At 46.7% G+C, this 144,179-nt stretch overlaps 2 protein-coding genes across 3 annotated transcripts in view; both read left to right on the top strand.

Moving 5' to 3' along the window:
• LOC141085470 (insulin-like growth factor 3.L) overlaps positions 1-611 on the top strand; it is a 27,494-nt gene extending 26,883 nt beyond the window's left edge. The window contains exon 4 of the mRNA XM_073570856.1: positions 156-611. Within this exon, the coding sequence (XP_073426957.1) occupies positions 156-169 (14 nt within the window). The 3' untranslated portion in view covers positions 170-611. The remainder of the gene's footprint in view (positions 1-155) is intronic.
• Positions 612-23,789: 23,178 nt separating this feature from the next.
• LOC141085469 (achaete-scute homolog 1-like) lies at positions 23,790-89,121 on the top strand. Of its 2 annotated transcripts, none has more exons than XR_012231312.1 (2): positions 23,790-24,086; positions 86,561-89,121. XR_012231312.1 is itself a non-coding variant. In XM_073570854.1 (2 exons), exon 1 carries the CDS (start codon positions 81,017-81,019, stop codon positions 81,530-81,532), a length of 516 nt encoding a protein of 171 aa, XP_073426955.1. In that variant the 5' UTR covers positions 80,466-81,016; the 3' UTR covers positions 81,533-81,544; positions 86,561-89,121. The 2 variants fall into 2 exon arrangements, 1 of the variants encoding a protein (XP_073426955.1); XM_073570854.1 differs by lacking the exon at positions 23,790-24,086 and adding an exon at positions 80,466-81,544.
• Positions 89,122-144,179: the final 55,058 nt, after the last annotated feature.

The raw sequence follows: 144,179 nt of genomic DNA, 5'->3' as shown, positions 1-144,179 counted from the left end.
ACGAGTGCACTGAAACCAAAGAGATCACCAAGCACCAAAAAAAAATCACTGAGCGTTAGAAGTGCACCGCCCACCTGTGCGTGATTTGAACATTCATTTTCTAACAAAATTGCAACTCTTAGAGGATTTATATTTAATCTCCTTTTATTTTACAGATCAAAAATCTTAGAGACCTTTTTGGTTTTACTTGAGTTTGATGTTGATTCCAGGATGATCGTGGAAATCTCGCCTAGAGGAACTCTTTGCCGCCATGGATAAGTGCATTAAATGGGGAAGAACTTGGGAAGCAAATCTCACAAAATAAAGGGAACAGAGAATTCTCCTGACCCTGTGCGATGAAGATGTGTTGGCCATGCTGTTGACAGTTAGCAGTGAATATAATGAACGCTGCTGGTATGGACTTGGCTGTAATATGAAGGCTGTGCCCGCCCGGAATTGGACCAGCCCATTTGACATTACGCTTCATTCCTAGTTAATAAGTGGAATGTCTTTGGAATAATGTTTTCCATTCCATTGTAATGTGATAAGGTTTATCCTCCTTCCAACACCCCTTCCAACATTCCCAATATACTTTTATCTACTTTCATTAAAATTAGATTTTCCATAAATTATATACTGTTTTTTTTTTTTCTTTGCTTTCGTACACAGCAGTGTTCTAGTGTAGAAAGCACAGGAACGCGGGATGCAGTGATGAGCAGGAGGCAGATCAAGTGTTGGGGGGGGGGGGGGGGGTTTATTGCAGGGAGACTATTGGTGATGAAGAGGGTGAAGGCAAAACACATAAAAACCGGGGAACAGGTAAGTTATATAAGTAACCTGCAAACTTATCAGGCTAAAATTCTTAGGGCGATGCAGGCTTGTTTTTCCACAGTGGCACCGAAGGAAGTGCGTGAAGTCTCAAGCTTGGTCCTGAAGATAGTTGAGGCACTGTCTCCTGACGAAAGCAGTGTGTCTGGGTTCCCTTGGGCGAGGTCCTGCGAAGATGGAGCAACGTGCATGTCGCGGAGCAGTCTCTAAAGGGGGTTTTACACACAGCGATATCGCTAAAACGTCACTGGTTTTGTGACGTTATAGCGATATCGCTATGTGTGATACTTACCTCCGACCGGCTCCCCCGCTGTCCATCGCTGATCGCGCGAGAATGTCCGGCTCCATTACTCGTCGTCAGCTTCCTGCTGTGACGACGAGCGACGTGTGGAGGCGGGCGGGAGGACGTCTTCATCGCTGAGTGTGAAAGGTGAGTATCGTGCGCTGCGTCGCTGCTGCATCGCTGTGAGATCTTTCTGTATGAAAGCTCACTAGCGATCATTTAGCGATGCACCAGCGATCCTGACCAGATAGGATCGCTGGTCGGATCACTGGTGCATCGCTAAATGTAAAAGGGCCTTTATTCCGCCGGAGTTTCGCAGAGTTCAGTGGCGGAGGCGGGATACAAGCCAGTCGGCTCTGGCTGATAGCGCTGTTCAGCAGTAGGCCGCGCGCCCACGCTAGTCTGCCGAACGGCATGTGCAGTCAATTCCGTCTCAGAGGTGGGTGAATACACGCAGCCAACTCCCTCACGGTCGGGTTCAGAAGCCGTCTCACGGAGAGAGTTAACTGTCTTCTGCTGTGTACTTGGTCTTCCTGCCGAGTCTGTCCTGTTCCCGCGCACAGCCCCTTTTATACCTGCCACGCTCCCTTCACTTGCCCTCCCCCCCACTGCAACAACAGTGACAGTCCCCTTGGTTTCGGGAGAGGCACAACTGGCCCAGTCCATCTTCCTACACTAAGGTGCTCATATAATCTACAGCAGAATGCACTGTGGCTGGGAAAGTTACTGAAGGAGAAGCTGACAGAGCAGAGTTGTGTTCCAAAAGATTTTGCAAAGGTGTGTTGGGAGGTGTGGCACAGTACTTAATATCAATCGTATATTACAAAGAGAAACGCTCAGAACTAATAAGCAGCTTATTTTATAGGGAGAGACACTCAGAAATCATGTCCAGCCTATATTACTGGGATACATGCTCAGAACTCGCATCCAACCTATATTACAGGGAGAGCCACTCAGAACTCAAATCTACCCTATATTACAAGGAAAGACATTCAGAATTCATATCCAGCTTATATTACTGGGCGAGATGCTAATAAGGCACATCCAATCTACATTACAAGGAGAGCCACTCAGAACCTGCTTATATTACAAGGAGCAACACTCATAATTCATATCCAGCCTATATTACAGGGAGAGACAGTCAGAACTCCTATTCAGATTACATTATAGGGAGAGACCCTCATACCTCACATCCAGCCTGTATTACTGTAAGAAACACTTTCCTAAGATAAAAGTATGAAACATGAATCAGGCTGTAAACTGCATATCAAGGATCTGAAAATGGATGTTGTAATGAAAAGTGCTGAATAATAAAATGGTTTAAATTTTAACTAAAGATAACCACTAACATATGGAACCATAATTTTTTTCCCATGTTAAAGTTGTCAATGGTCTTCAATAATGCCAACAGTGTTTAAGAATTACCAATCTAATATATAAAGCTCAAGTGTGTGTATGTCCGGGATTGGCATCTGCACCGTCGCAGCTACAGCCACAAAATTTGGCACAGTCACACGTCTGGACCCCGAGAGCGTCCTAGGCTATGTTGTGAGGTGAAATTTTAATCCCGCGCGTTCCAATTCACCAAACAATTTTGCCCCTATCTACATAATGGGAAAAAGTGTGTATCAAGCCCCGCCCCTCATTATGATGTCATAATGGTTGACATGGCGACGCTGATGTCATCATAGGTTGCAAGCCCCGCCGCTCATTATGATGTCATAATGGTTGACTATGGGATGGAGGATATGTATGATGGGTATATGGGCACTGGACTATGGGATGGAGGATGTGTGATGGGTATATGGGCACGGGACTATGGGATGGAGGATATGTATGACGGGTATATGGGCACGGGACTATGGGATGGCGAATATGTATGATGGGTATATGGGCATGGGACTATGGGATGGAGGATGTGTGATGGGTATATGGGCACGGGACTATGGGATGGAGGATATGTATGATGGGTATATGGGCACGGGACTATGGGATGGAGGATAATTATAATTTGCTATAACTAATCACAGTTAGTTACTATGCCCGGGCAGCGCTGGGCTCTTCAGCTAGTAACACTTAAAGGGGTAGTTAAACTTTTGGGGACACTTTTATTTTCTTACATGCATGTATTTTAGTCTAAAAATAATTTTTACAATTGGATTTTAGTAAAACTTTTTGACTCTTTGCACCTCCTGTATTATTATTATAGCGCCATTTATTCCATGGTGCTTTACATGTGAATCCTTTGTGTTCCAGTGACTGTTGTGGGCTGCAGAATGAGTTATCTGAGAATCTCAGTGAGCTCATTCTGATGGAGGAGTTTGTAACTTTTATGTGTTTGATTTTGTTTTTTCTGAACTGCCATCAACCGATTTATGATCACAGACCACATCATAGATGAATGCTTAGGGAAACAAAGAGCCAGTAAAAGCCAAAGGATGCAACATTTTTAATCAAACCCAACTGCAAAAATGATTATTGGCACAAGATACATATATTTAAGAAAAAAAAAAATCACATTCACTATTTTGTTAGCATTAGAGTTGAGCGAAAAAGGTCGGCCAGATTCATAAGTTGCCGACTTATGCCAAAGTCAGGTTTGGCCGACCGAAACCCGACCATAGCGTGAAGTCGGCCATGAGTCGGCAGAACGAGCGCCAAATTCGGATTTCCCAGAATGCTTGCAGGTGCCTTTTTTTTCAGCCAATGAGTAAGGTCGTACACTGTGGGCAACGAGATGACATGTGCAGCGTCCACCACCATCGTAGAGAAGGGCATTGCAGTGATTGGCTTGCTTTGGGGGGCGTCATAGTGTCTATAAAAGCCCTGAATGCCAACCTCCATTTTACTTCTGCCAATCTTAACAGTAGGGAGAGGTTGCTGTTTATCAGTAGGGAGAGAGTTAGGGATGTAAAGATATAAGAAGCTCTTATGTGCTTGTGCTGATAGCAATTGTGCTGTACAGTGTGCAGTGACGGGAGGATTTTCTTGTGTGCAGCAGTGCTATTATTAGGCTGCCTAAAAGCTGTATTGCTGTGTGCACACTGCTGTGCAGACTGCTTTTTACACAGCACTAAAACTTTTATTCTTTTTTCTGCAGTTACCGACCGTTCATTTTTTCACACACTACTGTGTACTTGCTGGTATCACAGACAAATACATGCTGATTGTCTATGTGTGACTCCGGAAATAAATACGGAGATTTAAATTTTCCCCTACACCGTATACAGCTGTACGCTCTTCATACAGTACCATATATCTGCTGGTATTTTTGATACATTTTCCCAAACATGAGGAAGTATGGTGGAAAAGGCCGCGGACGTGGGTGGGGTTGCCAGCTGGTACTGATGGTGGTGGTGCATCTGCTGGTAGTGCAAAAAGCACAATAGCACCTAAGGCAGGATGTGTTGAGCCTGCATCATCGTCTGGCTCCAGAAGGCCTGAAAGGCTCCGTTTTCTGGGAGTAGGTAAACCGCTTTTAAAGCCGGAGCATCAGGAACAGGTTTTGGCTTACATTGCCGAAACATCCTCCAGCTCTATCGCCTCCTCTTCTGAAGTTTCAAAAACTGCAAGCACTGAGTCGTCAGTGGAGGCTCCTGGTCAGGAACAACACCTTTCCTTGTGTCCTTCCCCCCACCAAAAGTGAAGGATGTGGCAGGCCACACTTCAGATTACTCCGTCGAGCTCTTTTCACATACCATGCCTAAGTTAGGCCTGTTTCACACTTCCGTTTTTGTGTCCGCCAAACGGATCCGTTTCCGTTTTTTTGACGGAAACTGATGCAAACGGATCCGTTTTTTTAAAAACGGATCCGTTTTTTTGACGGATCCGCGGTAACCGTAATGGAAGTCTATGGGACAAAAAAAACGGATCCTGCAAAAAAATGGCGGATCCGTTTTTTTACGGAAAACAACGGATTTTGACGGATTTGAAAAAACGGAAGTGTGAAACAGGCCTTATCAAGTGAAATCCTGAATTCCCCAGTCCAAGATGAATCTGACATGGACTGCACTGATGCACAGCCAGTGCTATATGATTCTGCTGGTACATTCACCCAGTGCACTCTATTGCCCTCGGAGTCTGAGCCAGATTCTGACCCTGATGAAACTCGGGTACCCCTTCCCGCATACTATACCACCTTACACGGTGACACAGCGGAAGGTGCAGATGAAATTGAAGAGGAGGTGATGGATAACCCAGTTGTTGACCCGGATTGGCATCCATTGGGGGAAGAGGGTGCTGCTGGCAATAGGTCAGAAGAGGAGGAGTATCTGCAGCAGGCATCGACATCGCAGCTGCGGTTATCTGGCAGGCCCGTAGCAGTCCAAAAACATATTAAAAAAACAAAAAGAGTTGCAAGACAGCTTGGCCAGATGGTCAAATTAGCACAGCGTGCAAGGCCTGAAAATTTTTCCCATAGTAGGAAGAGTGCAGTGTGGCACTTTTTTGACCAAAAACCTATTGCTGAGGCAAAGGTTATCTGAAAGAAGTGTGGAAGGATCTTTGGCTGAGGGAAAAATCTCCGAAATTTGAATACCAGTTGCATGCTTAGACATGTAAACACCATGCATTTGCAAGCGTGGACGGACTACAAAACCTCAAGTAGCACACGTGCACCTGCTCCGACTGAAGGTAGCCAGCAACGCTACATCGCTTCCCCCACTGTAAGCCCACCGGTAAGCACACCACAGGCCCGGATTGGTAATATGCCCAACCGGGCGTTTTCGCGCTGGGCCGCGGGCGGCAGCGGCCGCTCATCTGGCCACTTGCTAGCTGATGCGGCCATTGGCCTGGCTATTGTTCCTGCCGCCGGCCCTCTGCGGGCACGGCGGTTATAGTTTCCAACCCTCCCGAGATTAAATTTCTATCCCGCACTGCAGAAAGATAAGCCACCACGCCCCCCCCACGCACCCCATCCTCGTCCTAGCATGAGACATCCCCCCCCGCAGCCACTCACAGCGTCGCTTGCCTGCTCTCTTCTCTGTACACGGGACCTGTGATGAGGTCACAGGAGGGGAGGAGTCAGGGGTAACATGATCAGGAGCCTTTGTCCAGACCCCTGATCATGTGACCCCCTGACTCCGCACCTCCTGTGACCTCATCACAGGTCCTGTGCGCACAGCCCTGCCTCTTGGTGTCTGCTGTGCTGGTTGTCATGGTGCTGGATGAGGGAAGTATGTGTGGGGTCAGGAGGGGTTTACAGGGTAGATGTAGCAGAGATGTGTGTGTATGAGGTGTACGGAGTGGAGCCATATGTGTACGGGATGTACGGAGCGGAGCCAATGTGTATGAAGCATACAAAGCGGGCTTTTCCCACGGACACAGGAGTACACGGCGGAGCCCCGAGGAGCATTTTAAACCTCATACATGACGTTCCACCGGAAGTGATGTGCTGGAAGCTGACCGGAAATTAGATAATTTCATGAGCAGATTGTGACGGAACTAGGAATGCTTCAGGTCCATCACCATGTCCTCCTCCGACAGCGCAGACAGCAGGATCGCCTTGGAATCGGGGATGCCGGCCCTGCATCAGGAGGCTCAGGTGGGCACTACAATGGGAGCTGGGCTGCTATAGTATCTTTATAGAATCTTTCTTTACTTCTTTCTTTCTTTCTTTCTCTGTTCTTTCTTTCTCATTCTCTGTTCTGTCTTTCCCTCATTTTCTTTCTCTCTCTGTTCTTTCTTTCTCTCTCTCTGTTCTTTCTTTCCCCTCTTTCTTTTTTTCTTTCCTCTCTTTCTTTCTTTCTCTCTGTTCTTTCTTTCTTTTCTTTACTTCTTTCTTTCTCTCTCTCTCTGTTCTTTCTCTGTCTCTCTGTTCTTTCTTTCACCTCTTTCTCTCGGTCCTTTCTTTCTCTCTCTGTTTTCTTTTTTATCTCTGTTTTCTCTCTTCCTTAGTGCCAGTCAGTGTGCCCATAATGCCAGCCACTGTGCCCTCAGTACCAGTCAGTGTGATCAGAAGTACTAAATGGGTGCGGTTGGGCGTGGACATGGGTGTGACTAGTTTCGAAATGGATGTGGCCAGGGCATGGCCTAAAATTTGCAGCAGTGCGCTGCGTGCGCCACAGTCTTTGTCCCTCTTTCCCATCTTCAAAGGTTGGGAGGTATGATAGGAGTGGCTATGACCAGGAGGTCTGGTTGCCCAATGTATAGCAGTTCTGCCAGGAATTCTGTCACCGTGCGTACAAAAGGGGTCAGAGCTTTGGGAGGAGTACTGCAACTAAAAGCAATAAATAGGCCTGAGCTGAAATACTGGGCACAGCTGTGACTACATGTTATACAGTCGTGTTAATCTCTCACTTCTTGTAACCTACAAGTGTACATAGCTATTATATAGTCACCATGTGTCTAGTGGGCCTGTGTATCTTCAAATGCCTGGGCTGAATTTTAGTCCCAGTCCGGCCCTGGCACACCATCAGGAAGAAATGTTGAGGTGTCGTCGCGAGGCCAAAGCAGTCAGGGAATCACAATGTTTTTCCAACGAAAGACTGCATCTAGGCCATCACCACCACCATCACCATCATCAACCCCCTCTCAGTTAGCCATATCCACCGCTAGTTCCACCATATGTAGCTCTCAAGTCCAGCTCACCCTAGCAGAGACTCTGAGTAGGACAAGAAAGTACTCATCCTCTCATCCGCGTACACTGGCTTTGAATGCCTACATTGCCAAACTGATCTCATTAGAGATGATGCCCTTCCGTTTGGTTGAAAGCACAGCGTTCCGAGAGCTCATGGCCTATGCTGTCCCACGCTATGACCTACCCAGTCGGCACTTCTTTTCTAGAAAAGCCATCCCTGCCCTCCACCTGCATGTGAAAGACCGCATTGTCCATGCACTCAAGCAATCAGTGAGTGGAAAGGTGCACCTCACAACAGATGCATGGGCCAGTAGGCATGGCGAGGGCCGTTATGTGTCCATCACTGGGTGAATGTAGTGGATGCAGGGTCCACAGGGGACAGCGGCGGTGGGACAGTGCTGCCTAGCCCACGGTATAGGCAACAGTTGGCTGTAGGCGTTCGAACCTCCGCCTCCTCTTCCTCCAGAAGCCAAAGCTTGTCGACAGAGCGCAGTCGTACAAGCACTCCATCCGCAGCTGCCAGTGTTGCACACGAGGTGTCCCACTGTCGAACAGCTAGTGGTAAGCGTCAGCAGGCTGTTTTAAAGATGATGTCTTTGGGCATCAACAGACACACCGCGGAGATACTGGCTGACTACTTGCAGCGAGAAACTGAGTCATGGCTGGGCAGTCTACATCTTGAGCCAGACAAGGTAGTCAGTGATAACGGATGTAATTTTGTGGTGGTCATAGCCCTGGCAAAACTCAGACACATACCTTGACTGGCTCACACCTTGAACCTGGTGGTGCAGTGCTTCATAAATAATTATCCAGAGTTACCAGCCCTGCTCCATAAGGTGCGAAGAGTGTGCTCGCACATCCATCGCTTGCCCGTAGACTCCAGTCGTATGCAGAGGCTGCAGCGATCGCTCCACCTCCCCAAGCACCGCCTAATCATAGACGTTGCAACAAGGTGGATCTCCACCATGCACATGGTTGAGAGGCTGTGCGAACAGAGGCAGGCTGTAATGCATTTGTGGGAGGGTACACAGGCAGGCAGTTTGAGGGCAGACATTGAGTTGTTGGGTGTGCAGTGGTCAAAGCTGAAAGACCTCTGTAAAGTCCTTCAGTGTTTTGAGGAATGCACACGGCTGGTAAGCGTAGACGATGCCATCATAAGCATGAGCATCCCACTTATGCGTCTGCTTATGCAAACTTTGATGCACATTAAGGATCAGGCATCTGCAGCGGAGGAGGAGGAGGGAAGTCTTGATGACAGTCAGCCATTGTCTGCTCAGGGAACTGTCCTGGACGAGGTGGAGGAAGAAGAGGAGAAGGAGGGGGATGATTATTTTGGGGAGGAGGATGCTTCTCAGGGGGCAGGAAAAAATGTTGGCTTGCCAAGGTTAGGTACAGGGTTTGTGCGTGACTGGAGCGATGTGGATTTGGCAGAAAGTGCTCCTCCACCCACCCCTGGCAGTACATCATTGACATCGGGAACATTGGCCCACGTGTGTGATTATCTCTTGCGGATCCTAAAAAGGGACCCCCGCATTGCCAAAATTATGAAGGATGACGACTACTGGTTGGCCAGCATCCTTGATCCACGCTATAAAGGCAAATTACAGAATATCATGCCACAGGAGAACCTAGAGCTAATATTGGCGAACAAACAAGCAACTCTGGTAAACCGTTTGTTAGAGGCATTCCCAGTACACAGCAGTGGTGATGGTTCTCACTCGAGCCGTACTGGGCAAAATGGAAGAGGTGTTCGTGGTGCACACAGCCGAACTGGCGTTGGAGACAGGGGTTTCATGACTTCATGACCATGTTGTGGACTGATTTCTTGAGTACCGCTCATGTAGTAAGGTGAGACGACTGGGGGGTGATCCCTTTCTTCGCCGCAAACAGACTGAGATGGAGACTGAAATGCGTCCAACAGGTCCTCTTTATTGTCTGTCCTCTTGACCGTAGCAACATACAGCAGCAGCTAGACAATCTCCGCACACAGGCCCGGGTACCTTCGCTTCATTCTTACTTCTGTGTGACGGCCCTCGCGGCTCTTTCACTGCAGCTGCCCTAGACCTATCTACTACAGTGCTTCGCCTGCCCGAGTCCGTCCATCTTGTGGTACCTCCAGGCTCTCTCAGTCTGCGGCTTCTTCTGTCGCTCCGTCTGCGGCTTCTCTTGTCAGGGTCACCCCCCTGAATGTCTCAGATGTCAGTCCCTTCTGGAATTTCAGCACTGTACTTGTCTACTGTTCTCCTCAGCTCCTCTCCCTGGACTGACCGCTTCTAGAACTCTCTACTTACCTTTTATCCCCCTCCTTGAGGATTCCTCCCAGAGTTCCTGTAAATCCCACCCCCCATGACTGTGCGGTTTCATAGCCATAAGCTGGTGTTAAGTCCATTTCTCACAATTCTCTCTACTCCCATCTTGTGGCCAAACTGCAGTATTGCACCCATCTCACTATTTCAGCTGTCTCCCATCTATACATGCAACAGTCCACCAGGCCCGGATTGGTAATATGCCCAACTGGGCATTTTCCCGCTGGGCCGCTGTCGTGTGGGCCGCTTGCCTGCTGATGAGGCCACTGGCCTGGGAGTTGTTCCTGCCGCCGACCCTCTGCGGGCACGGCGGTTATAGAAAAATCCTGGAAGGGTTGGAAACTATCCCGCACTGCAGGGAGATAAGCCACCACGCCCCCCCCATCCTCACCCTAGCTTGAGACCTCCCCCCCTGCCCTGCAGCCACTCACAGCATCGCTTGCCTGCGATCTTCTCTGTGCACAGGACCTGTGATGAGGTCACAGGAGGGGAGGAGTCAGGGGTCACATGATCAGGAGCCTTTGTCCAGACCCCTGATCATGTGACCCCTGACTCTGCCCCTCCTGTGACCTCATCACAGGTCCTCTGCGCACAGCCCTGCCTCTTGGTGTCTGCCGGACTCTGCTGTGCTGGTTGTCATGGTGCTGGATGAGGTAATATGTGTGGGGTCAGGAGGGGTTTACAGGGTAGATGTAGCGGAGCCGTGTGTGTACGAGGTGTACGGAGCAGAGCCGTGTGTGTACGAGGTGTACGGAGCGGAGCCGTGTGTGTACGAGGTGTACGGAGCGGAGCCGTGTGTGTACGAGGTGTACGGAGCGGAGCCGTGTGTGTACGAGGTGTACGGACCGGAGCCGTGTGTATACTTGGTGTACGGAGCGGAGCCGCATGTGTATGGGGTATACGGAGTGGAGCCATATGTGTACGGGATGTACAGAGTGGAGCCAAGTGTGTACGAAGCATACAAAGCGGGCTTTTCCCATGGACACAGGAGTACACGGCGGAGCCCCGAGGAGCATTTTAAAACTCACACATGACGTTCCACCGGAAGTGATATGCTGGAAGCTGACCAGAAATGAGATAATTTCATGAGGAGATTGCGACGGAACTAGGAATGCTTCAGTTCCATCACCATGTCCTCCTCCAACAGCGCAGACAGCAGGATCGCCTTGGAATCGGGATGATATGTCCTGCATCGGGAGGCTCAGGTGGGCACTACAATGGGAGCCGGGCTGCTATAGTATCTTTATAGAATCTTTCTTTACTTCTTTCTTTCTTTCTCTGTTCTTTCTTTCTCATTCTCTGTTCTGCCTTTCCCTCATTTTCTTTCTCTCTCTGTTCTTTCTCTCTCTCTGTTCTTTCTTTCCCCTCTTTCTTTTTTTTTCTTTCCTCTCTTTCTTTCTCTCTGTTCTTTCTTTCTTTTCTTTACTTCTTTCTTTCTCTCTCTCTCTGTTCTTTCTCTGTCTCTCTGTTCTTTCTTTCTTTCACCTCTTTCTCTCGGTCCTTTCTTTCTCTCTCTGTTTTCTTTTTTATCTCTGTTTTCTCGCTTCCTTAGTGCCAGTCAGTGTGCCCATAATGCCAGCCACTGTGCCCTCAGTACCAGTCAGTGTGATCAGCAGTGCTAAATGGGTGTGGTTGGGCGTGGACATGAGTGTGACTAGTTGCAAAATGGATATGGCCGGGACGTGGCCTAAGATTTGCAGCAGCGCGCTGCGCGTGCCGCTGTCTTTCTCCCTCTTTCCCTTCTTCAAAACTTGGGAGGTATGATAAGGGCAGCTATGATCAGGGGGTCTGGTTGCCCAATAGAGAGCAGTTCTGCCAGGAATTCTGTCACCGTGCGTACAAAAGGGGACAGAGCTTTGGGAGGAGTACTGTACCTAAAAGCAATAAATAGGCCTGAGCTGAAATACTGGGCACAGCTCTGACTACATGTTATATAGTCGTGTTAATCTCCTCTCACTTCTTATAACCTGCAAGTGTACAAAGATATTATATAGTCACCATGTGTCTAGTGGGCCTGTGTAACTTCAAATGCCAGGGCTGAATTTTAGTCCCAATCCGGCCCTGCAGTCCACCTAAAGCATACTATACCTTTACCTTACCACTGCAGACAGGTCCGTACGTCAGTCCATCTCCCCTACACTCACACGACTCGTAATACTGAATCGATTGCAACAGACAGGAGACATCAGTTGTCAACTATGGTTCAAAATGACCTTCCTCCCCTATCGATGTTCTCCCTCACAGTTCATTCCCCTTTGACTACTGGGCCTGTAAACTGGACACCTGGCCTGAATTGGCACAATATGCCTTACAGGAGCTCGCTTGCCGTGCTGCTAGTGTGCTATCTGAAAGAGTCTTCACTGCTGCTGGATCAATCCTGACAGAAAGAAGGACCCGGCTGTTGACCCCAGGGCTGCCACTAGGAATTTCGGGGCCCCATACTGGCAAAATTTTCGGGGCCCCTTGAAACTCCGCCCAGGCTCTACCCTGCCCCGTCTCCACCCCTCGAACCTTCCAAAGTCCCACCACGCTCTCTTGGAACAACTTCACTTCTGCACCATGTCCTCACAAATCACACATTAACAGTTCCCATCACCACATACATAGCCAGCAGCTTTTGTTTTGGCCAAAAGATTTTTTAATCCGCCACCACGACTAAGTAGACTCTTTTGGTGAGGCCCTATTCTACTGTAACTTACTAAACATTTGCTAAAATATCCATTACAATTTCGGTATATTTTTATTTATTTTTCCATTTTTAAAATTACCAATAATGCCACATACAAGGGACAAATACCACCGCACCATGACCAGACACCATATTACCACCACATGGTGAACTAAAATCCCATATACAAGGAACAAATACCATCACGCCATGACCAGACCACATTTTACCACCACATAGTGACCGGGGCCCCACTCCGGGCCCACTCTGGTCATTGGGTCCTATCCAGTAAGGGCAGTAATGCCCTGATAGCCCCCCTGCTTAGGTCAGTGGGTTTGGGAAGGATACTTATATTATAAAGTTTTCGGGAATATTAGGAATAATTAAGGTATATAAAAGAATTGTCCAGCTGACAAAAGTGTATGGCCGGGGTCACACGAGTGATGATTCTCTCATGTGAGAGAATCAGCTTAATTATGCTACTGACACTCAGCTCAAACTCTCATCCAAGTGTCATCTGATTCTCTTGCATGAAATAATCGGAGCACATTGAGAAGACAGGGAACTTAATTTCTCCATCTTCTCCATTGTCTGAGGTCGTGGATTCAGACTGCACTCAGCTGACAGCTGAGTGCAGCCTGATGTTTCACACGTATCCATAGATTTCAATGGGTCCGTGTGATCCGAATTCCAAAGCCACTCGCGGCGTGCTGCAGATTATTTTTCCACAGACGAATTCGGTCTGTAGAAAAAACAGATCTGCGATGCCCAATAGTATAACACTGTGCCGAGAGTTATGCAATAAAACATCACATAGCACTCAGCTGTGTTATACGCTTGTGTGAGCGAGGACTAAGAGCCTTCATTCCCCCTGCAGATCTTCTCTCATTAGCCTCTCATGCTGGAGTCCGGCCTCAGTTACTCTTCTGTAATACTGTGGAATTTTTGCATACTTTTAGGGTGTGTGCACATGTTGCGGATTCTGCTGCGGATTTTTCCACACAAATTTCACTGAATCCGCCAGTAAAATGACCTGCGTTTTACCTGAGGATTTTCTGCAGATTTCGTGCAGATTTCCACAGCGTTTTTACACTTGTGGTTTTCTATAATAAAAGGTGTAAAAATGCTGCGGATCCGCACAAAGAATTGACATGCTGCAGATTTAAAGCCGCAACATGTGCACAACAGTTTTGGTTTTAGATAGACTTTTGGGCTATGTGCACACGTAGTGAAATGTGCTGCGGATTTTTCTGTGCGGATTTGGAAAAGTCCGCAGGTCAAAAGACCTGTGTTTTACCTGTGGATTAGCCCTGCGGTTTCACACCTCACAATGGAGAAGGTGTGAAACCGCTGCGGATTCCGCACAAAGAATTGACATGCTGCGGATTTGAACCTGTGGAAAAATCCGCAGCATGTGCACTGCGTTTTTCATTTTCCATTGAAAACAATGGTACTGTACACCTAAGCTGCGGTTCCACAGAGCCAAAACCGCTGCGGATCCGCAGCAGAATCCGCAACATGTGCACATAGCCTAAGGGTACTGTACAACGCAGCAGAATCTGCAATGTGTGCATATACCCTCTTATACTGTGTTTGTGATATATATATATATATATATATATATATATATACATATATCTATATATGTGTGTGGTTGTGTTACATAACATCTCTGGGAGATGCTATAAATCCTGATGAGCAGTGTCCTGGCCCCCCCGTCCCCTCCAGAGAAGGATAAGGCTGCTGTGCTCCCTCTGCCCCTGACAGGACACCACAGCTCCATTCTGAAGACTGAAGTTTCTTTACATAAGTTTGGAGAGTAAATGCAGGGAATCGTGAGAGGGGGCTGCTGTGTCCTGTCAGGGGGCAGGCTGTGCTCAGAGGTCTTATGCTTCTCTGTAGGAGGTGAGGGGGGCACTCAGCTCTGCTGTTATCTTGGTCTATAGCTGATACAGACAGGGGTCAGACTCAGGACATAGCAGCGTCCTTCCTTGGTGAGGGCTGCTGTGCTGATAGTGTGACTGACGCTGTCACTGAGCACACAGCCCACTCACTGAGGATCCATCTGCTACAGGGACTGGACTAGATCCTGGCAAGACACTGGCCATACACTTCAACAACACAGGCTCAGACACACCGGGGTACTGAGGGCTGCACTGCTGCTCAGTGACTCACTCCTGACTGTGTGACACTGTGACGGGAGAATACTATAACTGCACTAAGCCCGCGCTCAGCCAGGATTGGTTGCTGGAAAGTCCCACCCTCCTGTTGCTCAGCACTGGCTGCCTCTCTCTCCCAGCTGTCTGTCACAATGTCCTGCTCCCTCCACACACACAGCAGCACTCCGGTTTATGAAAATTATGAGCGTGGGGCCCCTCCAGCTCCCGGGGCCCCTTACACCAGTAAGGCTAGTAATGCCCTGATGGCGGCCCTGGTCGACCCAAAATGTAGGTGATCTCACCTTCATTAAAATGAACCATGCATGGGTTTCAAAGGATTTTGCACCACCTTCCCCTGATGACACATAGGTTGCCAGCAAAATGGCTCGCTTTGTCCTCCTTTTCCTCTGACTTCAACAATTCCTCCATTTGCAGCTGCTGAACGTCCAGCCTACACCTCAACATATGCCAGTTTTTCCACCTCCCTAAGTGGGCTGTACCCCCCCCCCACAACTTTAGCCAAATAACCCCCAGTTTTCAATTAATTACTATTATTATGAAGTAAATTAAGGTTGACAAGCTTAAGTAATAAGAATTGATGCCATTGCCATTGAAATGGGCACTGTAGGTGTGTTTACTGTCCTCCACTCACTGCCGACTTTTATTCCCCATTGATTTGCATTGGGGTTGGGTTTTGGTCAGAACTCCGACTTTTGCCGATAGTCGTCCGATTTCGTTCGACTCAACTTTTGGTAATGTCGGGTGGTCCGAAACCCGACTCGACCCTCCCGGAGGCAAAGTCGCTCATCTCTAGTTAGCATATTTTTTTGCTGATGTCACATTTTCCATCGGTTGTGAACAGGGATATTTTAGAATTTTACACATGAGGTTTGTTAGTCATTAGGAAACCACCATAGTATCAGCAAATATATTCTCTGTGAGTCACGATCTTTACACCACACCACATTGGACAGCAGCCAGAATTTTCATGTTTGTTTTTATGTAATATCCGCCCTCTTCTGAAAAGCCTGACTCCAGCAAGATCTAGACCGTGATCTAAGACGTTATAAACATTCCTTTCATCTTGGGGTATAGACCCAATATGCCAAATCGTAGGTTAAAGAGGACCTGTGATTGGGTGAAAAATGTCTATTTTTTTTCTTATTTTATTCATGCTGCCTTCACTTTTTTTCCTTTTCTAAATCCGCCTTACTGTTCCAAAGATAGGGTTTTTTATTAAACTAGTGATAATTTTTATGGTCTTTCAAAGGGGGTGTGGCTCACAGGATCCTCAGGGGCGTGTCTATAGTCTGCTTTGCGTTATTACTCTGTATATCACGCCTCCTTGTAAAACAAACAAAACAAAAAAAACATAAAAACTAGCAAAAAATAAAAAGGTACTTCTTTTTGGAGCCGGATGGCGAGTTTTTTAAAAAACAAAAAAATACTCAGGCGAGCAGGGGAAATGTATTAAGGCAACAACTGGTCACTTTTGACTTTTAAAAGAGGTATTTTTTTCATGGCTGTTGTTTTGGAGGGTTAAACCAGCAACAGCTGCATGATTTGCAGAATGCTGCTGAAGCCCACCATGCATGGAAGGGTTTGATATTCGGACTCCCCATTTATACCTGCCACTGTTTGCTCAGACAGGACAGTACTAGGATTCCAGGTAATAGTGACAGCGCACACGTGGCACACTGTGTTTTTAGATAAAAATAGCTACAGCAAATATTGTGCATGGACCTGACATTGTCCCCGGGCAGTGCTCTGTCCAAAAAGATTGAAATATCTCATCCAATATTAACACTTCAGCCACCATATTTAGGGACACTGTCTGATAACCATTTTTGATTTGTAGGGGCAACCTGATTGTACCCTGAAAATACAACATACATTCATGGATGGCACATGTATTTTAACATGCACTATCCATTCATACTAGATGATGAGTGTTGCCAGATATTTTATCCCTATGGCGAGTATTTTGTGTTCAGTTCTCATATATGCTATGCGTAAGGCCATCCCTGGAAATGCAAGAGGTCTGTCTACTAGGGGAGCCATACAGGAAAGAGGGATATAGTTTGCACTACACTAGGGATTAGATAGTTAATAGAGTTTGGCTTAGCCCACAGTTTGGGAGGGGTTAGACCACATTTATAAGAAAAGGTTTTTCTGGGTTGGTAGAGTTTAGCTCAGTTAGTTAGCCAGAGTCCAGCATTCAGTCAAGGACAAGTTCAGGGAAGAGAGTAAAACGGGGACAAGACAGCTGTGAGCATCTCACAGGGGAAGGGGGGCGTCGACTTTGCTCACCTCAGGGGAGGGGAGAGAAGGACCCGCAGGGATCGGCTCTCTGGTGCCACCACTTGCTCCAGGTCAGTCAGAGAACTGCACTGAGGGGAAATAGTCGCCGGAAAGGCTTCCCTTATAGGTACGAGTTAGTGAGGAGGGATATATATAAATCACCAGTTCAGGCTGGGGCTATACATTTAAACCTCCCGGCTGTCACTGCCAGAGTTTCTCACTAAAACAATATGGCATTCTGCCACCAGTTCCTCTTTCGACATAAGCCCCGTCAAACATCAGGCTTATATTGGGTCAGAAACCAACCCGGGTAGCGTACAATTGACCAACCAAGCGTGCGGACGTGGGGAATTGTGAATCGAGGTAAAAGAGCAGCCCAAGACTAATTTTATATTTAATCGCCAAAAAGGCGCACTAGATATATACAGGTATATATTTACAAGAGCAATATACAGGTATACAGTCACAAGTGTAGTACAAGGTTAGAGTATAGATAGGTTGCAATTACCATGTTATATAGCATGTGACCACAGGGAGACGCTGATGGATCACAGGTAAAAAATCTTGGTACAGGCTTTCCTGGCTGCGTCAGCTAACGTATCCTACGACCATTAGAAAACTCAGTCCAAAATGAAAGACTGCCTTGTATCTCCCAGGCTGTTCCCTGCCACACTCTGCTCCCACCCTTTGGTTTATGCATCCTCTCACCTCCCACATCGTAGAGTATGATTTTCTGCCTAGAACCGTGGAGGTTCATAACTTTCCGCCCAAAGCTCTGAATGAAATGGCAGCAATGCCACTGGATTCTGCTGGATTTTATCTGCGCACAAAGACCAAATATGAATACTGTATGTAATTCCTGTTAGCTATGCTTTATAACTTCATAATGCAGGGTTCTGGAGGTGGCTAAATAATATGGGTGCGTGGGGAAAGGAATGCCGATTCAGATTATGTGTTTGGCTAGACTCAGAGATATTGCATTCTGTTATTATAGGTCATTTTCCAAATTCAATACCTCAGAGCCTGCTGTGGCATATTGTATGTGCTGTCTCCAGGTGCTTCAGTCACACACACAAAGGGAGTCAGCTGCCTGCAGCTGCAAAAAAAGTTTGCACCCTTGTATTAAGAGCTTCAAAGTTTTTAATTAACGAAAAACATTGCATTGCTGTTTATGGCCTGGGGGAATGCCAGGGTGTGGGCACATTCCAGGAGGGACATCTCCGTCGTCCCTCACAACAGCGTTAACAGGAACAAGAAGAGGCAGATGCAGCAGAGCTGAACGGGTGCTGTCAGGTCAAGTCTCCCCACAGTATGAAGACCCATTCTGATGTTCTCCAGGACAGTCTTGGGCCTATGGTCTGGAAGAGGTATTGAGACCCATACCCCTGTCCCCTCTGTGAAGATGTCAGCTGGGTCGCAGAGAAAAGAAAGTATAGTGATCCTCAGTAAAGCTGTTATGCCAGGAGGAGAGTCCCTAGGGTCGGATAGGATAGTTGGGCTAAGGACATATCGGGCAGAAAGGAGAGGAAGACTGACAGGACAGGAAACAAAGGAAACATCACTAAAATAAGACTGTCTTATTCTGTATGCTGCAGCCGTGTGTAACCAAATTGCCAACCAATTGTAACCAGTGAAGCTGAAAGTTTTAACCCAGACCCAAAGTCTCCTGTCTTGTCTGAAGCTACAGCCGAACCCGATCCCATGACCGGGGAGGCAGAAGGTACTCCTGAAGGAACAGTGAGTACAGAACCAACTCCACCACACCTCACACTCATGACTGACTCCTTTTTAGAAGAAGGGTTTCAGAGCAACCAGAACTCAGTTTTGGCCCACATCAAACCGGCCCTGTACTCCCCTTCAAGTTGCTCTGCGAGCAGGGTCGTGTCCTGTAATATAGAGAAAAAGAATAAACCAGTAAATGAAGAGTTAACTACCTTAAAGGAGAACAAGATGGCGGACAGCAACTTGAAGTCCAAAATGGCGGAGGGTGGGCCAATTCCCAAGATGGCGGATAGCATCATGGGTCCAAAGATGATGACTACGGGGGATCCAAAGAAAGGAGTTCTGACCCATCATGGGAGTGGTCCGCGTCCAATGGCGCAAAAACGTGTGCTTGGCTCACCGAAGAGATAGAATACCAAGAGGTGTTCCAAATCCGAAATCCAACCCAGGCAAGGTGGAGTGGCACAGAAGAAGAAGGTGCGAACCAGGAAGAGAGACGTATCACCTGGTTAGAGACAACGTGATCAGAGGGTGTGTCTAGAGGCAGAGTAGAGAGGAGTGACAGGGAAGGTGTCAGCCGTGTCATTGCTGCAATCGCCAGAAGGTGCAGCCTATCGGTCGGGAAGCGCACCAGAAGTGACTCTCCGGCACGATTTTGTTTCCAGCACTTCATCAGAGTAGACGTGCATTGGGCCATATTGAGAATGAGTCACGCTGATCATGTTTCCCAAGTGGCCGAGATAATGGACAGTTCTCTGGATGAGTAGATCATATACCTCAGCACCCCAGGGGCCGCCGCTTTCAAGTTTCCTCTGAAGGCCGATAGCAAGGAGAATTCAAAGGCAGCCTCCGTGCATTGGGAGGCAATCCCGTGTTCTAACCTGGGCCTTGTCCAGTATGAAATGCACCTAGTCTATTGGAGCTGGATGGGAGAGGAGGACTGCATACCGGCTCTAGAATCTGTTACCGCCGAAGGTTAGTGCACTCCCCCTGAGCCGTTCATTTCTCTCCAAGTGGCCAGAGAAGTAGAAGAGGAAGAATGGGACCATGATGTCCTACTGCCTGATCCCATTTCACTGCCTCCCAGGGCTGCCACTAGGAATTTTGGGGCCCCATACTGGCAAAATTTTTGGGGCCTCCTCGAGACTTCGCCCAGGCTGCACCCCTTGAACTCTCCACAGCCCCACTGCTCTTTCTTGGAAAAACTCTACTTCTCACCAATCACACATTAACAGTTCCCATCACCAGATCACACATATAGCCAGCAGCTTTTGTTTTGTCCAAAAGATGTTTTAAGTCGCCACCAGAACAAGGTAGACTCTTCTGGCAGAATTCTACTCTACTCTATCCTTTTAATCATTTGGTAAAATATCCAATACAGTTTATGTATATTTTTATTTTTCAATTTTTAAAATGATCAATAATATAACATACAAGGGACAAATACTACCACACCATGACCAGACACCATATTACCACCACTTAGAGACCTATAATACCACATACATGGAACAAATACTGCCACACCATGTCCAGACCTCATATTACCACCACAGTGACCGATTAATATCACATACAAGGGACAAATACCACCGCACCATGTCCAGATCACATATTACCACCACATGGAGACCAATAATACCACATGCAAGGAACAAATACCACCACACTATGACCAGACCACATATTACCACCACATAGTGACCAAATAATAGCACATACAAGGAACAAATACCGCCACCACGGCCGGAAAACATATTACCACCACATAGTGACTGAATACTACAATACTGATCAATAATAAAAAAAACCACAATACTAATATCACCATAAGTGCCATTATACACAGGAGATCTGTACTTAGTATGCAGTGTCTGTGTACAGGTAATACAGTGATTACCGGTGACATTATACACAGGAGCTCTGTATACAGTATCATTGTACAGGTAATACAGTGATCAACAGTGACATTATACACACGAATGCTGTATTTATTGTACAGATTATACTGTGATCAATGACATTATACACAGCTCTGTATATAGTGTCAGGTAATACAGTGATCACTGGTCACATTGCACACAGGACCTCTGTATGTGTCAGTGTACAGTTAACACACCGACTCACCAGTGACGTCTCTAGGTGAAGTCCTTCATCTTTGCTTTTCATCTTCTTCCAGCCAGGGCTTGTCTCTGCAGGAAACAACACAGTTATCTAAAGCACCACTTGCAGTACACGTTACTTAGTTTTTTCCCAACTTTTAAACTACACCAGATGAAGAAAAAAGGGCGACATAGTGTCCCTCTGCACAGTAACAGGACCGCCTCCCCCATTTAAAACCGTATCCTCAAAAAATAAAATAAATACATCACTGCAGTAATAATATCCCTTAATTAGCCCTTATGGTAATAATATCCCCCATCCTGGCCTCCGTGTGTCTCCTTCCTGGCTCCAGCCATAGGTTCTCCCATCAAGCCCTCATGAATATCCATTCTGCCCCAATGTGATGTCCCATCCCCTGCCCCATATGTCCCATGATCCTGCCCCATCTGTCCCCTGATCCTGCCCCATCTGTCTCCATTGTATCCATCCTGCCCATGATCCTGCACCATGTGTCTCCATCGTGCCCCATGTTTCCATCCTGCCCCATGATCCTGCACCATGTGTCTCCATCCTTCCCCATGATCCTGCCCCATCTGTTTCCATTCTGCCCCGTTATCCTGTCCCATCTGTTTCCATCCTTCCCCATGATCCTGCCCCATCTGTCTCCATCCTGCTCCATCAATGTCCATCCTGCCACATATGTCTCCATCCTGCCCCATCTGTCTGCCATCCTGCCTCCTGTGTCTCCCATCCTGCCTCCTGTGTCTCCCATCCTGCCACCGGTGTCTCCCATCCTGCCACCGGTGTCTCCCATCCTGCCACCGGTGTCTTCCATCCTGCCACCATGTCTCCCATCCTGCCATCGTGTCTCCCCCCCTGCCACATATCTCCCATCCCGCCACGTCTCCCATTCTTCCCCTGTGTCTCCCATTCTTCCCCCCCGTGTCTCCCATTCTTCCCCCGTGTCTCCCATTCTGCCCTGTGTCTCCCATCCTGCCCTCAGTGTCTCCAATCCAGCCCCCAGTGTCTCCAACCCTGGCCTCTGTGTCTCCCATCCTGACCCGTGTCTCCCATCCTGCCACCGTGTCTCCGATTCTGCCCCTGTGTCTCCCATTCTGAGCTGTGTCTCCTATTCTGGCCCCATTTCTCCCATCCTGCCTCCTGTGTCTCTCATCCTGCCTCCTGTGTCTCCCATCCTGCCACCAGTGTCTCCCATCCTGCCGCCATGTCTCCCATCCTGCCATCGTTTCTCCGATCCTGCCATCGTTTCTCCCATCCTGTCACCGTGTCTCCCATACTGCCCCATGTCTCCCATCATGCAACCGTGTATCCCATCATGCAACCGTGTATCCCATCCTGCCCCCGTGTCTCCCATCATGCCACCATGTCTCCCATCCTGCCACCGTTTCTCCCATTCTGCCCCTGTATCTCCCATCCTGCCACCGTTTCTCCCATTCTGCCCCTGTATCTCCCATTCTGCCCCGTGTCTCCCATCATGCCACCGTGTCTCCCATTCTGCCCCTGTGTCTCCCATTCTGAGCTGTGTCTCCTATTCTGGCCCCATTTCTCCCATCCTGCCTCCTGTGTCTTTCATCCTGCCTCCTGTGTCTCCCATCCTGCCACCAGTGTCTCCCATCCTGCCGCCATGTCTCCCATCCTGCCATAGTTTCTCCGATCCTGCCATCGTTTCTCCCATCCTGTCACTGTGTCTCCCATTCTGCCCCGTGTCTCCCATTCTGCCCCATGTCTCCCATCATGCAACCGTGTATCCCATCCTGCCCCCGTGTCTCCCATCCTGCCACCGTGTGTCCGATTCTGCCCCTGTGTCTCCCATTCTGAGCTGTGTCTCCTATTCTGGCCCCATTTCTCCCATCCTGCCTCCTGTGTCTCTCATCTTGCCTCCTGTGTCTCCCATCCTGCCACCAGTGTCTCCCATCCTGCCGCCATGTCTCTCATCCTGCCATCGTTTCTCCGATCCTGCCATCATTTCTCCCATCCTGTCACCGTGTCTCCCATTCTGCCCCGTGTCTCCCATTCTGCCTCATGTCTCCCATCATGCAACCGTGTCTCCCATCCTGCCCCCGTGTCTCCCATCCTGCCCCTGTATCTCCCATTCTGCCACCGTTTCTCCCATTCTGCCCCTGTATCTCCCATTCTGCCCCGTGTCTCCCATCATGCCACCGTGTCTCCCATTCTGCCCCTGTGTCTCCCATCCTGTCCCCGTGTCTCCCATCATGCTACCATGTCTCCCATTCTGCCCCTGTGTCTCCCATCCTGTCCCCGTGTCTCCCATCATGCTACCATGTCTCCCATTCTGCCCCCGTGTCTCCCATTCTGAGCCGTGTCTCCTATTCTGGCCCCATTTCTCCCATCATGCCACCGTGTCTCCCATTCTGCCCCCATGTTTCCCATTCTGCCACCGTGTCTCCCATCTTACCACTATGTCTCCCATTCTGGCCCGTGTCTTCCATCCTGCCCCCGTATCTCCCATCATGTCACCGTGTCTCCCATCTTACCACTATGTCTCCCATTCTGGCCCGTGTCTTCCATCCTGCCCCCGTATCTCCCATCATGTCACCGTGTCTCCCATCCTGCCACCATGTATCCCATTCTGCCCCGTGTCTCCCATCCTGCCACCATGCCGCTTTCAATAAAAATAAAAAAAAAGGTTTCTCCTTATCTGGCCATGCTCCTGCAGCTAGGCTCCCTCCATGCAGTCCAAGCGCGCATCACCAGTGAATGACAATGACGTCATACACCGGCGACGTGCGCAATGACGTCAGCTGCCAGCCTCCGATTGGCTGTCGGCTTTTAACTATGGCCGTGCGGGCCCGCACGGCAATAGAGTTTAACTGAACCTGCGTCTCGGATGAAGGTTCAGTTACTGCTCCGACAGAATCCTGCCGCTAGGGCCCCATACGCCAGTCAGGACAGTAATGCCCTGATGGCGGCCCTGCTACCGCCAGCTGCACCCGAAGTCTTTGACATTCGACAGTGGATGCTGGGACCCCTTGATCCTGCAGAGGCAAGCCTCCTCTGGCTTCCGCTGGTTGTTGGAGCTCCCTAATGTGGTAGAAGAAAGAATGCAGGCCAACACTCTGGCCCAGGTGTGGCTGTCGAGGCCTAAGCGGACCCAAATTGAGGAGCAGTGTACAGAGAGGTGAGTAGTGGACTTTAATCATATTAAAGATTTCAGTTTCATTAAAGAGCAGGGGACTGGGGATGAAGTATACGGCAGTGGTTAAAAGGGACACCATACCGTATCCCCTATTTAGTCTCTATCTAGGTGAGAAGGTTAACATCTGCAAGATTTGGTTCAGGAAAGTGTGGTATGTGGTGGGTGTTATGCTCCCCTCTACCGCTGAAGAGGTCACTCGGTGGAAGGAGGAAGCAGACTTTGAGCGGGACTACAGACACCAACAGTGGCCCCCACCCACACAGCCGATGTTCCAAGTGACCAAGGTACCTAAGTCACCTAAGAAGGTGAGCTCAATCACCCAGACTAGTGTACCGAATTCCGATAGAGCCGGAGAGACTAAATGCTGTGGAGTCGTTACCTCATCAAAGCAACTGAGACCCTCCAGTCGGGCCGTTCCTCCTTGTGCCCGGTCAAGTTTGAGCAGATGTGAACATAATTCGCAGGAGATAAAAGAGGGTTTGAACTTTGTTGTTTTACAGTTTCATTATCTTGTGTGATAAAATGGTCGTGGACGACTATGTTTTGCCGTGGGAGCATGTGTGGGGAGGCTAGGATGATGAAGACGTCATGGCAACAGGGGGTTGTTATGGTTTTGTTCGTAGTTTTATGTATTAATGTTTACATGTGTGTGATAAAAGTAATGTTGTATTTTATCCCTATGGCCAGTATTCTGTTGGGTTCTCCTATAGACTATGCCTAAAGGCCCCGTCACACATAGCGATCTTGCTAGCGAGATCACTGCTGAGTCACAAGTTTTGTGACACAACGGCGATCTCACCAGCAAGTTCGCTGTGTGTGACAGCGATCAGCGACCGGCCCCCCTGCCGGTATCGCTGATCGCCCTGGGAAACCTCTGGACTTTTCTTTGGTCACTGGTCTCCCACTGGCCAGCACGCATCACTGCATGTGACAGGCGGGAGACCAGCGATCTGCTGGTAACTAACGTACACATCGGGTATCCAAGGGATGGGCGTCCCTTAGATACCCGATGTGTACGTTAGTTACCAGCTCGCTGATGCAGGGAGCTGGTAACTAACGTACACATCGGGTATCTAAGGGACGCACGTGCCTTGGATACCCGATGTGTACGTTAGTTATCAGCTCAGTATGAGGACACATTCTGAGGTTCATCTGGACGCTGGGACAGTGTTGGGCTTGAGGTCCAGAAGGGGTATTGAGAGCCATACCCCTGCCCCCTCTGCGAGGAAGATGTCAGCCAGGTCACAGAGAAAGGAAAGGATGGAGGGAAGCCGTTATGTCAGGAGGAGAGTACTTAGGGCTTGCTATGACAGTTGGGCTAGGAACAAGTCAGGAAGAAAGGAGAAAAAGACTGACAGGCCAGGAAACAAAGGAAAAAACACTAAAATGAGTCATGATGCATACTGTAAGCAAAAAATAAAGTGACCCAGTGATGGAGTCAGAGTTTCTGTCACTACTTTATGCTTCTCTCAAATAAGGCAACAAAAACCTGGTGACAGATACCCTCTAAAAAAAAGACAATAAAAATGCACAAAAATATAAAAAATATCCTAGTGCTGTCTCCTTCTTTCTATGTGATCATATTGTGACTCACAGTGAGAATAGGTGTAGTCATGTTAATATCTTTTAATGACCATCACTGTGACCTCCCCCCTTCTGTCCTGTGTGTGACAACTGGCTACAGCAGAAGCCTTCCCCCTCAGTCTTGTGTGTGACAACTGGCTGCAGCACGAGCCTCCCCCTCTGTCCTGTGTGTGACAACTGGCTGCAGCAGGAGCCTCCCCCTTCTGTCCTGTGTGTGATACCTGGCTGCAGCAGGAGCCTCCCCCTTCTGTCCTGTGTGTGATAACTGGCTGCAGCAGGAGCCTCCCCCTTCTGTCCTGTGTGTGATAACTGGCTGCAGCAGGAGCCTCCCCCTTCTGTCCTGTGTGTGATAACTGGCTGCAGCAGGAGCCTCCCCCTTCTGTCCTGTGTGTGATAACTGGCTGCAGCAGGAGCCTTCCCACCCTGCCCTGTGTGTGACAACTGGACGCAGCACAGTAACGTAGCTACCGTGGAGAGGGGGCAGAGTGTGCCCACTCAGAGCTATGCTTCTAACTGTATCGGCATGCGTAGAACACCGATACAGATAAACAGTGCAGCAGAGCAGGGAGGCACGATCTCCCTGCTCTGCCGCTATGGGGCCCGTGAGCTGGGGATGGGTGGTGCCAGTGTAAGGGTCAGCCAGGACTATAGTCGTGGTCAGAGACACTAAAGCATCAGTGTCCCGGCCTTCCCTCACAGAAAATTGCAATCCACTGTTCGGCGTACCTGTGTCTCCAGGTTTGGATCCCCCTGGGCACTTCCCAAGCGGCAATGTCCCCTTTCTGAGTCCATGTTAACGTGAACGTTTTTTTACTGATAACTTCACACAATATATCCACAGTTGGCGCATCACAGATTACACATTCTTCTTTACTTTCTTCCTCAGCTTTCCCTACTTTGATGACGCTTCTATACAGCATGTGTCCAGACTGGACAGCGTTAGATTGCTTCCCAGCCTAACCTTGCCATGATGACAATTCCTTCTGCCTGTTTCGCCCCAGACTTGAAATCACCCGCCACCTGGTTTGGTTGCCTCTGGAAAAGCATCCGACACATCTGTACTGCTCCCTGTGAAGCTCCAGCATCTTTCTGTTCCTCACTCTGTCTGACTCCCACCCTAAGAGTGTCCACCCAGGCTATGAGTTGGCACATCCTCTCTACTGCTTCTGGTCCACTAAACCACGTTTGAGCGGAACAGGGAATGTCCACCTTTACCCTAGTATCTCCTTGGTTTCGGTCCCCCGTACCCAGTGACTGAGCATCAAGCCTAGTGGACCACTTTCCGTTTCGCACGGGGAAGGGACTGGTCAAGCCCTGCGGAGCCGGAGCCGGGGTGTACTCACGACCTCCTTGTATAGCATCCTGCACACCCTGGTTCTGCAGTTGTTATCTTCTTCAGCACTGGCGGCCGAGCGATCTGGCTCCCAGAGGCACAGCACCGTATCGCTCCTTCTTTCCGGCATGAATCCCTCTTGGGCGTTCTTTACTTCCGGTCCTCTACTTCTCGACTCCTGGCAACTTAGTTCTGACTGCTGAAAAGGAAACTCAAGGCCCTTCCATGACGGCTCCGGTGGCTGGAAAAACTCAGACTCCGCCTGGGGAAAGTTCCGCTCTCCACCGACATTCCAGTTCCCGCTTCTCCATTTCGTCCCCCTTCTCCAACAGGTATCGATATACTGGGTCATACATGGCTCATCCCTTCAGTTCCCACTCGTTTCCAGGTGGGACCACCTCTGGCCACTCCACCCATTTGTTGTTAGTCAGTGGAGAGAGGCTCTTCTTCATCCGCACCCACCAGGGGCGGACCGGGGCATACCGACAGGCAGGTTTTGGCGCCAGGGCACGGTTGCAACGCCCACGAAGGACGCGGTTCTTGTTGTCTACTTCTTCGCCGTCTCCTGCCATTTCCATAGCCACCATCTTGGTCACAGTAATGGTGTCAGACTTCTTCATCAAATAAACCAAGTCCAACTCAGTAGTCAAGTCCGGTGTTGTCACAGAATCTTTAGTAGTCAAATCCAGTGTTTTGCCCATGTCCATAAAGTTTCCTCCAGATACAGCAACCATTTGTTCCTTTTTCCGGTCATTTTTCAGGGGCACAGCAGTCGCACACACATCATCATCAGCTCTTTTCTTCATGGGTTCTCCGCATTGTGAAGTAGTCGCATCCTGCCGATTACGCCAAGTTTAAGGGTCGGCCAGGACTATAGTCGTGGCCAGAGACACTAAAGCATCAGTGTCCCGGCCTTCCCTCACAGAAAATTGCAATCCACTGTTCGGCGTACCTGCGTCACCAGGTTCGGGTCCCTTTGGGTACTTCCCAAGCGGTGATAGCCCCTCTCCGATGTGACTCTCAGAAACTAAGACACAGTCCATGATATCTTGAACGGTTTCTTTACTGATAACTTCACACAATATATCCACAGTTGGCGTATCATAGATTACAAACTTGTCTTTACTTGCTTCCTCAGTTTTCCCTACTTTGCTGACACTTCTATACGGCACGTGACCGGACTGGACCGTCTTAGACTGCTTCCCAGCTTCTTCCTGGCCTAACCTCGCCATGATGACAATTCCTTCTGCCTGTTTCGCCCCAGGCTTAAAATCATCCACCACCTGGTTTGGTTACCTCTGGAAAAGCATCCGACCTGTCTGTACCGCTCCCTGTGAAGCTCCAGCATCTTTCTGTTCATCACTCCGTCCGACTCCCGCCCTAATAGTGTCTGACCAGGCTATGAGTTGCCACTTCCTCTCTACTGCTTCTGGTCCACTAAACTCATGCCCAATAACCATGGATAAACTTGGACTGTAGCTTCTTAATGTTGCGTGGCTGCCAAGCTATCCTGCGCCTATAGCCCATGTGGACACTTCGGGCACCCTGGCCCCTGAACTAACTTCCTTCTAATCTAACCTTAACTCCTGGCAGCCCCTCCTACACTTAACCCTATCCTACTAAGAGCTCTATACTAGAGTGCCCCCTTTAGTGTCTAAAGGGAGCACTACGCTTTCCCTATTCTGTAAATGGCAAACCTTGAAATGCAGTAAACATTATCACAACTATGTGCATATAAAAACAACAATAAAACATAAAGACAAACAATGGTAATAGCCAGAAATGAGTAGCAGTACCATTCCAAATGTGTGGTAGTACATGTGATCCTCTGTCGCCAACTGATACTCGATGACACAGCCGCACGTGTGAGCCGGAGACGCCAGATAGGAGCCTACCCTGAAGCAGGCTACAGTTGCCTGTCATGCGAGAGGAGTTCTACCTAAGTAGCAGACAGAGAGAGGAACTTGAATAGCGTTTACAGCAGCAAGTACCTCAGAGAATAGTGCTAGAAAGGAGGCCTCTCAACCCACCTGAATAAGGAGATTCCCAAATTGCTTACAGGCTGACCAACTCCAGAACCATCTGTTACCTGAGCCCCGGACTGTACCTGCACAGCTCAGTAAAAGGTAAAGGAAACTGCACTCTGTTGTGTCCTCTAATTATTCCTGTGTCACCTACCAAACTCTGTTACATCTATCATCATCAAATACAACCTCTTTTCTATCACAACCTCCCTGGGACAAAGCTCTGCCTGTGGAGAGCTGTACCAACTCAGCTGCATTACCATCAGTCCCAGAGGATCTGCCCTGCAGCGCTGGTCACCTCTGACCAGAAACCACAGATGGCGTCATGAACACTTTATTGCAAACACTTTATTTTTCCCTTTTTCACTATTCCCCTTTTATTGGATGCCCAGGGCCACGGACTGGGTCACCGCTGCCGTGACTCTGCCCCTTTAAGAAGCGGCCTGGTACCAAGTATATCCCTGCCCTGGCGGATGCTCGAGAAGCACCGGACTGAGGGCACTTGTACCACGCCGGGTCCGCAACTGCTGAGGCTGCGTCCTCTATTGTCCGGGGGAAGGCATAAGGGCCTGGACAGAACCCCTGACCTGGAAGCAGGGAGCGTACACAAGAAAAAGCGTTCGCGGCAGCAGTTAGTTTTTGGCGCGGACAGGCACCGTGCAGCAGGCTGAGGAGTGTGCTCCGTCCCCCGAGTGCCCGCGCAGCGTCAGTCTGCTCCCGCCATCACCCGGGTGACAGTCAGAGACTGAGGTGTTGGGTGCCCTGTCTCTGCGTGACTGAGAGGTACTGCGTGCCCCGTGGCTGAGAGTACAGCACATGGGCTGCCTAGAAAGAGCTGGATAGCAGACGAACTTCTGCAGCCTCCATGTCCCATTGCTGCTGATCACCTCCCGCTGGACCCTGCAAGTGCAGCGGCCTTGCTCATCCTGGCCACGCCAACTTATGGACTAGGGTCTCAGCGGAAGGTACTGGAGACCGACCGTTGCCCCCAGAAGACGGACAGTTGTTTACAGAACCCCACTGGAACAGCACTGCGCCGGCCGTTGTCGACGCCGCCGCCCTACAAGCTTCAGCAGAAGACTGGCAAGCGTTTGATAAGTGATTTAAGGAACTGCCGTTATCTTGTTTATTGCTCATTAACTCTACCTATTGCCTGCTCTCCAACTGTTTAACTCTCATTTAACTGTTTATCTCCCTGCGTGAAGCATCCTCTGTTAAATTAAAACTGTTAACCCTTGCTCTGCCTCTCTTGCGTCACTGCATCCCGCAACCTGCTTACAGTACCACACAATAAGTGCAGTAATAGGGACACATATGTCAGCAGCGGCTCAGTATTGTGGTATAAGCAGGATGAGGGGTTTGTGCAGGTTGGGAATAGTCCCATTGGGGAAAGTGCTGAAAATATGAGACGTGAAATGTGTATTTGCTGTAATCTCTGCAGACGAGTCCTGGCTGGAAGAAGTTGTCATGTCGGTCTGGGCCAGATGGAAAAGACGGGAAAAGTGAACGATTCCATCAAAAAGCACGTCACCATCTATAACTGTGCTGTAGTCTTACATGTTCTGCAGGGCTGGTATCTACCGCTGTCACCATATGGCGGTAATATCGATGTTTGCCTTTCTATGGAGATTTTGTTTCAGTAACAGCGCAGTCATCTGCTGAGGTTCTCCTACATCCACTCTTAGGGTGTGTCACCATGGTTGTAATCAAGGATACATGGTTAGGGCCCACTCTGAAGTTTCGCCCCCCCCTGTCCTGTGGTTGACAACTGGCTGCAGCAGGAGCCTCCCCCCTCTGTCCTGTGTGTTACAACTGGCTGCAGCAGGAGCTTCCCCCCTCTGTCCTGTGTGTTAGAACTAGCTGCAGCAGGAGTCCCCCCTCTGTCCTGTGGTTGACAACTAGCTGCAGCACGAGCCTCCCCCTCTGTCCTGTGGTTGACAACTGGCTGCAGCAGGAGCCTCCCACTTTGCCCTGTGTGTTACAACTGGCTGCAGCAAGATATTCATTTTACATTCAGGTGATACACAGTATATTATATATTCAGGGGGCACAGTGTATTAACTTTATATTCAGGGGCATGGTGAATTAATTGTGTACTCTGGGTGCACAGTATGTTCATTTTATAATCGGGGTACATAGTATATTATTATTCATGGGGTACGTGGTATTAATTTTATATTCCGGGGGTACAGTATATTTACTTTATCTTCAGGGGCATGATATATTAATTTAGTATTCTGGGAGCATAATATATTCATTGTATATGTAGGGGGCACAATATATTCATTATATGTTGAGCTGCACAGTATAATAATTTTATGTAAATCTTGATCTAAAATGACAATGTACTGTTTATGGATGTGTCCATTAGGTGGCAGTAACACCAATGTAATAAGTAACAAGCAGCGCCATTTCTTTGCAGTTGATGCAGAATTACTGGAGTTTGCAGATTCTGATGTGAAACATCTGAGACCATGAGATATCCTAAAAAGAAGCTTTTGCTATGTTACACAGTTTATATATTACAAACTCTAGTTGGTTACTTAAAGGGAACCTGCACAGGGTGTTAGACAGGATGGTGACAGGTTCACAATGATGCCCTTATAAAAAATAAAGGGACCACTCACTATTCCATTTGCAACAGGCTGTTTGTGTTCCCTTTATTTCTTTGAGCAGTATATATTCTGGTATGGCACACCCTAGAAAAAAAAATTTCAAAGCTGTATTGAAATGATTAGTCAGGAGTCATGGGGGAGGAGTCACTTTGGTTGGATTAATGTCCCAGAATCAGCTACATCATTTCAAGCTACTCCTAGCATTATCTGACATACTTACCAACATTTCAATACCCCAAATCAGGACATATGAGTCCTGACCCTGGAACAATCCCCAAAACTTCCATGATTTGCATAAACTCCTCCATCTTAGTGTTTGGAATTTCCAGGATTGTCCTGACATAATTGGGACTATTGATAAGTGGGCACTAGTGCCAGCCTCATCTGCACGCTGTGCATGTGCCGAATATCTCTAGAGGAGGCTTAGGCTATGTACTCACGTATGCTGAAAATTCCTGACTGAAAACCGGACTCCTTCCCAGAAAACGCACGTTTTTAATGCAAAAAACGCGCGTTTTTTATGTGTTTTTTTCCGGGGCGTCCTCAGTCTCATAGAAAATAGTTAGAAATGCGGATTTTTCCGCGAAATTAATGCTGCGTTTTTTACAGCGATGCGTTTTTTTCGTGGAAAAATGCATCAATATGCACAAAAAGTTTGGAATTCATTAAAATGAATGGGATGCTTCTTGTAAGCATTTTTTAAGTGTTTTTTGTCCCCTGAGGAAGGAGCGGTACGCTCCGAAACGCGCGTCGGGGTCAGACCGTTGTGTGCTCGCCTCCACTGTCTTCAGGTAATGTTACAGACCCTTTAAATGCTGGATTCGTTATGAACACTTGTTCTTTGATTACTTACCTACTAGGGAGTCCCGTTGGTCCCCGCTTATGATAATACGCATTGGCTTCATATAAATTGTGCGGTGACTGACTCATGTGTTTTTTGACTCCCTATGCAACTTTGATACTGATTATACTATATCATTATATAGGGTCCACATCCTGGACTATGTAGGCGGTATATTCGGCCTATTCTTGCCATTGTACACGCCTGTCCATTTTCTCTCCCTTTTTCCATGTACCTTATGTCTGTTTATTATATAAATTATTAATAAAGTACTAATTTTTATGGGACTTTTTGACTGTTTGCCTCTTCCTTTGTTTCTTCTCTATTAAGACTGCAGTTGTCTGGATTATAGTCCAATATGTATATGTGACTTGGATGAATCACTCTGCCATGTAACTAATTAAATTGTTGGTTTCACGTATACTATGTTTACCACAATTATATTCTCTTCTGACTTGTGACTACACCTCCAGGTCACCTTACGGACTAGGGACGGACAGGTGTGATTCTTCTTATGAGTAGCTCCAACCCTAGGACTTCATATAGATCAGGCACAGGATGGTGTGGCTCTTCTGATGTGCGGCTTCACCTCTCAAGGACTCCAACTAGGTACAGACTGCGGTTCTTCTGATGTATGGCTCCACCACTAGAACTCCAGTCCTTACAGATTAGGGACAGGCTGGTATCACTCTTCTGATAAGAAACTTTATCCTTAAGGCCCCGTCTCACTAAGCGATCTCGGTAGCGAGATCGCTGCTGAGTCACAACTTTTGTGACATAACAGCGATCTCACCAGCGAGATCGCTGTGTGTGACAGCGATCAGCGAGCGGCCCTCCTGCCGGTATCGCTGATCGCTGGAAGAAACCTCTGGACATTTCTTTGGTCGCTGGTCTCCCGCTGGCCAGCACGCATCGCTGTGTGTGACAGGCGGGAGACCAGCGATCAGGTGTAAAAAATAATAAAAAAAATAAAAAATATAGTTATTCTCACCTTCCGACGTCACGTTCAGCCATCCTGCCTCTCTCCACGCTCCGGTCCCAGTGATCCTTTGCACGAATGACCGCGAGATGTCACGGTCTCGCGGGATAACAAAGTCTCGCGGTCATTCGTGCAAAGGATCACTGGGACCGGAGCGTGGAGAGAGGCAGGATGGCTGAACGGGACGTCAGAAGGTGAGAATAACTATATTTTTTATTTTGATTCTATTTTTTTCAGCGATGGCCAGCGATGCCGGGTGCTCGGCATCGCTGTGCTGATCGCTGGTGAAGCTGTCTGTGTGACAGCTCACCAGCGATCACATAGCGACTTACCAGCGATCCTGACACCTTGATATCGGTGTCGGGATCGCTGGTAAGTCGTTTAGTGTGACGGGGCTTTTAGGACTTCTTATAGATCAGGGACAGGCCGGTGTGATATGTGGCTCCATTTCTAAGAGGTTGATGTGATTCCACCCCTAGGAATCCTTACAGATCGGGAACAGGACGGTGTAACTCTTCTGATGTGTGGTTCTACAACCAGGACTCCTTATAGACTGGGACAGGCTGGTGTTACTCTTCTGATGTGTAGCTTCACAACTTTGACTCCTTACAGATTAGGGACAAGCTGGTAAGATTCTTCTGATATGTTGCTCCACCACCAGGACTCTTACAGATCAGGGACAGGTCAATGTGACTCTTCTGATGTGTGGCTCCTCCTTCAAGACTCCTAGTAGATTAGGGACAGGCTGGTTTCAGTCTTCTGATAAGTGGCTCCACCCTTACAACTTCTTATAGACGAGAGACAGGCTGGTGTGACTCTGCTTATGTGTGACTCCACAACCAGGACTCATTACAGATTAGGGAAATGCTGATGTGAGTCTTCTAACTATTAGCTCCACTTCCAGGACTCCTTACAGAATGGGGCAGGCCGGTGTGACTGTTCTGAAGAGTGGCTCCACCACCAGGATTCCTTACATACTAAGGACAGGCTGGTGTAACTCTTCTGATGTGTGGCTCCACCTCTAGGACTCCTTATAGACTAGGGTCAAGCTGATGTGCCTCTTCTGATGTGTGGCTCCACCACCAGTACTCCTTACAGATTAGGGACAGGCTGGTGTGACTCTTCTGATGTGTGGCTCCACCGCTAGGACTCCTTATAGACTAGGGACAAACTGATGTGCCTCTTCTGATCTGTGGCTCCACCACCAGGACACCTTACAGATTAGGGACAGGCTGGTGTGACTCTTCTGATGTGTGGCTCCACCTCTAGGACTCCTTATAGACTAGGGACAAGCTGATGTGACTCTTCTGATGTGTGGCTCCACCACCAGGACACCTTACAGATTAGAGACAGACTGGTGTGACTCTTCTGATGTGTGTTTCTATCTCCAGGTCCCCTTACAGATTAAGGGCAAGGTGGTGTGACTATTCTGATGATTGGCTCCACCTCTAGGACGCCTTACAGATTGGAACAGGCCCTTGTGGCTCTTCTAATGAGTAGCTCTACTTCCACAACCGCTTAAAAATAATTTCACAAGAATGTTCAAAGATCATTTTCTGGACACAGGTTATAGAAGGATATCCTTGTTAACCTGTCCTGGATAACAGACTGGTGGTTTGGGGGCCTAACTCCTATGGCATTTTCCACCTGAAGGACCTCTTTCAGTGACATCATAAACCTAAGTTGGTTACATGGGAGGGGACTTCTGTCACGTGTCAAAGGCGATTTTACCTGTGAATTTGTAAGTCGATTTGCATTATACACAGGAAAAGACGAATTTGCTGTACTTTGCATATGCACAAAGAGATGTCTGCTCTGATGAAATCTGGAAGGATTAGGGCTTTGAATTTTTTTTTTAGGTATCAACATTAATTTAACAACATGGATTAAGCTTGGGAAGCCATTATTGAGTAGAATTACACAAATATCATTTTTCTTGATGTAAAATCCGCATGAAAATCTGCACTTTCTGGAAGTGGATTTCGAAGCAGATGCTTGGAAAAATTCACATCCAAAACCAGTCCAAACACTGTCACCCCCCCAAATGCTAAATAAAATAAATAAACAATTACATAGGGGACTTAGTCCCTATAAATATAAGAAATATGTATTTCTTTGCTTTTAATAACTTTTAAAACTTGTTTTATTCCATATGCAAATGAGAGGCTTTGTTGTACCCTTGATGTAGCCAAGAGCTTGGTGCATACTGAGCAGTACACCTGACTTTGATTGACAGTGCACACTTAGCCAGAGAGAGCGCACTGTCAAAGCAATTTGTCAACATGCTGGCTATAAGCTTAGTGGCGTTTTTCGGCATAAATCCTAATCATATTGTCCCATTCTTTAAAATTACAGCCAAAAATTGCTCATTCATTAGAGAAATATCACACCTCAAAATAACTATAGCGTAATAAAGGTTCTGCACAAAGGGGTGCAGCTCCGAGGAGTAAATCCTGATAGGTGTCCCTTTATTATTGTGCAGTATCATGACATCTCTTGATAGCTAGATTCTTTCGCAGTGCGGTCACAACCTTGACATGGGTGGAGGAGATCAGGTTTCCAAAAACGGTTTAAAATCTATTTGGAGGAAAGATTTCTTAATGCAAATTCACCAAGGCTTTAGCATTTGCATGATTTGCATGGGTTTTGAATGTCTTTTATACAGGTTCAATTTCCTCAGTCCTGAGAATGAGAACATGTCTAATTCTGCCGATGTTAACCCTTTGGCTAAGGCCTGTTTCACACATCAGTTTTAGTGTTCAGTCAAAATCCGCTAAAATGGCGGATAGCGGATCCGTTCCTGAACTGACCACAACGCTTGTCACCGGAGAGAGAGAGAGAGATTTTCCAGCTGCCAGAACAGAGTTTAGGGTTAAATTTCCGGCTGAGTGAAGTCTTTCAGCCATGCACAGTGAGAAGTGCGGATCCTGCCGCCCGAAAAAACGTTACTTGCTCCGTTTGGGCATGTCGGCGGACGTAAAAATTTTGGCGGATCCGCAAAAAAACAGATCCAACGGATGGCCATCCATCAAGATCCGCCGGTAATGCAACTCAATGGGAAAAAATACGGATCCGTCAAAAAAAATGGCGGATCCGTTTTTTTTGCAAAACGGCAGATTTTGACTGATGGACAAAAACTGTTGTGTGAAACAGGCCTAAAAGAGAATGTAATCACCCTGATATAGATATTGTGAATTGACGTTTATTTAAAGCAGAATTCCAATTTTTTGATATACCATTTCTGAGTTGTCTACACTATTCCCTCTGATATGATTTCCAAATGCAGATTACATTTCCCAAAATGCCTATTGGTACACAGAGGGGGAGGACTCTCATCACATTGCACTTGCTCATCTCTGAGTCCTGCCTAATGGCAGCAGTGTTAGAGCATAGAACTGCTGTAGTGTCACTGTATCCGGTGTGATCCATTCATTCTGTCTACCTGCCTCCTGCTTGTGATAGGTTTCTTCCTATCAAGAAAGATAGAACTTGATAGGATGGCGTAAGGAGCTGAAAGATGACAGAATCAATTTGATAAGTGATAATATCATCATTTCATACAAAGTAAGTCAGAGTCTGACCTCCTGTCTACACAGGGGAGCATGTATATGATGTATATCAAAATACACAGTTGCCCATATTGAAAAGATTGATCTAGGATGAAGCAAATTTCTCTTCTAGAATATTATTAGATAGTTATCAAGAGATGTGTGTGTAAAATACAATTTCACAGGACTCAGTGGGGATTGAATCATGTGGATTGGCTGCAGCGGTCATGTACATGTATGTGAGGTCATTAGTGCAGGAAAGAAGGCTGAAATGGGCTATAAAAGTATTATCACTGAAGGAGGAGGGGTTTGGCAAGTATTTTAATTCACTTAGCCTTACCTTTTTTTTGCAGAAAATCCCTTTAAAGGCAATCTAACTGTAGGATCAATCCTCCTTAGCCGTCTATACGGACATGCAGGTCATAGAAAGTTGAATAAAATGAAACCTTGATATATGTGATCCAATTTTTTATTCCAAAGTAATCCACATTTTTCATAATATGAAAATGACCTGTTAAGATCTATGGGCTGCAAATAGATCTTCCCAAGAATCTGCCTCCAGAGGTTATTAAAATTGAATGGGAAAATGACTGACAATCTGATTTCCATGTGTTACACTGGTAACGCCCCCTTTCCTTTTACAATAAGCCCTGGAGGCAGATTCTCAGGGAGATCTATGTCTGGCCCATAGATCTTAACAGCTCATTTACATAATAAGAAAAATGTGGATTTCTTTAGAATAAGACATTGTATCGCAGATATCAAGGTTTCATTTTCTTTAGCTTCCCATGACCTACATGCCCATATAGCCGGCTTAGAAGGGTTGATCCTACTGACAGATGCCCTTTAATTTTTTTTTTTAAGCAATTAATATTTTTTTTATAGCTCTGGATCTGGGCATGTTATCATCATGACTTTATGTGATATAAGTACACAGTAAATCATAGTTGTAAAATTGCAGCGTTATTCTCAACACACTGAAAGTTACAGCCTATCCACAGGATGGGGTAGTGACATTTTTGCATCTCTTTTTTTTTGTGTGTGTGCGTCGCCTGCGATGAGACTCTGCCTAGAGGGAAATTCTATCATGGATGTCAGTCCGGCTCCGAGCAGTTATTCGCTGCAGACGCGATCATTCTTCACACTCGTCCTTGCATTTTGGTGAATTCAGTCCAAATTCCACGCGAACGGAAAACTGATATTTGCTGCGACATATTGTGCAATAAGCCGCCCTGTGAAAACTAAACACTGGAACACATTTCTGGAAGTAAACAGGCACACCTCGTTATTTGCATGAACGACGCGATCTTCCGAGTCGTTTATCACGAAGGTTCCCCATTCATGTGTTTGACCGCGGGGAAACATTTGCATGCTGTTTAAATCTGATATCTCTGTGCTGTAAGTGCGCTCAGCCTGAGCTCTGTTCTGGAAAGGCGCAAATTCTACTAAACCCTTTGTTTGCAAAAAAATTCCTGATCTCCTCCATTAAGGACAAGAATGGCCAGTGTCAGTCAGCGGCATTCCAGCCTTTTCCTGCTCAAATTCTCCATTCGAAAGCAACATAAAGAGATTACGTCTCTAGAAGACCACTGGCGAGGCAAGAATTCGCAGGAAGGGTCGATCACTTTTGCATCGATGACTTTTACTTTTCTGAATTTTTATTGCAGAACTTAACAAGTTTGCACGGAGCTCAATATTTGATATAGTCTCTTTCAGCAAGACTTGTACTTCTTAGGGCTCATTGACGCGTCCGATTTTCACGTACGAGTGCCATCCATGGTTTTCACGGATAGCACCCGTACCTGTGATAGTCCATGGGACCATTCACATGTCCGGAAAATCGCAGGGACACGTCCGATTTTGATCCGAGGGATGGATCTAAATCGGCAATACGAGCCAATGGGTCCGCGAACAAAAATTGGACTGTACGAATGAAGAAGATGCATAAACGTTTTATTTTTTTCATTTCTCCACTCTGATTAAACTCTGATCAGAATAATTATTTTTTCCCGTAAGTGGAAAAATCGGATGTGTGAACGATGCCCTTTTTTATTGTTTTTTTACGGTGGGTTTTTTCTACCTAAATTTTACGGGCAGAAAATTCTTAGCATCAGCAAAGTAGATGAAATTAGTGATGAGCGAGCGTGAGGTGTTATCTGAGCATGCTCAAGTGCTATGTTCGAGTCCCCGCAGCTGCATGTCTCCAGGCTGTTCGACAGCAGCGACACATGCAGGGATTGCCAAACAAACAGGAAATCCCTCTATGTTTTCCAGATGTTGAACAGCCTTGAGATATGCAGCTGCGGGGACTCGAATATAGTATTCATGCATGCCAAAAAGCTCAATTACCACTCGAGCATGCTCAGATAACACCTTGCGCTTGCTCATCACTAGATGAGTTTTTTATGTTGCATATGTAAAAAAAAAAAAAAAATGCAAGTAACCTATTTTACTTAATGGAAGCAGAAATGGTGCAGAAAATCAAATACCGAGGATGACAAGGGAAACAAACAAGGGAGCTTCTGAAATGCCAGGCGAATACACACAAAGCTTTTTTCCCCCCCAGCATGGAAAATCAGCATCAGGTCTGCGCGAAAATCTATATACAGTAAGTTCAAGAAAAAGACCAATGATGTTCACACAATCACTTGGAGAGTTTTTGGAGGAGTTTTTTTTTTTTTTTTTGCAGAGATTTGAAAGAGTTTTTTGCAGCCTGCCCTATTGGACAGTGCCAAGTTTGCAGAAAATTGCAACAGGAGATTCCAAACTCCAAACAGGAACTAGTGAAAGGTGAGAGAAGGGAAAAAGGAGCTATGGAAAGATGGGTGGAGAAGGAAAAAATGAGCCAGGAGAAAGTAGGGTAGAGAAAGGGGGAAAAAAGGGTTAGGGAAAATTGGGTGGAGAAAGAGAAAAAAGGTGGTACGGAAAGATAGGTGGAAAGAGGGGGTAAAGAAGCTATGGAAAGATGCATGGAGAGAAAAAAAAGGAGATGCGGAAAGATGGGTGGAGAGGTAAAAGGAGCTAGAGAATGATGGATGAAGATGGAAGAAGGAGCCAGGGAAAGCAGAGTAGAGACAGGAAAAAAGGAGGTAGGGAAATATGGGTGGAGACAGAAAAAAGTGGCTAAAGAATGTTGGGTGGAAAATGGAAAAAAAATGAGCTATGGAATGATGGATGAAGAAAGGGTAAGAGGAGTTAGGGAAAGATGAATGGAGAGGGGGAAAAAGGAGCTAGTGAAGGATGAATGGAGAGGAGAAAAATAAACTAGGGAAAGATGTGTGGAGAGGGAAAAAAGGATCGAGGGAAAGATGGATCAAGAGGTAAAAATGAGCTAGAGAATGATAGATGAAGAGAGAAGAAGGAGCCAGGGGTAAACAGGGTAGAGAGAGGGAAATAGGAGGTAGGGAAATATGGGTGGAGAGAGAAAAAATGAGTGATTGAAAGATGGTTGGAGAGGAAAAAGGCACTTGGGAAAGCAGGGTGGAGAGGAAAAAAGAAGCTAGGGAAAGATGGCTGGAGAGGGAAAAAAGGAGCTAGGGAAAGATAGGTGGAGAGGAAAAAAGGAGCTAGGGAAAGATGGGTGGAGAGGGAAAAAGGAGCTAGGGAAAGATGGGAGGAATGGGAATAAAGGAGCTAGGGAAAGATGGGTGCAGAGGGAAAAAAGGAGCTAGGGAAAGATAGGTGGAGAAGAAAGAAGGAGCTAGGGAAAGATTTTTGGAGAGGGGAAAAGGAGCTAGGGAAAGATGGGTGGAGAGGGAAAAAGGAGCTAGGGAAAGATGGGAGGAATGGGAATAAAGGAGCTAGGGAAAGATGGGTGCAGAGGGAAAAAAGGAGCTAGGGAAAGATCGGTGGAGAGGGGGAAAAGGAGCTAGGGAAAGATGGGTGGAGAGGGAAAAAGGAGCTAGGGAAAGATGGGAGAAATGGGAAAAAAGGAGCTAGGGAAAGATGGGTGCAGAGGGAAAAAAGGAGTTAGGGAAAGATAGGTGGAGAAGAAAGAAGGAGCTAGGGAAAGATTTTTGGAGAGGGGAAAAGGAGCTAGGGAAAGATGGGTGGAGAGGGAAAAAGGAGCTAGGGAAAGATGGGAGGAATGGGAAAAAAGGAGCTAGGGAAAGATGGGTGCAGAGGGAAAAAAGGAGCTAGGGAAAGATGGGTGGAGAGGGAAAAAGGAACTAGGGAAAGATGGGTGGTTTGTGATGTGGAAAGCCTCATCTGTAGAGTTGAGCGACTTTGGCCGGATCGGGTTTCATGAAACCTGAATGAAACAAAATTTGAGTCGGATGAAACTGGCCCGACTAGGGCAAAAAAAGTCAGAGTTTCGTCCGAAACCCGAGCCCAATGCATGTCAATGGGAAATAAAAGTCGGCATTGAGCGGATGACATTCATCCACTCAATGCCGATTTTTATTCCCCATTGACTTGCTTTGGGGTCAGGTTTTGGACGAAACTCCGACTTTTTTTGCCCTAGTCGGGCCAGTTTCATCCGACTCAAATTTTGTTTCATTCGGGTTTCACAAAACCCGATCCGATCAATGTCGCTCACTCTACTCATCTGCAGTGGTGAACAGGCAGATGTGGTCCTGTGTATGCACACAGCACACATGGAGAATGAGGACTTATAAAGCACCGCATTTGGAGGGGAACAGACTGAATCGTGCCGACGGCGTAGTCTGTGCATAAATGTGATGCAGGGGCTTTTAGGTAATGTATCCCTTAGGTAAGGATCATTCAGTAGGACAGGACAATGGCTGCAGGATCCTCTTTTTATTCTTTTATCTTTTGCAGCAATACGCATCCATAATAAATGCCCAAGTACTACTGTATCTGGGTTTTTTTTTGCGAACAGCACACGAACTCTTGGAGTTTCATTGATCCATAAACACATCTGTTTTACAAACGGATCCAATCGATTTTCATCTGTTTTACAGATCAGACTCAGCCGTTAAACACCCGGGGGATCAGTACAAACGGATGATATAAGAAGACAGACGGTGCAGTTTTCCATCCGTGTTTCAACCATCCGTTGTTACGAGTCAATGGATAAATCAGGGTTCATTCTGCCTACTTTAGTTTTTTTTAAATACGGATCGGGAAAAAAAGTCTCAGACGTTAGTGCTTTTTCTGGTGCACAAACATTGGTCCGATTTTCATGTGTCGGCTTTTACCATCATTGTATCATCAAAGATAAGTAATTACATTGCAAAGCTTTTTAAGGGCAGTTTCACACGTCAGTGTCTCCGGTACGTGTAGTGACAGTTTTCTCACGTACCAGAGACACATTCTCAGGAATGTGTCTATGCAGGTGTCAGCGTGTTTTCACGGACCGTGTGTCCGTGTGCAAAACACGCTGACATGTCCGTTTTTGTGCAACAGCACGGATCACCCGGACCCATAGAAGTCAATGGGTCCGTGTAAACACGTACCGCACACGGATGCTGTCCGTGTGCGATCCGTGTGCGTTTTTAAAAGTCAAAGGGTTAACATTAAAAATAATTTTTCAAAGACACGGACACACGGACAGCATACGGACAGCACACGGATGGTACACACGGACATACAGATAGCACACGGATGTGACACGGACACGGATAGCTCCGGTACCGGTATTCCAAGACCCGGAATTATCTGGACGTGTGAAACTGCCCTAATGCAATGTTAAAAACGGAAAGCACGTGAATGTCATCCGTGTGCTGTCCAATGTGAGCAGAACTCGGATCAAAATCGGATGGTTCCATTATTTTTTTTTTTTTTCCAGACGAGAAAATAAACACGGACTTGCGTATACAAGTCTCTGGTGTGTCTTGCAATGATTCAGCTTCTTCGTGTACTTACCATGACACAGATGTATGATCATCGCTGGGACAATGAAGGTGTGTCCGCACAGGCAGCATGTCTGCTAAGTAAACACGGCCCTTCCTTGTTGATTTTGGATGCTGCGTCTTTGTGAGGTTTTTGAGCTCAGGCCGAGGTGGTATAATTGTGTGCACGACAAATACACAACAAACACATAAAACGACAAATACATTTACCAAGAAAGAAAGAAAAGTGTTCTGCAAATTTCATTCAATATTTATTTAATTTTTCGAAAATGCACCAAAACAAATACGATGACCATGAAATTAGTTATTATGTCAGAAGACCTAAGGGTATGTGCACACATAGTTTTTTGTCTCTGCGGATTTTGTAGAGAAAACTGCAGGAAATCCGCAGGACAAAGTCCTGCGGTTTATCTGCGGTTTATCTGCGTTTTTTCTGCGGTTTTACACCTCATAATGGAAGAGGTGTAAAACTGCAGCGTTTCTGCACCAAACAATTGACATGCTGCGTTTTGAAAACCGCAGCAAAACCGCGCGGAAAAAAACGCAGCATGTGCACAGCTTTTTTTTATTTCCATAGGAAATAAAGGTACTGTACAACGCAGCAAAATCTGCAGCGTTTCTGCAGAGCCAAAACCGCTGCGGAAACGCAGCAGAAACCGCAAAGTGTGCACATACCCTAATAGTTACTATTTTGTATCGAGTCCTGAATCTTTGTGTCCAGCAGTGAACAGGTTGTTTTGTGGTTGTTTCCTTGCATTGTTTAGGACCCTAAGGGTGCATTGAGACGCTCGTGAAAATCGTGGCCAGACCGTGCATTGCTGTCCGATCTTGGACCAATTTGTATGGATATCTGTATGTGCCCTGACTTTTTTTCTAAACACAGCAATGCTTAGCAGCGATGTTGTTTTATGGCTTTTTATAGAGAAAAAAGAACACCTATATAAAAAATAATTACAAAAAAATTGCATGAAAATCATGGTTTTAGGAGCCCCCAAAATGGCACAAATAATAGTTTTAGATTGTGTTTACATACAGCACAGAGGAATATTAAAGACCCCCTCATACATTTGATAGCTGCCGGCCAACAGTTATCTCCCCGATACTCGGGAACGCTCGGCACAGTCAAATGCTCCTGTGTCCCTTATTATAGAGCCTTTGGTATTGTCTTATCTCCGAGCTATCACCCCTTTGATAAAGCAACAATGCGAAACGCGTGTCAGGGGCCGCATGGATGGGACTTATAGGCTGTGTGCAGCTAGGGTGAGCTCCAACTTGTTTCATCTTGAAGCTCATTGGAAGGGGGTCTTCATCTACACTTCGATTACGTTTTTGACTGCTTTGTGTATTTTGTGACCTATTTGTCTTTGGCTCCACGATGCTGTCCCCTACCTCACTACTGATTATGCCACTCTCTGTATGTTTTCCATATTTCATAATCTTGTACAAATCTCGATACTATACACGGTATTTATATATATATTTTTCCAATAAATATGATGTTTTTGGTGGGTTTTGGCTGTTCCATTCTTTTTGGTGTTCTCTAAAACAAAAAGATAGACTGACGGAAATCCAGCGCGCCAGAATCCTCCTCACCCCCAACATCATCCAATGAGACAGAGTTAGGTGTTAGCCGATCCAATCTGCGGCACATCCATGGGCAGACATACTATTGGGGCAACCTGGGGGCCAAAATGTAAGGTGGAATTGGGCATTATGATAACTTATTGGACTGCAAAGGGCCCATATATTGTTCTTATACAGGGGCCCTATTCTGTCTATTTTTCGCTCCTGGACAATTTCACAGCATGCAATTCTGCACAATTTGGTGTTTTGGCAAATCCTGCATGCACATACCCTCCTTTCCATAAATTCTTGCTAATTTCACTTCTCAAAAGTTGGTCAAAAAAGGGTTTGGTGCAACTGTGTCTACCAGCTGCTGCGAAACTACAACTTCCACCATGCCCTAACAGCCTGTGTTTGGAGCGAGAACTTGGAGACCACTGCCTTAGGGGATAGTCACAGTATCATGTCTTGCCAAATCCCACCTTTCCGTGACGGAATAGTGTTAATTTCCTTAATCGGCCATTCTCACCACACCTTTAAGACAATTATAACCCAAGAATATTCTAAAAGCCGTAAACCAGCATATTGTAAAAGGATTATCAGATAATTGCGTCTGGGATACAACGTCGTAATCTGCTTATCACAGAATTCCTTGCACAGACTGGAGATATAATACATGGAAATGGGATGATTATGTGGATCAGCTCTCTTCCTTTTGCAGTCTTCTCAGACTAGAAAATGGGGTACACAGTAATTTAAACAGTAAGGCTGTACACAGACCGCAATGCTCAGACTAACAGTCTTCTGACCCTAAATAAATGTATATATGAGGCTGTTATTTTGCATCATGAAACCCGTTGTTGGGATGGGCATTTCAATTTGTTCAATATCTGAATTTAGCTTCTGACTATATTCAATATGCAGCAGATTTGCCACAGAAATTTCTTCCCTCAGAAAAAGCCAAAATTGTTGGCGAAACCCTAGGATGGCCGTATCAATAAGCATTACCACATGGTGGCTCCATATGGAACATTGTGCTTCCAATTTCTTAGTGAAAGTCTTTTTAATCTTTGCATATGAAGGGCCAGAGGAAGCAGAAATTGTGGGGGAAACTCTAGGTCAAGCTTATTAATCAGCGTTGCCACAAATGGCTCCACATGAAACATTGTTTTTCTAAATTTTTAATGAAGAGCTCTTTTATTTATGTTTGTGATGACCCAGAAGAAGAAAAAATTGTGGATGAAACCCTAGGTCAGACTTATTCATCAGTATTGGCACAGGGTGGATGCATATGGAGCATTGTTTTTCCAAGTTCTTAGTGCAAGTATTTTTTAATCTTTATATATGAAGCCCTAGAAGAAGCAGAAATTGTGGCTGAAACTCTAGGTCAAGCTTATTGATCAGTGTTGCCATAGTGTAGCTCCATATGAAACATTGTTTTTCCAAATTTTTAATGAAGAGCTTTTTTAACCATGCTTGTGATGAACCAGAAGAAGCCAAAATTGTGGATGAAACTCTAGGTCAGACTTATTGATCAGCATTGCAGCAGGGTGGCTCCATATGGAGCAACATTTTTCCAAGTTCTTAGTGGAAGTCTTTGTATATGTAGCCCCAGAAGAAGCAGAAATTGTGGCCAAAACTCTAGGTTGAGTTTATTGATCAGCACTATAATTTTTTTTTTTATCAACTGGATGTTGGCTGCTTATTTCATCCAAGAGAGTTGATGTTTGCACCAGAGATGTTTGCCATCTTTTTTCTGGAGTTTGGGACATCTTTTTCCATGAGTCTCCCAATGACAGCTATATACTAGTGTTAGGCGTCGGGTTTCTGCGTCTGCTCTGCAGGAATCCAGAGCCTCACATTCTGCGATCTCCTGCTGTCTATCTACTGCAGAGGAGATTACTTTGCAGCAGACCGCTCCAGAAACTAAGTCCCTCTGTGCTCCTACTGGGCATGCTCACGAGACGATCTCCCATTGGAGATCGGGAGTCATATGCTCAGGTCCTGTTTCTGATCTCGTTGGTCCATCTCAGAGATCTGGAAGGTCCCGCACGGCTATAAAAAGCACGCATGACCGGTCGGCCATGCGCTAGTATAGGCTATACTTGCTAGATGTGTGATTCTGGTGACTTACTCATTTGAAACCCCTTCCCTCTGATATTACGCATGTGGATAGGGAATTAGTTCAGCAGTCAGCGCCAGTCAGTGGCAAGCCTTAGGCCACTGTGCACACCGCACTGCTACGCTAGTGTCCGACATTGCACTTGCTTTCTAACTTTTGTCGTTGAGTGGCAGTGTCCTACGCCGCGCTGCAGTTGCAACCCTTCTTGGCGCTCGCAGTAGCGACGCCGCACACACGGTAGGTCTAGAGGGACGCAGCTCCTCTGTCTTAGGTCTTGCTCCTGTGACCAGATACCATGTGTGCATTTACCTGAGGCCTGTGTCACTAACAGGTTCAGAATTTTGTATGTTTATGTTGCGGCGCCTCTGTGTGTGAACAGAGTCCGCTCTGCGCACTTCGGGTGAAGTTGAACCTGTGCGCATCATACTGCCATATTGCTCCTCTGTCATTACCTAGCAGCGGTGTAACACCTACTGCACGGTGGACCCCGAGCGGCGAACGCACTTTATTATTTATTTTTATTTAGTGCGTTCCGCCATTCCTAACATACTAGTTCTTAGTCTCCTCACTTTTTTTACATCTTTAGCTGGAACGGGAGCCATTGACATTGAGTGCTTTTTCAATGTTTTTATCTTCCAGTTGTTGTTTTTTTTTACCTTTTTTACTAGGTTTCCAGCATTTTTTTTTCACTCTATTCAACAATAGAGAATCTGTAAGCGATTTTTCAAGTAATAACACTGGGAAACCGCTTAAGAAGAAGTTTGGGCATTTTCTGAGCCTTTGCTTTGACTTGTATTGTAAAGTACAGAGCGTCATCAGAGTGGAGAACACCTGAAGAATGCTTCTTTTAACCTCTTCGTGCCTTTGGAAACCTTAAGCGGTAAGATGACACTCAAAACACTGAACACATGAAGAGCGAGTCGTTTTTGCATAAAAATGCATACTTTTTCTTTGCGCTTTTTCAGGTGGGTTTTGGAGTGGACCGCCTGAAAAAGACATTTTGTGCCCTTGGGCTGGTTTCACAAGTTGGTTTTCTTGGTACACATGCTATCCATCATTTTTACAAATAGATCATGCATCTAGCACAGTGAAAAAACCTCAATCGATTTTACAATTATGCAAAAAAAAAAGTATACGTGAAACCAGCCTTACACAGAAATGTGCTCCTCACCAGGCAATTAATAGATTTGCTGTAGTCAGGCGCAATTAATATCCCATCTTTGTCCGAGCATACAGCCATGCCGCACTGCACTTGTCACCCTGGACAAAGAGATGTCCGGGAAGCCGTCCGTCTCTCCAGTTACCGCAGAGAATCCCTTTCATTCCAATGTGGTGCATCCCAATGAATAGCAGGCAGGATGAGGCCGCTGGAACTTATTAGATTAGCTCTACTGTTGTACTGCTGTTTGCCAGTGATATTATGTTTCTTTTACCAAAGGAAAACTGACATTTAATGATCTGATTAGCCAATTACCAACCAGTGTGGTCCCGTATATCTTTGGATACATTATTTTAAGGGAAAATTCACTGGGCAGGAAAAAGTTTGCCTCAATTTTTTTACATTTTTACCAAACATAATTCTGTTACAGAGCATTTCTCTTTAAAATACAATAGAAATAAATGAAATAAATAAATAAAATCACTAGTTCTCTTCTCTTCTATCGACGTCTGTCACATTGTAGTGTTTCCAAAAAATTGGGTAACCACCAAAAAGACATTGAAATCCATGGAGGACAGTATTTGGAACTCCTCTGATGCTACTAAATGACACAATCCTGTCATAGGGACCCAAAGGGTATTACAGAAGTCCCTGCATCTTACCACTTAGGTCTCTGTTCACTCTGGCACTTTAGGGGGTAATCTGTGGCAATCAGAACTAGCTCCAATTGCACCAGTTGCCTGCTGGGCAAAACAGCCTGCACCTGCCAGAATAGGAGAGCGTGAGTCCCCTCTAAACAAATCTTTCAATTTTGTCTTATGGGGTTGGATTTTTTTTGGGATTTGGTTGGATTTTTGGGAGATAGAAACTGTGGGCAAACTCCCCAAATCCTCTTCAAAAATTCAAAACTTCTCAAAAGCTTGGGAGTTTCCGCTAAGTTTCTGCTAAAAAAAAATCAGCAAAAAAACTCAGTGAGAACACACCCTTCCCACAGCTTTGTTACCCAGTGTAGTCAGCCCCCTCTAAATGATAAACATACTTTAGCTGATAAATTTTACCTACTTTGACACATTGTGACAATTATATGACATGAGAGAGAGATTTGTGCTGCCGGATCATCAAGAGTTCATTTGTGAGATCACCAGTCTCCATAAAGTGTTTGCGACCATCAGGTGTGTTTTGTCAAGGCAGAGTTGGTATACAGCGAGTTGGTACACAGCTCCATACAGTACTGTCCTAAGCCAGAATATGGCAAGAAAGTCTCAACTAAATAAAGATAACTGTTAGGTCATCACTTTAAGACATGAAAATCAGACAATCCAGAAATTTGCTAGAATCTTGAAGGTAACCTCAAGTGCAGGCATGAAAACCATCAATAGCTATGATGACACTTATTCTCAAGACGACCACCCCAGGAAAGGAAGACCAAGAATGACCCGTGCTGCAGAGGATAAGTTCATTAGAGTCACCAGTTCCAGAAACCACAAATTGACAGGACGTAAGCAAACAGCCCTCATAAATGATGCACAGACATCAAATAGTGGACGCATCTCAAGATCAACTGTCCAAAAGAGACTGAGAGAAGCAGGGGTTGATGGTCTTATTGCTTCAAAGAAACCACTACGGAGGACTACAAATACGAAGAGACTTATTTGGGCCGAGGAGCACCAGGACTGGACACTACATAAGGAGAAATTTGTACTGGTCTTATGAGCCAAGATGAGAGATTTTGGTAGCCTACGCCATGTGTTTGTGAAACTCAGAAAAGGTGAGTAGATGGTGCCCTCTGTGAAGCATGGAGGGGCAGGTGTAATGGTGTGGGTGGCACCATTGGAGATTTATTCCAAATTCAATCCACACTTGCTAGGCATGGCTGCCACAGAATTCTGTAACAACACGCTATCTCATCTTGTGTGCCCTTAGTGGGACCATCATTTTTGTTGGGACACAAAAATGACTTAAACACACCTCCAGGTTATATAAGAGCTATGTCACCAAGAAGGAGCAGGAAGGAGGCCATGTTGGATGACATGGTCTCCACAATCACAACTCAATCCAAATGAGATGTTTTGGAATGAGTTGGACCGAAAACAAAGCAGCCAACAAGTGATCAGTAGTGTTGAGCATTCCGATACCGCAAATATTGGGTATCGGCCGATATTCGCGGTATCGGAATTCCGATACTGAGTTCCGATACTTTTTGCATATCGAATACCGGAATTGGAAGTTCCCATAATTGTTGTGAGTTCATTTTCCCCTTCACCGTTGATGTCTGATGAACTCCCTCTGCTGGTGAAGAGAGGTAGTGAAATTGATTGGGTTGAGAAGAACCTGTCATCTGAACAGGTGGAGCCTGATTGGACACCCGGAATTACTGAGTGGATATAAGGCAGCCGACGCCCTACAGGGGTGCTGGTGATCCTTTCTGCTCTGAGCTCTTGCAACCAGTTAGTCCTGTCTACTGAAAGCTAAGTTTTTGCTCTCTTATTTTTCCATGAGATTTTGTCTGTTTGCTTCGTGTTTTGTGTTCAGCCTGCCTTTGTTGGGACGGGCTGAGCTCCATTTTTGTCTCTGATCAGTTTATCTCTTTGCTCTGTTTTCAGAATATACCTGAGTGCTGATATAGTGATTTTGAAGTCTAGCGACTTCAGGGCCTTTTTCCCTATCAGACGGTTGGGACATTTTTGGTAGGGTTTTTTGCGGATTGCAGCCAGCATCTTTTCTGTCCTTTCCTATTTAGTTAGTTGGGCCCCATCGTTTGCTCAACCTGTCTTTCTGTCTGTGTTTGTGTTTTCATCTGCTTTTCACCGACAATACATGTTGGGGGCTGTCTATTGCTTTGGGGTCTGCTCTGGGGCAGTTTAGATTTCCCCTTTCTTTCTTTAGGCTTATTTAGTTCTCCGGCTGTGAACGAGGGGTCTAGGGCACCGTAGGAACCCCCCACGGCTACTGTTAGTTGTGGTGAATAGGATCAGAGGTCTGCAATCCGATAGCTACCAACCTCTCCGGTTTTCTGGACTTAGCTTGTATTTTTGTTTTTTCCTCCTTCGGTGACTCATTCATAACACATAATGCTATGAGCCAGTTTGATTTGATTCAGCCAATGACAATCCTCAGAAGTGTGGGCACATCCTGTTAGGCATGTAGGCATGTTAACTAATGGCATGGCTGTGATTGGCTGCTGAAATGATGTCATGATGCACTATAAAAGCCGCCGCCGCCATTTCGGGTTCACTCTGCTGTGAATTCAGTTAGGGACAGGCTGCTGTTCATGACTCTGAGGGACAGTTAGAGATAGCGATTTTCCAAATACTATTGTGCTTTACCCAGGCTACATTATCAATCAGTGTAGCTTTCTTTTGCCTTGCAGTGCTGTTCACAGCTGTCTGCAAGGTCTGTGTGAGTGCAGCTCACACTGTGTAGTGTGTCCTGCAGCCACGTCTGGTTGTAGGCCGCTCAGCGAGCGTCACTGCCTCATACATATTTTTCTTTTATTGCTGCAAATTTTTCATTAATTCTCCTATTAGTGTGCATCCATTCGTATCCATATACATTGGTTGCAAACACTATGGGAGTAGACAGCGGAGCCTTTCTGCAGCCTTTCAGTGCTAGTGCCCAGTTCTCTGCACTGTTCACGGCTGTCTGAGAGGTCTCTGTGTGAGTGCAGCTCACGCTGTAGTGTGTCCTGCAGCCACGTCTGGTTGTAGGCTGCTCGGCGTGCGTCACTGCGTCACACATATTTTTCTTTTATTGCAGCTCATTTTTCATTAATTCTCCTATTAGTGTGCATCCATCCGTATCCATATACATTGGTTGGTTGCAAACACTATATAGGAGTAGATAGAGGAGCTTTTTTTCTGGCTTGTGCCCCGCAGCCGCAGCCAGATTAGTATTACCCTATCTTTTGGAGCCTCATCTTTTGCATTGTAGGTTACCTTCCTGCATTGTAATAGCTCCAAACAGTTTGTGATACTGTCGCTTTCACATCTTTGGTCACATCCTTTTTTGTTTTTTTGAAAAAAAAAACCCCAAAATAAAGTTCACCAAACACTCCACTTGACAGTTGTGTAGGCCACATTAGCTCATATTAAAGTGTAGTCCACACACTTTATAAAATTAGTGTTTCTTATACCTGTTAGCAGCTGTTCAGGAATAAGCACACTAAGCCCCCCCTTTGTACTTTTCTGCCTATCTTCATCAGTCTACCAAGATGAAGAAGGCAGGTAGTAAGGCACGTGGTCGTGGAGTTGCAGCAGGGAGAGGACGTGGGGATTCTGTGCCTGCTGCGGGCACCAGTGAGTCAGCATCCCCCAGTTTTACCAGGCAACAGTCCTTTATGCGCAGCTTTGTAGGAGCTCGCCGTACCCCACTGCTGCGGGACGAACAAATTGAAGCCGTTGTCGGATGGATGGCAGCTAATGCATCGACTTCAATGACTTCCACATCCTCTCAGGGCCAGAACACTGAAGAGCAACCTTCTGTCTCTTCACCACCTGCCAAATTGCCCAGGCAGTCAGAGAGCCCTGGACAGGAGCCATTTCAGTCTCTACTTCTGTTCTCTGAATCTGTTGGCTTGGAAAGAGGGGGCCAGCCAAGCAGCATTCAAGAATGTGAAGAAGAGGGAGTATGCAGTGATGTGCAACTGCTTTGTCCCTCTGAATCTGAAGAGGCGGGTGGGCCAGTGCCTATGGTCAGCACACCTCAGTACGCATCAGATGATGAGACTCAGGTGCCACTTTCTGGTGCATACGGTGCTGGCGAGACTACCCAGGAGAAGCAGGTGTTTGAAGAGGGGAGTGTAGATGATGAGGTCCTTAACCCATCATGGCGTGAGGAACAGGAAGGTGGTGGGAGAAGCTCTGAGGAAGAGGTTCCCTGAACGGCCAAAACAGGAGGGAGAGGGAGGGGGCAGACTTGGTTGCCTGTAGGGTGCTACCAAGACTTGCAGTGCGTGGTCCTTTTTTGACACAGTTGCAGATGACATTTGCTTTGTCATATGCAAGCTGTGTCACCAGAAAGTCAAAAGAGGGAAAAGTGTCAGCAACCTCAATACCACAAATATGTGGAAACATGTACGGACCAAGCACGTGGTGGAGTTACAAAGACACACTGAAGACGTAGGCCAACCTACAGCACCACCTACCACCTCTTCAGCTCGTGTTGTAGCCTCTTCCTCCAGCTCACACACAGCTGATTCGGCTTCCTCACAGGATCGCAATGGAAGAACCTCTGGCACTGTTGTCCAGAGACCCAGTGACATTCCACGCACAGCACCACGTTCCCGTTCATCCTCACACTCCCAGGCCACTCTACAGCCATCGGTAGCACAGGCATGGGAGAAAAGGCGGCCATACTCGGCAAACCATCCCCGAGCACAGGCTCTGAATGCTGGCATTGCCAAACTACTGGCCCTTGAAATGCTCTCATTCAGGCTGGTGGAGACTGACACCTTCCGGAACTTCATGGCATTGGCAGTCCCACAATACACCGTGCCCAGCCGCTTTTATTTCAGCAGGCAAGCCGTCCCTGCCCTGCAAAAACATGTGGAGGGAAAAATAAAACATGCGCTACTAAACGCCGTCAGTAGCAAGGTCCACCTGACCACCGATGCGTGGACCAGTAACCATGGACAGGGACGATACCTTTCCCTTCACTGCCCATTGGGTCAATGTTGTGGAGCCGGGTACATTCAAACTACATCCGATTTTCAACTTGCTCCAAGTAGGCCTCAGCCTGCTCCATGATTGATCCTGGGCTCCATCGCCAGTTGCTCAGAAGTGCCGTCCGCACAGAAAAAAACACTAGCTCCTGTGTTAGTGCTGTTCAGTAACGCCAGCTGCTCCCCTGCTGTGTGTACAGCAAATTCTCCTGCTGTCTCCACATTCAAACTACCTCACATATAAAACTTGCTGCAATTAGGCCTCAGCCTGCTCCATGATTGATCCTGGGCTCCAACATCGCCAGTTGTTGCTCGGAAGTGCCATCCGCACAGAAAACAACACTAGCTTCTTTGTTAGTGGGGTTCAGTAACGCCAGCTGCTCCCCAGCTGTGTGTATGGCAAAGTCTCCTGCTGCCTCCACATTCAAACTACCTCAGATTTTCAACTTGCTCCAAGTAGGCTTCAGCCTGCTCCATGATTGATCCTGGGCTCCAACATCGCCAGTTGTAGCTCGGAAGTGCCGTCTGCACAGAGAAAAACACTAGCTCCTGTGTTAGTGAGGTTCAGTAACGCCAGCTGCTCCCCTGCTGTGTGTACGACAAAGTCTCCTGCTGCCTCCACATTCAAACTACCTCAGATTTTCAACTTGCTCCAAGTAGGCCTCAGCCTGCTCCATGATTGATCCTGGGCTCCAACATCGCCAGTTGTTGCTCAGAAGTGCCATCTGCACAGAAAAAAACACTAGCTCCTGTGTTAGTGGGTTTCAGTAATGCCAGCTGCTCCCCTGCTGTGTGTCCAGCAATGTCTCCTGCTGTCTCCACATTCAAACTACATCACATATAAAACTTGCTGCAATTAGGCCTCAGCCTACTCCATGATTGATCCTGGGCTCCAATATCGCTAGTTGTTGCTCGGAAGTGCTGTCCGCACAGAAAACAACACTAGCTCCTTTGTTAGTGGGGTTCAGTAATGCCAGCTGCTCCCCTGCTGTGTGTACGGCAATGTCTACGGCTGCCTCCACATTCACACTACTACTGATTTTTAACCGTGCTCCAATTAGGCCTCTGGCTCCACTGTTATGAGCTCATTTTCTGCTCCACCAGCTGGGAGTTCTCCTTCCGTTCTCCCTCTGGTGGTGACAGGAGGTGGTGAGGTTAGTTTAATTGGTAATGGTCTGCCACCTGACGAGGAGGATAATGATTGGATCTCTGGAGTATCAGACTGGATATAAGACAGCCGATGCCCAATCCTGTTGCTGTTGATTCAGTCTGCTTCTCAGGTCTTGGACTTCAGCTCTGCTCCATTCTTCTCAAGTTAAGTTTGTTTTTTGCTAATGTTCACACTTGCTCTTGTTGGTCAGCTCAGTTTTTGCCAATTTGCCAATTTGCCTTTTATTAGATTGGCCTCTTTTTTGCTCTGTCTCAGAATATTTCAGAGTGCTGATATAGTGGGAGAAGTCTAGTGACTTCAGGGTTACTTTTGTTATCAGAAGTGTTGGACATTATTTTGGGTAGGGTTTTTTGGCAGATTGCAGACAGTATCTTTCCTGTCCTTTCAAGTTAGTTTGGCCCCATCGTTTGCTCAGCCTATTTTTCTGCCTTTGTTTGTGTTTTCATCTTGCTTCACCTTCAATACATGTGGGGGGCTGTCTTTCCTTTGGGATCTGCTCTGGGGGAGTTAGTTTTCCCTTTTCTTTATTTAGGCTTATTTAGTTCTCCGGTTGTGACGAGGCGTCCAGGACCATCGTAGGCACGCTCCACGACTGCTGCTAGTTGTGTGTTAAGATCAGGGGATCTGCAATCTGCATAGTTACCAACCTCTCTGGTTTTCTGAGACTTAGCGTGTGTTGTTTTTCTCCTCGGTGACCCAGTCATAACACTCCACTGTCTCTAGTATTTACCCTGTCCTCCAACACCGGCAGTTGCTGCTCAGATGTGCCGTCTGCACAATCAACACTTGTTCCTGTGTTACTGGGGCTCAATAACGTCAGTTGATCCCCTGATGTGTGTCCGGCAATGTCTCCTACTCTGTCCACATTCCCACTACTAGTAACCGTGTTCCAGCACCGTCAGCTGGTCCTTGGTAGTGCCATTGGCTCTTGTTCCTTCTGCTGCCCCTCCGGGTTCCAGCACCGTCAGCTGGTCCTCGCTAGTTTCATTAGCTCTTGCAGCTTCTGCTACCCATCCGGGTTCCAGTATCGTCAGCTGGTTCTCGGCAGTGCCTTTGGCTGAGGTGCCTCCTTCGCGGTATCCGAGTTCCAGCAACGTCTGCTGGTCCTTGGTAGTGCTTTCTAGCACAGGTACCTCCTGCTTAGTAACCGGGTTCCAGCACCGTCAGCTGGTCCTCGGTAGTGCCATTGGCTCTTGTTCCTTCTGCTGCCCCTCCGGGTTCCAGCACCGTCAGCTGGTTCTTGGCAGTGTCTTTGGCACAGGTACTCCCTCCTGCCCAGCCTGGTTCCAGCATGCCAGCTGTTTTCGGGAAGTGTCAACGTCACTTTGTCACCAATACATTGTCCTGTCGTGTTGCGGTCTGGTTAGCCGAGTCTATGGTGCCTGCAGTTTAGGTGCTTCCTATGTGGGCTGCGGGTTCTGGTAATAAAGGCTGGTTCCGTAGTGCCAATAGGACAAGCACCCCCTGTAAGGACTGTGGGTTTCGGTAACTGCGGCCGGCTCGCGGCCTTGCAACTTTTTTTTTTTCATGGGTACCTTCTGCTATCCATCTGGGTTCCAGTACCGTCAGCTGGTTCTCGGCAGTGCCTTTGGCTGAGGTGCCTCCTTCTCGGTATCCGAGTTCCAGCAACGTCTGCTGGTCCTTGGTAGTGCTTTCTAGCACAGGTACCTCCTGCTTAGTAACCGGGTTCCAGTACCATCAGCTGGTCCACGGTTGTGCCATTGGCTCTTGTTCCTTCTGCTGCCCCTCCGGGTTCCAGCACTGTCAGCTGGTCCTCGCTAGTTCCATTTGCTCTTGCAGCTTCTGCTACCCATCCGGGTTCCAGCACCGTCAGCTGGTTCCAGGCAGAGCCTTTGGCTGAGGTGCCTCCTTCTCGGTATCCGAGTTCCAGCAATGTCTGCTGGTCCTTGGTAGTGCTTTCTAGCACAGGTACCTCCTGCTTAGTAACCGGGTTCCAGCACCGTCAGCTGGTCCTCGGTAGTGCCATTGGCTCTTGTTCCTTCTGCTGCCCTTCCGGGTTCCAGCACCATCAGCTGGTCCTCGCTAGTTCCATTGGCTCTTGCAGCTTCGGCTAACCATCCGGGTTCCAGCACCGTCAGCTGGTTCTCGGCAGTTCCTCAGCCTTCTTGTACCTTCTGCTACATTTTCAAGTTCAAGCTTTTGGAAATGGTTTTTGTTTATTATCTCTCTGGATCTCACTGACGACAACCCTGAAGACGACAACCCTGAAGACCACCCCAAAGAAGACGACGACCACGAAAACGATGACCCTGCAGACGACGACCCGGAACACCACCCCGAAGAAGACCAAAAAGATAACCCTGAAGAAGATGACCAAGAGGACAAAGAACATGAAGACAACCACCAAGATACAGAACAACAAGAGACAGAAGACCAAGAAGCAGAAGACCAAGAAGCTGCAGAACAAAAAACAGAACAACATTAAGCATAAGACTAAAAATCAGAGCAAAAGATATTATCTAAAGTATAAGCAGAAGAAGACTAAGCAGTGTATGGGGGTGAGTCCGTTCCTCCTCGTGGTGCCCCTGGAAAATGCCTGCTGCTGCAGGCCAAACTGAACGCGGACAAATCCTGTTGTAAATCTTTTTTGACAGGCAGAACGGAATGTGTAATCTTCAAACTTTTATAGATAACAACTACAGGAATGCCTGTCACAAATAAGAATATGATGAAGAAGAAGAATAGGAAGAAGATGAAGAAGTAGAATATGAAGAAGAATAATAGTTGAATAAGAAGAATATGAAGAATGTAAAAAAAAAGAATAATAGGAAGAAGGTGAAGAAGAAGAAGATGAATAAGGTGAAGAAGAAGTTGATGAAAAAGATGCTGCTGCTGAGAATCATGAAGAAGAAAGTTTGGGAGAAGTAAAAAAGGTGAAGAGCATGGAAGTAGTGAAACATACATATCTGACAAAATATAAAAAAGGTTAACATTGTCAATATCTTTGTAACTCCGAACGTCTTTAAAAAAAAATGTATTCCTGCTATTCCATTTGATTGGGCTAAACCTCTATGCCTTTAATGTATCTTCCACCTCCCCCAATACATTCTACATTATTCTTAGTTGTTTTTCTTCATGTAGAATTAACCTACAAGGAAAGAAAGGTTTTTTTTAATTCCGATATTTCTGTCCCATTGACTTGAATGGGACTTCCGGTATCGGAATCGGTGATACCCGATACTTTTTGGGTATCGGCCGATCCAATCCGATATTTCTCAATATCGGATGGTATCGCTCAACACTAGTGATCAGCACTTCTACAAACTTTTTCAAGACTGTTGGAAGCCATTCCACATGATTACCTGATGAAGCTTCTTGGGAAAAGGCAAATGGGGTGTAAAGTCGTCATCAGAGTAAAAGGGAGGTACAGTACAGAATCTAAGTTTTAAGCACTTATTCTGGTTTGTTTCACACGTGTTTCTTTACGTCTTGTTTCTCTATATACTTGTTTATAATAATAATAAATTTTATTTCTATAGCGCCGACATATTCCGCAGCACTATACATTTCAGAGGGGACTTGTACAGACGATAGACATTACAGCATAACAATAATCACATAGATCATAGTAGATACCAAGAGGAATGAGGGCCCTGCTCGCAAGCTTACAGTCTATGAGGAAAAAAGGGAGACACAAAAGATGGGTGGTCACAATTGCCCTGATTATTTGGACCAGCCATAATGTTAAGTGTGTAACAGTACAGACACAGAGGGCTAATAGATGCATAAAGCATGTGGGAACATGATGCGGGGAACCTGGTTATGGTAAAATTTTTGACTGTGCCACACAGGGATAGTTAGGTTAATGTGTTGAGATGGTAGGCCAATGTGAATAAATGCGTTTTCAGGGCACATTTAAAATTGTAGGGATTCGGGACTAATCATATTGACCTGGGGAGTGCATTCCAAAGAAATGGCACAGCACGTGTATAGTCTTGGAGATGGGAGTGGGAGGTTCTGATTATTGAGGATGCTAACCTCAGGTCATCAGCAGAACGGAGGGCAAGGGTAGGATGGTAGACTGAAACGAGGGAGGAGATGTAGGGAGGTGCTGAGCCATGGAGAGCTTTGTGGGTGAGGGTAATAAGTTTGTGCTGGATTCTGGAGTGGATGGGTAGCCAGTGTAAGGACTGACACAAGGTAGAGGCATCGGTGTAACGGTTGGCGAGGAATATGATCCTGGCTGCGGCATTCAAGACAGATTGGAGGGGGGAGAGTTTGGTAAGAGGGAGACCGATTAGAAGAGAGTAACAATAGTCTAGACGCGAATGAATAAGAGAAACATTAAGAGTTTTTGCGGAATCAAAAGTAAGAAAAGGTCGAATTCTAGAAATGTTTTTGAGGTGCAGATAACAAGAGCGAGCCAGTGATCGGATGTGGGGGGCGAATGAAAGTTCGGAGTCAAGTATGACCCCAAGACAGCGGGCATGTTGCTGGGGAGTAATAGTGGAACCACACACAGAAATGGCAATGTCGGGAATAGGTACATTAGTAGAGAGAGGAAACACAAGGAGTTCAGTCTATGACAGGTTCAGTTTCAGATATAGTGAGGACATGATTTAGACGATTGCTGGTGTTATCTAAAAAGGCAGGCGTGATATCAGGAGAAGTGTATAATTGTGTGTCATCAGCATAGAGATGGTACTGGAACCCAAATCTACTGATTGTTTGACCAATAGGAGCAGTATACAAAGAGAAGAGGAGGGGGCCTAGGACTGATCCTTGAGGAACCCCAACAGTAAGTGGAAGATGAGAGGAGGAGGAACCAGCAAAAGATACAGTAAAGGAGCAGTCAGAGAGATAGGAGGAAAACCAGGAAAGAACGGTGTCCTTGATGCCGATGGAGCGGAGCATGGTGAGGAGGAGATGGTAATCCACAGTGTCGAATGCTGCAGAGAGATCCAAGAGAATTAGCATGGAGTAGTGATCATTAGATTTAGCTGTTAGCAGATCATTATAGACTTTAGTGAGGGCAGTTTCAGTAGAGTGTAGAGCGCGGAAACCGAATTGGAGAGGGTCGAGAAGCGAGTTATCAGAGAGATAGCGGATCAGATGGGAGTGGATCAGTCATTCCAATAGTTTAGAGATGAAGGGAAGATTAGAGACAGGTCTATAGTTAGCGGCACAGTTTTGGTCGAGGGATGGTTTTTTAAGTACTGGATGTATGATGGCATGCTTAAATGAGGGAAAGATACCAGAAGAGAGAGAGGTTAAGTATTTTAGTTAGGTGAGTGGTGACAGCAGGGGAAAGGGACTGGAGGAGATGTGACGGAAATGGGTCACTGGTGCAAGTGGTTGGGTGAGAAGATGCAAGGAGCCTGCTTACTTCTTCTGTGACTGGTTTAAAATCAGAGTGAGCTAGATGCAGTGGGGGAGGGAGGACAGTGCATGGTATGAGGTGATTGCGAGATAATTTCCTGTCGGATATGGTCAATTTTTTCTTTGAAGTAATTGGCCAGATTGTCAGCTCGATGCCCCGTGGTTGGGGCCTGCACTCTTGGGTTGAGCAGGGAATGAAAAGTGTCAAAGAGACGTTTAGGGTTATTGGATAGTGAGGTGAAGAGGGTGTTGAAATAGGTTTGTTTGGAGAGGTAAAGGGCAGTGTATGTTCTAAGCATAAACTTATAATGGATGAAAATCTTCGCGGAGACTTGATTTTCTCCACCGACGTTCGGCGCATCTGGAGCACCGCTGCAGGAAACGTGTTTTCAGGGTGTGGCAGGGTTGTCACCGTTTGTGTTGTGTTGTTCTATGTGAAGGAGGTGCAAATGCATCCAGGGCACTTTGAAGTGTTTCATTGTAATGCTTCAGTGCAGAATCAGGATATGAGAGGGAGGAGATAGGGGCCAATGATGACTGCAAGTTCTTCATAAGTTTCTGGGTGTTAATGGCCTGTATGTTTCTATAAATATGGACAGTGGGGGTGACCTGAGCGGCCTGGCAGTTCTTTATAGAGAATGAAAGAAGGTTGTGGTCAGAGAGCGGGAGAGGGGAGTTTGTGAAATCATCCATTGCACAAAGCCGAGAGAAGACCAGGTCGAGGGAGTTTCCGTCTTCATGCGTTGGAGAATTAGTAAGCTGTGAAAGGCCAAACGAGGAGGTTAGAGATAAAAGGTGAGTAGCAAATGGGGTTTGTGATGTCACGGGTGACTGGATATTCCGCCTCCAGCTGGGCGAACTTCTATAACACCTGTGACCCTGGATACACCGCCTCCAGCAGGGCGAATTTAAACAATGAAACGTGCAGCCGGATACACCGCCTCCAGCAGGCGAATTTCAATAGTTACACGTGTGTACCCTCCCTCAATGAGGGGCCTCTGGACCCTCAAGACTGCTCCTCATCAGGGAACCACCTACAGAGGGGAAGCCTAGATCCAGAGTTCACCCCAGCCACTACCTGAACTTCAGGTTCATGACAAACGAGCGCCCTGGGGAACGAGTTGTGCATGTTTGGGGGTAACTCAAGCTGGCAAGACTCCGCAACACACTTCCACTGGATGTTTTTTGGTGGCCACCCATATGGGTCGCCCTCACACCCAGGGCAGTGGGGTACTCGGTACCGGGCCGGTGTCAGGGGGAAAAGTGTCACGGCAGCTGTGACCCGGTCCATGGCCCTGGGCGCCCAATGTCAATGGTGGTGTGTGGTTAATGGAATGGAATAGTTCGTGACGCCACCTGTGGTGTTTGGCAAGCAAGATGTTAAGCCAACGCTGCGTGCAGATCCTCTGGGGCTGATGGTGTGTTGCAGCATAGATGGTATAGCTCCCCACAGGTGAAGCTGTAGCCCCAGGGCAGTGTGTAGGCGCAGGTAGTGTAAAGGATGATACCCAGATGTAGCGGTGCTGACGGTGTTGGCGCACAATGACTGGAAGACACCAGTTTCAACGCTTTACTCACAGTTCTTGGTAACCACTGGTGCCCGCTTCCATGCCGTGTCCTCCGGGGCAGAGACTCAATCAACCTCCCGGGCAAGTTAGGCTTCTCCTCTCCCACACTCCGCCAACATGTACCTTTCCTGAACGACTCCTCTATTGCGCCTTTTAGTGTGAAGAGCTCCAGTACCGTGGTTACTCTGAAGTTCCTCCTGTCAGATGTTCCTAACAACTATACTTGTATGACAGACAGCTGTGGCCTGATCAGGGACCTCCTGGATCCCGGCTCTCTATCCGTGTTGCTGTTGTGTCCCAAGTCTTAGATGGGAGTAATGCATTTACAGCCAACTACTCCACCGGTGTCTGCTGCAGAACCATAAGTGTCCATACAACCTCGGGGACCGGGCCCCGGCTTTGCGCTGAGAACCTATAGGCAGGGTTCCTCTTCCAAGCCATAACTCCTCTCTGTTCTCCTACTCCTTCGTTCCGCGCTGTTCCTTCTCTCTCTTATGGAAGCTTAGGTTGCAGTTCTACGTCTTTCTCCTTCTGTTCCTTTCCCGTGCCAGCTGGCTCAGGTCACTGAGGCAGCTGCAGCACTCCTTCCTCCATCCCTCTTCCAGGGATCCTCACTCCTGTCTGAGTGACTTCCTACTCCTCTGACCTTCTGTCAGACTGACCTGTAATTCTAAACTTTCCCACTCTTTTATACCTAACTCCACCCACCTCCCAGCACATCTCGTGTTACGAAGCAAGGACCCACGAAAGGTGCTCTGCTATCCTCTAAGCATGGAGCCGCAATCTGGTCCATTGCTGAACTATCCTGTGTGTGGTTGCGGGTGTTGGAGTGTGGAAAGGAGTTCCCAACTTACCTAGGCAGTGGGGCACTACACCTTAGGAGAAGGTGCAGTACCTCTGTGGCGACTGAGCCTAAGGGGCGCCACACATACATGCTCGTTCACACACAGGTCCGGACCTGGACGTTTATTGCCACACATTAGTTTGTCACAATACGGTGAACTCTTACTGGAACTGCCAACAGAGGCGTCCCCCTGTGTCACCACACTCACACCCCCGCAATTCACCAAGGGGCTCACCACCATCCAACCCTTTCCACCACGAGGTCTGTGCCTCCCAGGGTTGGTTAATGTCTAGGGTTGAGACTTGCCCCTACTCTCCTGCAGCACATCTGCTGCTCCCACGGGAGAGGAAGGGGCCAGTTGCAGAGACATGGCAGAGACAGTAGCCCCTAGGCAGCAGCCCTCACACGACTGCCCCTATCTGACTACTTCCATAGCCCACCAATCTATTACTGGGTTGTGTTTTTTCAGCCAAGGGAGGCCTAAAACGATAGGCACAGGCATTCCCTCCAAGACGTAGCATGCCAAGGACTCCACATGATGTCCTATCCGCAGATGGATATTTTCTACGACTTGAGTCAAGCTCCCCTGGCTCAGTGGAACAGAGTTAATGGCCTGGACGCTTATAGGTTGGGCTAGCGTCCTACATCTCAGGCCATGAGTCTGGACAAAGCGAGCATCCACGAGACTGACTCCTGCTCCGCTGTCCACAAGCACCGGTATCACCTCCGGTACCCCGCCAGCCAACACCTCAGCTGACATAGTACCTTGGGAGGGCAAAATTGAGGAAATATACACTCCCTGGTCACCTCCCTCCAAGCGACCAGGGGAATGCGGCTTCTGAGATGGCATAGATAATTTGGCATGCGTAGGACAAGCCTTAAGGACATGACCAGTCCGCCCGCAGTGGAAACATGCCGACACCACTCCCTGAACCATAGGCAGCCCTGTACACAAACTAGCTCCTCCTACTTGCATGGGTTCGTCTGGAGACTTGGCACGCACTGGGCAGGCTCCCATGAAATGGCCCAGCTTCCCACAAGAAAAGCATACCCCCCACCACGGCGAGCCGCAGACAACCCCTTTTTTGTACCAACAACACCGGGCTGCCTGGGTTCCTCTGTCCGCACTGGTGGGTCCTCCTCCCTAGTGAAGACAACAGGGGGCACATTTTGTGTATGTCTCTCCCTAAGGCGTCTATCCACCCGGATGGCAAGGGACATGGCGGCCTCCAGCGACCTGGGGGCGGCGTACTGCACCAGAGTATCCTGCAGCTTTGGAGACAGACCCTGCACAAATTGACTCCTAAGTGCAGGGTCATTCCACTGAGTGTCAGTGGCCCACCTCCTAAACTCTGAGCAGTACTCCTCAGCAACCCAGGCTCCCTCTTTACACCTACGGAGTCGGGATTTCGCCAGGGAGACGCCATCAGGATCCCCATACACTAGCGCCAAAGCCGCAAAAAACTCGTCCACGGACTCTAATGATGGTGAATCGTCCGGCAGGGAGAAGGCCCAGGATTGGGGATCCCTCTTAAGAAGGGACATAATGATTCCCACTTGTTGCTCTTCACTCCCTGATGAACGACGGCGCAGCCTGAAGTATAATTTGCAGGCTTGCTGAAAAAACAAGAATAGATCTCTCCCTCCAGAAAACCTGTCAGGGAGGGATATCTTGGGTTTTGGCTGAGCCTGTTCCTGAACCAAGCCCCCAAAGCCCACCAAGAGCTGCAGTTGCTGCACCAACTCACCGCGCAGCCCACTAATCACATCAGTAAATATCTGCAGCATTTGGGCAAAGGTCTGATTTGGGTCCATGGCTCAGCAAAAAAAAATGTAGGGTTGGTGATAATGTGATGTTGCCGGTGACTGGATACTCGGCCTCCAGCAGGGCAAATTTCAATAGTTACACGTGTATCTGGATACACTGCCTCCAGCAGGGCGAATTTACAGAGATAAGGGAAACACCAGGGAAACCGATACAATGGAGGGCCCTGCAATAGGGAACGGGGACATGGAGACCTCCTGCACTCCCCTGAGTTAGTGTCTCTACACTCCTGACGGTCCCTAGGCAGGTTTCCGAACCTAGCGACGAGCAGGATACCTAAAAACCCCAGCTCGCCCTGCACCTATCCCTTTCTAATGAATTGGACGGTGCAGAAACTAATCCCACCACTGCACTAAAACACACATAAGGAAAGTTGCAAACAGGGAAAAACCACTTAGCTTTGCTCTGTTGCTATTGCTCCCAGCAACAGAGTCCAGCACCTGAGTGCAGCTTTTTTTAGAAAATTAGGAAGGGGAAAGGGAAATTTGTGCTCACCAAAATAGTCCTGTAAGCCGGTCGTGCCTAGGGATCAAATGGCTGACCACCATGTGTTGCAAACATGAAGAGAGAAGGAAGATCCGGCACTGGAGACTTAATAAAATCCACGATAAGTTTTATTCACATAATTTCATGATAAAACCATAAAGGGGAAAACAGACCCCCCACGCCTGACGCGTTTCGAACCTTACACCAGGTTCTTCCTCAGAGTCATGAAACAAAACAGTTCACAAAATGATTATAAACATTCCTAATCAGCCTGTTTTCCCCTTTATGGTTTTATCATGAAATTATTTGAATAAAACTTATCGTGGATTTTATTAAGTCTCCAGTGCCGGATCTTCCTTCTCTCTTCATGAGTGCAGCTTTCCTCCTGAATAGCTGCTACTTCACCAAAGCTTTGTCAGAGCAGCAAGGAACTCCTCACTGTTGCTCCTTCCACACCAGGACTCTGACTGAGCTGCAAGGAACTCTACTCTAGCTCCTTCCTCCACCAAGGATGGTTGGAAATGACCAATATCACCAACAGTGAGAGACCTGACTCTACTATACAAGAGCCAGAGCCATAACACCTGCTAGTGATTCCTGTGTAATAATACTAGCCACCACCGGGGGCAAAACTAGAACTAAAGACACCACTGTGTAATGACCCTAATGGCCACCGGCGGCAAAACTAACTTTAAGCAAACAGCTTAAAGGAAAAAAAAAAGGTTACATGTGATTTTATCTGTCACAATCCAGCATGGATCGTGACAGGGTTTTTCTGCCTTTAGTCTGAATCTAAAATGTGCACATTCCATTAAGAACAAGGAAAAAGCATTGCATGAACAGGTGTATCCAAACTTTTCACTGGTACTGTACTTTTTCCCAAATCCCAAGAACATAAATAGGAAATGACTAAATGGAGTTTTGGAAATGTGTCCACATTATAACACTAGGGACAATAATAATAAATTTTATTTCTATAGCGCCGACATATTCTGCAGCACTTTACATTTCAGAGGGGACTTGTACAGACAATATATATTACAGCATAACAATAATCACATAGATCATAACAGATACCAAGAGGAATGAGGGCCCTGCTCGCAAGCTTACAATCTATGAGGAAAAAAGGGGAGACACAAAAGGTGGGTGGTAACAGTTGCCCTGATTGTATGGACCAGCCATAATGTTAAGTGTGTAACAGTACAGATGCAGAGGGCTAATGGATGCATAAAGCATGTGGGAACATGATGCGGGGAACCTGGTTATGGTAATAGATTAGGTTAATGTGTTGAGGCGGTAGGCCAGTCTGAATAAATGAGTTTTCAGGGCACGCTTAAAATTGTGGGGATTGGGGACTAATCGTATTGACCTGGGAAGTGCATTCCAAAGAATTGGCGCAGCACGTGTATAGTCTTGAAGACGGAGGTGGGAGGTTCTGATTATTGAGCATGCTAACCTCAGGTCATCAGCAGAACGGAGGGCGCGGGTAGGATGGTATACTGAAACAAGGGAGGAGATGTAGGGTGGTGCTGAGCCATGAAGAGCTTTGTGGGTGAGGGTAATAAGTTTGTACTGGATTCCGGAGTGGATGGGTAGCCAGTGTAATGACTGGCATAAGGTAGAGGCATCGGTGTAACGATTGGCGAGGAATATGATCCTGGCAGCAGCATTCAAGACAGATTGGAGGGGGAGAGTTTGGTAAGAGGGAGACCGAGTAGAAGGGAGTTACAATAGTCTAGACGAGAATGAATAAGAGAAACAGTCAGAGTTTTTGCAGAGTCAAAAGTAAGAAAAGGTTGAATTCTAGAAATGTTTTTGAGGTGCAAGGCCATGCTTTGCCTTATTAATGTAGAGACCAAGCCCTGATAAAAAAACAATAATATTCCATCTTCAAAAAGTCCTAAAAGCCTGGCTCTGAGCTAGCCAGGGATCACCAATAAAGTAGGATTTATCCAAATTTCAAGATCTCTCCCAAACAAGTCTAACTTGTTCATCCACTAGGAAGCACACATTACCCAATACAATTTCTGCTTTTTGCTCAGTCTGTATTTTTACATTATATCTTGGAAAAAAATATGCAAAGTGGGGGCACTTCCGCACTTAGGCCCCTTCATTGTGTTTCTATTTGCATGCTACAGTTGCACACTATACATAGGTCCCCTTATGTAGAAATGATGAAGTGTTCATGTGAATTCAAGCTTTACATCGGCACAATACAGCCAGGATGACTTTTGCTCGGACCAATATGGTCCCTACAGTCTGCTCAGTCCGGAACAGAAGGGCAGGGTGGGACCGCGTGTGCATCCGATCAAGACTCACCAGCTCTGTTTTCTTCTCCGGGAGGAGAAGAGACTCACATTTAAAATGATAAATGAACCGTGGTTGAAAAATAGCTGCACGTATTGGAAGGCACCATGTATCAGACTGGTGCTGGTACTCAGAACAAAGCTGGGGGACCACCTTCATTAAAACAATTAGGCAAGAAGTCTTTGCAAAAGGCGGAACTCCAGCTGTTAGCTTCTGGGGCCCTCAATGCCTCCTTAGCAACAGGAGACCTAAGGGCACAGCAGGGTGGGGAACAGGGACACTAATTACATAGGTCAAGGGTCTCATGTGCTGAGATAAGAAAGAACACACACTAGTTAGAAATTTTCAGCAGAAATGAAATAATCACAATGCACAATTTAATGAAAGCTTTATTCGCTACTCACACTTCTGATGATGAATGGGAAATTCAGGAGGAGCAAGGTCTCGGTGACTGACACATGTAGGTTTCTGGAATGTCTGCTTTATTTTGTAGCCACAGAGGGTAATTTAGTAAAATGGCTCCATTTGATAGTGCAAACAATTTGATGACTTTTTGCTTGTGTGAGATAGCAGGGACGTGGGATGCAGTGACGAGCAGGAGGCAGAGCAAGAGTTAAAGGGTTTATTACAGGAGATACTCCATTCAGGGAGAGAATGAGTTATGAGGGGAGTAAAACTGAGTATTGTACCAGGGTAAGGGTCCCGTCACGCATAGTGACTCACCAGCGATCCCGACAATGATATGAACTTGTCAGGATCGCTGGTGTGTCGCTACATGATCGCTGGTGAGCCGTCAAACAGGCAGCTTCACCAGCGATCAGCACCAGCGATGACGAGCGCGCGCGCCGCTGTGTACCTTAGTTACCAGTGTGCTGATGCAGGGAGCTGGTAACCAAGGTAAACAGCGGGTTTCTAAGCGCCACGCGGCACTTAGAAACCCGCTGTTTACCTTGGTTACCAGCTCCAGCTCGCTAATCGCTGGTCTCCTGCCTGCCACACGCAGCGATGCGTGCTGGCCAGCGGGAGACCAACGGTCAAAAAAGTCCAGGCCATTCCAGCACGATCAGCGGTACCCGGCAAGGGGGCCGGTCGCTGATAGGTGTCACACACAGCGATCTCACTGGTGAGATCGCTGTTGTGTCAAAAAACTGGTGACTCAGCAGTGATCTCGCTAGCGAGATCGCTGTGTTTGTGCCTGGGGCTTAAGAACAAACGTTTATGAAACAGGTAAACTTATCAGTCTGATGGTTTCCAGGCTGTAGAAGCTTGAAATCAAACAGTGGCGCCGCAAGTGACGCATGAAGTCTCTGGCCCGATCCTGAAGAAAGTTAAGGCACTGTCTACTGACAGAAGCGGTATATCCTAGCTCTCCTAATCGAGGTCCTGCATTCCTGGGGCACTGTATGTGACGTTGAGTAGTCTGTGGTACCGCCGGAGTGTGACTCAGTTCAGTGGCAGAGGCGGGGGTGAAACTACCTAGCTCTGTATGATTCACCTGGTCGGAACTAGGCCGCATGCTTGACTGGTGGTCTTCCTTAGAGGGCTGCCGAGTGCTGCTCTTGGCTTTTTCCAGTAGTCCCATAGAAAGTTAATGGAGTGTTGGCAGGGCCGTATTTGCCACTAGGCACTTGAGGGCACGCGCCTAGAGCACCAGGATGAGGGGGGCAGCACCTGTTTTGTTTTTTTAGTCGTACCCTTCGAGTGTCTCCCTCTCACACCCGATGCCTCCCTCGTTCTGTGGCCGCTGCTCTCCTTCTCCTCATATACCCCCGCTCCCGTATATGATCTGCCCTGCCCAACCTCGGATGTTGGAAGCCTCAGGTCTCGGGGCCGCGCCTGTGTGGATTCCAGCATTATCACTGCTGCACGGGCACGTAGTGCGGGAGCATCAGGGAGGAGGACGAGTCACAAGTGCAGGCGGTGATGTCCTGGGTCGGGCACAGGAGCAGGCATCACTGGGTTGAGTGACCCAAATGTGGCGCCCCTGAGGATTCAGTTGCTACAGAGGTACTGCACCTCCTCCTGAGGTGTGGTACCCCACCATCCAGGTAGGTTGGAGGCTCCTGACCACGCTCCAACACCTGCATCCCACACAACACAGTATTTCAGCAAAGCCACATTGCGGCTCCCTGCTTGGAGTGTAGCAGAGCACCTTTGCTGGCTCCCTGCTTGGAACACGAAACGTGCTGGGAGGCGGGTGGAGTTAGAATACATAAAAGAGCGGGAAGGTTTAGGATTTCAGGTCAGTCGGTCAATCATTAGGAGAGAGTGAGGAGAGAAGATCCCTGGGAGAGGGATGGAGGAAGGAGGTGTTGCAGCAGATCTCAGTGACCTGGGTCTGCTGGCACGGGAAAGGAAAGAAGGAGAAAGACATTGAACAGAAACCTGATCTTCCATAAGAAGGGAGAGACTAGTACGGAACAAAGGAGTAAAAGGGAACAGAGGACATGGGTTAGGAGATAACCCTACCTAGAAGTTCTAAGCGCAAGGCCGGGGCCCGGTACCCGAGGTTGTATGGATACTAATGGTCCTACAGCAGACACCGGTGGAGTAGTGAGCTGTAAATGCACTACTTCCATCTAAGACTTGGGGGCACAACAGCAACTTGGATAGTGAGCCGGGACTCAGTAGTAAGGAGTCCCCGAAGCAGGCTACAGCTGTCTGCCATACAAGTATGGTTCTTGGGAACATCTGTCAGGAGGAACTCCAGTGTAACTCAGTACTAGGAGTACTTCACACCAAAGGCGCTATAAGAGGAGACGTTCAGAAAGGCACATGCTGGCGGAGTGTTGGAAGGGAGCATTCCATCTGACCTGGAGGTTGACTGAGTCCCTGACCCGGAGGACACAGCACGGAGGCAGGCACCTTTGTGTACTACAGACTGTGAGTAAAGCTTTGGAACTACATGCCCTAGTGTCCTCCAATCATTCCTGCGCTAACACACCCTGCACCACTACATCGGAGTACCAGCTTCTACACCGCCCGTGCCTCTCCTCCACCCCTACATCTACAGTACACTGCCCTGGGACTACAGCTCCACCTGTGGGGAGCTACACCATCTTGGCTGCACCACACCACCAGTCCCAGAGGATCTGCATGCAGCGTCGGCTTAACATCTCACTTGCCGAACACCACAGGTGGCGTCAAGAACTATTCCATTAACTACATTCCACCATTCCAACTTCCCCTATTAATTTGGCGCCCAGGGCCACGGACCAGGTCACCGCTGCTGCGACACATCCCGCCAACGCCGGCCTGGTACCGAGTACCCCACAGCCCTGGGAGGGCGACCCAAACTTGGCGTCACGAACAGGATGACGAGACCCGATGCCATCGGGTTCTGTGTGCCTAAGACTCAAAGTTTTTTTAAAATGTGCAGAAGACCCAATTTGATAGACTGTGAAATGAATGTTAAAAATGGCCGCTGGTGCGGTGAAGAAGGGCGTGACAACCTGGGAGGTCCTAAGAAAAGACTGCGAACTGTCCTGGGCCTCCCCTGCCTGAATTACTATGCGATAGCGACATGGCCCACCCCCCCGAGGGGTTCGTATGCTGACTTGCTATGGAGGAGCTGGAAGAAGACGCCGCCCCAAGAAGGAGGAGCGGAAGCCAGTGACGGGAAAAGAGCCCAAGCAGGAAGAAGATTGCCAGAACGCCATCTTGGAAAGAGACGGGAGGAGGCCTGCGGAGCGCGAGGAGGTTATGCTGGTTCTCCCCGGCGCCATGGCTGAAGGCTCCAACCCAGTGTCCAAGATGAACCGCCAGCAGCTGGAGGACGAAATAGCCCAGCTGACGCGCCGCCTGCAACTGAGGCAGGAAGCGCTATGGACTTTGAATCTGCAGCGCGCCCAGGAGGGGCCTACACCTGCGGTACCCACGACACCGGTACCCGCTGCCGCTGCACCGGGTATGTTCCAGGCAGACCTTGTGGAGCCTGCAGCCGCTGCCATAACACCGGCAGTGTATAGTGTTCCCCCTCTGCCGCTACCACCGGAGGAGTTGTACAAGGCCTTGGGAGCCGAAGCGGAGGAAGAAGAGCTCCCGTCCGGACCTGACGCAGCTGTGCAGGTCCCTCCAGAGACGACCCCTGCAGATCTGGAGCCGCCATTAGCTCCACCGCCGTCCCCGGTATCCCACCGAACGGCGTCCACCGCCACTATGCCTGCACTGGAGCAGAGACCGCACCGCCGGGAGGCGCCAGGTATATACCCCGGCCCTCCTAATGGGTTGCCCCCCGACTTCACGTTGTCAGAGGCTGGCTTGCGGGAACTCAAAATGGGGCAGTTGGAAGAATCAGCTAGGGACACTAGGCTGTCGGAGATGGGGAAGTGGAAGAGGTCCTTACTGAGAAGGGTATGGCTGGAGCAGGCGCGCACGATCCGGCATCTTCAGGGCTGGGAGGAGTCTAGATCGCTTTAGGATAGTGACATCGGGATCCCTTGGCTGCAAAGCCCCCGCGTAGCCGCCTACCAACGCCAACAGGCCGCAGCCTCCCTGGATGTTAGGCCCCGCACCAGGGCAGCAGAACCACCCACCAATGGAGAACAGCTGATGGGCATAGATATGCATCATGGGTTCCCTTTACCACAGCTGTTACCACCATGCCCTAGGGCAAGCAACCAGCGACAGGATGAAGACACCCAAAGTATCTCCCCTGGAAGCAGTTCCAGTAACCAGTTTCCAGAAATCCCAGGAGGAGACCACCACTAGCAAGCTCCAGCAAAAAAAAATAACTCTCGTTGCCCAGGAGGGTATTTGCACCGTTGTGCCTTTTGTTTCCTATTTTTGATCATCATGGTTTAGTTTTGTTTTTCCAGTTGTTGCCCAGTTGTAATGGCAGCTTTCACACTTGAACTGCAGAGATCATGAATGCTGAATGGACCAGAACTGTTATTGTACATAGTTTGCACCTATATAGGTGTCCTCTCTTGGTTTTACATAGACACTTTGCGAAGATAATGTCTACCTCCTTTGGAGCATGACAAAAGTGCCTAGGGCAGCATAAACTCTAAATACGGCTCTGAGTGTTGGATGAATAAGTGCACTCTCACTCCAGTCTAGCAGGAATAAAATTCGTCCATATAGGATGAAAATTACTCATTTGGGCGATCAATCTAAGAGGTTGGACTCCCACAATCACTTATCTGGTGGATAGGTGACAAACTTGTTTAACAACTTTAAATGGTAGGGTTCGATGGTGCGGATGTTAGGCTGGTTTCACATTAGCGCTTTTTAAGCGCACGCACGGCCGGGGGTAGCTCCGCCCCCGAGCCGGCTCTCTGCCCGGCGTGCCCGCCCCTTGCTTGTAGCGCCGCCTCCTAGCGCACAGCGGCGCCTGCGATCGGCGCACCCTATCTTTAGCATAGGGTGCGCAGATCGTGCGCAGGCCGTGCGCTAGTTGCGCTTTGACCTGCGCTGCGCACTTTTGACGGTGCGCCGTGCGCGCCAAAATCAAACTTTTCGGATTTACTGGATTTACTGGACCTTGTATCTTGTATAAGAGCCGATATATACAGTAGTTCTAGGAATTTAGAGTTTTCTCATGGGGGCTCATAAGTGGTCATGGAGGGTCTTATTGTCATATTAGCTGAACACAGGATGTATCCTGCTGTCATGTCACCCGCATACTTAACAAGCCCTTGTGTCTCCTCACAGCATGGTGGTCTTGCCTTTCCATGTGCATTCAAGCAGTATGGCCTCTTACATTCAGTACGGCAATGTCAGAGAGACGATGAGATGTTGATTGATGGTCGGGTCAGTTTTCGTCATTTAGGTTTGGTCACTTATGCTATGCATCATGTCCTGCGCTACAATCATGTTTTATTATGTTGTTAGTGACAATTCGGGGCACATTGTTGTCCCCTGGTCCACTGTAAAATCCTCTGGTTTTCTGATGGGTCATTCCAACCCTGTACATCAATATATATGTATATGGACTACAGTATGTTCCCCCTTTACATTACACCATAGAGCTTTTCTGATATCACCTTCTAAGTCTGCAGACATTAATATGAAGTTGTTTCCCCCTTTGCAGCTGTCACGTTTTTGGAAGGACTTATACAAGATTTTGGAGGCATCTGTTGGAATTTTTGCCTCCTCACCCAGAAGAGGATTTGTGAGGTCAGACCCTGATGTTGGGGAGAGGCTGGGCTCATATTAGTTCTGTAAGAGGTACTGGAAGTAAGGTTCGTTGGATGCAATGAAGAGCCGGAGGCAGGGAAGGGGTTAACAGGATTTACTAGAACAGGTTATTATCATACAAGAAATACTCCACACAGGGAGAAGAAATCGGCAGCGGCAACAGCAGGATTTAAACACAAACACAATATTTGAGAAGATGTACGAAAAAGATAACTTATCGCTTGCAGTTCTTGTTGGGGAGGAGCTGGAATATCTCCCGCTGGCGTCGAAAATCATGAACAATGTCTCTGGCTCTGTTACGGAGGAACGAAAAGCACTCTCCCGACCGTGCCGATGTATCCTGTCCTGCTTGGTTTGAGTGCGCTGGAACGTAGAAACTGTCTCTTTTGTGGATTCTTCTGGAATGGCGCTGAACATAAACCGCATTCACGCACGCAGGCCGCGGCAGCATGCAAACCTCTGAAGTGGTCGCTAGGAACGGAGCAAGTAAGATTATCTCTCACTGAGAGAGGGAAGGAGCCGTCCAGTAAGGAAAGTTCCGGGGACAGCTCAGTAAGGACACAGTCAGTTTGAAAGTCAGAACGCTGGGGGATAGATGATGTGGAGTTAGCAGTCGGAGCAGTGGGGAGGGAGTCAACCTTCTCCTTGTTCTCCTGTCGGCAAATCTCTCTTGTTCCCGCGCTCAGTCCCTTTTATCTCCCCCAAGCCCCCTGCTGTCCAGTGCAAAGGTCCTCCTCTCCCAGAAGAACCGTCCCCCGGCAACAGTGGTGACAGTCCCGATAGTTCCAGACTCAAAGTGTACCGGAAACCACTGACTCTGTCCCGGCTCATCTTCTTACACCCCCCCTCTCTTTTCACTCGCCATTCCACGGGCGAGGCATCTTGAGAAACATTAGATCGTTGCTTGTCTGTCTTAGCGACTTGTTGCCAAATTAACTGATCCTGATTGTAACGATTGGGGGGTTTCCAGCCGTTGTGCGTTCGAAGCGACGTAGATTGCAAGGAATAGTGGAGTCTTCTAGTGGAGGCAAAGTTGGATCTGTACCTGTCATAACGTTTTCATCTGGGGTCCCAGGACCCTGACTAACAGACGTATTCTCAGATTGCTGCTCAGGACTTTCTTCTTCTTCATCTTCTTCTATCACGGGAGGCACCACCTCAAGAACCTCAGGTACTTCTTCCTCTTGTATGGGGTCTTCTGAGAGGCATGGCTGGAGCATACTTCTATGTACCACTCTAGTGGGAGTATTCTTTTCTCCATCCAGATAAATCTCGTATACAGGCCCTTCCGTACCGACCCGACACTTCACTTTGTATGGTCTACTCTCCCATTGGTTTTCCAGCTTGTCCCGTGGACGTTTCTCCCGCACCAACACTCGATCACCAACCTGAAGATCTGTCCCCCGCAGAGGGAGCTTCTCAGGGTGCTCCAACTCCCGGAGCTGAGTCTGTACTAGATGATGTAGGGTCTGCAAACAGTGGCGATGTTCTCTGACCCAGGTAGACACCCCCGTCCGTGGGTAGTCCTCCCCTGGATCCAGCTCTAGCTCCGTGACTTCTTTTCCAGTTCGGCCAAACAACAAGAAGTAGGGCGTGTAACCAGTGGTTTGATGGACTCGGGTCACCTAGCCTTCCTATCGTCTTCCAGGATCCTTAGCATCTGGATTAGAGTATGGTTAAACTGCTCACAGTCCTCGTTTCCCTGAGGGTGGTACTGTGTGGTATGAGACCTGTCAAACTGATAGATCTCTTGTAGCTCATCCATTACTCTTCCCAAGAAACAGACTCCTTGATCAGAATGGATCCGCTGCGGCCATCCATAGACCTGAATGAAATTTTTACAGATGGTGTGCGCAACGGACTCAGCCGTTTGGTCCCGGGTGGGCGTCACAACCGCAAACTTCATGAAGTAATCTACCATCACTAGACAGTGGTCGCATCCTTGGTGTGCTGGCCTGATGGTAGTCAATAGTCAACAGCTCCGGGGGGGGGGCTGATGTCACGATAGTTTGGGTAGGAGCGCTTTGTTCTGGGGATTTCGCCAACTCACATGCCCGACAGAGTCTACAAGCCTCTTCAACCACTGTTCTCAGCCGAGGGTGGTAGACAAATCGTTGCAGCCACTGGAAAGTTTTTTTTAAGACCGAAGTGAGCCCCTTTTTGTGTGAGCTTCAGTGGCCACTCTAGACAGCACTGTCTCTGGAATCAGTACCTGCCATGAGTCTCCCAACTCTTTTTGTAGTAGAACCTACTGATATAACAGCCAGTTTCTCATCTGGAGGCGCTCCCACTGCCGGAGTATCTTCAGTACTTCTGGAGTCAGAGTACTCTGCTGTTCTTGACTGGGCAGCTTCTTCAGTGTCACCCATTGTCTAAACAGAGCAAGTTCACGATCTACCTGCTGCAACCGGACTGACTCATCCCGAGATCTTCCCAACACTCCTTCATGATGGAGGGTCCATGTCTGGTCCAGCGTGGCTGCCACCGTCCCAGTGGTCTTCCAGACCCGGGGAACCTCCTCCCCCTCCAGCATCTCATGTTTACTCCTTCCAGGTGGCACATGTCTTGCTCTGGATAGGGCGTCGGTGTAGGTGTTCTCTGCCCCCCTCCAGTAAGAGATTCTGTATCGAAACTTTGCCATCCTGGCCACCCAGCGCTGTTCCAGGGCCCCTAACTTGGCGTTCTTCAGATGCGCTAACGAATTATTATCGGTACGCACCAGCAACTCCAAGCCGGGCAGGTAATCTCTCCGTCATGGCCCACACCAATGCCAGCAATTCCAGCTTGAAGGAACTGTAGTTGTCCAGGTTGCGCTCAGAATCATGTAGGGACCGACTAGCCTAGGCAATCACCCTCTCTATCCCATCCTGCACCTGTGACAGCACAGCTCCAAGTCCGTGCAAGCTTCCATCGGTGTGGAGAATGAACGATATAGAGAAGTCCGTATAAGCCAGTACCGGTGCTTCGGTCAGTGCCTTCTTCAAGTCACGAAAAGCCTTCTCCTGCCTTTCCTCCCAGGGGATGGAGCGACCCTTTGCAGTCGGGGGTACCCCTTTCAAAAGCTCCGGCAGAGGTTGCACCACACGGGCAAAGTTCTTCACGAAACGACAACAGTACCCCATTATTCCCAGGAACGCTCAGACATCTTTTACAGTCTCCGGGGTCGGCCAATCCTTAATCACCGCGATTTTCTCCTGTGACGGCTTCACTTCTTTGGCTGAAACGACATGACCTAGGTATTCAATCTGGGTTCGGACAAGTGACACTTCTGGGGTTTCACCTTCAGTCTGTACTTCTGCAGATGGCTCAGCACTTGCTCTAATCTCCGCAGGTGATCTTCAAATGAGGCAACGTATACTATGATGTCATCCAGGTAAATGAGTGTGGCCTCAAAGTTCCAATCACCTAGGCACCTCTCCATCAATCGTTGGAACGTACCTGGGGCATTGGCCAGACCAAATGGCATCCTGTTGAATTCAAAGAGGCCCACAGGTAGTACAAAGGCCGTCTTCACCCAGTCCTTCTCTGACATGGGCACTAGATCCAGCGTCAAGAAGAATTTGGCTTTCCCCAGTGCAGGCAGAAATTCCTCAATCTGGGGCAGAGGGTGTGAGTCCTTCATGGTGCAGGCATTGAGTATGCGGTAATCCACACAGAACCTCAGTGTCCCGTCCTTCTTCCGCACCAGCACAATGGGAGCTGCCCATGGACTTTGGCTCTCCCTAATGACGCCCGCCTGTAGCACCTGTCCGAGCATCTCTCTCACTTCCTGATATAACTTAGGGGGAATTTGCCAGTAACGCTCTCGAATGGGTGCTGTATCCCCAGTTGGTATAATGTGAGTGATCGCTGTGGTGCAGCCAAAGTCATTCTCATGATTCGCAAACACGGATTGGTATCGCCCCAGTAACGCTTTCACTTGTTGGACCTGGATGGGCGTGAGTTCAGATAGTTCAGTGCGCATCTATTCCAGTATGTGCCGACCCGCTTTGATGTATTGAGGCTCGGCTGTCAGAGAAGTGGTGATCTTTACTGACTGCGGGTCTTCTGGATTTACTGCCAACTGTATAGTCTGGGGCGGTATGATTTCTTTGGGCACCGCTGACTCTGTCCCGGCTCATCTTCTTACAGTTCATGCCAAATGTGTTGGATGGGGTTGGGGTCCAGGCTCTGTGCAGCCATCATGTTCTTCCGCAAGACCCCCCCAGCAAAGTCTTCATGGATCTTGTGCAGTAATGGGGAACAGAAAAGGGTCTTCACCAACTGTTTCCACAAAGCTGGAAGCTACAATTGTCCACAATGTCTTGTGATGAAGTTAAGTTTTTCCTTCACTGCAACTAAGGAACCTCGGCTGACCCCTGATAACAAACCCATAGTATTATGCTAAACACCAAACTGTACACTGGGCACAGTGCAGTCGGGGGTAATGTTCTCCTGGAATCACCAAATCCAGATTCATCCATCAGACGTCAGTTAGAGAAGTGTGATCTGTCACGGCACAAAACACATTTCCTGAGTCCAGTGGTGGAGGCTTTACATTACTCCATCCGACTCTCGGCATTGTGCTTGGTGATGTAAAGTGTGTATGTAGTGGTTGGTAATGAAAATCCATGCCATGAGGCTCCTGATGTATACTTTTTCGTGCTGATGTTAATACCAGAGGAGGTTTGTTGGTGACTTTCGTGGCCTCGGCTCCTCAGCGCTTGAGAAGATACAGTACAGCTTTAGTTTATTCCAGTGAGCTCAAAGGCAACATTTGTACAGCCCATGTATGATTTATCCTACTGCTGTTTTCTTATAGAAGACGGACCTTTAGGCCCCCCACCAAATGACTGCTACCTCTGTACCCTCTTTAGCTACGCCTGTGTGTTTTTTTCATCTGTGGGTAATGAACAATTTACAATTTATCAGTTACATAGGAATTCTAACATGCATACAAATGTTCATTCTGGAGAGGTTCACAATCACCTGTCCCTGACATTTCAGTATGCCGGAGAGCATTATTTACCAGGTAATGTAAGACGCCCCAGGGGATGCCCTCCTACTCAATTCATACTTGGGGGGTGCTCCTACTAGTTTCCAGGTTATCCAAAGCTTGCTAACCCTTTCTGTCCTCCATTTTTCGCATAGTCTGCTATTATCAGACTTATGTATATAGACTAATGTCATATTCACAAATCTATTCCTTTGAGCGCCGAGACTTTCATATGGCCACAATTCTGCATTGCACGATGGGGCTTGTAGTACATGGGAAAATACCTAAAAGCACCTGCTGCTCTGCTCCGTTTCCGCTCTCTCCCTCTGATGAGCTATAATGCCTTGGAGACATAAGAAACACAACAATTACTGATTTGTTTCATACAATTGCAGTAATCATATGTTTATAGATCTGGCAATCAGGGTCGGCGCCAGCAAGTGCCGGGGCCCACAGCGCCTGGGGGCCCCACATTGTATAGTTTTTAATTTGCGATATCCACTGTATAGGCAAGATGGATGTGCACACTACATGTATGGCGCTGCGCCCACTCTCTACAGTGCGGGTACCGGCTGTGTCATACAGCTGGCACTCGAGTCTAGCTCAGATCGCAGCATTTCAAGCTCTAAGATGGTACTTTCAATGGAGGGGAAAATGGAGTAAGGTATCCCATTCGATCCCCATTGGTTTCCCTTCTCAAATCAGCCATTTGCAGGAAGTTTCACGACCTGAAAAACAAGTTAGTCACTGCAAGGTGAGCATAGTTTGTATGAGATACAATTTAAAGGGATTTTCCACTTTTGGCAACCCCAGTTCCCCCAGCTGCAGTTTATGTAAAGAAAAAATAAAAGGGCCTTACTCACCTTCCCAGGTCCAGCATTGAATATCCGCATCTATTCCCGGTGTTTGTAATTGTCTGCAGCACTGATGTCACATCGTTAGCATTGCAGCCAGTGGCTCTGAGTGGCTCTTGCCGTCTACTCAGGCAAAACTGCCGAGCTCTCTGACTGGCTGCACCATTGTTGAAGTGACGTCAGTGCTGCAGACAATTGCAGACACTAGGAACAGCAGCGAAGACTCAGTGCTAGACCTGGGGAGGGAGAATAAGGCCGAGTTTGTTTGTTTTTAAAATGGGTTTTCTGAAACTGGAAAAAACCTTTAACGCTAGTCAATTTTTTTGTGGGGTTAGGGGGAGGTTATAAAAATGGAGAAGAATATTAGACAATTTTTGTGGGTTTTTTTTTGCTCCAACGTTTTTGACATGCCGTTTTTCGTTACTCTGTGGTAAAACATCTAAAAAATGGTAAACACTACACAAACATCACAAAAACCACAATGTTTTGTACTGTGTGTTATCATTCTTATCAAAACACAGCAAAAATCAACAACTGTCTTTGCTGCCCATGGCAACCAATCACACAGCAGCTTTCATTTTATCACAGCTGTTTATGAAATGAAAGCTGAGCTCTGATTAGTTGCTATAGAACAAAGACAGTTTTTCTTAACTGCTAAATCTGAACCAGTGTGTGTAGGCCCAAAGACGATCTAACTCTTGGGTGTGGTAGTAGAACTACAAGTTCCAGAGTACTATAAAGTCAAACGCCAATGATAAATATTAAAACACTGAACAGTAACATATATTTGTCATTTTATATTCGGGTGACCACTTCTAGTGAGACTGAAGTTACGGTCCTCCTACATCCAAGATGGCCACTGTTGTGGCATGTGGATCCCGTTGTAAATCTGAACCACAACTCCTCTACCCCTCCTGTGTTGAGACGGCATGCTTCAGATTTACCGCTGCTCCCTATGCCACTGTGGCAGCCATTTTGGATGTAGGAGGACTATGCGACGGCCATCTTGGATGTAGGAGGACTGGAATGTCAGCCTCAGAGTATAAGGCAATGAGAGTCAAAAGGTAGCATGAAGATGCATGACAAATGTATAGTCAATTTCCAGTGCCAAGTGGAAAATATTTTAATGCATGTTACAATATAACAGTACTACACCTTCAACATAAATGTTCATTAAAATTCTTCATAGTCCTGAAAGGCAAGGTTACTTCTTATATATTGCCTTCCAGCATTGCAGGAAGGTTTCCCTTAGTGGAAGCTTCAGCAGTGGCTGCCATATAAACTATCGTAGCTTTGGCAACGTTCACATTTGATTTTTCCCATTCCACTTGTCTTCTTTTCAAAAAGAGCAGGCAAACAAATTCATGTGCAGTGCAGATCTGTTGCATTACTGATATTATGAGGGGTTCTGTTTTGCGTCAGTTCTTGGAACACAAAAAACAGACCCTCCATAATAATCAATAGGGTCTCTCTGCTTTTGTTTGCGTCCGTTATGGCGTCGATCCATTTTGCACATTAATTCCGTTTGTTCTTCTAAAAGGAACAAACAAACGGAACATAGCCTTAGAAATAAAGGAAACAGAAGAGGGAAGGAACTGTTCATGGAATAATGGTGATTTCTTCCTCCAGCCATGGGGAAGAATATTTTACGATCACAATTACGATGTAATCTTTGGTCCGGCAGATGTTCCACCTTATAACTGATATTGATATCGGAGACTGTAACGCACATAACTGAAAACACAGCTGTCCATCATTATCAGGCGGGACTTTGTGCCTTTTTTTTTTTTGCTCATCTCCCCCCTCCTGGGACTTCTTGAGAAAGTTTAAAGGAAGGAGGGATCAGTCAGTGAAAAGAAATCTCTAGTGAAAGTAGTGTAAGTTGATTGGTGGGAGGGGGTGTTATTGAGCCGGGAGTGGGATATACACAGTGGTGCACAAGGAAGTGCATGAGATATATGATCAGGGACATGCTGTGACCGGCTGACAGGGGTGTTACCTCTTTTCGGCAGATCCTGGCTTATTATAGGATACGAATCAGCTCAGGTAGCAGAGCAACAAATCAGATCATTTCAAGGGACGCAGCCAAGGGTCTTATTCCCTTTGTGTTAACCTCCTTGAAGAGCAAAAGCAAAAGCACCTGTTCTACCTCACATATATGGAGACCCCGGAAGAGCAGAGAAGCCCCGAGAGGCAACCGAGGACTTTACGCAAAAGTGGCGCACGTTCAGGATCACCGCATAGGCTCAGGTGTCAACGACGTAGTGGTTCCTGCGCCACCAAGAGCATCATCTCTTCCACCTCGGAAAGACGGAATGAGAGGGAGAGGAATAGGGTGAAGTTGGTCAATCTTGGTTTTGCTAAACTGAGACAGCATGTACCCCAAGCTCAGGGTCCCAATAAGAAGATGAGTAAAGTGGAGACCCTCCGATCTGCCGTTGAGTATATACGAGCCCTACAAAGCCTTCTTTTGGATAGGCAAGCTGGAGTGGACGCACAGGGAGGACCGAGCTCTGATGGGCTCTCACCATGTGGAAGCACCTGCTCAGTGGACTCGGGGTCCATGCCTTTGTCCCCGGGGTCTTGTTCTCCATGTACATCTGAAGAGTGCTCCCGAGAAGACAGCAGTGTGTCAGATGCAGACTTCTTTTTGACATTGCATGGTTGGGGATAGCATCACTACAAGGTAGGTGCAGCTGTAAAGACATAATTTAGCAAACGGGAAAACTATTCATCCATTTCCTGGCTACTTGGGGTGGGATGTAAAATAAAGGTATAGGAGGTTATTTAAGGGAATTCACAAAAGAAAAGTTTATTAAAGTGCTCACAACCTATGCTTGAAATCAATTTTTCATCCTATGTACACGGACAGGGAAATTCACAATGCAATTAAGTCCAGGATCTCTAGTAGTCAGTGTCTCCAAGGTCTGCATATGGGGACCAAATCTGGATTACCAACCATCTGTATAATCTTGGACACTCAGTAAAAATATTTTTTTTCCAGTGTCCGGAAAAAAAATTGACATTTTCATGAAATTTTGTTTAAGGTTGGAAAATTTCTTGCAAGTCAATGTGGTCGTAATTCTCATCATTGTACAGCAAATCTGATAATGGAGTGATATCAGAAATCTGAGCTGTATATTTCAAGTCATTTTTAAGAATTATAATTTTTCAACATGTCCGTAAAAAAAAAACATGAGCTGTCTTGTAATTTTTTGATAAATTGCCCCCAAAAGAAATCAGTTCAGCAAATTGCCACATAGTATATATCACAGTATGTGAGCTCTTTTAATATTCACTTTTGTAAGCCTCCATTACTAGTAATGAAAAAAAAAATTGGTCATATATAGGAAGATTTGGTCTGACAACAGAAATGATTGCAATGACTAAAATTACAGATACCATGGAGGTGCTCAATTGCTCTTGATCAGTTGTCCCCAAACTGTGGTTAATCAGATGATGCAAAACTGCTACTCCCATCAAGAAAATTATGAATGAAGCAAATTGCCAAGCAATGGACCCTAAGTGAAAAAAAAGAAAAGAAAATGGTCATGATTATGATGGTGTCCACTCTAGTGTTTCCACCTATCCTTTGCGTCTAAGTCACTCTGTGTTCCACCGCCACCGTCACCTAAAAACATGATTAGTCTTTGCCTCCATCTTCTAGGTCTCTTTGTTTTTCCTGTAGAAGTTACTTGATTATCAACGATGTCAGAAATAATATTATATACTTTTCAAAAGCAGATATCAAATATTGAAAAAGATATAAGTAATGGCTTGCCAATCAATGTGAGACTATAACTCCCATCAACAAACTCAATATGTGAAAAAAATATAAGCAAGACGTAAATGGACTGTATTGGTTGAGAGCCAACTTTCCTATGGTCCTAAATAGCAAAGTCATTGTTCCACATCACTGCTGTCAGGACTGAGCTCCTAACACATCTGTCCATCGTGGACTCTTACAGGTGGGAGCCTTATCATCATCACTGGCATCCGATTACTGTTTTATGGGGAACATAACATTCCATTGAGATCAATAGGCTTCTGAGTAAGGGGCAAACTCCCCGGTTGTGCCCCATATGAAAACTTCTGCCCTAATAAGAGCAGGATCCAAGTGATACATAATAATGTCACCCTCCCACACACACACAGCGTGTCTCTGCACGTTTCAGCCTACTTTTATTGGCCTCTTCAGGGGAATATCAGTAGTTTTGGGGTAAGTATAAGATGGGTAGCAAAATACATAAGTGATCATGCAGTGGCATGTAGGGCGTCTAAAGCTGACCCTCAGTAGTGCCAGATGTCCCCTGTCCTGTGTATTTATACTTACCACAAAACTACTAATATTCCCCTGACGGTGCCACTAAAAGAGGGCTGAAACACGTATGACCAGGTTGTGTGTGTGTGGATGACATTATTGGGTATCACTTGGGTACCAAAGCTATAGAGGCAGGTGTATGTGCCGAGAATGTTGGAAACCAACATGTCCAACTTGCCTTGAGTTGGGTAGCAAACTGAGCTACCGGTCAAAAGGGATTACACAAGGACAGGTTCAATGTCAAAAATCAATTTGGGCCACTGACCCAATAACTATATCAGTCCTAGAACAATGTATCAGCACCCTTTCCTATTTTTTAGACCATTTGGCCATCAGCAAGATTAGGAAAGGAGAGTTGATCATTAAAACACGTGTTGCATCCACACGGTAGTGTCCTCTTTTCAACACACAGCATAGAAGAGCATACCAGACCATATGTTGGGTTCCAGTCTGTTTACTGACACTCTGTTCCTATCATTGGAAGTCGTCTGCTTTTGTTTACTGATCCTCTTTAGTCTCAGAGTCTAATGCACAAGGTCTTCATTTTTAAGAGTCTCATTGTTTGCTGACTGTATCTCTCAGAATCTCACTGTTTTCTTTATCCACCTTTGTGAGTCATAGGCTCTTTTCTTTTGCTCATATTCTGGGAGTGGAGAATCATCCAGACCCTCCAAGATCAAATAAACCCACTCAGTTTCTTTTTTTTTCTTTTATACAGGTGTATCTCACAAAATTAGAACATCATCAAAAAGTTAATTTATTTCAGTTCTTCAATGCAAAAAGTGAAACTTATGTATTAGATAGAGTCATTACAAACAGTGTGATCTAATTCAAGTGTTTATTTCTGTTAATGTTGATGATTATGGCTTACAGCCAATGAAAATCCAAGAGTCATTATCTCAGTAAATTAGAATACTTTATAACACCAGCTTGAAAAATGATTTTAAAATCTGAAATGTTGGCCTACTGAAATGTATGTTCAGTGAATGCACTCAATACTTGACATCCTGTGGCGCTGCTGAGGTGTTATGGAAGCCCAGGATGCTTTGATAGCAGCCTTCAGCTCGTCTGCATTGTTGGGTCTGGTGTCGCTCATCTTCCTCTTGACAATACCTCATAGTCATAGATTCTCTATGGGGTTAAGGTCAGGCGAGTTTGCTGGCCAATCAAGCACAGTGATACTGGTGTTTTTTAACCAGGTATTGGTACTTTTGGCAGTGTGGACAGGTGCCAAGTCCTGCTGGAGAATGAAATTTTCAGCTCCAAAAGCTTGTCAGCAGAGGGAAGCATGAAGTGCTCTAAAATTTCCTGGTAGGCGGCTGCGTTGACTTTGGTCTTAATAAAACACAGTGGACCTACACCAGCACATGACATGGCTCCCCAAACCATCACTGATTGTGGAAACTTCACACTAGACCTCAAGCAGCTTGGATTGTGGCCTCTCCACTCTTCCTCCAGACTCTGGGACCTTGATTTCCAAGGTCTAGTGTGAAGTATCCACAATCAGCCATGTCTTCTGCTGGTGTAGGTCCACTGTGTTTTATCAAGACCAAAGTCAGCGCAGCCGCCTACCAGGAAATTTTAGAGCACTTCATGCTTCCCTCTGCTGACAAGCTTTTGGAGCTGGAAATTTCATTCTCCAGGAGGACTTGGCACCTGCCCACACTGCCAAAAGTACCAATACCTGGTTTATAAACAACAGTATCACTGTGCTTGATTGGCCAGCAAACTCGCCTGACCTTAACCCCATAGAGAATGTATGGCGTATTGTCAAGAGGAAGATGAGAGACATCAAACCCAAAAATGAAGATGAGCTGAAGGCTGCTATCAAAGCATGCTGGGCTTCCATAACACCTCAGCAATGCCACAGGCTGATCGCCTCCATGCCACGCCGCATTGATGCAGTAATTGATGCCAAAGGAGCCCAGACCAAGTATTGAGCGCATTTACTGAACATACATTTCAGGAGGCCAACATTTCAGATTTTACACTAATTTTTTCAAGCTGGTGTTATAAAGTATTTTAATTTACTGAGATAATGACTTTTGGGTTTTCATTGGCTGTAAGCCATAATCATCAACATTAACAGAAATAAACACTTGAAATAGATCAATCTGTTTGTAATGACGCTTTGTAATATAGGAGTTTCACTTTTTGTATTGAAGAACTGAAATAAATTAACTTTTTGATGATATTCTAATTTTGTGAGATGCACCTGTATCCAGTGATGTATAACATCAGTTTTCTTAAAGTAGTTGTCTAGTCACAGATGACAACTTTCAGAGAGTGGGTTTTTTTTTTGCTATGATCAGCTGATTGCCAAAGATCCCACTCCAGGAACCCCAGGCAAATAACTAATTTTACAGAGAGAAGCCACGAGAGATGATTAATTCTCCATGTAATTTCATAGCTATGGATCAAAAATGGGGAACCCAAGAGAGACACCCTTTTCTTAGATTACTATATGCCCTAAAAGATCCTGATCATGCATTCTTGTTTAGGAGTCCCTACATGGTAATAAGAGTCTCTCTCCACTGACATTTCTACATTGTGCTTCCAAATGTTTGTTGTCCACCGTTGAGGACAATTTTTTACCTAAATTCATTTATTTGGGGCTTAGAAAACATTTTTGCAATTGGGTTTCTTCAAAAATTTTGCACTGTTTCCCTTCTATAAGCTGCTTGTTCAATGTTCTACTGTTGGCTGCAGAATGAATTAACTGGGAATCCATCAGTAAGCTCGTTCTGAGGTCTGATGAAGAGTTTGTTACTCTTTTGTCTGTATTTTTTCAGCTTTTCTCAGCTGATTGATGGTCACAGACCAAATCAAAGTTGAATGTGCACTGAAGTAAAGAGTTTGTAAAAATATATATATTTTATAACATTAGAATATTTAAAAAAATGTATTTTTAGCCCCAAGTGCATGGATTTAAGTAAAACAGGACAGAATAACAAATTACAAATCCATGTATTTTGCATTTATGAATCCACAGTGATAATACATTGCATGAATACATACTTAAAGTTCCATATGTGTGCTATGGTTAAAGGATATGAAGATCGTAGTGATACATCGCATCTAATGGATGTCAAAGGGGTCCCAATCTAATCTTGTTGGACTTCTGGTCTCAAGTTACACTCAAATTTACCTTCCCAAGAACACTCTATTAAAAAAAATTATTAGCATGTACATTATTAGAAAAAAAAATGGTTCAAAAACAGCACCACCTTCTCCACTGGTTGACTGTGGTATTACAGCTTACCCATGTTAATTTCAATGGATTTAGACTTAAATTATTTTTTTTCATTTCAGAAACAGATTATTGAATATATATTTGCTGTCTACATATCTATAATGACTTTTTTTCTCTCTGTCTTTTAGGTCGACTGGGATCAGAGTTTGAATAAAATTTGTGCAACAATATTTCTCATCAGGATCGGAAACAATTTTTGGGACTCTTAAATGATAATATATAGGAGACCGTTATTTATATGTGAAAATGTATATATATGTATTTGCTGGCAGTGGACTACCATTTGTATTTAGGAGGGTTATATGTTTGGTTAAATCAGTATTTTTGGTATGTTGAGGGGTGAATGGTAAGCCCTTTTTTATGGGTTTTTGTATTTACTATGTACTCTTACTCAGAGGGACCACAAATCCACCTCTGGAGAAGGGCTTTTAAGTGAGACCTATTGTATACTGAAATCCCCATCTTTTCTATGGATCAGAAAAGGCACTGTTTACTGAGAGCTTTCTCTTGCTTCAGGCTGCATAAAGGACTGAATCTTGCAGCCCATATTCATTCTACTAATGGAACCAAGAATAAACAGACCATGCGTAGTGCAAAATAAGCAAAGAAAATCTCTGAATAATATATACATCAAAAAAGCCTCAGTGACAGAGATGGGCCATTGCATTGGTTGTCAGATTATAGTAAGTGCCCTGTGACCTATTAACCTTTTCACTCAGGTATCATCTCTAACCGCCATGTCGGCACCATTCATTCATCCCAAATTATTGATCATTTACAATACAGATACAACCATTAGTAGACTCTCCAATGAACCAAGGTAGACCCACCAGCAATTGTTCTTAAATTTAAAGACCTAGGCTGGTCCATATAATTAGGAAATAACCATTTATTCACAACCAATGGCCTATACAGTCACTCCACTTTCCCAAATTCAAACACTTTACTTAAAGGGGACCTTTCATCAGATATATTAACTTAAACTGAGTACCTCCTCCAATTGCTGCCATTTCACTGATTCTGGAACAGTTTTCCTTTTTCTTCTGTGCCCTTCTGTTCCAAAGTTATGCCCACTGGAAAAAAAAAAGATATACATGTTTCCTTCAATCAGCTCTGTGAGTGTTTGTTTCTTTTTTGATGCTAGCCAATCAAAACACAGCCACACCCAAAGAGAAGTTCTGTGTTATATGCCCATAACTTTGGAATGGAGGGGCACAGAAGAAAAAGAAAAACTGTTCCAGAATCAGTGGAGAAGCAGCAACTGGAGGAGATACTCAGTTTAAATGAAAAAAATCCAGTGAAAGTTCCCCTTTAAACACTGTGTGGCTCAGCTGTTACAGCAATTTCTCTAAACATACACTCGGTTAGGGACATTTCTTAGCACATACAGTTAAAAAAGTAACCACGGAGCTGCAAAGCCCCTTTATTGCAACGACTTAAAAAGACATTGATGTAGACTGAGGACCTGCACTGCCGGCCATTGAAAGTTATCAATGACCTTTCGTTAAAGGGATAAAAAGAAGACCAAAGTTGGCTACCTATGGCTCATACAGTCAGTCTGGTGATGCAGTGTCTAAATGCTTCACTTTTCTGAGCTCAGGTAGTCCAAAGGCCCCTATACACATTAGATGAAAGTTGGCTGAACCCACAAATTTGGCAGGATCAGCTGACCATCTAATTTGAATGATGATGTTTGGAGAGAGATCAGGCATTTAGAAAATCAACAGCCGATCCTTCCATTGTCAGGATAGATAAGCCTCTGCCAATGGTGTGTGGCAGCTGCTTTCTCCGCTTTTCCGCTATGGGTAAGTCGGGAGAGATAGTTGTCTGCCGACTTTAAGCTACCTCATGTGCAGGGCCAACTTCAGCCCCACTACTCAAAACTTCTCTCCCAATATACACAGCTATTTAGGATCTATATGATCACCCATGGTTGCTTACCAGTAGCCACGTAGTTACACAGTGATCCAATGCCTCTACTGGCCCTGAACAATCCATGTCTCACCAACAAAAATAACTTATTCCTTCATGCACTACCCACTACCAACTAAAGCGCCAGACTGGTCAATATGGTTAAAAAAGATCAATGGTTTTCCAACCAATAGCCCATACAGTCACGCCAGTTATGCAATATTGATACGTATCTACCTCCAATTGCTAATACTAGTTATATTTAAGATGAGTCGCTCCAGACTACCTTTGTAATTTGTTAGTCAAAGCACTGATACTTGGGATTCCTCGTGATGTATATATGTATATGTATTTGCATTGAAACGTGTACATTATTTGTTCAGTCATTTACTCCAAAGCCACAATGCACAGATGGAAGAATGTAGAACAACCCATCATGGCAACTGTCCAAAACTGGAGCCAATTCTCTATGTAAATAGATGATGAACCAAGGACCTTCGTCCACCCGATGTCTTCGCTCTCCTGTAAAGACTTGTGCCTGTAAAATGTCTAACATCCGGGAAATCAGCAAAGTGCATGAGGGGATTGCACTTTAAGCATAGATATTTCTGGATAAAGGACATACTGCCTATAAGGACTTACACTCGCCAAGTGACCACTTATTCCCAAACTCTTAACTTATTTATTTGTAGATAATTTCGTTTTACTTACAGATTTTCTAACCCGCACATTAAGCTATTTTTCTAATTAAAAAACAGAAAATGTTTTTTTAATTGCATTATAACTTGTGTTCTCTTTTACATAAATTGAGAAAAAAATGGAAAAATTCATACAGTATAGAACAGTCGTATTCTAATAGTAGAAATTGTGCCCAAACCACTCATAATTGGGATCTTCAAAGGAGTTGTTCAGCCCCTTGATTTTTTCCCTAAAATGGAGAATGGGATAATATGATAAACTTAATATTACCTTAGTGAACTCACTACATCCATGTCACAACTATGCAGGCCACCCATCAGTCTCTGTATCCTGCCTTAAGTGATGACTTTTTGACTTGGACATGGGACTGCTGCAGCCAATCAATGACTGCAGTGGACATCAGTGAGGTCACTACTGTGTTGAAATGTCAGAACTAGGGGTCAGGATGCAGAGACCAATGGGGAGCTTAAGAAGCTATGACATGGGTGTCAGTAAGATGTTCTTTACTATTTACCATTCTTGGACTTTCATGAAAAAAATAAAGGGATGACCAGTCAATAAAGGGGTTAGATTTTAATTTTTCATTGGAAGTATCCCCTGATGATAAGCTGATCATAAGGTAAACTGTGGGAGAACTAGGCAAGTCTTCAATTCTTCAACAGCACTACTACAAGGGAAATTAATCATTACACTTTTCCCATTAACATCAACCTTATCTACTTTTAAGTTTAGACATTGGATAAGGATTCCAAAACGGTCTGATGGGGTATTTTGGAAGGTTTCTTTTTTAATCAGTCAACCTCTTTGGTATTCTTAACAAGATTAAGAAAATGTATAGTAAAACTAGAACATTTCTGCATTAATCTTTTTAATTATTTTAGGTACCACAATGGGGTCCTGAGCTTGTCCTAGATTCCTTCCACCAAAATCAAAGCTCTTAACTTAAATAGAGTCAATAATATAGCAAAAGAATAATTTTCCAAATCCTGTGATATAAAAAAAATCTATTTATACAGAGGATGGGGCAATAAAATGTATAAATCTTCTAGTGATGTTGATCTAAACTTACTATGGCACATTTACAATATTGAACTATATTAATACAGTGTTATTCTTCACTAGCTGAAGAGCCTGGCATTTCCCATTCATAGTAACTAACTGTGGTGAGTTATAACAAATTATAATGATTATCCTTCATCCCATAGTCCAGTTCCCATATACCCATCATACATATCCTCCATACCATAGTCCCATGCCCATATACCCATTATACATATCCGCCATCCCATAGCCCTGTGCCCATATACCTATCATACATATCCTCCATCCCATAGTCCAGTGCCCATATACCCATCAGACATCCTCCATCCCATAGTCCCATGACCATATACCCATCATACATATCCTCCATCCCATAGTCCCATGCCATGGTGACTGTGATGTCATAATAGATTGCAACCATTCTGACATCATAATCACCATGGCAACCATTTATGACATCATCATCGCCATGGCAACCAATTATGACATAATTGTCGCCATGGCAACCATTATGATGTCATTGTCACCATGGCAACCTATTATGACATCATCATTGCCATGGCAACCATTATGACGTCATCTTCGCCATGGTATCCTTTATGACATCATCATCGCTATGGCAACCTATTATGACATCATAGTCACCACCGTCACCATGACAACCTATTATGACATCATCGGCGACACACATACACACATACGCTCGTTTTTATATATATAAAGATGGATATGCTTGTGAAGTCTACACTAAATACCTATTGCCCTGCTTTGGACCTGCTAATGCAGACACCTTCCAAAGTCATAGGAAAATTCTTTACATAAATGTTAGGCATCAGATTCCTGGCACTGCACAGCGGGAATCCAGAGCCAGACATCCTGCGGTCTCCCACTCTCCTCCGACCGCTCGGACTCCTGCTCAGCAATCACGGCGAACCAGGCATTCTCCTCAGACTCGTTCTGTGAGCCTGGATGTTGCTGCCACCTCCGGTGCAGCAATGGTAGCGCAACCTGCTTTGCAGGGAACCACTCCAGAGGCTAAGTCCTCGTGCCGTGCTACTGGGCATGCCCGCAACGTGCCCTCTCACTGGAGAGCAGGGGTCACATGTGCAGGTCCTGTGTCGGATCTGATTGGTCCTTCCTAAAGTATTGGAAGGTCCTGGAAGCGCATGGCTATAAAAGCCCCGCATGGCGGCTCGGCCATGCGCTAGTGTAGCATATTATTCTGTGTGTGTATGGTGATGGATGCATGGACTGGTGTCTGACTCATTATGAAACCCCTACCCTCTGATATTACGAGTGGTGACTGAGTGTGCATAGTCAGCTCCAGGGTTGTGGCAAGCTACACGCCACTTGCTCCACGCCTACACTAGCGTCCGTCGGCGCCCGGTTCTCGGCGCTGACGCTTGCGGCCTTAGCTGCCGCTGCAATATCAGCAGCTATTGGTGTTCGCGGCTGCGACGCCACACGCCGGCTCCTGTGACGTTAACAGGGCCAGCGTCTTTGCATATATTTTTGCCAAGCGACTCTGTGTCTGCACAGAGCTGCTCCTAGCGTTCGGGTGACGTTAACCCGTGCGCACTACGGCACCTTCTGGTGCATCTGCCATTGTCCAGCAGCGGTCTAGTCACCTACCGCACGGTGGACCCCGGGCGGCGAACGCACCTCCTATTATTTATATTTGGTGCGTTCCGCCGTCCCTAACATTACACTAGCGCCAGGGTCTGGCTGGCAATGGCAGACGTGCAGCAGTTGCAGTGCTATATTCGGCAGCTGGAGAGCAGGTTGGCGGCTATTGAGAGCGCCAACTCAGCAGCGAATACTGCGCTAACTGCAGCCCAGACAGTCGCCGAGGCTGTCTCACGTGTGCCTGCTCTTTTGCCCATGCCGACACTTTCTCGCCTCCCGCTTCCCGACAAATTTTCGGGTGACAGCGCCACCTGTAGGGGATTCGTCAGTCAGTGCTCAATTCAGCTTGAGTTACTGGCAGCCCGGTTTCCTACAGAGCGGGCTAAGGTGGGGTTTATTGTGTCACTTTTGTCTGGCAGAGCATTACAATGGGCCACGCCATTGTGGGAACGTGATGATCCCGTGGTTCAGGGTGCTGCGCAGTTCCTCGCGGCCCTGAAGCAGGTCTTTTTGGGACCACGGATCACGCATGACACTTCTTTACAATTACTCTCCCTAACACAGGGGTCACTCTCGGTCAGCCATTATGCTGTCCGGTTCCGGACATTGGCTTCCGAGTTAGAGTGGCCGGACAAAGTCTTAGTCCCGGTGTTTTGGAGAGGGTTGGCTGAGCACGTTAAAGACGCTCTAGCTACCAGAGAGGTTCCCACAAGTCCGGAGGATTTGATTGCCGTTTCCACCCGCATTGACCTCCGGTTTACGGAGTGCGGGCTGGAACGGGCACAGTCCAGACGTAGGGTTAACTTGGCTCCCACATTCACCGAACCACTAATATACCCCGCACAGGAGCTTTCACCCTCTGAACCTATGGAGGTGTCTCGCACCGGCTCTAAGCCACGACCGATGCGAAGCTCTGCACGTTGCTATCAGTGCCGACAGTTTGGTCACCCGGCTAGCACGTGTCCTCTGCGGGCGAAAAGGCGTCCACGCCCAGTGGCCGTAGGTAGTGGGCAGTCCAATATGAAACCCTTCTCACCCAAGCCGGTATTCCGGGGCATCTTAGACAGTGGGTCCTCCACCTGGGAGGCAGAGGTTACCTTGGACTCTGGGGCCGAGGGGAATTTTATGTCTTCTACCTTCGCCCAGAAACACGCCATTCCCCTGGTATTATTACCTCAGCCTCTGACCATCAGGGTGGTTAACGGAGCACCGTTACCCTCTCAGGTGACCCATCAGACAGCTCCACTAGGGCTCACTATCTCACCCTCTCATCACGAGACTCTGTCCCTGCTAATCCTGCCCGACGGCATCGATCAGGTGCTGCTCGGGGTTCCCTGGCTTCGGTGCCACTCTCCCCATATCGAGTGGGCGACAGGGAAGATACTGGCCTGGAGCAAGGACTGCGAGGGGAGATGTCTGAGGGGCAGTCTTCAGGTGGCTTCCACTGAAGTGCCTGCAGATCTCTCCGCACTACCTAAACCCTACCACCAATACGCGGACGTCTTCTCCAAAAAATCTGCAGAGACGCTCCCGCCGCACCGTCCTTACGACTGCCCGATAGACCTCATGCCAGGCACAGAACCTCCTAGAGGCTGTGTGTATCCACTATCTCTCCCTGAGACTGAAGCTATGTCACAATACATCCGGGAGAACCTGGCTAGAGGCTTTATCAGAAAGTCGGTGTCACCGGCTGGTGCAGGGTTCTTCTTCGTTCAGAAGAAGAGCGGAGAGTTATGCCCCTGCATTGACTACAGAGGTCTCAATGCGATCACGGTTAAAAACAAATACCCTCTACCGTTGATCTCCGAGTTGTTTGACAGGTTGCGAGGGGCCCAGATCTTTACTAAGTTGGATCTGCGAGGGGCATACAACCTGATCCGCATTCGCGAAGGAGACGAATGGAAGACAGCTTTTAATACCAGGGATGGCCATTACGAATATCTCGTTATGCCTTTTGGCCTTTGTAATGCGCCAGCTGTCTTCCAGGATTTTGTCAACGACGTCTTCCGCGACATGCTTTCTACCTCGGTGGTGGTATATCTGGATGATATACTCATCTTTTCGCCAGATTTGACTACCCACCGGAGGGACGTCTGCAGGGTCTTCGACCGTCTGCGGGCGAATTCCCTCTTTGCCAAGCTGGAGAAGTGCCAGTTTGAGCAGGAGTCCTTGCCGTTCCTGGGCTATATCATCTCGGCCCAGGGGCTGGCCATGGATCCTGCCAAACTGCAAGCGGTAATGGACTGGCAAGAACCTCATTCACTCAAAGCAGTGCAGCGCTTTCTGGGGTTCGTGAACTATTACCGCCAGTTTATACCACACTTTTCCACCCTGGTAGCTCCTTTGGTTGCTCTCACCAAAAAAGGAGCTAACCCCAACGCTTGGTCTGAACAGGTCTCCAAGGCCTTCTCGGCTATAAAGTGTCATTTTGCTGGCGCTCCCATCCTACATCGTCCCAATGTGAACAAGCCATTTATACTAGAGGTAGATGCCTCCTCTGTCTGTGCAGGAGCAGTTCTTTTCCAAAAGGATGCTCAAGGTCGGAAGCATCCCTGCTTCTTCTTCTCAAAGACCTTCTCACCGGCAGAGAAGAATTACTCCATCGGTGACAGGGAGCTGCTAGCCATGAAGTTGGCCTTTTCAGAATGGAGACATCTCCTGGAGGGGGCTCGGTTTCCCTTCCAGGTATATACGGACCATAAAAATCTGGTCTATTTACAGACTGCCCAGCGCCTGAACTCCCGTCAGGCTAGGTGGTCGCTCTTCTTTTCCCGCTTCCGCTTCACCCTGCACTACCTTTCTGGAGAGAACGTCCGTGCGGATGCTCTCTCACGCTCGGTTGTCTCGGCGGAAGAAGGAGAGGCTGAGCCTCGGTTAATTCTCCCGCCGGAGAGTTTTACGACCGTGGCTCCAGTCGCTCTCGAGTCAGTGCCACCAGGCAAGACCTTGGTGCCTCCTCAGCTACGGCCGGAGGTCCTCGCCTGGGCACATGCCTCCAGGGTGGGTGGTCATTTTGGCAATAAACGAACCACCGAACTCCTGGCAAGGTCATATTGGTGGCCACATATGGCTCGGGATGTCAAGGAATACGTGCAAGCATGCGTCTCGTGTGCTCGAAACAGACCCTCTAGACAGAGGCCGGCGGGGCTGTTGTATCCCCTGCCAGTGGCGGATAGACTGTGGGAGATGGTTGGCATGGATTTCATAGTTGGCCTGCCCAAGTCTGGTGGCAGTACGGTCATCTGGGTGGTCACCGACCATTTTTCCAAAATGGTGCACCTGGTGCCACTCGCACGCCTGCCTTCCGCTCGAGGTCTGGCCACTTTGTTTATTAAGCACGTATTCCGTTTGCATGGCATGCCGGACAAAATCGTGAGTGACCGAGGTCCCCAGTTTGCGTCTCGGTTTTGGAGGGAGCTCTGCAGCCTACTCAGCATCGAGCTAAATCTGTCCTCCGCCTACCATCCCGAGACGAATGGCTTGGTCGAGAGAGCCAATCAAACCTTGGTCACCTATCTACGGCATTTTGTCTCTGCCAGGCAGGATGACTGGGCATCCTTGCTACCTTGGGCTGAATTTGCCCTAAACAATGCGGTGGCTGATTCCACTGGACAGACGCCCTTCCTCTTAAACTACGGTCAACATCCACGCGTCCCTGTCCCGATGCCAGTGTCCTCCACCGACTCCAGGGTGGCAGACTGGGCAGTGGAGGCCCGGGACATTTGGGATCGCACTCAGGATGCTATCCGGGCATCTAAAGAAAGGATGAGGCGGCCCGTGCCAAGCTTCTCCCCTGGCGACATGGTATGGCTCTCTACCCGAAATATTAAACTGCGGGTCGAGTCTCCCAAGTTCGCACCGCGATACTTTGGACCATTCAAGGTCCTCGAGCGACTTAGCTCGGTGGTCTACTGCCTGGCTCTTCCTCCACATTTGGCCATTTCGGACGTGTTCCATGTGTCCCTCCTCAAACCAGTTCACATGATCCGGTTTTCTGAGTCATCTGCCGGGTCATCAGACTTATCGTCTGACGAGTTTGAGGTTAACGCCATTGTGGGGTGCAGGTTTGTCCGTGGCAAAAAATTTTATTTGGTGGACTGGAAGGGTCATGGTCCCGAGGCTCGGACCTGGGAGCCGGTGGAAAACATTCATGCACCGCTCCTGATCGCGGCCTTTGAGCGCAGTGAGGGGGCCCTAGGAGGGGGGATAATGTTAGGCATCGGATTCCTGGCACTGCACAGCGGGAATCCAGAGCCAGACATCCTGCAGTCTCCCATTCTCCTCCGACCGCTCGGACTCCTGCTCAGCAATCACGGCGAACCAGGCATTCTCCTCAGACTCGTTCTGTGAGCCTGGATGTTGCTGCCACCTCCTCCAGAGGCTAAGTCCTCGTGCCGTGCTACTGGGCATGCCCGCAACGTGCCCTCTCACTGGAGAGCAGGGGTCACATGTGCAGGTCCTGTGTCGGATCTGATTGGTCCTTCCTAAAGTATTGGAAGGTCCTGGAAGCGCATGGCTATAAAAGCCCTGCATGGCGGCTCGGCCATGCGCTAGTGTAGCATATTATTCTGTGTGTGTATGGTGATGGATGCATGGACTGGTGTCTGACTCATTATGAAACCCCTAACCTCTGATATTACGAGTGGTGACTGAGTGTGCATAGTCAGCTCCAGGGTTGTGGAAAGCTACACGCCACTTGCTCCACGCCTACACTAGCGTCCGTCGGCGCCCGGTTCTCGGCGCTGACGCTTGCGGCCTTAGCTGCCGCTGCGCTGCAATATCAGCAGCTATTGGTGTTCGCGGCTGCGACGCCACACGCCGGCTCCTGTGACGTTAACAGGGCCAGCGTCTTTGCATATATTTTTGCCAAGCGACTCTGTGTCTGCACAGAGCCGCTCCTAGCGTTCGGGTGACGTTAACCCGTACGCACTACGGCACCTTCTGGTGCATCTGCCATTGTCCAGCAGCGGTCTAGTCACCTACCGCACGGTGGACCCCGGGTGGCGAACGCACCTCCTATTATTTATATTTGGTGCGTTCCGCCGTCCCTAACAATAAATATAACTAGCTGAACCCCTTCTTTCTGTCTTGACTCAGGACGGGGTGGTTCTGCTCCGTCCTGGTCAGGTCAGGGTTAAGTCTGTCCTCCTCTCTTTGGTTCTGGGGCGGCTATTTAATGCTGGTAGTTCCTGGGTTCAGTGTCAGTGATAATTCCGCCTACTCGGTTAGAGGTCGCTGACCAAGGTTACTCTGTATCGTTGTTCCTCTGCGTGTGTCTGTTTGCTGTGTAAGACCCAGTTTGCCCCCTGACTATTGTCTCTGTCTTTCTGTTCGGTACTGACTCAACCCTCCTGGTTATCTGACCCCTTGGCTTGCCTCCGGTTATTCGTCTGTCTTGTCCCTGGTTACCTCATTCCCATCTGGCTTCTGATCCTCTGCTTTGCTCTCTGACTACGTTATTGGTTTTGTCCTTTGTATTCTATGCCCTCGGCCAGCTCCCTGTCCTCATGCGGGTAGTTCTGCCCCCTGTGGTCACGTGACCGGCTAGCTACGCCCCCTGTGATCACATGACTGGCTAAACTCATGTCCTTTGCGCACTTCGCTCCTCGGTCTCCGCACGCTGTCTAGTGGCGGCGTGGCGCACCTCCCCTGCTAGCGACCCCAGGCTTCACAATAACCCTAGTGACACTGTCCCCGTGTCACTACACTTTGCATCCAGGATTGTACAAGCGGTGCAAGGATCACCATAGCAAACATCAAAATATGCCCTTTTTGCCTAGTGATGTTCTTTCCACCACTGCTAGCAACTTACTATGAGTCAAGAATATCCTAAACGTATCTTCCGCTTCTACTAACTCCTTATAAAAGACATTATGATATGACTCTTATGTAAGTTTCCTTTTTCCTGCTGTTAATTTTGGAGAGAGGAGTCTAGCTCAATCTCATAGTGCCCAAAGTGAAGTGGGGAACCAAAGCTTGAGCCACCCATGGTAGGCTTAGGAAGCCCAATCACAAGGCTTAGGCTATGTGCCCACGTTAGCGTTTTTAAACGCTCAGGAAACTGATCTTCCCAGAAAACGCGCGTCTTTCTTCCGTGAGTTTTTTGCACGTTTTTTGCACAAAAGACGCACATTTTTTATGCGTTTTTTGACGCGCGTTTTCTGGGAACATTGGGGAAGGCTAAAAAGCTCAGCAATGCGGATAATAATGAGCATGCTGCGTTTTTAGCCTCTAAGCGATTCCTGAGCGCTTAAAAACGCATGCATTGGCACAAAAAGCCAAAAACGCATGCAAATTAATTTGAAGCATCTTTTAAGCGTTTCTGCAGCGTTTGAGCCGGCACAAACGCTGCGGAAACGCTTAAAAAAACACAATGTGGGCACACAGCCTTATGAGGAATTATGAAGTCCCATTCAACACTAATTTTCTTATTTCTAGCCCTCCTAAAATCTTTTTTTGTTAGAAAATAACCTGATAATAAACTAAGTACAAATACAGTCATGGCCAAAAGTATTGACACCCCTGCAATTCTGTCAGATAATATTCAGTTTCTTCCTGAAAATGATTGCAAACACAAATTCTTTGGTATTATTATCTTCATTTAATTTGTCTTAAATGAAAAAACACAAAAGAGAATGAAGCAAAAAGCAAAACATAGATCATTTCACACAAAACTCCAAAAATGGGCCAGACAAAAGTATTGGCACCCTCAGCCTAATACTTGGTTGCACAACCTTTAGCCAAAATAACTGCGACCAACCGCTTCCGGTAACCATCAATGAGTTTCTTACAATGCTCTGCTGGAATTTTAGACCATTTTTCTTTGGCAAACTACTCCAGGTCCCTGATATTTGAAGGGTGCCTTCTCCAAACTGCCATTTTTAGATCTCTCCACAGGTGTTCTATGGGATTCAGGTCTGGACTCATTGCTGGCCACCTTAGAAGCCTCCAGTGCTTTCTCTCAAACCATTTTCTAGTGCTTTTTGAAGTGTGCTTTGGGTTATTGTCCTGCTGGAAGACCCATGACCTCTGAGGAAGACCCAGCTTTCTCACACTGGGCCCTAAATTATGCTGCAAAATTTGTTGGTAGTCTTTTGACTTCATAATGCCATGCACAAGGTCAAGCAGTCCAGTGCCAGAGGCAGCAAAGCAACCCCAAAACATCAGGGAACCTCCGCCATGTTTGACTGTAGGGACCGTGTACTTTTCTTTGAATGCCTCTTTTTTCTCCTGTAAACTCTATGTTGATGCTTTTGCCCTAAAAGCTCTACTTTTGTCTCATCTGACCAGAGAACATTCTTCCAAAATGTTTTAGGCTTTTTCAGGTAAGTTTTGGCAAACTCCAGCCTGGCTTTTTTATGTCTCGGGGTAAGAAGTGGAGTCTTCCTGGGTCTCCTACCATACAGTCCCTTTTCATTCAGATGCCGACGGATAGTACGGATTGACACCGTTGTACCCTCGGACTGCAGGGCAGCTTGAACTTGTTTGGATGTTAGTGGAGGTTCTTTATCCAACATCTGCACAATCTTGCGTTGAAATCTCTTGTCAATTTTTCTTTTCCGTCCACATCTAGCGAGGTTAGCCACAGTGCCATGGGCTTTAAACTTCTCGATGACACTGCACACGGTAGACACAGGAACATTCAGATCTTTGGAGATGGACTTGTAGCCTTGAGATTGCTCATGCTTCCTCACAATTTGGTTTCTCAAGTCCTCAGACAGTTCTTTGGTCTTCTTTCTTTTCTCCCTGCTCAATGTGGTACACACAAGGACACAGGACAGAGGTTGAGTCAACTTTAATCCATGTCAACTGGCTGCAAGTGTGACTTAGTTATTGCCAACACCTGTTAGGTGCCACAGGTAAGTTATAGGTGCTGTTAATTACACAAATTAGAGAAGCATCACATGATTTTTCGAACAGTGCCAATACTTTTGTCCACCCTCTGTTATGTTTGGTGTGGAATTATATCCAATTTGGCTTTAGGACAATTCTTTTTGTGTTTTTTCATTTAAGACAAATTAAATGAAGATAATAATACCAAAGAATTTGTGTTTGCAATCATTTTCAGGAAGAAACTGAGTATTATCTGACAGAATTGCAGGGGTGTCAATACTTTTGGCCATGACTATCTTGCTGCTAACATCTTTAGATTTTAGCTATAATCTGTGGATGACAACAAGCAACAAGTGTTCACTTCTCTGCAGTGCCTCCAGAGGAGATCTGAAGCATTACACAAAGTATTGTATTGTGTTGTCCTCCAGGGCAAGAGGCATTTTTAGTAGCTGCTCTACATTGTATTGTGAGGACTCATGGGACCCCTCACTATTAGCTCAAAATTTCCATAAAAGATGTCTGAAAGTTAAGGCCCCCTTACACACAACAATATTTTGAACGATATTGTTGCAACGTCACCAGTTTGGTGACGTTGCAGCGATGTCGGAACGACATTGTTGCGTGTGACATGTAGCAATGATCAACGATCAGTTGCCTGATGGCTAATCGTTGCCTAATGGTCTGGGACATAAATCTATCATTGAACAGCAAAAAACAGCCGACAGCACAACGGAGGAATGGATGCCAGTTCAAAGGTTCATGGACCCAAATGAACAATAGTCCAAAATAAGGAAGAGGAACAGCATCCGGTCTGGGTGAAAAATTGTATCAAAAATTTATTCTGCCAGTACAAAATACAACGTTTCGGCCATATTATGGCCTTTTTCAAGTATAACATAACAGTACATATGGTGGCCTTTTATAGTGTGGCACAGCCAATCACCATCTAGGTAACACCTAGATGGTGATTGGCTGTGCCACACTATAAAAGGCCACCATATGTACTGTTATGTTATACTTGGAAAAGGCCATAATATGGCCGAAACGTTGTATTTTGTACTGGTAGAATAAATTTTTGATACAATTTTTCACCCAGACCGGATGCTGTTCCTCTTCCTTATTATAAATCTATCATTGGTCTCCCGCTGGGCAGCACACATCGCTGCGTGTGACAGTGAGAGACCAACGATCAGCGAGCTCCCAGCGCCATGCAGTAGACACTGGGAGCTGGTATCCAGGGTAATCAGCGGGTAACTAAGCTCCGCGCGGTGCTTAGTTATCCGCTGTTTACCCTGGATACCAGCGTGCTCTCTGGTCCTGATCGGGTATCCAGGGTAAACAGCGGGTAACTAAGCACCGCACGGCGCTTAATTACCCGCTATTTACCCTGGATACCAGCGTGCTCGCTGGTCCTGATCGCTGGCTAGTCTGCCTATGTGACAGCTCAACAGCGATCAGCTAACTATGTGTCAGCGATCCCATCCACGTCGGATCGTTGGTGGGATCACTGGGACATTGAAGCGTGTAACGGGACCCTTAGTTTTCAAAAGCAGGCAACGCCTCTAAGTTAAACAATTCAACAAAATGTACACATTAATGCCAGAAGGGGGTTAAATAATGAAATTCACTCAGAGCAGAATCTGCTTTGGAACTAATTAATATTGACAATACCCAAAGGGAAGTAGTTCATGCTATTGCATAAAATTTCTACACGGGAACAGTCATCCCAAATAGTATATTGCTTGTATTCCCATGCAGAATTATTTTTCAATTTAAAGTTTTTTGTATTCATTGCTCTAGTGAATTAAGTCAGAAATTTGGCAATAGGTGGCAAATCACCATTTTAGCCTTCTTGGGGTTCGGGTCCTTAGACTTTATCATTGTAGCTTGATGATGTGTCTAAAGTCCAGAGGCTCCAGTTCAAAACCCTAACTATGACATACAAAGCCATCCACAACCTGTCTCCTCCATATATCTGTGACATGGTCTCCCGGTACTTACCTACACGCAACCTTCGATCCTCTCAAGATCTCATTCTCTACTCCCCTCTTATATCCTCTTCATACAACCGCATACAAGACTTCTCCCGTGCTTCCCCCATACTCTGGAACTCTCTACCCCAACACATCAGACTTTCCCCTACCACCGAAACCTTCAAAAAGAACCTGAAGACCCACCTCTTCCGACAAGCCTACAACCTGCAGTGATCCTCAATCTACTGAACCGCCGCATGACCAGCTCTACCCTCTCCTAGTGTATCCCCACCCATCCCCTGTAGACTGTGAGCCCCTGCGGGCAGGGTCCTCTATCCTTCTGTACAAGTGTGTGCCTTGTTTTGCTCATGTTTATTGTACTTGTCTATATTTGCCCCTTTCACATTTAAAGGGCCATGGAATAAATGGCGCTATAAAAATGTATAATAATAATAAAGTCCCCCATAGAAATTTAGCTACAGTTGTCCAAACGCACCAACTTCGGTGGGAATGGATGACAATTCTAATATGTATAGAAACCTCCCGATTTTCTGCCGGGAAATGATGTCAGAGGAAAGAAGGATTCATCATTTTGGATTCCCAATGTGCTATCCTTTTGTTCTCCAGGAGATGAGCGGCTGTCTGATTCTTTCATAGGGAACACAAGAGCGCTCAATCATGTATAGCTTTCCTACTTTGGTGAGATGGGAAAGATAGCTATAGACTGAAAGATTGTTCAGCACAGGCTCGGTCTGGCCTGACGGGGTAGCGGGTAAATGCCCGGAGGGACGCTGGGGCCCTTTTGAAATGCTGCCCCTTTAAATGCCGTGGGCCCTTTAAAAGCGCGTCCCAGCATTAGCAGGGACGCGCGTGCGCATTATAACATAGCGTACGCCTCCGAGGCCCGCTCTGACACGGCGTCAGGCGGACGCTGGCTGGCTCTGGCTCCAATGACTCAGTGATGACTCACCCTCCCCCAGGACCTTGCTGCCACATGACGTCACTGTGTTCTTGATGGGCGGAGACACGCACCGCGCTCTGCTTTCTGGCTGCTGGCTGGCTAATAGCTCTGTTCGCTCTGCTCTCCCTGCTGCTACCGCTAGCTCCTACACAGCGCTGCTCTGCTCTCTCTCTGGCTGCCGGCTCCAGAGAGTGGGTGATGAGTCTGTGTCCTCCTCCTGTCAGTCCGACTCTGCTCTGCCGGCTCCAGCTGTCCTGCAGTGCCGGCCCGGCTGGGTGGTGGTGTGTGAGTATGTGCTCTCTGCCGGGCTCCCTCTGAACTCCTGCCCTGCGGCCTGCCCTGTAGCTGGCTAGCCTGGCGTGGTGAGCTGCTTTGCTGTCTCTGCAGGCGTCACATGATCAGGGGCCTCGCTGTATGCAGAACTTTGCTGTGCTGGTTGTCATGATGCTGGCTGGATGAAGGTAAGTTTCTGTGTGGGGTCACGAGGGGTTTGCAGTGTGGATGTAGCAGAGCTGTGTGTGTACAAGGTGTATGGAGTGCAGCCGTGTGTGTACGAGGTGTACGGAATGGAGCCGCGTGTGTATGAGGTGTGTGGAGTGGAGCCGCGTATGTATGAGGTGTACGGAGCGCAGCCTTGTGTGTACGAGGTGTACGGAGCGGAGACGCATGTGTATGAGGTGTACAGAGAGGAGCCGCGTGTGTACGGAGTGGAGCCGTGTGTGTGCGAGGTGTACGGAGCGGAGTCGCATGTGTATGAGGTGGACAGAGAGGAGCTGTGTGTGTGCGAGGTGTACGGAGCGGAGCCGCATGTGTATGAGGTGGACAAAGTGGAGCTGCGTGTGTACAGAGCAGAGCCGCGTGTGTGCGAGTTGTACGGAGCGGAGCTGCGTGTGTACGAGGTGCACGGAGCGAAGCCGCGTGTCTACAAGGTTTACGGAGCGGAGCCGTGTATGTACGAGGTGTACGGAGCGGAGCTGCATGTGTATGAGGTGGACAAAGTGGAGCTGCGTGTGTACAGAGCAGAGCCGCGTGTGTGCGAGTTGTACGGAGCGGAGCTGCGTGTGTACGAGGTGTACGGAGCGAAGCCGCGTGTCTACAAGGTTTACGGAGCGGAGCCGTGTATGTACGAGGTGTACGGAGCGGAGCGGCGTGTGTATGAGGTGTACAGAGCGGACATATGCGTGTACAGAGTGGAGATGTGTTTGTACAAGGTGTGCGGAGTGGAACCACGCATGTACGAGGAGTACAGAGCGGAGATGTGCGTGTATTTTGGCATGGGGACCCATTTGAAAGTTTGCACCGGGGCTCATAACTTTGTAGTTACACCACTGCATGTGGGGCAGTGCTGTATATCATGGTGCTGTGCTGTATACCATGTTGGGCTGTGCTGTATACCAATGGAGGGCTGTGCTATATACCATGTGGGGCTGTGCTGTATACCATGTGGGGCTGTGCTATATACCATGTGGGGCTGTGTTATATACTATGTGGTGTTCTGCTATATACCATGGTGCTGTGCTACATACTATGTGGTGCTGTGCTGTATACCATGTGGTGCTGTGCTATATACCATGTGGGGTTGTGCTATACCATGTGGGGCTGTTATATACCATGTGGGGCTGTGTTATATACTATGTGGTGCTGTGCTGTATACCATGTGGTGCTGTGCTGTATACCATGTGGTGCTGTGCTGTATACCATGTGGGGCTGTGCTTTATACCATGTGGGGCTGTTATATACTATGTGGGCTGTGGTATATACTATGTGGCTGTGTTATATACCATGGGGGGTACATTATACATTATACTCTATGGGGGAGGCTGTGTTATATAATATGTGGTGCAACATTATATTCTATGGGGAGGTGGGTGGTATTCTATTCTATTCGGGGCTACATTATATTCTATGGGGGGGCTGTATTATCTTTATTATATTCTATGGGGGTGATCGCATCATACTGTATGAAGGGGCTACATTATACTATATGAGGAGGCTACATTGTATTCTATGGGGGGTCTGCATTATATTTTATGGGGGCTAGATTATGTTGTATGGGGGCTTTATTATACTTTTTGAGGGGGCTACATTATATTCTATTTGGGCTGCATTATACTATATGAGGAGGGCTACATTGTATTCTATTGAGGGGCTACATTATACTATATAAGGGACTGCCATATATTCTATGGAGGGGCTGTATTATACTGTATGAGGGGGGCTGCATTATACTATAAGACGGGGTCTGCATTATATTCTATGGGGTTACATTATATTGTATGGTGGGGCTGCATTATACTCTGTGGGATAGCTGCATTATACTATATGTGGGCTGCATTATACTGTATCGAGGACTATGGGGAATACATTATACTATATGAAGAACTATGGGGTGCATTATACTATGGGAAGTGAATTGTACTACATGGATGACTGGCGGTGTATTATACTATATGGAGCACTATGAGGAGTGTTGTCAGGAACACCGCACTGCACTTGTTCACTGAGCCAGTGCGCGTGTCTTGAGTACAAAAACAATGCTCAAAGATACCTGTGGAGCGGGCAGCAGCGGTGACGATGCATGCTCCAGGACCTGAAGCACGTGACTGCAGGGGGCGTGGCCTAAGCTCCACAGAGCTAGGAGCTGCAGGGAAACTCCTAGAAAGGTAACTACAGGACAATGTTACCAAGGGGCATAGACAGAGACAGAAACCAGATCAAGCCGGGTCAAAGCTCGAGATAGCAGGACAGTACCAAAGGGTTAGACAGAGCGAATAGTGAGGACGTAGCAATAGATCAGAAAACCAGAACGGGCAATAGACGGTACAATAGGGACAAACTGCAACGGAGTAACAATAGCCAATCCAGGAGGTCAGAACCGGAGAAGAAAATAGTAGAGAGAGACGGAGTACAGAGTGAGGGAACAGGCCGGGTCATACACGGGAATCAAACAAGCAATGCAGAATACACGCACACCAGAGGGGTCAGACACACAGCCAGAATAACAGTATAGCTGACAGAGAATGCTAGTCTGGAGTGAGTATAAATACCCCTCCCAAATCCAAAGAGAGGCTGGCAAAAGTTAACCCTGTGAGAACAGGACATTAACCATGTCCTAACCATGACAAGTCTATTATACTATATGGAGGACTGAGTGTATTTTAATATATGGAGGGCTATGAGGAGTGTATTATACTATATGGAGGGCTATGAGGAGTGTATTATACTATATGGAGGACTATGAGGAGTGTATTATACTATATGGAGGACTATGGGGAGTGTATTATACTATATGGAGGACTATGGGGAGTGTATTATACTATATGGAGGACTATGGGGAGTGTATTATACTCCCCATAGTTCTCCATATAGTATAATACACTCCTCAGTCCTCCATATAGTATAATTCACTCCCCATAGTCCTCCATATAGTATATTATACTATATGGAGGACTGAGAAGTGTATTATACTATATGGAGGACTATGGGGCACATTATATTATATTGAGGACTATGGGGTGTAAACTGTAGATGTGTTGCTGATAACATGATACTGTATGGGGACAGATTGATCCATTAGTGATTGTTCTGTCCCCATCATTCTTTCTCAGATGGTGGAAAGAGGCTGGGAAACAAGTGTTGAATGACTTCAATATTGTCGATCACACTCATTTAGTGGTCTGAATTCAGCGCATGTGAATACAATCGAAATGCTTTATGTTAGCATTTGGGACCCCATTTTAAACTTTGCCTAGGGCACCACTTTACCTAAAACCGGCCCTGCTCATACACATGACATGATGTAGCATCACAGATCACAATCTCTGCCAGTGCCTCCTATATAAGATACACACACCACATTCTTACAAAGCTCCCAACCGTCCCGGATTTGGTGGGACAGTCCCATTTTTGATTGCATGTCCTGCTGTCCTGGGAGCTTATTTTTCCCACATTTCACTGAGCCGCACACCCGCAATGATATCGCCGATCATCATCGCCGGGCTGTTGAGTGCGCACAGGAACTGTGATGAGGTCACAGGAGGGGAGGAGTCAGGAGGTCACATGATCAGGGGACTCCGTCCGAGGACACTGAAACGTGATCCCCTGACTCCTCCCCTCCTGTGACCTCATCACAGGTCCTGTGCACACAGCCTTCGTGTCTACAGGACTCTGCTGTGCTGGTTGCCATGGTGCTGCATGAGGGGAAGTTTATGTGTGGGGTCAGGAGGGGTTTTCAGTGTGGATGTAGCAGAGGCGAGCATGTACAAGGTGTACGGATCAAAAACACCAGGACAGCACAGTCATAAGGTCAAAAAGATAAGAGCAACTTTATTTTAAAATGTTTACAGACAAACAGGCAAAATAGGGCTAGAAGATGGAACCTGATGATTCCAACACCATAAAAATAGGCCCAGGGTAGGTAAGTCCATAGAAAGTGTACATAGTAGACAAATAATAATCCTGATATTAATACTTAGGGATCAAATACATATACAAAATGTCCCCTTTATATATGAATAATAGCAATATATTGCACGGCAAAAAATAGCCCAAGTATTGTGCTGGAGACAAAACGATATAGACCACATCCATTGCCAAAGTATCATACCAGCATGGTGATATATATAAATACCTTGAGTAAGATAGAACACCTTCCTGAACGGACCCACCCGCCCCGATGCACGTTTCGGCGGTGCCTTTCTCAAGGGGCACAAGGTGTACTGAGCGGAGCCGTGTGTGTACGAGGTGTACTGAGCGGAGCCGTGTGTGTACGAGGTGTACGGAGCAGAGCCACGTGTGTACGAGGTGTACGGAGCAGAGCCGCACGTGTACGAGGTGTGCGGAGCAGAGCCGAGGGTGTACGAGGTGTGCGGAGCAGAGCCGTGTGTGTACGAGGTGTACAGAGCGGAGCCGCGTGTGTACGAGGTGTACGGAGCGGAGCCACGTGTGTACGATGTGTGCGGAGTGGAGCCGCGTGTGTACGAAGTGTACGGAGCAGAGCCGCGTGAGTACGGGGTGTACGGAGCAGAGCCGCATGTGTACGGGGTGTACGGAGCGGAGCTGCGTGTGTACGAGATGGACGGAGCGGAGTCGCATGTGTACGAGGTGGACGGAGCTGAGCCGCGTGTCTACGAGGTGTACGGAGCTGAGCCGCGTGTGTACGAGGTGTACGGAGCAGAGCCGCGTGTGTACGAGGTGTACGGAGCAGAGCCGCGTGCGTACATGGTGTGTGGAGCAGAGCCGCGTGTGTACTAGGTGTATGGAGCGGAGCTGCATGTGTGCGAGGTGTATGGAGCGGAGCCGCATGTGTACGAGGTGTGCGGAGCGGAGCTGCGTGTGGACGAGGTGTGCGGAGCAGAGCCGCGTGTGCACAAGGTGTTTGCACAGGGTGTATGGAACGGAGCCCTGTGTGTACAAAGTGTACACAGCGGAGCCGCGTGTGTACGAGGTGTATGGATCAGAACCGCGTGTGTACAAAGTGTATGGAGCAAAGCCGCATGTGAACAAGGTTTACGGAGTGAAGCCATGTGTACAAGGTGTACAGAGCAGAGCCGCATGTGTACGAGGTTTACGGAGTGGAGCCGTGTGCGTGCGAGGTGTACGCAGTGCAACTATGTGTGTACGAGGCACACAAAGGGGAACCGTGTGTGTATGAGGTGTCCCGGATCCAGCGGGACAGTTCTGATTTTGAGAGTCTGCCCTGGCCGGGAGCTTACTTTTCCCGCGGACACAGGAGTACACGGCGGAGCCCCGAGGAGCACTTTAAAATCCACACGTGACGTTCCACCGGAAGCAACGTGCTAGAAGCTGACCGGAAAAGAGGTAATTTCGGGAGGAGATTGTGACGGAACCATGGATGCCCTTCAGGGAATGCTTCAGATCCATCACCGTGTCCTCCGATAGCGTGGTCAGCGGGATCGCCTGGGACTTGGGGATGCCAGCCATGTGAGCGGATCATGATATGTCCTGCAGCGTGAGGCTCAGGTAGGCATTACAATGGGAGCCGGGCTGCTATAGTATCTTTATAGAATCTTTCTCTCTCCGTTTCTTTCTCTCTCTAATCTTTCTTTCTTTCCTCTCTTTCTTTCTCTTCCCCTCTTCCTTTCTCTCTCTCTCTGTTCTTTCTTTCGCTCTGTTCTTTCTTTCCCCTCTCTCTAATCTCTCTCTGTTCTTTCTTTCCTCTCTTTTTCTCTTCTTTCTTTCTCTCTGTTCTTTCCCCTCTTCCTTTCTCTCTCTGTTCTTTCTTTTGCTCTGTTCTTTCCCCTCTTTCTTTCTCTCTCTGTTCTTTCTCTCTCTGTTTGTTCTTTCTCTCTCTCTCTGTTCATTCTCTCTCTCTCTCTCTGTTCTCTCTTTCTTTTCTTTCTCTCTCTGTTCCATCTTTCTTTCCCATCTCTCTCTATTCTTTCTCCTCTTTCTTTCTCTCTGTTCTTTCCCTCGTTCCCCTCTTTCTTTCTTTCTCTCTCTCTGTCCTTTTTTTCTTTCCCCTTTCTTTCTCTCTCCCTCTCTGTTCTTTCTTTCCCCTCTTTCTTTTTTCCCCTCTCTCTCTGTTCTTTTTTTCTGTCCACTCTTTCTCTCTCTGTTCTTTTTCTTCTTTCTTTATCTGTTCTTTCTTTCCCCTCTTTCTTTCTCTCTGTTTTCTTTCTTTCTCATTGTTCTTTCTTTCTTTCCCCTCTTTCTCTCTCTAATCTTTCTTTCATTCCTTCTCTCTTTAATCTTTCTTTCTCTCTCTCTGTTCTTTCTCTATCTGTTCTCTTTCTTTCCCTCTCTGTTCTCTTTATTTCCATTTTCTTTCTTTCTGCTCTTTCTTTCTCTTTCTTTCTCTCTGTTCTTTCTTCCCCCTCTTTCTTTCTCTCGCCCTCTCTGTTCTTTCTTTCCCCTTTTTCTTTTTTCTCTCTGTTATTTTTTTCTGTCCCCTCTTTGTCTCTCTGTTTCTTTCTCTCTCTCTCTGTTCTTTCTTTCCCTTTTTTCTTTCTTTCCCCTCTTTTTTTCTCTCTCCGCTCTTTTTTTCCCCTTTTTTCTCTCTTTTTCTCTGTTCTTTCTTTCCCCTCTTTCTTTATTTCCTATCTCTCTCTCTCTCTCTCTGTTCTTTTTTTTCTGTCCCCATTTTCTTTCTGTTCTTCCTTTCTTTCTCTCTGTTTCTTTCTCTCTGTTCTTTCTTTCCCCTCTTTCTTGCTCTCTCTCTGTTTTCTTTTTTCTCTCTCTGTTCTTTCTTTTCCTCAGTACCAGTCAATGTGCCCAAAGTACCAGCCACTGTGCCCTCAGTACCAGTCAGTGTGATCAGCAGTGCTAAATGGGTGTGTTTGGGGCATGGACATGGGTGTGACTAGTTGTGAAATGGGTGTGGTCAGGGGCATGGCCTAAAATTTGCCACGGAGCGCACCGCAGCCTTTGTCCCTCTTTCCCTTCTTCAAAAGTTGGGAGGTATGCTCTTATATAGCCTAATATGTCATATGAGGCCTGTATACCGACCATACAGACCGCACTATTATCCTCCTGTATGCCGTACATAGGCAGAGAGTGCGGTCTGTACAGTATCTAAGAGGCCAATACTCTGTATGTCTTATAGGGGGCCTAATAGGAGGCCGACACTCAATATGTCTTATAGAGGCCGAATAGGAGCCCAACAATTTGTATGACTTATAGGAGGCCTAATAGGAGGCTGACAGCCTGCATGTCTCAGGAGGCCTAATAAGAGGCCGACAGTCTGTATGTCTCATAGGAGGCTTAATAGGAGGCCGACAGTCTGTATGTCTTATAGGAGGCCGACAGTCTGTATGTCTCATAGGAAGCCTAATAGGAGGCCGACAGCCTGTATGCCATAAACGAGGCCAAGATGCCGTATATACCACAATATCGGCATCCTATATACTGTACATACCACATTCTCAGCCTCTTATAGAAAGTATCTGTTATAGGAGACCGAGAGTGTGGTCTGTATGTGATATAGGATGCCAAGAGTGCAGTCTGTACGATATATAGGAGGCTGAGAGTGCGGTCTGTATGATATATAGGAGGCTGAGAGTGCGGTGTGTACGATATATAGGAGGCTGAGAGTGCGGTCTGTATGATATATAGGAGGCTGAGAGTGCGGTCTGTATGATATATAGGAGGCTGAGCGTGCGGTCTGTACGATATATAGGAGGCTTAGAGCGTTCTCTTTTGCACACTGTACAGCTTGCTAAAAGGCGCACATTTTAGTGGGAGAGGCCAAAAAATGAACACATAATAAAACCGTTTATGGAAGCCATAGGGTGGGCCCCTAGAGTCAATTCCCCTGGTGGGCCCTAGGCACTCCAGTCCGACCCTGGTTCAGCTGACAGCTTTTCAATGTGTATGGTAGGCTAAAAGTTATCAGTAGTTTACCAGTGTATACCAATCTGTCATACATGAATACTCTGATTGGTCCAAAATGTACAGTTGTGGCCAAAAGTATTGACACCCCTGCAATTTTGTCAGATAATACTCAGTTTCTTCCTGAAAATGATTGCAAACACAAATTCTTTGGTATTATCTTCATTTAATTTGTCTTAAATGAAAAAACACAAAAGAGGATGAAGCAAAAAGCAAAACATTGATCATTTCACACAAAACTCCAAAAATGGGCCAGACAAAAGTATTGGCACCCTCAGCCTAATACTTTGTTGCACAACCTTTAGCCAAAATAACTGCGACCAACCGCTTCTGGTAACCATCAATGAGTTTCTTACAATGCTCTGCTGGAATTTTAGACCATTCTTCTTTGGCAAACTGCTCCAGGTCCCTGATATTAGAAGGGTGCCTTCTCCAAACTGCCATCTTTAGATCTCTCCACAGGTGTTCTATGGGATTCAGGTCTGGACTCATTGCTGGCCACCTTAGAAGTCTCCAGTGCTTTCTCTCAAACCATTTTCTAGTGCTTTTTGAAGTGTGTTTTGGGTCATTGTCCTGCTGGAAGACCCATGACCTCTGAGGGAGACCCAGCTTTCTCACACTGGGCCCTGCATTATGCTGCAAAATTTGTTGGTAGTCTTCAGACTTCATAATGCCATGCACACGGTCAAGCAGTCTAGTGCCAGAGGCAGCAAAGCAACCCCAAAACATCAGGGAACCTCCGCCATGTTAGACTGTAGGGACCGTGTTTTTTTCTTTGAATGCCTCTTTTTTTCTCCTGTAAACTCTATGTTGATGCCTTTGCCCAAAAAGCTCTACTTTTGTCTCATCTGACCAGAGAACATTCTTCCAAAACGTTTTAGGCTTTTTCAGGTAAGTTTTGGCAAACTCCAGCCTGATTTTTTCATGTCTCAGGGTAAGAAGTGGGGTCTTCCTGGGTCTCCTACCATACAGTCCCTTTTCATTCAGATGCCGACGGATAGTACGGGTTGACACTGTTGTACCCTCGGACTGCAGGGCAGCTTGAACTTGTTTAGATGTTAGTCGAGGGTCTTTATCCAACATCCGCACAATCTTGCGTTGAAATCTCTTGTCAATTTTTCTTTTCCGTCCACATCTAGCGAGGTTAGCCACAGTGCCATGGGCTTTAAACTTCTTGATGATACTGCGCATGGTAGGCACAGGAACATTCAGGTCTTTGGAGATGGACTCGTAGCCTTGAGATTGCTCATGCTTCCTCACAATTTGGTTTCTCAAGTCCTCATACAGTTCTTTGGTCTTCTTTCTTTTCTCCATGCTCAATGTGGTACACACAAGGACACAGGACAGAGGTTGAGTCAACTTTAATCCATGTCAACTGGCTGCAAGTGTGAATTAGTTATTGTCAACACCTGTTAGGTGCCACAGTTAAGTTAGGCTAGTTTCACACTTGCTTTTTTTTGCAGCGCGTTTTTCCCGCAAAAAAACGCATTGAAAAAACGCATACAAAAGCATACAACTGCTGCGTTTTTTTCAAGCATTTTTATGAGCATGCATGAAAAAAACGCAGCGTTTTTAAGCGTTTGTATGCGTTTTTAGTGCGTTTTTACCGCGTTTGCGTTTTTTTACAACATTTTTAGGTGGCCCCTCACACTACCCAAACCATGACTTTACTAACCCTAACCCTGACCCTAACCCTAACCCTGACCCTAACCCTTAACCAAATCATACTTAACCCTAACCCAAACCCTAAACCCTAACTAACCCTAACCCTGACCCTAACCCTGACCCTAACCCTGACCCTAACCCTGACCCTAACCCTAACCCTAACCCTGACCCTAACCCTTAACAAAACCATACTTAACCCTAACCCTGACCCTAACCCTTAACAAAACCATACTTAACCCTAACCCTGACCCTAACCCTTAACAAAACCATACTTAACCCTAATCCTGACCCTAACCCTGACCCTAACCCTTAACAAAACCATACTTAACCCTAACCCTGACCCTAACCCTAACCCTAACCCTGACCCTAATCCTTAACAAAACCATACTTAACCCTAACCCTGACCCTAACCCTAACCCTGACCCTAACCCTTAACAAAACCATACTTAACCCTAATCCTGACCCTAACCCTGACCCTAACCCTTAACCAAACCATACTTAACCCTAACCCTGACCCAAAACCCAACCCTAACCCTGACCCTAACCCTAACCCTAAACCCCCTTAACTAACCCTAACTCTAACCCAAACCCCTAAATTCCATGGTTAAAAAAAAAAACCGCATATGCAAAAAAACGCATACATGAGCATGCCAGTGCGCACATATGCGCATCCATAGGCTATAATGGCCATTTTTAGCGCAAAACGTGCGCATATGTGCGCATGCGCTTTTTTGCAGGGCCAAAAAATGCAACATGCTGCGTCTGGAAAATCCAATCGCACACCCCAAAAAAACGCAGCGCATGAAAATCGCATACATGCGCTTACAAGCGCGCAGGTATGCGCACCCATGTTAAATATAGGGGAAAAAACGCATGCGCACATGTGCGTTTTTTTCCAGCGCTAAAAAACGCAAATGTGAAACCAGCCTTACAGGTGCTGTTAATTACACAAATTAGAGAAGCATCACATGATTTTTCGAACAGTGCCAATACTTTTCTCCACCCTCTTTTTTATGTTTGGTGTGGAATTATATCCAATTTGGCTTTAGGACAATTATTTTTGTGTTTTTTCATTTAAGACAAATTAAATGAAGATAATAATACCAAAGAATTTGTGTTTGCAATCATTTTCAGGAAGAAACAGAGTATTATCTGACAGAATTGCAGGGGTGTCAATACTTTTGGCCACAACTGTATGTTATTTGAGTAGAGAATGGCACCACTTATACCCACTTTCCAACTTACTTTAACCACATTTTTCCTGGAAGCATTTTTCAGGAAAGCTCTACCTAAAGTGTAGATAACAAGAGCCACTGGGGAATATGCAGACATCACCATGGTTCTTGCTATGCATTTTAGAACTATTCATCAAAGCTTTTACGAAAAGCTTTGAAAAGTTGCGTAATTTTGGCACAACTAGAAATTGCGCTACAATTTTGCAACTTTTTGTATTCTCACGACAATTTTGCCCAGTTTCAGCAAACTGGACAGAGCTTGGTCAGGATGGGGCCCTGGGGAACGTCGTTTGTCAAATTCATAAGATGTACGCCCCTCTATTCCTCTTTATTAGTGATGAGTGAACGTGCTCGGAGAAGGTGTTATCGGAGCATGGTTGGTGCTAACCGAATGTCTTCGGCGTGCTCAAATAATATGTTCTAGTCCCCGTAGTTGCTTGTCTCATGGCTGTTCGACAGCCGCAACACATGCATGGATTTCCTAACAAACAGACAATCCCTGCATGTGTTGCGACTATCAAACAGCCGCGATATATGCAGCTGTGGGGACTTAACATATTTTTCAAGCACACGGAAGTCACTCGGTTAGCACACGAGCATGCTCAGAAAACACCTTATCCGAGCATGTTCGCTCATCACTACTCTTTATGAATCAGGAGCCTCTGACTCCAGCGAACATCTCCTCATCGGTGGTGAATTGGGCTTCATGTGTCAAAAACCATGGGTGGTTCTACCACAAGTGTCCTTACTTTTGTATCAACTGCAGATGAGCTTATTAAAGGGACTCCATCAGCACAAAATCACTGTTCAAGCCAAGCACGGCCATTTAGTGCATCCTTGGCGTCAAAAAGATGAAGCTCAAACTTAGTTCAAAGTTTTGGACACCATTTGTCCCATGAACGTGTGGCCAAAAAGAGATGTGAGTCCATCAGAACATCGATAAACATTGATGACTACATTCACAGGACTAATTCCATTTGTGAGAAACATATTTTTTTTCATCCTCATGGCATCGTTTTCTTTATTTTCTCATCTGTTTTTTCTCATCTGTGTTTTTCACTGAAGGAGTGTTTTTATACCCAAACCAAAACTAAGATTCCTGGATGGTCAATTGTTTTTATCCACGTTTAAAAACTGAAACCTTCCAATTTGCATCGGTGAATTGCTGATTTTGATCCACAAACACAGATCAGAGAAGAAGCTTTTCTGAGACTCACGGATCTGAGTATAGTTTCAGGAAACAAATGCAAATGTACAAAGCTGATTTTTATTTAAGTGGCGCATGGGAGATAACAATACATTTGAGTGATATATATATATGTTAGCATTTTAACCCCTTAAGCCCCAAGGGTGGTTTGCACGTTCATGACTGGGCCAATTTTTACAATTCTGACCACTGTCCCTTTATGAGGTTATAACTCTGAAACGCTTCCATGGATCCCGGTGATTCTGACATTGTTTTCTTGAGACATATTGCACTTCATGTTAGTGGTAAAATTTCATTCATATAACTTGCGTTTATTTGTGAAAAAAATGGAAATTTGGCGAAAATTTTGAAAATTTCGCAATTTTCCAAATTTGAATTTTTATGCCCTTAAATCACAGAGATACGGCTCACAAAAAGCTAAATAAATAACATTTCACACATGTTTACTTTGCATCAGCACAATTTTGGAACCAAAATTTTTTTTTGTTAGGAAGTTATAAGGGTTAAAAATTGACCAGAGATTTCTCATTTTTGCAACACCATTTTATTTTTAAGGACCACATCACATTTGAAGCCACTTTGAGGGGTCTATATGATAGAAAATACCCAAAAGTGACACCATTCTAAAAACTGCACCCTTTAAGGTGCTCAAGACCACATTCAAGAAGTTTATTAGCCCTTTAGGTGCGTCACAGGAATTTTTTGAATATTTAAAAAAAAAATGAACATTTAACTTTTTTTCACAAAAAAAATACTTCAGGTTCAATTTTTTTTATTTTACCAAGGGTAACAGGAGAAATTGGACTGCAAAAGTTATTGTGCAATTTGTCCTGAGTATGCTGATACCTGATATGTGGGGGGGAACCACTGTTTCGGTGCATGGCAGAGCTCAGAAGGGAAGGAGCGCCGTTTGACTTTTTCAATGCAAAATAGGCTGGAATTCAGATCGGACGCCATGTCGCGTTTGGAGAGCCCCTGATGTACCTAAACAGTGGAAACCCCCCACAAGTGACCCCATTTTGGAAACTAGACCCCCCAAGGAACTTATCTAGTTATGTGGTGAGAACTTTGAACCCACAAGGGCTTCACAGAAGTTTATAACGTACAGCGGTACAATTAAAAAATCATATTTTTTCCACAAAAATGATCTTTTCACCCTCAATTCTTATTTTTCCAAGGGTAACAGGACCCTAAAAGATATTGTGCAATTTGTCCTGAGTGTGCTGATACCCCACATGTGGGGGTAAACCACTATTTGGGCGCATTGCAGAGCTCGGAAGGGAAGCAGCGCCATTTTACGTTTTTGGCTGGAATTGAGATCGGACACCATGTCGCGATTGGAAAACCCCTGATGTACCAAAACAGTGGAAACCCCCCACAAATGACACCATTTTGGAAACTAGACCCCCCAAGGAACTTATCTAGATGTGTGGTGAGCACTTTGAACCCCCCAGTGCTTTACAGAAGTTTATAACGCCCGGGCATGAAGATAAAAAAATTGTATTTTTTCCACAAACATGATCTTTTAGTCACCAATTTTTTTATTTTCCCAAGGGTACAAGGAGAAATTAGACCCCAAAAGTTGTTGTCCAATTTGTCCTGAGTGCGCTAATACCCCATATGTGGGAGAAAACTATTGTATGGGCACACGTCGGGGCTCGGAAGGGAAGTAGTGATGTTTTGGAATGCAGACTTTGATGGATTGGTCTGCGGGTGTCATGTGCGTTTGGAGAGCCCCTGATGTACCTAAACTATTGAAACTCCCCACAAGTGACCCCATTTTGGAAACTAGACCCCCCACGGAACTTATCTAGATATGTGGTGAGCACTTTGAACCCCCAAGTGCTTCACAGAAGTTTATAACGCCTGGGCGTGAAAATAAAAAAATGATTTTTTTCCACAAAAATGATATTTTTGCCCCCAATTTTTTAATTTCCTAAGGGTAACAGGACAAATTGCAAAACAACTTTTGAGGTCCAATTTCTCCTGAGTAAAACACTGTTTGGGCGCATGGCAGAGCTTGGAAGGGAAGGAGCACCATTTGACTTTTTCAACGCAGAATTGGCTGGAATTGAGATCAGACGCCATGTTGCATTTGGAGAGCCCCTGATGTGCCCAAACAGTGGAAACCCCCCAATTATAACTCCAACCCTAACCCCAACACACCCCTAACTCTAATCTCAGCCATACCCCTAGCCCTAGCCCTAACCCTAGCCCTAATGGGAAAATGGAAATAAATACATTTTTTTTATTTTATTATTTTTCCCTAACTAAAGGGGGGTTTGATTTACTGTTTATGGCGGTTTTTATATTTGGCAGCTGTCACACGCTAAAAGATGCTTTTTATTGTAAAAATAGTTTTTGCATCACCACATATTGAGAGCTATAATTTTTCCTTATTTTGACCCACCGAGTCATGTGAGGTCTTATTTTTTGCGGGACGAGTTGACGTTTTCATTGGTACCATTTTCGAGCATGTGACATTTTTTGATCGCTTTTTATTCCGATTTTTGAGACCGAGAATGAACTAAAACCAGCGCTTCATCAATTTCATTTGAGGGGGTGCGTTTACACTGTTCCGCGTGCGGTAAAATTGATAAAGCGGTTTTATTCTTCGGGTCAGTACGGTTACAGCGATACCTCATTTAGGTCTTTTTTTATGTTTTGTCAGTTTTATGCAATGAAAACTATTTTATATAAAAAATAATTATTTTTGCATCGCTTTATTCTGCGAGCTATAACTTTTTTATTTTTTTGCGGATGACGCTGTATGGTGGCTCGTTTTTTGCGGGACAAGCTGATGTTTTCAGCGGTACCATGGATATTTATATGCGTCTTTTTGATCGCGCGTTATTGCACTTTTTGTTCGGTGGTATAATAATAAATCATTTTTTGTTTTGTTTTTTATTTTTATTTTTTAAGGGGTTCGTTAAAGGGGTTAACTAATGGGACAGTTTTATAGGGCGGGTCGTTACGGACGCGGCGACACCAAATATGTGTACTATTGTTTTTTTGTTTTTTTTTTTCAAAAAAAGAATTTATTGGGGAATATTTTTTTTGGTTTTTTTACTAATTTATTTAGCGATTTTTTTAAAGTTATTTTTACACTTTTTTTAACTTTATTACATTGTCCCAGGTGGGACATCACTGTCCTGTGACAAATCACTGATCTGTCACATCACAGATCACTGTGACAGATCAGCGATCTGTCACAGGCACTGCTGCATACTTCCTTATGCCTGCGCTTTGTAGGGAAAGAGCCCCCCGCAGCAGCGCTGCACATTGCGCTGCCGTGGGGGGCTCAGGGAAGCACGGAGGGAGCCCCCTCCCTGCCGATGCTTCCCTTTAACCCCCGGTACACCGCGATCATGTTTGATCGCGGTGTACAAGGGGTTAACTTGTCGGGGGCAGTCCGTGACCGCCCCTGACACATTGTGCTGGGTGTCAACTGTGATAATCAGCTGACACCCGGCCGCGATCAGCGGCGCTCACCACGTGGGCGCCGCTGATCGCTATGACGTACTATCCCGTCCCTGGGAATTATGTCCCAGGGCACATGGACGGGATAGTATGTCTGCTGGCAGAAAGGGGTTAATTGGCTAGCACACCAGCCTAATCAGGTCTAAGATATCGATCCAATTATGGTAAAAAATCTACTTTGAAAAGAAAAAATGATTGGAAAAAGGAAGGTAAAAAATACAACTGAGTGGCTGAACTTGGCCCCCTTTTTCTATTATTGATGGGGTCCTGTTGTACCCCATTACATCCCTTTCCGGATCCTCACCAATCACAATATATTTACAGTTGTGGCCAAAAGTATTGACACCCCTGCAATTCTGTCAGATAATACTCAGTTTCTTCCTGAAAATGATTGCAAATACAAATTCTTTGGTATTATTATCTTCATTTAATTTGTCTTAAATGAAAAAACACAAAAAGAATTGTCCTAAAGCCAAATTGGATATAATTCCACACCAAACTTAAAAAAGAGGGTGGAGAAAAGTATTGGCACTGTTCGAAAAATCATGTGATGCTTCTCTAATTTGTGTAATTAACAGCACCTGTAACTTACATGTGGCACCTAACAGGTGTTGGCAAAAACTAAATCACACTTGCAGCCAGTTGACATGGATTAAAGTTGACTCAACCTCTGTCCTGAGGACTTGAGAAACCAACTTGTGAGGAAGCATGAGCAATCTCAAGGCTACAAGTCCATCTCCAAAGACCTGAATGTTCCTGTGTACAGTGTCAAGAAGTTTAAAGCCCATGGCACTGTGGCTAACGTCCCTAGATGTGGACGGAAAAGAAAAATTGACAAGAGATTTCAACGCAAGATTGTGCGGATGTTGGATAAAGAACCTCGACTAACATCCAAACAAGTTCAAGCTGCCCTGCAGTCCGAAGGTACAACAGTGTCAAACTGTACTATCCGTCGGCGTCTGAATGAAAAGGGACTGTATGGTAGGAGACCCAGGAAGACCCCACTTCTTACCCTGAGACATAAAAAAGCCAGGCTGGAGTTTGCCAAAACTTACCTGAAAAAGCCTAAAACGTTTTGGAAGAATGTTCTCTGGTCAGATGAAACAAAAGTTGAGCTTTTTGGGCAAAGGCATCAACATAGAGTTTACAGGAGAAAAAAAGAGGCATTCAAAAAAAGAACACGGTCCCTACAGTCAAACATGGCGGAGGTTCCCTGATGTTTTGGGGTTGCTTTGCTGCCTCTGGCACTGGACTGCTTGACCGTGTGCATGGCATTATGAAGTCTGAAGACTACCAAAAAATTTTGCAGCATAATGTAGGGCCCAGTGTGAAAAAGCTGGGTCTCCCTCAGAGGTCATGGGTCTTCCAGCAGGACAATGACCCAAAATACACTTCAAAAAGCACTAGAAAATGGTTTGAGAGAAAGCACTGGAGACTTCTAAGGTGCCCTGCAAAGAGTCCAGACCTGAATCCCATAGCGCACCTGTGGAGAGATCTAAAAATGGCAGTTTGGAGAAAGCACCCTTCAAATATCAGGGACCTGGAGCAGTTTGCCAAAGAAGAATGGTCTAAAATTCCAGCAGAGCATTGTAAGAAACTCATTGATGGTTACCGGAAGCGGTTGGTCGCAGTTATTTTGGCTAAAGGTTGTGCAACCAAGTATTAGGCTGAGGGTGCCAATACTTTTGTATGGCCCATTTTTGGAGTTTTGTGTGACATGATCAATGTTTTGCTTTTTGCTTCATTCTCTTTTGTGTTTTTTCATTTAAGACAAATTAAATGAAGATAATAATACCAAAGAATTTGTGTTTGCAATCGTTTTCAGGAAGAAACTGAGTATTAGTTGACAGAATTGCAGGGGTGTCAATACTTTTGGCCACAACTGTATGCCATAAATCTAAATCAGTAGTGAACCTGTTCAAAGTAACAAAGCACAACAGTCCTGATTAGAGTTGAGCAAAATGATTTGGGACTTGGTCCGCCGGCCACGTCAAAAGTCCGTGGTCACTAGACCAGAGCCCTGCAAAGCTCATCCTCGGTGCCTCTTCTGATTGGTAGATCATGTGTGCTTGGCGCCACAATGTAATGATGTCACGGACGGCAAGTCAGAAGAGGCATCGGGTATGATGCATTTCGTGTTGGGTTCGCATAGGTCTTGTACGGCGGCCTAAGACTACCAATGTCGCCAGTAGACCAGAATCCTTTGGCCAACTCTAGTCCAAATTTTGAGACTTTAGGATATTTGCCAAGATGGGTGACAACAACTTAGAGGCAATGAGATAGATGCCGGTACGATGTTGTCACCCAGAATTTGTGACAGAAGATCAAGATCAGAAGTGATGACTGAAGTAATAAGAACATGAGTGAACCTTATTAAACAGCATATTTTTAGGGTTATTGTTCTTTAAAGAAAGAGAGAGAAAGTTGATTTCTGTGAAGTCTCAGGTTCAAAAGGAGAATATGTGAGAGGCCGGTGACTGAGGCCTGTCCCTCTCTTATACACAGGCTTGTCGCAGCCTGCAGACCTTGAAACGCTCAGGGGAAGAATGTATCTCTTTGTACATTTATATTGTAATTACTTGCTTCCCCCCCACACTCCATCTAAAGCTTCATGTGCCGGTCATGCACTGGATAAACTGTGAAGCCCAATTTTTTTCATTTGTCAGAGCCCCAGGTGTAAAGTGTACATGTATACAAGCACGCAAGAGGGTGATGACAAAACACAAGCACCAGAGAACAGCGTAAATGAGGAGCAGAAAGAATCCCTCCTGTGGTGCAAACACTCGCAGGGTACACACACACCCACAACATACACAAGGACTGGCATGAAAATCTGCAAACCTAGCAATAGGCAAATACAGACAGACCCAAGACGCAGAGAAGCAACACCTCCAGGGTTGCCAACTGTGCTGAAAATCTGCAGACTATTTAGCAAATATTTTAACAAATTTCCTTCACACAATGTAAAAATAAATGCGGATTTTACACAGAAATTGACTTAAAGGGAACCTGACACCTCAGGAAACGCTATTTACTTGCAGATATAGGGTTAATCCGCAGGTAAATAGCGTTTTTATGCTGCCATCCATTGTACTGAAAGTGCAGCTACCAGTAGAAAATGAACCTTTTTCCTCTCAGAAGCCGCTGGCTTTTAGTAATGGAGGCATTCCCAGAGCGGCTACAGTCACCGCTTACAACGCCGCTCACTATATTGTGAGCACACCCGGGTACATTGAATGACATCCAACTGTGCAGCACATCTGTATACAGTGATCTGTTAATCAAAGTGCAGGGATGTGAGTACAGCCACTAATGTAGGTGCTGTGAACTGTGCAGCTGCTCTGTGCACACCCCCACGACTAAAAGCCGGTGGCTCCTGAGAGGGAAAAAGTTCGCTTTTGTCATGGGGCGCAAGGGGCATGAGATTTCTATAAATGGGACCATTTTTCTGGCATTTTCCACGTGGAAGACGCTCTGTACTTTTTACAAGACAAGTCAGTGGGAAAGCTAAAAAAAATATTAGCAGGCTCTTCATTAATTAAAGGGGTTGTCCGGGCTTTTCACATAATCTCAGTGCATATCTGGGCTGCAGAAAGCTGACTATAAGTAATTTACCTTTGAGGGGAGGAGGACTCCCAGACAGTGAATGGGCAGGTACCCAGGGGACCGCCATCAGGGTTCCTGAGGGAACGATACTGGGAGGGCAGTAAAAGGAAAGACTTGACTGAAGTTGTCAGGGAAACAGGGAGCAGGGGGCGCGCTGAAGTGGCAGTTGACAGAGAGCCGGACAACAGACAGGGAGCCGTGTGAGACAGAGAGAACCGAGGGAGCGGACGGTGTGTTGTGGAGAGACCGACAGGGGCCTGTGAGAGGAAAGCTGCAGACTCACCGACACGTGAGACCTGAGAGCCAGTCACCGGCGGCCGCTCCCCTTTCTACGGTCGCATACAGCCACCCCCGCTGTTTCCCACCCTGTTGTGGCAAGTCCACGACCTCTACTGACCGCTGCGACGACAGACCATTCCTTTACAGCAATCAGGACACTGCGCCCCTGCCTTCTCCCTCAGCTGTGGCCCCATCATCACCGGGCCCAGGAGGCGCCATCTCGCTACAGGCGGCAGGAGAGGCCCCTGTCCGGTTTGCTAAGGGGCCCCAAGCAGAGGTTGGTGAACGGCTATATTAAGAGACTGCGTCATAATTCCGCAGTGGGACAAGAGCCGCAAGGAGACGCCTGTTGTGCCCCACCGGCATCGTTTCTTCAGGGCCTGTTGCGCCCCACCGACATCGTTTCTTCAGGGCCTGTTGCATCCCACCGGCATCGTCTCTTCAGGGCCTGTTGCGCTCCACCGACCCAGTTTCTTCAGGGCCTGGTGTGCTCCACCGGCATCGTCTCTTCAGGGCCTGTTGCACCCCACCGGCACCATTCCTTCAGGGCCTGTTGCGCCCCACCAGCATTGTTTCTTCAGGACCTGTTGCTCCCCACCGGTATCGTCTCTTCAGGGCCTGTCGAGCCCAGTTCCGTGCCGGAATATCGAGGCGTCAAGGCAGCCGCATCAGCGACCCCTATGCGGCCAAGCTTGTGATCCTAACAGACCCCCTGGAAGGATAAGTTTAATACAGGGGAAAAGGACCCGTAGTTTGGTCATACGTGGCCTATAGCACCGGGGCAAACTGGGTTAATCGCATTACAATAAGGAAGTGTTGTTAGGATTGTTGAGTCCCTGCGTGGACTAGTTTGTTGTTAAAACTTTTGGTTTGCTCAATATAGACCCAGCGGCTACAGTTTTATAAAATTTTATTCCACAAACCACACTCAGTCTCGTGTCTCGTCACTGCATCCTGCGAACCTGCTGAACCCTACACCTTCTGTGGCCAGTTTGCAGCGTTTGCTAGATATCATCTCTTGCTTGTAAGAAAAACGTCCAGGGGGGTGTGTTCTGGCATTGAAATGAGAACTGGTCGTTTCCTCACTAGTTTCACTTTCCATAGATCACTGTTCAGCGTGTGTCTGGGGGAGTAGCAGCTGGGTGGTCTGCTCTCTGCACTGAGGCTGCTAGAGGGGGAGGATTTGTTACTGTGTGAGGAGGGATAAGCTTGTTCATGTGGATGGGGAGGGCCTGTTGCTATGGAGGGTGGGGTTGTTGCTATAGAGGGCAGGTTTTTAGTAGAGTAGGAGGAAACGACCAGTTCTCATTTCAATGCCAGAACACACCCCCCTGGACGTTTTTCTGGTGACAGAAGGTAAATTACTTATTGTCAATATTCTGCAGCCCAGATATGCACTGAGATTATGTGAAAAGCCCGGACAACCCCTATAATGGTGTGAAAAAGCCGACAGTCAAAAAGACTTCACAAAACCTGTGGGAAATCCCTTCCAAAAAAGGCTGAAAAAAAAAAGAAAACAACCAAAAGGCTATGTGCACACAACGTTTTTTTAAACTCAGGCGAACTGGATGAGTTTTTCAAGCAGATGATGCTTCGGGAAACTGTCATTTTATCTTCGTGAAGCCTTTTCTTTCAGTTGTTTTCTGATCGTCTTCCATCTACTGTTTTTCTGCCTGTGGTTTTTTTTGGTGGGTTTTTCAATATTTTTGTGATATCTTTTTTACTTTCATATGCTGGTCGTATTTTTCACTCCACTGAATAATGAAGAAACTGCTAGCATTTTTTTTTAAGTAAATATGATGGTAAAACGCTCCCCAAAAAAAAGATTCAGCTCAGATCATCTTTTGAGCTTTCCCATTGACTTGTATTGTGAACCACAAAGTGTTTTCCAAGCGGAAATGGCCAAAGAAAGCTTGACCTTTTTAGAAACCAGAAGAGCAGGCCTGGATTGGTAATATGCCCAACCGGGCATTTTCCCGCTGGGCCGCTGTCATGTGGGCCGTGGGTCTGGCCGCTTGTCAGCTGAAGCAGCCACTGGCCTGGCTGTAGTCCCTGCCGCCGGCCCTCTGCGCGCACTGCAGGGAGATAAGCCGCCACGCACCCCATCCTCGCCCTAGCTTGAGACCCCCCCAGCCACTCAGCGTCGCTTGCCTGCTCTCTTCTCTGTACACAGGACCTGTGATGAGGTCACAGGAGGGAAGGAGTCAGGGGTCACATGATCAGGAGCCTTTGTCCAGACCCCTGATCATGTGACCCCCCTGACTCCGCCCCTCCTGTGACCTCATCACAGGTCCTGTGCGCACAGCTCTGCCTCTTGGTGTCTGCCGGACTCTGCTGTGCTGGTTGTCATGGTGCTGGATGAAGTAAGTATGTGTGGGGTCAGGAGGGGTTCACAGGGTAGATGTAGCAGAGCTGTGTGTGTATGAGGCGTTCGGAGCGGAGCCGTGTGTGTACAAGGTGTACGGAGCAGAGCCGTGTGTGTACGAGGTGTACGGAGCAGAGCCGTGTGTGTACGAGGTGTACGGAGAGGAGCCGCGTGTGTACGAGGTTTACGGAGAGGAGCCGCGTGTGTACGAGGTGTACGGAGCGGAGCCGTGTGTGTACGGGGTGTAGGGAGAGGAGCCGCAGGTGTACGGAGCGGAGCCGCGAGTGTATGGGGTATATGGAGCGGAGCTGTGTGTGTACGGAGTGGAGCCATATGTGTATGGGATGTACGGAGCGGAGCCAAGTGTGTACGAAGCATACAAAGCGGGCTTTTCCCACGGACACAGGAGTACACGGCGGAGCCCCGAGGAGCATTTTAAAACTCACACATGACGTTCCACCGGAAGTGATATGCTGGAAGCTGACCGGAAATGAGATAATTTCATGAGGAGATTGTGATGGAACTAGGAATGCTTCAGTTCCATCACCATGTCCTCCGACAGCACAGACAGCAGGATCCCCTTGGAATGGGGGATGCCGGCCATGTGAGCGGATCATGATATGTCCTGCATCGGGAGGCTCAGGTGGGCACTACAATGGGAGCCGGGCTGCTATAGTATCTTTATAGAATCTATCTTTATTTCTTTCTCTCTTTTTCTTTCTTTCTCTGTTCTTTCTTTCTCATTCTCTGTTCTGTCTTTCCATCATTTTCTCTCTCTCTCTCTGTTCTTTCTTTCTCTCTCTAATCTTTCTTTTTTCTTTCTCTCTCTCTGTTCTTTCTTCCCCTCTTTCTTTTTCTTTCCTCTCTTTCTTTCTCTCTGTTCTTTCTTTTCTTTACTTCTTTCTTTCTCTCTCTGTCTCTCTCTGTTCTTTCTTTCTTTCTCTGTTCTGTCTTTCTCTCTCGCTCTCCTTTCTTTCTCTCTCTGTTTTCTTTTTTCTCTCTCTCTCTGTTTTCTCTCTTCCTTAGTGCCAGTCAGTGTGCCCATAATGCCAGCCACTGTGCCCTCAGTACCAGTCAGTGTGATCAGCAGTGCTAAATGGGTGCGGTTGGGCGTGGACATGGGTGTGACTAGTTGCGAAATGGATGTGGCCGGGGTGTGGCCTAAAATTTGCAGCGGCGCGCTGTCTTTCTCCCTCTTTCCCTTCTTCAAAAGTTGGGAGGTATGATAGGGGTGGCTGTGACCAGGGGGTCTGGTTGCCAAATGGATAGCAGTTCTGCCAGGAATTCTGTCACCGTGCGTACAAAAGGGGACAGAGCTTTGGGAGGAGTACTGTACCTAAAAGCAATAAATAGGACTGAGCTGAAATACTGGGCACAGCTCTGACTACATGTTATATAGTCGTGTTAATCTCCTCTCACTTCTTGTAACCTACAAGTGTACAAAGATATTATATAGTCACCATGTGACTAGTGGGCCTGTGTAACTTGAAATGCCAGGGCTGAATTTTAGTCCCAGTCCGGCCCTGATGAAGAGGTTAAAAGACAGAACGCGTGAGCAAGTTGTTTTTACGTAGAAATGCATATGTTCATTTTTTCTTAACGTTTTTTAATAGGTTTTCATTTTCTGCCCTATTTCTGGGAAAAAAAAGACTCTGTGTGCACTCAGCCCAAAGCTGCTTAAAAAAGCGCGGCAGACCTGAAATCCTCATCAAAGATGATACTTGAACTCCCAACGTTGATTTCTATCATGTCTGATTTTTCCGCCTCTAAAAAAAAACTGTGTGTGAACATAACCTAATATGCTGCTGATTTTTCCCCGGCATCTGTCCATGGGAATCCGCACATTAGCAGAGCTGTATTACTTTGTCTAAGGTGACTGAAGGGTTAAGCGACATATCTTGAGATTTCATATTCTAAAGTGAGATAAATCCTTGGGCGTATTCTCAGGAGTAAGAGAACCATAGTTTAGGAATGACACCAAATCAGATTTTTGCCTAAAGGATAAAGGGGTCATGGAAGCCATCGATGATACTGCTTTTTAACTCCCTCCCACCCCCATGCTGAATATGACCGGGAACATATAACTTGGTCCTATATTACCTGGCTATCAGGTGTATGCAGCTATTTCCTACAGTAGTGTGCTATATGCTTCAAAGGCTTATCCCGAGCAAAAGCATGAGGAACATAAGCTTTGGCGAAACCGAGTAATGTCATATAGAAAATTCTGCAAGATCGTATCCAGAGGGGATGAGACACAGGTTACTCATTAGTGATTATACAGTTTATTATCATCCATCCCAGCATGCCAGGGGCTCCATGTGGTTGTGGCTGTGACTGTATTATGCATCTTGGCCAATCAGGCTGGGTAACAATGCAATTACCATATGGTGTATGTACGGATTTAGAGGTTCAGAGGTAGCCATCACACCCAAGCCCTATGCTACATAGGAAAACACCAGTAATATATAAGGCACATGATAAGAGATGGGCACTGCACCATCAGAACTCAAGAACAACTTGTTACTTCATGGATGCACACGATACCACCTACTAAAGGACCCCATTTTTGCACATTGTTTTGCCATAAAAATAGAGCAGGAACCAAGTTTTGCATTCCTATCTGGGATAAAAACATCTGCAGCGTAAGGGGATATGCACACAATGGCTTATTCAGGCGGATTCTGCCTGGAACTCGCCTGAAAAAGCATAGTAAAAAATTAACATAATTCACCGCAATGTCAAAAAGATATTGCTGTATATATGTGGTGCCCCCTGAGGCTCAGTCGCCACAGAGGTACTGCACCTTCTCCTAAGGTGTAGTTCCCCACCAACTAGGTAAGTTGGGAACTCCTTTCCACACTCCAACACCTGCACCCACACACAGGATAGTTCAGCAATGGAACAGATTGTGGCTCCATGCTTAGAGGGTAGCAGAGCACCTTTCGTGGGTCCTTGCTTCGTAACACGAGATGTGCTGGGAGGTGGGTGGAGTTAGGTATAAAAGAGTGGGAAGGTTTAGAATTGGAGTTCAGTTCAGTCTGAGAGCAGGCTGACAGGAGGTCAGCCTGAGGTGAGCTCAAGGCGGAGGAAGGCAGTCAGTCAGGCGAGGCTGAGGACTGGTCTTGGTGGAACGAGCTCCCCAGAAGAGATATAGAAGAGAGTGCTGCAGCTGCCTCAGTGATCTGAGCCAGCTGGCACTGGGAAAGGAACAGAAGGAGAGAGACGTAGAACTGCAACCTAAGCTTCCATAAGTGAGAGAAGGAACAGCGCGGAACGAAGGAGTAGGAGAACAGAGAGGAGTTGTGGGTTGGAAGAGGAACCCTGCCTACAGGTTCTCAGCGCAAGGCCGGGGCCCAGTCCCCGAGGTTGTATGGACACTTATGGTTCTGCAGCAGACACCGGTGGAGTAGTTGGCTGTAAATGCATTACTCCCATCCAAAACTTGGGACACGACAGCAACACGAATAGAGAGCCGGGATCCAGGAGGTCCCTGATCAGGCTACAGCTGTCTGTCATGCAAGTACAGTAGAGTTGTTAGGAACATCTGACAGAAGGAACTTCAGAGTAACCACGGTACTGGAGCTCTTCACACTAAAGGCGCAATAGAGGAGTCGTTCAGGAAAGGTACATGTTGGCGGAGTGTTGGAGAGGAGAAGCCTAACTTGCCCGGGAGGTTGATTGAGTCTCTGCCCCGGAGGACACGGCATGGAAGCGGGCACCAGTGGTTACCAAGAACTGTGAGTAAAGTGTTGAAACTGCAAGCCCTGGTGTCCTCCATTCCTTCTTGCGTCCGTCAGCACTGCTACATTCCCTGTGCCGGACACTGCACCATCAAGGTGTCCCCACATCTACACTGCCCTGGGACAACAGCCCTGCCTGTGGAGGACTATACCAGCATTGCTGCATCCCACCATCTGTCCCAGAGGATCTGTTTGCAGCGTCGGCTTAACATCCCCCTTGCCAAACACCACAGGTGGCGTCACGAGCTATTCGATTCCATTAACTACACACCACCATTGACATTGGGCGCCCAGGGCCACGGACCGGGTCACAGCTGCCGTGATACATTCCCCCTGACACCGGCCCGGTACCGAGTACCCCACTGCCCTGGGACTGGAGGGTGACCCGATTTTGGCGTCACGAACAGGATGACGAGACCCGATGCCATCAGGTTCTGTGCGCCTGAAATTTGTGAGACTTTGTGCTTTTGAAAATGTGTAGAAGACCTGATTTAATAGAGTGTAAAATGGACTTTAGAAATGGCCGCTGGCGTGGAGAAGAAGGGCGTGAAGAGATGGGAGGTCCTAGGAAAAGACCGCGAAGAGTATTGGGCCTTCCCTGCCTGAATTACTATGTGACAGCGACATGGCCCACCCCCCGAGGGGTTCGTATACTGGCTTGGTATGGAGGCGCTGGAAGAAGACGCCGCCCCCGGAAGGAGGGACAGAAGAAGCCAGTGGCGGGAAAGGGGCCGAGGCAGGAAGAACGCGAGAATGCCATTTTGGAGAGTGAGGGAAGGAGGCCTGCGGAGCGTGGGGAAACTGATATCCCTGGTGCCATGGCTGACGGCTCCAACCCGAACTCCGGAATGAACCGCCATCAACTAGAAGGGGAGATTGCTGAACTGACCACCCGTCTTCAACTGAGGCAGGAGGCCTTGGAGCAGCTGAGCCGGCAGCAGGCCCAAGAGGGGCCTACGCCTGCGGGACCCGCTCCACCGGTACCTGCTACCGCTGCACTGGACTGTCCTCCGGCAGCGCTGATTTTCACCTCCATGCTGTCTGTGCGGCTGAGTGTACCGGAGGACCCAAGAGCTGAGACTTTGCACCCGCCCGGACCTGTTGCGGCTACGCAGGTCCCTACCGAAGCCCCCGTGGACCCAGAGCCGCCATCGGCATCACCACCACCGACACCCGGACCGACCATTCCGGTGGTCAAGCCTGCACTGGAGCAGAGGCCGCACCGCCAGGAGGCCCCAGGTATGTCAGATGTCCCTCCACCTGGGATGGCCCTGGGTTGCACCACGGTTGCAGCGGCTGGCCAAGTCGTGCTAGATCTAGTCTGGGACCGGGATACCAGTCCCCGGGGGGGAACACCGGAACCCCTGAAGGTGGCGCCGCAGCACCAGAGCTGGCAAGAAACCAGAATCAGGATAAGAACGGTTCCAGTTCAGCTTCCAGAACCCCAGGAGGGGACCAGCACTAAGAAAACTTACAAATCTTGTTACCCAGGAGGGTTTATTTGCACCAGTTGTGCCTTTTTTCTATTTTTGCTATCATGTTTTTCTGGTAGCACCTTTTGTTGCCCTGTTTTGATTGGCAGCGTTCTTCAATTTTGAACTAGTGATCATGAACTTGGAGTGATCCAAAAACTTTTATTGTAAATAGTTGCACCTCTTTAGGTGCCCTTTCTTAGTTTTACATAAAAAGACACTTTGCGAAGATAATGTTTTTGCATGGACACTTTTCGAAGATGATGTCTACCTGGGAGCGGTCTCCAGCACTTACAAGAATAACTGTTGAATGTTTTATTGTGAAGTATTTGATAATGTGTTTTATAAGAGTATTAGTAACTGAGATAGAAGAATTAGGAATGTCTGATCTAGAGATGAGTGATGTGAATAAAGAATTGAAAGTAGACAGGTGACGAACCAGGTACTTTCAGTCAGCGTCTTGCGTCTAGCAGAGACAGTGAAAGTAGAAAAATAAATGTGCACTAGAGAAGGAAAATGAGAAAAAAAATGTGTTACGGAGAATAGCACTTTGAATTGAGAATTGCACTTAGAATTAAAAATCTTAGATAGAATTTAAGATAGAACTGTTTGTAACGTTCAAGATGAGTACCTCCTATACTAGGAAGATTAGTATAAGAAAAGTTGTTATGCATTACAAAATTTTTGTATGTTTCTTTGCAGTCTACTTTGTTGTCTTGCAGCCCGCGGACGTGCTGTGTTTAACGGGGGGTATGTGGCGCTCCCTGAGGCTCAGTCACCACAGAAGTACTGCACCTTCTCCTAAGGTGTAGTGCCCCACCAACTAGGTAAGTTGGGAACTCCTTTCCACACTCCAACACCTGTACCCACACACAGGATAGTTCAGCAATGTACCAGATTGCGGCTCCATGCTTAGAGGGTAGCAGAGCACCTTTCGTGGGTCCTTGCTTCGTAACACGAGATGTGCTGGGAGGTGGGTGGGGTTAGGTATAAAAGAGTGGGAAGGTTTAGAATTGGAGTTCAGTTCAGTTCAGTCTGAGAGCAGGCTGACAGGAGGTCAGCCTGAGTGGAGCTCAAGGCGGAGGAAGGCAGTCAGTTAAGGCGAGGCTGAGGACTGGTCTTGGTGGAACGAGCTCCCCAGAAGAGAGATAGATGAGAGAGTGCTGCAGCTGCCTCAGTGATCTGAGCCATCTGGCACTGGGAAAGGAACAGAAGGAGAGAGACGTAGAACTGCAACCTAAGCTTCCATAAGAGAGAGAAGGAACAGCGCGGAATGAAGGAGTAGGAGAACAGAGAGGAGTTGTGGGTTGGAACAGGAACCCTGCCTATAGGCTCTCAGCGCAAGGCTGGGGCCCGGTCCCCGAGGTTGTATGGACACTTATGGTTCTGCAGCAGACACCGGTGGAGTAGTTGGCTGTAAATGCATTACTCCCATCTAAGACTTGGGACACAACAGCAACACGGATAGAGAGCCGGGATCCAGGAGGTCCCTGAGCAGGCTACAGCTGTCTGTCATACAAGTAGAGTTGTTAGGAACATCTGAGAGGAGGAACTTCATAGTAACCATGGTACTGGAGCTCTTCACACTAAAGGTGCAATAGAGGAGTCGTTTAGGAAAGGTACATGTTGGCAGAGTGTTGGAGAGGAGAAGCCTGACTTGCCCGGGAGGTTGATTGAGTCTCTGCCCCGGAGGACACGGCATGGAAGCGGACACCAGTGGTTACCAAGAACTGTGAGTAAAGCGTTGAAACTGCAAGCCCTGGTGTCCTCCATTTCTTCTTGCGTCCGCTAGCACTGCTACATTCCCTGCGCCGGACACTACACTATCAAGGTGTCCCCACATCTACACTGCCCTGGGACAACAGCCCTGCCTGTGGAGGGCTACACCACCATTGCTGCATCCCACCATCTGTCCCAGAGGATCTGTCTGCAGCGTCGGCTTAACATCCCCCTTGCCGAACACCACAGGTGGCGTCACGAACTATTCAATTCCATTAACCACGCACCACCATTGACATTGGACGCCCAGGGCCACGGACCGGGTCACAGCTGCCGTGATACTTTCCCCCTGACACCGGCCCGGTACCGAGTACCCCACTGCCCTGGGACTGGAGGGCGACCCATATGTGTTCAGTCTTATGTCATTTCTTTTCAACCATGAATTGGTTAAAAGAAGTAGCATGTTTGTTAATTCCACTGAAAGCTGCCCACTTTTCATAGTGGAAAATATAGCGGATTCGTCGGGAAAATACAATAGGAAGAACAACAGCAAAGCCACTTCAGGAAAAAGACCACCAACTACTTCCTGTAGTGGCTTCACATAGAAATAAATTGGCATCATTAAAACATCATGTGCCTAATTGCGCTTACACTGGCCAATTGTCATGAATCAAGCATTTCTAGGAATCATTACACCCAACAAGCGAGTTGATTGGCAGCCTGTTTAAACAGGACGATTATCGGCTAGGTTCATTCCTGTCTACATAAGCCATTAATCACCTGAAAAACGAGCATAGCGCTAATTTGTCAGGTGAAATGATTTTTAAGCTAGCTTAAAAAAATCATATTTTTCAGCAGCAAATCAACCGGTGTACACAGGACAATGTGTTGCCGAGAACAATTATATTCTACATTAGCTAAATGATCGTATTAACACTAGCACCCACTAAATTACACCAATTTTCAGGGCAACATGATTGGGGTTGACTTAGCATTGGAGCAGAAACCAACGTTTGCAATCAATTCTCGGCTAAATAAATCAGCCACATAAGGATGCATTTTCACTGGCTTATCAGGAAACTAGCGTTCCTAGGAGTCATTTCACCCTACGAATGAACATTTTGCTCATATATCATTTTATTGGCAGCCTGTTAAAATAGGACGATTATCGAGAAACAAACCTTCATTCTTGATAATCTCCCTGTTTACACATGCTGCCAATCAACTACTGATAAAGCAAAACACTCATTTGTCAGGTGAAATTTTTGAGCTAGTTTAAAAAAATCAGCAGCACTTTGTCCTGTGTAAAAAGGACAATGTGCTGCCGAGAACAATGATATTCTGTTCTATTGACACAGAGCGATCGTATTAACAATAACATCCACTAAATTATCCCAATTTTTTTTAGGAGGGCAGTATGTTTGCGGTTGCTAGAACAATGGAGCAGGAACCAACATTTGTAAGTAAAGATGAGCGAATCTTTTGATGTTTAGCAAAAAATTGATGGAGATAGTAATCACAGAAGCCATGAATTTTTGTTAGAAAAAAAGTCACCTTTTTTTGCCCAGCCCTGTACAGAGGTGCAAAGAAAACTGTAGTTATGAAAGTCCAGAAATTTTTGTTTAAATTTTTTGGGGCCTTTTGTGCACAGTGAGCATTTGTTACTGGGTCCAAACCATGATGCTTCTGGCATTGTCGCTTACTAAGTTGCCCAGTTGTAGTAGACAAGGAGTCATCCATTATGACATTTCATAAAACGTTGTGCCCTTCTGCTTTTGAAGATGGGGAGATGTCCACTGAGAAGGATTTTGAAGAAAAGCATAAGTGTCACTGTGCGTGGAGGTGCTGTTAGTAAATTCCTGGCCCATTGCGGCACTGCACCACCATCATTCACAACCTTTACACAATAAGTAATGAATGATGTGTAAAATCCCTGGGTGTAATTGTCGACGGTGGAATGTATCTTGCAGCACAACGTAAATTCCAAGGAGCAGCCTATGATCTCCACCATGTGAGAGTACAAAGCAGGGACGATTTTCTTTAAGCATCTGCTGGCTAGGTACCTTAAACTGAGGCTGTGCATATGCCCTCATTTAAAAAAAAAAAAAAGGACAAATTTACATGGTGTAGGAGAAATTGGTACGAACTTTGGAGTTTTGAGTTTCCACAAAAACAGAAAACTGGATGCATGTTTTCTGTGCATACATAGGACGAGAATGATGACAGTGATTATGACAACACCTGGGCACTATATAACTATGCAGCAGTGGCCACCAGAGAAGGAGGAGAATGGCTCCAGCCTTTCTCTTGTTGTACCCAGCATGTGATATAGTTTCATGTGCGGTTTTCAAAGTTCATAGTAGATTTGTGCCATGATGTCCACAACTTATTTTCCTACGGGAAATTAAATCTGCAAATTGCCTCTTCAGAGAGGAAAAGGACTTGAACTCTAGTGCCACCTACAGCAGGGCTTATAAGCCTCCTCACAGTGGCATGCAAGACGAGGCTTCTCATTCTCCACAAAGGAGACACGAAACCATTATTTTCCTCCTGCACAGCCTGCTCAGTGCAATGCAATAAATGGATCTTCCAGCTACATAGAAAAGAATTCTCACACCTGAAATTCCCGCACATAGGACTCGCAAGCACAATGACCACTAACAGGAATTCCAGTGGCCATTGAGCCTCCTCCACTAACATCAGTTGTGGCATCACTTGCTTCTGTGCTAACCGCAGAAGAAGCAGATCAGTCTCCGGAAGAATTTTTGACCAGACATCATGTCCACTCTTTATTGCTGATGCCAACCCCTTCTCGTTTGCTCACATCAACTCTTCCGCACCCACAATTTTATTGTGGTAACTGTACTGAGCTGCATGCTTCCCCACCTTTCAAGTCCCACCTCAACCTTAAAATAATTCATAGGTGCCAGTACCACCTACCTCTATGAATGACAGAGCAACCAACCCAGCTAAGAGTTTGCATGGCCCTCTTTCATCTGAGGACAAATGCTGACTATTCATTAACCAATAAATCAGTTGAAAGAAATTGTTGTTGTCAAATATCTTCCTTTGCCCACAGAAAAAATAGAGGAGAGTAGTTATTGTCAGATTTGAAAGTTTGCAATGTAAATTATTAACTTTTATTGTGGCGAAAGACTGTGCAGAACACTGGCATGAACTGATGGTGTCACTGTCAGAGGTAACATCATCTAGCTGTGACTGAGATGAGTAATGTACCATAATACCCTCTATTTCCTCCTCACTAATATGCTTACCAGAGGCAAAGAGAATAATTATCACCTGCGTTTGACAGTACTACTGCCTGCATGGCTGATGCCAGTAGTGGTGGCAGCACTGCTGCTTGTGGCTTACACATTGTTAGTCATGGTACAAGGGTTTTTTCTTTGCATTACCCCTCACCATGTTTTCCTTTACCATGTATTTTTTACTACATTATAATTCATTTTTGTCACTGTTTTCTGTCATGCATCTGGATTCGAACCCTTGGCTCTGTTGTCATCTCATCCCGCTGAGCCATAGCAGATGGCCTTTTCTTTTGGTATTTAAGTTCTGTTATCTTGGTTTCTGTCGGTTTTGGGTGTTTTCCATTTACTCTGCTTGTCAGTCTTATCACCTGTCGGGTGCAGCTTTAAATATCTTCCCCTACTGGTGTTTCCTGCTGGCGATAGACTTTGTTGGATTCATTCACATTGCTGTAGTTTTTGTTGGTTGCAGTTATTTTTTTTGTGATTCCTTTACTTCTTAGAGAACTGCTTCTCTAATGATCCTAGGATCTGCTAAGGACATTCAGGGTAAGCCGCCGTCAAGTGAGGGCGCCATTGCAGTATCTTAACGTGCCAACCTACGAAGTCAGGCAGGGACAAAGAAGGGTCAGGGAAGAATGTTTCCTAGACTGAAAACGGACCAGATTCCGGTGTTTGTCTCCCTGGTTTGTACGCTACCTGTATGAATGTGCTTTGGCAGTCATAACATTATCACCAGCCCACTCCATTTGTTGTGTGACAAGAAGCCTTCATGGGCACCCTGACCACAAAAGTGCGGTCTTTGGAAGTAGCAGACATCAACCAGCTTGCATTTTCCACTGGTCCGGAGGTTCTACTCCATACTAATCAATCATCTGAGCCTAAAGGTAAAATTACTGGACTATTTGGAAGGGGTCCAAAGGGAAGATTTCCGTCTTTTTTTCTTCATGTAAATTGTATTTTCATCTCTGTACTACCTCATCTGGGGTAAAGAGTAAATGTGTCTGTTGGTTCAGGGAAATCGTGAAATGGATCACTACTGCATCCTGTAGAATGTAAACCAGCAAGGGCAGGGTCATCTCCTCTCTGTATCAATCTGTGATTGTTAGTTTGTTTACTGTAAGTGATATCTGTAATTTGTATGTAAGGGCCTCGTCACACATAGCGACTCACCAGCGATCCCGACAACTATATCAACTTGTCAGGTTCGCTGGTGTGTCGCTACATGATCGCTGGTGAGCTGCCAAACAGGCAGCTTCAAAAGCGATCAGCACCAGCGACTACGAGCGCTGGCATCGCTGTGTACATTAGTTACCAGTGCGCTGATGCAGGGAGCTGGTAACCAAGGTAAACAGCGGGTTTCTAAGTGCCACGCGGCGCTTAGAAACCCGATGTTTACCTTGGTTACCAGCTCCCTGCATCAGCACGCTGGTAACTAAGGTACACAGAGGGTTTCTAAGTGCCGCGGGGCGCTTAGAAACCTGCTCTTTACCTTGGTTACAAGCTCCTGCTCGCTGATCGCTGTTCTCCTGCCTGCCACACGCAGCGATGCGTGCTGGCCAGCGGGAGACCAGCGACCAAAAAAATGTCCAGGCCATTCCACCACGATCAGCGATACCCGGCAGGGGGGCCGGTCGCTGATAGGTGTCACACACAGCAATCTCGCTGGTGAGATCGCTGTTGCGTCACAAAACTTGTGACTCAGCAGTGATCTCGCCAGCGAGATCGCTGTGTGTAACGGGGGCTTAGCCCCTTCTCATGTACAGCACCATGGATCAATGGCGCTATATAAATAAATAATAATAATACTACTCTCAGTTCAGATGCTGGGCAGTGGAGACCTCCTGGAATAACCCCGCTCTTCACAGTCAATTCTGTCAGGGTTTAGCTATTTTGTTTATCTCCTATGTCGGTAAACTGCATGGTGTCACAATCCCACCGCTGACACCGGTAAGTCACGGACGGAGGGATGTGACGCATTGCTGACACATGGCTATCACAGGCACAGAGGGCTTATCTTAGTTATCCCACTGCTGGCACCATGTGATCAAAACAGCAAGCTAGTCTTGCCCTAACAATTTATCGCAAGGGGTTATTTTGGATGTCCCACCACTGCTAACAATCTGCCACGAACTGTGGGGATTTATGTATATCCCACTTTTCAGTTCCCCTTTGGAACTCACAGCTCTCTGGCGCCCCCTTATCCTCAGGTCATTCAGGGAACTACACCTAGGATAATTAGTCGCCGGACGGGCTGCTTGTTGTGCACGGGCGATTAGACCGCTGCAGTGAGGGAATTTTTAAAGGCTTTGGCCGAAGCCACCCAATCAGCTTATAAAACCCTTCCGTCACTGCCAGCTAGCCCAACCAACCAAAACACATCACGCTGCCACCAGCTCCAGATTTCTCTGCTTAACTTATAGACTTAATAGAGGGGTTCGAAGCCAACCCAATCACTAGCGTAATTATCTTAAAGGCACGTTTTCGTTTTTAGAGCATGAAGACAGACTAATAAGTTTTAGAATTTATTCCCAAAGGCGGGCAGTGATTACACAGGTAAAAATGTTACAAAGTTGAGACATTAGGTATGTACAATGGAAATATAAAATAAAAGGGATTAACATAGAGCAACACTTACAGTTGCTTAGATGGTCTGTAGGCTAACCATGTGGGGAGGAGGCGGAGCCACACGTCTCCCTGCATCTGAGGGACATTTCAGCATGGACTCTGCAGTTCGAATGACTGATTTTTGGAAGGGAATGCCTTATGGCTTTGGGTTTGTGACATCATAAAAGGGGCCGTCTGGGGTCGGTCCTCCCCCCTGCTCTAAGTTACAATTCTGACTACAAAACTTATAATGACTATATCTCACAGAGGGTACCTCGTATAAACACGCACATGGTATCACTCTTTTTAGTTTGTCGAATACAATAATTCAAAACCAAACATCCAGTAGTTATGTCACATCATTTAGGAGGAATCCATTTCTCAGTTTCTACTGGGGCTAGAACTTAGCCAGGACCACCATAGTGAAGCCGACTCGGAGTACGTTACCATATGCCAGTTTCATATTTGTAGCACTGACTACCATCGCATTATGGCTCCTCTAATATCTCCTATTCTTGTATCCAGCCGCATGGCATGAAACAAAATGGCATGAAACAAAAGAAATCCTTTTCCTGGCTGTGCAGGGAGGAGGGAAGGGGGAGAGAGAGCTGCTGGCACAGGAAATGTCTGGTGTAGGGTAGGATTACAAGCAGGCAGAGGAGACACACACAGCTGCTAAGGTGAGGGGAAGGGGGGGTCACATCTGCAGCGTGTGACAAGCAGAAGTATAATCTGTAGTGTAACAATGGGAGAGTCTGGAATGTTCCAGCGAGGTCATATATTACTTATCATTACACATGGTGTCCAGGATCATTAATCCAGTGACAATGAAGCTCCAACTCCCAGTTACATGGAGGATTAATAATTCTTTCCATGTCTCTCTTCTTAAAAAGCTTGAAGGGATGCCAGGTCCACAGGACAGTATTGAGGTAGACTTGGAGAAGGACAAGGCGTATAAGGTGGAACAAGTCTTGAAATCCAAACGAGTCAGACAGCAACTTCAGTTTCTTGTTAAGTGGAAGGGTTTCGGTTCACAGGATGCTAAAGACCTTCATGCCAAGTGCCCAGTGAGGGAGGTCTATCTGCTCCATCAGCAGTTGAGAAACTCTATGCATCCATTGTCCCCTCCTTGATGGGGGGGCACTGTCATACTTTTGAATTCGGACCCTTAATTCTGTGGTTGTCATCTCTTCCGGGTGAGCCACAGCATATACACCTTTTCTTTGGGTGTTTCAGTTCTGTTATCTTTGTTATTTTCAGTTTTGGATAACAGATGTTTTTCATTTACTCTGTTTGTCTGTCCTATCACCTGTTGGGTGCAGCTTTAAATACCTTCCCCTACTGGTGTTTCCTGCTGGTGATAGACTTTGTTGGATTCATTCACTTTGTTGTACTTTGCGTTAGTTGCAGGTGTTTTGTGTCATTCATTTACTCTTTAGGGAACTGCTTCTCTATCGATTCTAGGAGCTGCTAAAGACATTCAGGGTAAGCCGCAGTCGAGTTGTGGCGTAATTGTGTTCTCTTAGGTTGCCTAACTCCGCAATCAGAAAGGGACACAACAGGATCAGAGAAGGACATTTCCTAGGGACTTGTCAGATTCAGGCGTTTGTCACCCTGGTTTGAATGTTACCTGTATGAATCTGCTTTCGCAGTCATACCATCTTCAATCTCAATTGTTCCCTTCTTTCTGAAAAAAAAATAAAAAACAAGAAATGCAAAGTAGGTACAGGTCCAAAAAGCCAGCAATGGCAACATGACATAGAATAAGAGTGGCATATATGGCTGTCAAATTTAAGTAGTAGTAAACCATCTGTGCAAATAATTACAGTCACAGTTGAATGTCTTGATTCTATAAAAAAAATGCTTCTTTTTTAAGAACACAATTATTCCCTTCTTCCCGAAAAGAACAGAATAAGAAATACAATGAGGATACCTGAAAAGCAAATGTGGCAGCAGGCCATAGTATTGGTGTTGTCTGTACAGGAGTACAAAAAACATACAGTCACAGTTATTTGTCTGAATTTTTTTTTTTTTTACATGATTTTTAACCCAATTTTTTTCATGGGACATAATAACAAATGCTAGGTTAGTTAAGTAGGCATACATCCAAAAAGTCAGCAACAGCAACAAGACACAGAATTAGTATGGCATTTACAGGGGTTTAATTTGGCTACTAAAACAGGTGTGCAAAAAAAAAAAACCCCCTTATTTTTTAACATAATTATTGCCTTCTTTCCAAAAACGTCTGAATTAGAAAATCTAGTTAGGGGCTAGTTACACGTCTGAAAGCAAAATACGGCCATGATATTGGCGTAGCATGTGTGGATGTCAAATTTGACGAGTAAAACAGATTTTTCCCTCCAAAAATTTTGACTGTCACTGGCAAATGTCTTTTTCTTTTATATTTGTTAAAAATAATTAATCTACCCTTCCCAAAAAGAATTGAACCAGAAATGAAAAAACTATGTACAGTCACTTGAGAGAAACGAGCAAATTTTTTGACACTGACTTTAGTTTCTTTTTTTTTTTTTCTTCAAAAAATATTGTGTTGGCTTGCTGCTTTCTTGTGCATGAAAAATGGAAAAAAAAGTGCAATTCAAATGCTGCAGGAAAAGCTGCCAGCCTAGCTACACTATATCACTGATATAGTGAGTGATATAGTGAGTCTGGCACTGGTGATGTCACCTCCCCTATCTCTCACAGTCCAAATTCGATAAGTCCTGCAAATGTCCTAAAATTCAACACGTATATTGGATTTACATCAAACCACTTCGCTCATCTCTATTTGCAAGGGTATTAAATGACTGCTGATTGGCTTCATTGTAGCTGACAGTTGTTTAATGGCTGAGAGTCAGCCACTGTAAATGCACCTAAATGTCTCCCTGTCCTGATAATTTGCCACAATGTATCAGTGTAGATGAAAAGTATCAGTCTTGAATCCAAATAACTGGATACATTTGTAGCACCTTGCAGGGTATTATCCTTTCTATTAGACCATATGGAACAAGAATGTTCCCTTCCAGAAGAGAACTTTAAATTGGTCAGGAGCTGTATCACATAACTCAAGGTCACCTTTGTGATTTCAATGTTCCTTTTCTTTTTATTTGCATGTACACCCGATGTTTGCCAAAGCAATCAATTGAATAGCCCCAAGATGAGTGAGGTGGACCATGTTGTTGAAGGACTAGCTCCATCTACTGTTGGTAAAACCTTGGCAATTGACGCTGTATTTTTGCCAAGTAAGACCTTTCCATTATCCATATATTATGTAGCTTGCATTATAGTCCTTAAAGGGTTTTTTCAGGTTTATCAGATCGGTGGGGGTCTGACCCCTGGTATGCCCACCAGCAGCAACCAGATATAACTAGTGAACAGTGCAGTACTGCACAGCTCCATTCACTGTGTAGTGGATATTTCCTTGGTACTGTAGCTAAGCCCCTATTCACTTTAATAGGAGCTGAGCTACAATACCTGATAATGGAAACTGCACAGTGAACGGAGCTTCATAAACTGTTTACACCCGGTGGAAGCTAAAAACAGCTGATCAGTGAGGGTGCCGTCTGTCAGACCACCACAAATCTGATACTGGTGGACTATCCTAGGAATAGGTCATCAATAATCAGCCTGGAAGGCAGGATGACTGCTTACTTCAATAGAAAAACCATCCCCCTTTTCTCTCACGATCCATTAATAGACAGAGAAATTAATCATCAGCCAGCCATACTCACATACTGCATCAGTCTATACTGTCCTGCATTGGGCACAACCTAGAAGAGAATTTGACAGTGATACATGGACCGGCCATGTTTCTCCTGACCCGAACTCGACAACCTCATATACAGTGGGTACAGAAAGTATTCAGACCCCATTTAAATTTTTCACTCTTTGTTTCATTGCAGTCATTTTTTTCTCATCAATGTACACTCTGCACCCCATTGTGGCGACCTGCGTTGTTATCGCCACAAAAGGGTTAAATATGTACTGTTTTGTATGTGTTTTGTGAGCAATGGGAGTTATGCTTTCTCTGCCACAACACACAATTTGCCTCACTCCCTCACTTGTCTGAAGCTTAGAGCTTTGCAGACATGCCCTAACTGGGAGTGGGAGGGGCCAAGATGTTGTTCTCAGGGTGAACAAGAAGGAGGAAGAACGTCTTGGAGGCCATGTTAAGACGTGCTCGATCCAGGAGTGAGAGCTAAGAAGCATCAGGGACCAGCCCTAGACCATCCATGCTTTCAGAGCAGGGTGGTAAGCTGAGAGACTGTGTGGATTTATACAACCAACAGCATCGTGTGTTCCCTGGGAAAACTGCAGCGAACTAGGATCAGTGAAGGATAGTGCAAGTGGGAACTTGAGCTGCTTTACAAAGGATTCAAGCTGCAAGTTGCTGAAGGTGTGAAGCAAATTGACAACACAAAAAACTGAAAAATCCAAACAAAATCATAACTAAATCATATGAGATGATAAATATACATTATTGGTCCAGCTAAGGTTTAGGACAGTGTAGGACACACTGCAAATCAACTAAAACAACCACAAACGAAACGCAATGCAAAAAAGTCCAAAAATAATATTTTTATAGAAAAGTGAAAAATCTTTATTTAGGACAGACAGCTAAGCAGCATAAACAGGCTAAAAAGTGACAAACAATGTCTGTAAAAATAGCGGTGGAGAAGTGGGGGATGACTCCAAAGGTTTATAATATCACAATTGTATACAAAAGCCTATATACATAGCCAGCAAATGGGTTATATAGAGTGCACACAGCAATGACCCTGATCACTTGCACTAGGGCCCATATACAACATGGCGAATGCATTAAGATAAATAAATTGTGACTAACAGGCTGTTTTGTAAATTATGGTCAAATAGACCAGCATTAAGTAACAGATGTGTGGCGCCCCCAGGAGTATGGTCACCACAGTGGCTTTGCCTTCCTCCAGGGGAGGGTAATGTCAGGCTTGGAGGCAATGAGATGGGTCTCTCTCGCAGTCAATCCATACATGCAACACAGTTCCACTCCAGGCCAGAAGGGGGAACTCTGAACCAGGATTAAGGGGAGGGGTGCCCTCTGAGGGCCAAGAGGAAGGAGTGGTCAGTTAGTCTGCGGAGGGTGAAGTGTGCAGACGTGTAGAGAGAAGCTGGAGGTTGAGCTAGGAAGGAGAGCTCCCTCAGCTTGAGAGCGCACGAACTGGAGCCTGGTCTCCACGGCTGTATGGATACTAAGGGTCCTACAGCAGATACCAGAGGAGTAGGAGGCTGTAAATGCCCTACTCCCATCTAAGACTTGAGGCACAGCAGCAGCTTGGATAGAGAGCCAGGACTCAGAGAAGGGAGTCCCCGAGAGAGGCTACAGCTGTCTGCCGTGCAAGTATGGTTCTTGGGAACATCTGACAGGAGGAACTTCAGAGTAACTTAGTACTGAAGTGCTTCATTCAAACAAGCGTAGGAAGGAGATTGCACAGCCCGTCTGCTGAGAGAGAATCCCTGAGTTGCTTCCAGGCTAGCCTGCTCCATTACCATCTGTAATCAGGACCATGGACTGCAGTTATCAAGTAAAGGTACAGAAATTGCACCACGCTGTGTCTTGTCTGCTTCCTACCTTTCCGGCACTGCTACATCCCCGTGCCAACCACATCTACACTGCCCTGGGGCTATAGCTTCACCTGTGGGGAGCTATTACATCTTTGCTGCACCATACCATCAGTCCCAGTGGATCTGTCTGCAGCGTCGGCTTAACATCTGCCTTGCCGAGCACCACAGGTGGCGTCACGAACTATTCCATTCCATTAACTACATTTTCCCATTACTTGGGCGCCCAGGGCCACGGACCAGGTCACCGCTGCTGTGACACATCCCACTGACACCGGCCCAGTACCAAGTACCCCACAGCCCTGGGAGGGCGACCCAATTTGGCATCACAAACAAGATTACGGAGCCCGGTACCCCCGGGTCCTGTGTGCCATAGACTGTGTTTGTGCAAAAAGACTGTGTGTGAAATTGGCGCCAGTTGCCGCCATTACCGCGCTGCTTGGCGCGTGCGGGAAGAAAGAGGCGGGCCTTCGTGGGCGGAGCCTGCCGCAGAGCGCAAAGAAGTGAAGTGCCGTGCGGGAAGAGAGGACAGTGCGCGAGAGGAGGAGGAGCTGAGGCCTACAGCCCGGAGCGTCGAGCCTGTAAAGCGGCCGCCGGTGAGCTCACATAACCCCCGGCCTTGGCTAACGTTAACTAGGGGGGGAGAAGATGTCCGCGCCAAACGGCGATGCAGCGGCAGGCGCCGTTGCTAACCCCGCGGTACCGCCAGTAGGAGCACCCGCCACAGCGGTCCCCATAATGCTGCTATCCATGCCCTACATCCCGGGAGCGACCTGGCTACCGCAGTACTTGGGTGAGTCGCATACCCTGAGTGAATTTAAAGAGAGACTGTGCAGTTTGTTTAACCCCTTCCTGACATCAGACGTACTATCCCGTCCATGGGAGCCGGGCCCCTATGCCCATGGACGGGATAGTACGTCTAGCGCGATCAGCGGCGCCCACGTGGTGAGCGCTGCTGATCGCGGCCGGGTGTCAGCTGATTATCACAGCTGACACCCGGCACTATGTGTCAGGGGCGGTCACGGACCGCCCCTGACACGTTAACCCCTTGCACACTGCGATCAAACATGATCGCGGTGTACCGGGAGTTAAAGGGAAGCATCGGCAGGGAGGGGGCTCCCTCC

The sequence above is a fragment of the Dendrobates tinctorius genome, unplaced genomic scaffold, assembly GCF_039654945.1.
Source record: "Dendrobates tinctorius isolate UK_male_01 unplaced genomic scaffold, ASM3965494v1 ptg000028l, whole genome shotgun sequence".
NCBI classification, from domain to species: Eukaryota; Metazoa; Chordata; class Amphibia; order Anura; family Dendrobatidae; genus Dendrobates; species Dendrobates tinctorius.
This window is presented reverse-complemented; position numbering and strand designations above follow the sequence as displayed.

Excerpts from the sequence above, each read along its gene's own strand:
- LOC141085469 (XM_073570854.1), top strand. The coding sequence starts at position 81,017 with ATGGAGACCCCGGAAGAGCAGAGAAGCCCCGAGAGGCAACCGAGGACT.